Consider the following 144,179-nt stretch of genomic DNA (forward strand, 5'->3'; position numbering starts at 1 on the left):
TCGCTCATGGCTAGCTAGTGCACTTCCATGAGCCACAGCACCACTTCTGGTTTTCTAGTGGTGCACTGGAGATGAGTCTCACAGACTTTTCTGCCAATGCAGGAGAGCATGATCCTGATACCAGCCTCCTGAGCAGCTAGGATTACAGGTGCGGGTCTCTAGTGCTGCTCAGAGCAGGACATAAGGACCCTGATCTCACTCTGTTTGGAGGGAAGGCACTAGAAACTTTTAAAGAGCAATTTAGCCATAAGGGCACTTGTGGATCATGGGAGGCAGTACAATTCAGGAAGGACCCTTCCCCCTCCCCCCAGGAGTGAAAGCACTTCAGGAAAAGTTATAATGGCGAGCCAGAAATCAAAACCACATTACTTTTTTTTTTCTTAAATCAAACACTTTATTTCCACATTAACAAGCGCAAAAAAAAAAAAAAAATCAAAAACGAAAACAAAAACAAAAACAAAAACTCCCAAACACTTTTGAACAATACAATGAACGCGGATACGAAGTCAGTTATATACTACTCGGAGCCCCAGAAGGCCAATCAGCGTGAACGCTCCACACATCTCCACACGTGGTTTTTCAAAGCTACCTTTGGTTTTTGGAAAAACCAGTATGGAAGTCAATATACACCGAATGCATTGAACAACAGCTGCTTGTATTAAAAGTGTCAGACAACATCAGCTTACCCCTGGCAAGTTAGAGCAGGATTTAAAGTCATACACTGAAATACAAACACAGGTTGTAGCCTAGAGCTCCCGCGGGGAGGAGCAGGAGCGCCGAGGGGAAGAAAAGGCCAGTCCAGGCTGTGGCGAGAGAGGTTCTCACTGGGTGACAGAGGTATGAGAGTTAACACTAGTACACTGTCAAGTCATTAAGCTTCATGTTCCATGGTCTCCTGCGGAGGCTGGAGATGGGCACAAATGGTGGCAGGGTGAAGTCACAGAAAAGCTTTGAGCAACAAGATCCCAAAGGCGCTCAAAGAGGGCAGGAAGGAGCAAGCTACAGGTTCCCGTTGTTCTCACATTATTTCAGGGTGAAAGTGTGGATAAGTTCAGAGAAAAAGGTTCAAATAGTTGCTTTAGAATTTTAATCGGTTGATCTACGAGAACCCTCATACATGGCAACTTTGAAACTTTTGTTATAAAAAAGAGCCTACAAATAAACTCACAAAGAAGAGACAATTCATGGTGAGCAGCCAAAAAGTCATGGTTTATTATATCTGAAGAGATTTCATAATTCAAACACAACCAAACTGTACATTTTACAATCACATTCTATTTGTAAACAGTTAAAAGCCACTGACTTCTCCTGCCTCCTAGGACAGCAACAGTTAAGAATCAAGGCAATGAATGATGGCAAACTGGATCTGTAAAAGTTTTACCCTTGTTTAGTCCTGTCTTTGACTAAGCAAGCATTAGAATACCATTTGTGGGCAAAAAAGGGGAAGGGGTGGGGAGGGGACTTAAAATGGTGTAACTCGTTAGTTTGCAACAACATTTAAAATTCTCTTTATACAACAAACAACAGCTGTAAGCCCAATAACTTGGATACAGTATGCATAGTTACTGATTTCAGCTTTAAGGTACAACAGTTAAACGTTAACACAGTCACAAGAGGGCAGAAACAGAGCCACTTGATGGGGTCACAAAAAATGATTACTTACTGATTATTAGCAAACCATCATCACTCACTAATAAAAAGACAGCGTCTGAAAGCAGAATGCCAAACTCCAGCTTTAAGCAGGTTTTTTTTTTGTTTTTTGTCTTTTTTTTTTTTTCTTTTTGGCAGAGAAAAATCCTTTAACAGAGCAATACGTAATATCAGTGCTAAAAGTTGGGTGGTTTCTTTTTTTTTCCTATAAGAAACTACAAGGAAAAAAAAATTTTTTTATATATATATTTTTTTAAACTGGGGAACTGGTTTTCCTGAGAACCATGCTCTTTGATTTAGGACAGGAATAGAAAACAAAAGAACATGGCCAAATGCTGCTCCTTTTTTTTTTTTTTTTTTTTTCCCAGAGATAGAAAGCATCTTTTAAATCATCCTCCATTTTTTTTGTCTTTTAAATTTTTTTTAAATGATGGAAGAGTAAACATTTTTTTTTTCTCAAAAAACAAACAAAAAAATCTGTAAACAAGAAGGTCCACGGCGGGAACCTTCAAAACAAAATGGAAAAGCCTATTCAAAGTGCAGGGCCCGGCCTGGGAGGCAGGTGGGCTGCAAGTCACAGCTGTGGCCACAGTTTTTCAAACTGCAGAGTGAAATTCTTTAGTTTTACAACATGAAAAAACTGGTGCAATACTTTCATCACTAACACTACGTCAGCATCCGCACTTGATCTCGGAAAAGTCCACCACACCACGGAAGGTAGGCAACATCAAGGCATAGTAGAGCGCGCACTACGAACGTCCTTGAGTAAACATTTACACCCGGACGGCCGCCCCACCGCGCGGGGGCCGCCGCCCAGTGCAAAGGTAAAAGCTCATACATTATCAGCCAGAAAATGGTTTAGCAAAAAAAAAAAAAAAAAAAAAAAAAAAAGGAAAACTAAGAAGAAAGAAAACAAGGGAGAGGTGAAGTGAGGGGGTCCTAAAAAAGGAGAAAGAATCCAAAGGCTAAACATGATGAATGCACGCGTGAGCTCACGCCACGCGGTCTAGCATGTATGGCGCTATTTGGGAGTGTAAATAGATAGATACCTTTCACATTATAATATTGGCCTGCATGATTCAAGTATTCAACTGATATGTTTTGGGGAAATCAAAGTGGAAAATGTGCAGAAAGTAGCTGTTCCCACAGTGGCCCCTGGCTGCAGGCGGCGAGCCCAGTTAGTGCCCCTTTCTTTCGTATCTTGAGGTCACAGATTGCGTGCACACCCACGTCACATGGACTCTCCACCCCCACCCAGGTGGTCAACAGAAAGAAAAGCGTTAATGGGGGATGGGCTGCTAATTCCCCGGGGGTCGCTGCTGCTCGGAGGCGCCCACAGGCTTGTGGCGTAGTGCGGGGTCCCCCAGAGGGAAGTGCCGTGAAGGTCTCCACAGTTAGCTCCCGACAGCGCAGCACCATTCCAGTGATTGAGGTCGGTCCGGCTGGAGAATGCGTGGGAGCAGTCGAGAGAGCCCAGCCGGCTCTGGCTGGACCCAAGCGACTGCCAGCCGGGAGAAGGGGTCAGAGACTGACTTTGTGCAAAGAAACGACTGATCTCCTCTTCACTGGCAAACTCAGCAAGAATAGTAGTGTTCCCCAGTACACACCTGGGGGGAAGCAGAGCTGTGTAAGGACCCTGGGCGCCGCCCAGGACCAAAAGTGGAGTGGGGGGCTCTTGCCAGGGAACTGGGGTTCCCTCCCTCCCAAGACCACATGCTGTCACGGCAGGTATCAGTCTGCCCCTGCAGGAAATGGAAGGGCTTTTCTAGAGTCTTTAGAAATGGTTTGAAGCCGGGTGCAGGTGGCTCACACCTATAATCCTAGCTACCCAGGAGGCTGCGATCTGAGGATCTTGGTTCAAAGCCAGCCCGGGGAAGGAAAAGTCCGTGAGACTCTTCTCTCCAATAAACCACTAGAAAACCGCTGTGGCTCAAGTGGTAGAGCGCTTGCCTTGAGCTGAAGAGTGCAAGGACAGCGCCCAGGCCCCGTGACCAACAACAACAAAAAATGGTTTGCAGCTGGGCAGCGGTGCCGCATGCCTGCGACCCTAGCTCCTGGGAGTGGGAGGGTCGTGGCTAGAGGTCAGAATGTCCATGAAACCCCATCTCAGTGGAGGAAGCTGGACACGCCGGCCCACGCCTGCTGTGGCAGCTGCAATGGAAAGCGTGCAACAGGCAATGTGAGTGGTCCACTCACATTGCCTGGGGAAGAAATGAGACCCCAGCTCAAAAACAAACAGTGCAAAAACAGCCTGGAGGGATGGCTCAGCAGTGGGGAGTGAGTTCAAATCCCAGTACTCGCTGCCAGAAAAAAGAGAAAAACAAAAAGGGACCAGGTCCTCTCGCCCCCCATCCCGCCCCACCCCCGGCAGCCCGTGGCAACACTTACATGTGCAGAGACTTTTGTGCCTTCACTACCTCTTCTTTTGAACTGTAGCGGACCAGAGCATTTCCGTGGGGGAGGTTCAGGTGGAATGTTATCAGCGGGCCATGCTGCATGCACAGGGTTCGCAGAGTTGAGCCGTCGATCTACAAGAGCAGCAGGGGAGGCATGAGCGCCAGGCAGAGTGCACCTCCGCTCCCCCCGCCGGGCCCAGGCCTCTGTGTCTCTTGACTCCCGCACACTCTCCTCACCCCAACTCTTCAGCTACTGCTGTCTTTGCTGGGGTGTCAGGTGTTTTCTCCTGCACCCGGAGGACAGGACCTGTCAGGGGTTCTGGCAGGGGGGCAGAGGCTAGGAGGGTGCTAGAACCTAAAAGCACAGGCCAGCTTTCCCCTGTATCAGTCATGTGAATGCTCCCCAAACCTCAGAGCCCAGACTCCATGATTTTGGTTGTTCCTCTGTAAGCCGGTGTGGGAGCTGCGGCATCAGACCTGGGCCTCGGAATGCAGCCCTCGGCCCCAGCTCCTTCCCAACCCCCACATCACGGTCCGCCTCCTTACCTGAGGTGTAAGGTTTTTCAGAACAAGCCAATTTGTTATTCTCCCTGAGCTGCTCTCACCCCAGCTGGAACCTGCGTGAAAAGAAACCCAATCAGCTTGCCAGGATGGTGGCCAAGGGACCCTCACTCAAAGGCTCCACCCGCTCTGCAGGTGTTTTCTCCTACTCTGGCCTCAGCCAGGAACCAGCTCTACACCGGGGCATGGCTCAGTGCTCAGGAGAGCCACCCAAAGCCACCCCTTGGGCATCTTGCCATTTCTGAGGCCGAGACGGCGGTGTCCTGCTGTCCTTGCACCTTGCACAGGAGACACAGTTGATGACATGCATGCCCCTTGCTGTGTGGAGCTCTGGGGACTAAGAACCTACCATTACTTTTTTGTTTCTATGCTGGTCCTGGGGCTTGAACTCAGGGCCTGGGCACTGTCCCTAAACTTCTTTTTGCTCATGGCTAGTGCTCTACCACTTGACCACAGCGCCACTTCTGGCTTTTTCTGAGTAGTTTATTGGAGATGAGAGTCTCAGGGACCCTCCTGCAGGACTGGCTTCACACTGCAATCCTCACATCTCAGCCTCCTGAGTAGCTAGGACTATAGGTGTGAGCTACCAGCACCCGGCTTTGCCATTACTTTTACCTAGCAGTTACCACAGGATCCCCCATCTTTCCTTCCCAATCCTTCCAAGGCAGCACTTTTCTTAGTAAAGGGACTTGGAAACATGCTCAGGACCCCTCTCCTCATGAAAAGCTGCTCACTTGACACTCTGGTCTGTGCCTGTTGGCCCCCTAAGAATAACAGCATCCACTTTCACTCCCAAATGTTTCTATTTAAGTGTACAGGCCAAGCTGCCACTCAAACAAGCCCAGCTCTCCAAGGCTTGACCTGGTAGGTGATGGCTGTTGGCCACACAGCGGTCTGCTACCCGAGCAGAATGTGACCAGGCCCTTCTTCTGAGAAGGAATCCCCATTCCATTAACTTTGTCAGGTCTAAATGTAAATGTTAAGCCCCCAGAGATGTGGTTACTGCCAAAGACAGCAATGCACACAACTGATCCCCTTGGGGGCAGGGGGTGGGTAAGGGGTTGGGAGGGTAGGGGAGGAGACACAAGAGTTTACTGTTTAGGTTCCTGTTGGTATTCAGCATATAAAGCACCCAAGCCACCTGGATGGAGTCCGTTCTCCTACCTGGGGTATATCTGGCATCAGAATTCCCCCATCCTCCTCCTACACGAAGGGGAGAGTTATCCCACGTAGACAAGGGTGGCTTCTGACCAGTCAGTCCCGGAGGCGGGCGGGATGGAGCAGTGATGCTTTTAGGTGGCAGAGGGACCTTCCACAGCTCATGAGCCAGAGATGTGTTTGTAACTGAACCAGGAGACCACGTCAATTTGGAATCACTATTTCTGGCTACTCAAAGGAGAAAGGGGGAAAAAAAGCAGAGAGGGAGAGGATATGAAGAGAGATTTTAAATACCAATAACATCCATTGCCCATAAAGAGCAAATCCAACAGAAAGAAACTATGAAAACAACCATAAGGGAAAAACACTGCTAAAATCGAACTGTTGGAAGAAGAAAAACCACCCAAAGGAAACCCAGTCCTTTCCTCAAAGCACTGGCTACATACTTATTTGGCAGGGAGTTTCAGCACCTGAGACTCTTAGGACACAGTTCAAAACTCTAATCAAAATCAAAACAAAACAAAACAAATCACAGGTATAATCTAGCTATTTTTTTTTTTTTTTTTTTTTTTTTTTTTTTTTTTTTTGTCGGTCGTGGGGCTTGAACTCTGGGCCTGGGCGTTGTCCCTCAGCTCTTCAGCTCAAGGCGAGCGCTCTACCACTTGAGCTACAGCGCCACTTCCGGTTTTTCTGGTGGTTTATTGGAGATAGGAGTCTCACGGTCTTTCTTGCCCGGGCTGGCTTTGAACCGCGATCCTCAGATCTCAGCCTCCTGAGTAGCTAGGATTACAGGCGTGAGCCACCAGCGCCCGGCCTTGGTATTTTCTTTTTTTTTTTTTTTTTTTTTTTTGTCGGATAATCTAGCTATTGAGGAAGCTGAGATTTAAGGATCACAGTCTAAAGCCAGAAGTGGAGCTGTGGCTCAAGTGGTCAAAGTGCCAACTGAGAGTTAAAAACAACAACAACAACAACAGGGGGCTGGGAAAGTGGCTGGGTGGTAGAGTGCTTGCCTTGCATGCATGAGGCCCTGGGTTCAATTCTTCAGCACCACATAAGCAGAAAAAGCCGGAACTGGCACTGTTGCTCAACTGGTAGAGCGCTAGCTCAGCTGCTGAAGAGCTGAGGGACAGGACAGTGCCTAGTCCCAGAGTTTAGGTCCCTCAACTGACAAAACAAGACAAAACAAAAAAACAAAAACAAAAAACAAAAAAACAAGGGAAATCGTAAGGCTCTGAGCAGAAGCTCCCCATAACCCAAAAAGGAAAAGACAGCTACCCATGCACACCCCCTCTGAGCAGTGGGGTGTAGGAGTGGCAGTCAACAGCATGACAAACAACCCTGGGATGAGAGCTGTGCATCTTCTAGCACTGTTAGCAAAGTCTGTGGCATGAAAACAAAGCCAGTGTTCTGTCAAGTGCGATGGCAAGTTAAGGTGGGCCACACAGGTTATCACTGGGCCGGCACAGTGCTGGGCACACTGACAGACATCTGAACTGCCTTCGCTCAACCTGCCACCATCTCTGTAGCAATTCAAACCTCCTGCTGGGACTGGAAATAAAAAAAAAACAACTAGAAGATCCTCAGGCATGTGACTAAGGAACTGCTTTGGGTGATGCAGCATTGAGCTAGGGAGCCAAGGCAGCTCCCCAGTGGTGAGAGCTGCGTGGGTGGGAGGAGATTGCTGGGCTCAGTACACTCAAAAAGAAAAACAAACACCACTTCCTCAGGAAGGGGCTGGTGGTGTGGTTCAGGTGGTACAGTACCTGCCCAGCAAGTGCAAGTGACTGAGGAGCTCAAGCCTCAGTACTACCAAAAGAGGACAACCTTCCCCAAGATCCCCGCAGCTTTCTAACTCCCTGGAAAGGAGACGCTAGGGGAGAAGCGGACAGGGAAGCCCACCTGAAGTGCTTTGTGCTGTACTGCTGAGGGGAACATTGTAGTTGGAGGCACGAATGGATGACCAGGCACTAGTTGAAGGCAGCGTGGTGTTCAAGGATGAGGATGACCCTGCACGGGAGAAGAGGCCGGTCAGCACCAGTTGGAGACACTGTATCTGAGAATCAGCAAAGGCAGCCAGGCAAATCAGACTAACATCACGCCACAAGGGGAGCCGACGGTGCTCCGACCAGCTTCCTGCTGGCCTTCAGAAGCAGACCATGAGCGCACTAGCTGTTAACATTACATCTTGGCTCAGAGCAGTAGCTTCCTCCTGCTCCCTGTTTTCATGTGACTGATGAGAATATGCTGGCACGAGGAGGTGCACAACCAGGCAGACACCAGCGCTCCTGGCCACTATGGGCTCTGAAGGAAGGCTGCTCTTGCTGATCCCACCTCCTGCCACAGAACTACAGTGCCAGGTCTTCCAGGCACCTGGCCATGCACACCACTGGCCTTCTCAAGTATGCTGTGCCCTGAGATTCCCAAGCCTAGTCTTTCTCCCCGTTTTGAACCTGCTGGGTCACGATTCTGCTAACAACAGCTCCCTGACTGTTCCTCTCAGCCCATCATGCTCATCACTACCACATGACACCTTTCCACTCAATCAACGCCTCAATGGAGTACTTCCCGTCATATCCAGTCTGCCCTCCGCCTCCGCCTCCCTCCTCACAACCTCCTGTAACTCAATCCATTATTTTCTGTGGAAGGTGTAGTTTTAACCACCTCCATGGCCACTTCAGAATGCAGATTCTTTACTACCATTATGATGTGGAAACACTTGTCTTCCATTACATATTTAATGTAAAATGCTGGCTGCCAGCTGGGCAACAGTGGCTCATTCCTGTAATCCTAGCGACTCAGGAGGCTGAGATCTGAGGATCATGGTTCAAAGCCAGCCCAGGCAGGAAAGGCCGTGAGACTCTGATCGCCAATTAAGCACCAGGAAACTGGAAGTGGTGCTGTGGCTCAAGTGGTTGAGCACTAGCCTTGAGCTGAAGAGTGCAGGGACAGCACCTAGGCCCAGAGTTCAAGTACTACGACCGACAACAACAACAAAAAGTTGGCTGCCTTATGTCACATAATTACATTTTACATAAAATTACGGTTACTATTCCAAAAATTGCTCTTACATTTCTTTCAGTGCAGAACCATGGACAAAATATGTATAATGCCTTGAGATAGAAAACAGCCACATGGTGCTAAGTGGGGGGTTTACTGGAGACACCTCTAGAAAGCCAGCACTGATCCTAAAAGTGACCATGGCTCCAGTCTCTCAGCAAAGACAGATGGGTTCCTGCAGAGAAAGGCCCAAGACAGCGGAGCCAAGCCCCTACAAAAATACTGACAACAAACACCTGATCACTTGGTTCTCCCTTCTCCTGAACAAGTGTAATAAGCCCGTAGGGTGTTAAAATGCTGAAGTCATTTATGGAAAAGCCAAGAATTCTGCTTTCCTAAAGCTCAAAGTTTCACCCGACTTTGAGTTATTCCTAAAGCATGCACTGGCTGTCATTCCCACTCACCACTGTTCCTGTCCCTGAGGTGGTCGACTTCCCGCACAGTATTAATTGAAAGATTGTTTATGACACTGCCAGGAGTGACGTAAGGGTCAGTTTCGGGGTCAATGTTTGGATAACCTTTCCATGGTTCACCAGGGCGAAATTCTGGAAGTGGAAATTTAAAATTAGTTCAAGGTTAATCATCATTTATAGATTCATTATTAAATATCCCCAACTCCTTAGTATTCCTAAAAATGTTATGCAAAAAGTTCATGCAATTCTCAACTATTTTCTAATTTATAGTAATGCAAACAGCATAAATTAAGCTATTTTCCACAAATAACTTTCGAGTTCTTACAAATGAATCCATCAGTAGATAGATAGATACACATTTTTTTTTTTTTTTTGGTCAGTTGTGGGGCTTGAACTCTGGGGCACTGTCCCTGTGCTCTTCAGCTCAAGGTGAGCACTCTACCACTTGAGCCACCGCACTACTTCCAGTTTTCTGGTGGTTTATTGGAGATAAGAGTCTCAAGGACTTTCCTGCCCAGGCTGGCTTTGAACCGTGATCCTCAGATTATAGGCGTGAGCCACCGGCACCCAGCTAAAAATGCTTTTTAAAGCAAAACAGATCCCAGCAGGAAAAAGCAGGCCACAGGTTCATTTCTGGTGATTGCTTATAGCACAGATGGTGGGGATAATGGCTCAGGGCTTTTGATGACACCCTGTCCTGTCCCCCGTTGCTCCCAACCCCACCCCAGCGGAATCGTTCTACCTGCCCTGCTCACAGGCACCAGGAACCGCTAGGCACACTATCAATCTGCTTTCACTCTTCTTTCCCATCATTATTTCTGCCCTCCTTATCAGAAGGGATCAATCTAATCACACAAAACCAAGCTACATCACTAGAAATCCACATGTGACAAACTTGAATGGAAACACAGACTTGTGAGAGAGCCTACAGATGCTACCATCTTACCTGGTGGCCAATTAACACTGCTAGAGCCATTAGGCGATTTGGCACGTGGCCAGCCATCTCCTATTGAACCCGGAGGACTGGCTGGTGAAGTACTGCTGTTCATAAAGTCATAGGGAACAAATGGAGACTCTTCCAGCCTGAAACCACTTGAAATAGCACCTGCACAGGGAAAGATGATAGTGACACATAAGAAAACACTATCTGTAGGACATGGTACACATGTGTGACCCAAGCTATTCAGGAGGTACAGGGAGATGGATCGCAGCCTGAGGCTAGCTCTGGGCAAAAGCCAGAGGCCCTATGTGAAAAACAACCTAGAGCAAAAGGAATGAGACCTAACCTAATTGATAGAGCACTAAGCTTGAGTTCAACTGCTCCCCTCAATATATCTACACATGTACCACCAAACTTACTTTAGTTTCTCAAACACAGTAAGAAAGCTTCGATGAGGTATGTGGGTTCCCAGCTGCTTTGTCAATGATGTGAAGATGCAGAAGGGAGCAGTGTGCTCTTGGACAGAACCTCATCACTTTTAACTCTATTACATGTCAGGAGTCTAATATTTTACTTGAAGAATGCTTAAATATGTTCAAGTGGATTTCATTTCAAGGACACAAAGATCACAGCCACTGAAAAGTGAGTCTGTATTTTGTCCTAAACAGAAAACAGGGGCAGTGAATTCTTTGTTGGAGAGTCAAGTTTTTGGATTTAAATAAGGAATCGAGCAGGAAGACAAAGGATTGTGGCAAAGAAAAAACAATGGTGGGCTGGGAAGGTGGCTCAGTGGTAGAGTGCTTGCCTCGCATGCATGAGGCTCTGGGTTCCATTACTCAGCAGCACATTGACAGAAAAAGCCTGAAGTGGCACTGTGGCTCAAGTGGTAGAGCTGAGGGACAGCGCCCAGGCCCAGAGTTCAAGCCCCACAACCGACCAAAAAACGAAGAAGAAGGGGGGAGGGGGGAGGGGGGAGGAGGAGGGGGAGGAGGGGGGAGGAGGAGGAGGAGGAGGAGGAGGTGGTGGTGGTGGTAGAGGAGGAAAAGACAACAATGATCACAAGTGATAAAGAAGTGTATTTAAGCAACTAGGAACCTGTGATGGAGTGAACAACAATCCTTCTTTTCTTTTGGTCAGTAGTGGGGCTTGAACTAAGAGCCTGGATGCTGTCCCTAAGCTTTTTTGCTCAAAGCTAGGGTCCTACCACTTTGAGCCATAGTGCCACTTCCAGTATTTTTCAGGTGTTTAAATGGAGATTAGTCTTACAGACTTTCATGAGTAGCTAGAATTATAGGCATAAGTCACTGGTGTCTGCAGGTTTATCACTTTTTTTTTCTTTCGTCGGTTGTAGGGCTTGAACTCTGGGCCTAAGTGCTGTCCCTCAGCTCTTCAGCTCAAGGCAAGTGCTCTACCACTTGAGCTACAGCACCACTTCTGGTTTTCTGGTGGTTTACTGGAGATAAAGAGTTTCACGGACTTTCCTGCCCAGGCTGGCTTTGAACCACGATCCTCAGATCTCAGCCTCCTGAGTGGCTAGGATTACAGGTGTGAGCCACCAGTGCCCAGCTTAGGTTTATCACTTTTAAGAGAAGGAGTAATTTTAAATGCAATGCATACCATGTTTGCTGGAGTTCTGATCCAAAGATGTGTTCACAGAAATGCTGTCCACTGTAGTCCACTTCCTTAGTCTTGACTGCGGCTCTTTAATACTGTTCACATCCATATTTACATTCAAGTTTGAGTTCAAGCCTTCAACATTAAAAAAAAAAATCATGAAATTTAGAATTTTCCGTCTGGTGCCACACTTATATTTTCTAGAAACAATGTAGCTAACTTAATATTCCTTGAACAAATATTATCCTGCAAATGTCGCAGTCAGACAATAAAGGCAGGCAAGCAGAAAAGACCCTCTGTGCTCCTAGCTGAGGCCAGCACATCATTGCGGAGAGGCACCCGTTCTAAGTTATCAGAGGGCATCTCATACAGATAGCTCTAGAATGTTCTGCAGTCCTGGGCTTTCAAATTCTAAGTGTTAATGCTCTGATCATGTTACATATAGAAAAATGATTTCTCCACATAACTACTTTTTGGCCAGTCCTGGGGCTTGAACTCAGGGCTTGGGCACTGTTCCTGAGCTTCCTTTAGCTCAAGGCTGGTACTCCACCACTTGAGCCACAGCACTACTTCCAGCCTTTTCTGAGTAGCCAGCTCAGGCTGGCTTCAAAACACAAGCCCCAGAGTAGCTCCTGAGTAGCTAGAATTACAGGTGGGAGCCACTGGTGCCCAGCTTGAGAAAAGTTTTGTTTTGTTTTGCCAGTCAGTTCTAGGGCTTGAAGTCTGGGCCTGGGCTTTGTCCGTGAGCTTCTTCTACTACTCAAGGTTAGCGTTCTACCATTTGAGCCACAGCTCCACTTCTGATCTCCTCAGCCTCCTGAGTAGCTAGGATTACAGGCTTGATGAGGCACTGGCATCTGAGGAAGAAGTTTTAAAGGGGTCTAACTATGAAGTTTGTAAGTGTAATCCTAATACAGTCTACCTATTCAGATATCTTACATGATCACTCATATATAGTTGTTTCTAAAGGAACAATCTCTGTTTTTGAAACACACAGATGGGCTTAATGGAGGTGAGGGCATGGTGACTCTGAAGAGGAGCAGTAGCTGGATGAGGTGGCCTAAACCCACCTATAGGAAAGTTGCTGAAAGCATTGATTGGTGATGGCCCTTTTTGCAGCTCCGGTGTAGTGTGGGGCATGACATTGTCGAGGAAAGACTTCATGGCTGGCTGATGGAGTGATTGCTGCTGGGATGGCGGAGTCTGTTGCTTCACCAACAGGTTGGGATCCAGCTGGCGAGACTGCTGCATCATTTGCTGTTGCACACTGAGAGGCCGACTCTGAAAAAAAGAAAAAAAAATTAGGGGAAAGTCTTTACAGATAGACAGCCACGAACTTCTCCCTCCTCAGTTTATTTCCTTTTTAGCAGAAAGGTAAACGATGACAGTGTGAGAGTTAAGATAATTCATAGGCAAACAGCAGATTTAATAAACACTCTCTTGATTAGATTTTAGTAAAATGCCACTTTAACAAATGACAGCACCGCAAACAGAAGGGTCTGACGCACCTGCTGTTCTTGCTGCTGCCGGTTACCAGAAGGCACGCTTCTCTGACTCTGCGCCCTTTGTTGCTGCGCTAACAATCGCTGGAGGAGGCAGAAAAGGGTAGTCATTATCATCTAGATACCATTCTGTACTTCAGAATGGCTATAGGGAATGGACCCACAGAGCTGCAGTGATAAACCCTGCCTCTTCTAGAATAACCTCTTCCTCCGAGTCTAGCTTCTAATCATTGTGCAAAAAATGCACTCTTAAGTTCAGTCTGCAGCACTCTGGTGGAACCCAGGGCCTTGGCACATGTTACACAGGCACTCTACTCACCTCTCTAGCCCTCAATTTAAACATTCAATTCTGCAGGATCATGGTAACCCAACCACTACCCCAGACATGACCAGATATCCTCTCTAAGCTTTCTGCTCTTCTCTTAGAACTCCACACCCGTCCCTGGACCTTGTCTGCCTCCTGGAACAGGGGGTAAAGGCAGATGTGCTACAACAATGCCTACTTTACTACAGTACTGTAACTTCCTGCACTTCAGTCCATTCAGTGAGTGTGACCACATTCTTCTACTCACCTGTAACTGGGAGATCTGAGAAAGCTGGTTTAGCTGGGAGAGCTGGTTCAGCATGGCTACCTGCTGAGGGCCAAAGAGCGGGTTCAGGCCACCGTTGTTTGGTGCATACTTCAGCAATGAAACTGGAACCTGAGGATCACAATGGCTACATTAACACTGTTGATGAAGTAACTCACACAAGCTAGATGTGCTACGTATTTTAATTAAGACAGCAATGAAAGTAGTAAACTACTGTCCATTGAGGGGCTATGGTCCTTCTAACTGCCTTACTAATGACTGTTATTTGGGATAAGTAAAAATGATAAATCTTAAAAGACAGCAAATTTTCTTTTGCTGTTGGTCTTTCTTCCAAAATGTTTTGGATTTGGTGCATCTCGAAGAATCCAATAAATATGACGATGTCTGACTGGTCCTCACTCAAAACTGCCCAAGGCTCTTCTCCAGGGCTTGAAAGCTCATTTACCTGAGGGGAGAGTAATGGAGGAGGCACTTGAGCACGGAGATTAGGCTGAGATGAACTAAGAGGTTGTGCTGGAGGCTGCTGCATGCCCCGGGGTTGTGCTGCTGTGTTTCCAACACCAAACATACTGGGATTGCCATTCTAGAAAGCACATCAAAGTAACAGGGGAAGCCTTTAAGGACATATATCTCACCACCAGATTACACTACTGACTTAAAAACAGTAACAAGAGATCTTATTACGAATATAAATCATTTAACAGAGAGCCTAAAATACACGTCTGGACTTACCTGTCTAACAGAATTCAAGTTTTGCATACCCAGCCCTGCTATGGAGCCAAGGGCCTGGTTAGGTAGTGCACTATTTGAAGGGGGAAGCTTCATGCTTTGACTGGACATAAACTGCATGTTTTGGGATTCATCTGCTACAATGCCATCCTGATTGGACAGACAGAAAGATGTGCAACACCAGCCAAGTAAACAAGTGGAAGGGAGAAATCATTGCAGGAACAGAAGTCACATGACATTCCAGCATCAACAGGAAACAGGTAGAAAACAGAAGAGATCGTATTAGTGTTAATTCTAGAGTACAGAAAAAGAGCCAAACACATTTTATGGGTTTAAGAAGGAAACACGAATGCAACCCTTATGCTAATAAATTGAGACAATAAAGGGGACAACGATCTACAGATAAATTTCATAGGACTTGGCACTGGATTAATCTATTTTATAGAAAATAACTCTAAACAGTAATGTAAAAATCACGCTATTCTGAGTACTGATTTATTAGTCACAGAGATAAAAGAAGGGGGAAAAACTCTTACCTTATCAAAGTAAGGACTGCGCTCCATGGAAGACTCTTTGGAAATCTGAGGCCGAGAACTAGTGCCTTTCCCGACCGTCCGATTGTAATCACCAAGATTGAGGCTATGCTTATCTATCTCCATCCGTTTGTCTTGTAACATTCCTAATAAGTGCAGGAGACCGTCATCAGTAGGAAGACAACTGGTTTTACATGAATGTACACTGAAAGCACAGTACTCAACTTCCCTGAATGACTGAAATGACTTCTGCTTTGATGCTGACATACGAAAACACATTTGCATTTCATAAATCTTGCACTATTCATGGATGGAACTGCGTTTGTAGCAATATTATTATCTTTTAAACCAATGGATGTGAAAATAGACCAGTAAACACAGTGGCTAACAATCATCACACTTTCTTTTGTGCTGATACTGAAGCCTGATCTCAGGGCCTTGTGCTCTCACAAAGCTTTTACATCTCAGCTGTGCTCTATCATTTGAATTACACCTTGAGTTCCACCATCTCTCCTTCTTTCTTTCTTTTTTGGTCAGTCATGGGGCTTGAACTCTGGCCCTGGGCACTGTCCCTCAGCTCTTCAGCTCAAGGCTAGTGCTCTACCACTTGAGCCACAGCACCCTTTCCAGTTTTCTGGTGGTTTATTGGAGATTAGAGTCTCATGGCCTTTCCTGCCCGGGCTGGCTTTGAACCATGACCCTCAGCTCTCAGCTTCCTCAGTAGCTAGGATTATAGGCTGGAGCCACCAGTGTCTGGCTTTTCTTAAGTAACATAATACATTTTCTGTCACCTCTAATCTGCTCAGTCTTAAAAAAAGCATTTTCTACTATCAAGTAACAAAAACAAAAAACACATAGGAAAATCCCCCCACCCTTTATGTGCAGTAAGTTAATGCTTGTAACTTGCTGCTATTGTCTCTATTTAACAGATGGGGGAGCTAGAGCCCAGACAGGGTAATGTCTTCCCCAAGACCTCTTCTCCAAGACTTCCTATGCTGACTGGCCCGCAATGATTATGACATCTCTTAGATTATCCTCTACCTCATCTTCTTTGTTAAGATATGGCCAGCCCTTGAACCACCATCCTATCTCAAGAAATCTTTTACAAGCCAGGCGCTGGTGGCTCACGCCTGTAATCCTAGCTACTCAGGAGGCTGAGATCTGAGGATCGCGGTTCAAAGCCAGCCTGGGCAAGAAAGACCGTGAGACTCCTATCTCCAATAAACCACCAGAAAACCGGAAGTGGCGCTGTAGCTCAAGTGGTAGAGCGCTCGCCTTGAGCTGAAGAGCTAAGGGACAACACCCAGGCCCAGAGTTCAAGCCCTACGACCGACAAAAAGAAAAAAAAGAAATCTTTTACAAGTGGCCAGATACCAGGCCAGGCTGGTCTTTCTCCTCTATCCCTGAGTCCATTGTCTCAAGCACTTGCAATATTGAGCAGCAAGACTGATGTGGTTAGTATACTATCTTGGTCTTGTTAGTATACTACCTTGGTCTCTGACCTTTACAAACTTGCTTTCCTTAGATTTTTACTCACGATCAAGGTATCAGTGATGAGCCATCTCGCTCCGAGTGATACCCTTCCCAGAGACAAAAGTCTAGCTCCTTCACACCTCAATTCAGTGTCTGACTGCTGGCTGGAACATGTCCACTTCAGGGCTCTCTGTCACTTCTAACAAAGAAGCTCACCTCCTTCTACTGCAATCTTTTTATTTTCTCAGCCCTCAAAGTCACCCATGGTTTCATTCCAACCACTACTCTGAGATGTCTGATATCACCAAAGTATGTACCCTGTATTTACCCTCATTCCAGGCAAGTGGAAAAGAATTTTAACAAGGAGGGGAAAAAAATTCTTTAAGTTACATATATATATATGTATATATATATATATTTTTTTTTTGGGGGGGGGGGTTCCGGTCATGGGGCCTGAACTCTGGGCTTGGGCACTGTCCCTCAGCTTTTCAGCTCAAGGCTAGCACTCTACCACTTGAGCCACAGTGCCACTTCCGGCTTTTTTCTTTTTGCTTATGTGGTGCTGAGGAATTGAACCCAGGGCCTCATGCATGCAAGGCAAGCACTCTGCCGCTGAGCCACCTTCCCAGCCTCTAAGTTACATATATTTTTGAATGCCATTAGATTTCATGAAGTAATGTCTCAGCAGGGACCTGAGCAGTCCATTCTTAGCACACATGAGAACTCCCTGGAGCACCAATACTTGACTGCTTTCTCTCAGTTAACAGTATTCACTGTAAACCCATGCTAGTTAGTTTGCATATTTGGAAAATCCCATCACTGAATAATTCCCTTAACCAAATCCAACCAGTTGTTCTTACAGGTCTCTCCATACTGTTGAAATTATGATTCATGATTTACATTACTTTTGCTTATACAAATAATGTTAAAAAGAAAAGGTCTTACATCTTCTCCACAAACTATTTCTATCCCTTCCAAAGCTGACGGGGGGGGGGGGGGGGGTGATCAATGCACAACTGGGCTCCTTAGACACTGATGCCTCTAAGCTCACTCCTACAACCATTCATCCTCTTTCAAAACTCTGCTCACTTTACTTCTGAAGAATTACTCTAGCCTGTTCTGCTTCTCTCAGGATCATTTCTTATGTGTCATTACTCCCTAGGACTCTGTTTTTGATTCATTGCTCTATAGCCATCTGGTTACTCTAGTCCTTTGACTAGTTAATGGCAGTCGCCTTCCCAGCTCTACCTACACCCTGGGCTCTACATCTAGATTTGACTGCTGTTTACTGGACATTACCACATGGTTTTTATAGCAACTTCAAACTCAGAATCTTGGTAGGAAACCTACTTTTTTTCAGCTGTTCTTATCTCAGATACCCCATGAACACGTGTCTTGACCACTTTGCCAGCAGAGAGTGTTGGAGAGGCAGTGTGGGTAGAAAGGCCGGGCTTTCCAACCCAGGGCTCACTTGCAGGTTTTGGTGGCTGGAGTGATTAGCAAACACTCTTTACCAGCCTCTCCAGGGTCTGAATGGCTGGCAGCACTCAGTGGCTAGCTTCTTCCATATCTCAAAGTGGTTTAGCAGTGTCTCTGCTGAGCTACCTATCCATCAATAGCACTTTCTTTCATCTTAAAAGGCAGGTTTCAGGCTGGAAGTGTGGCTTAGTGGGAGAGTGCTTGCCTAGCATGCATGAAGCCCTGGATCTGATTCCTTACTACCATATAAACAGAAAAAACTGGAAGTGGCACTGTGGCTAGTGGTAGAGTGCTAGCCTTGAGTAAAAGAAGCTCAGGGACAGTGCCCAGGCCCTGAGTTCAAGCCCCAGAACTAGCAAAAAAAAAAAAGAAATTTCCAGCAAGTTTTACCAGTAACATATCACAACAACTTTTCTGCCATTCAACAAGCCATGGAGGCAGATTTTTGTTGTTGTTGTTGGTTGTGGGGCTTGAACTCTCTATACCTGGTAATACCGAAAGGTGATCACAGACTGTGGTGACATTGTCAGGAATAGCAGCTCACTTAAAACACACTGGAAAGCACAGGAGCCAGGCCTCCTGCTCTGGGTCAGGGTAGTTTCACTACCGTCCTGTCAATGATATGCTCATTCACCACTAACAAACAAAGTCAAGCAGATTAGTATTTTCTCACCCCCAGAAAGGTCCATCTTATTGCTCTGTACATTTTCTTCTGGTGAGTCTCTCTGAAGAAAAAGCAACATGTTAGCAGACAATCAATGAAAACAAACAATACACTCTATTTTATTATCTGAAATCCAGGTGAATCATAAAGCTTTGTCCATTTTATAGTCATGCACACTTTTTGTGGTACTAGGGTTTGAACACAGGGCCTCCTGCTTGTTAGGCAGGTGTTCTACCACTTGAACCACACATTGTCTCCAAATTTTTGTGTGTGCGTACTGGTCCTGGGGCTTGAACTCAGGCCTGGGTGCCGTCCCTGAGCCTTTCTGGCTCTAAGCTAGCACTCTACAACTTGAGCCATTCATCCACTTTTGGCTTTTTGGTGGTTAACTGAAGAGTCTTATAGACTTTCCTGCCTGGGCTGGCTTTGAACCATGATCCTCAGATCTCAGTCTCCTAAACTGTATTACAGCTATGAGCCACAAGTGCCCAGAGCTCAGGGGGAGAAAAGAGAGATATGCTCAAAAAATTTTAGCTGTGTTTTCAATAAAATTTCAATAAATTACAAATAAGAATGGACCAGTTTTCCTCAACTTCAATCATGTGTTAAGGACTCAAAGATGAAAAATAAGGGCTGGAAAGATGGCTTCAGTGGTAAGAGTGCTTGCCTTGCATGCATGAGGCCCTGGGTTCGATTCCTCAGCACCACATAAGCAGAAAAAAGCTGGAAGTGGTGCTGTGGCTCAAGTGGTAGAGTGCTAGCTCTGAGCTGAAGAGCTGAGGGACAGTGCCCAGGCCCAGAGTTCAAGCTCCATCACTGACAAAAAAAAAAAAAAAAAAAAAAAAAGATGAAAAATAATCTTCATCTTTGAAAAAAGGAAAAGAAAAGAAAAGAAACATAAATTATGGACTACCAGTGAACAAGGTAGGGACTAACAGTAAAACATACTTACCGAAAAACTGATGTTCGAGAACTGTTTAACAAACGGATTTATCCATGCTTCTTCTTGTTTGTTTCCACCTTTCATCATTCCCTTTATAAAATAAAAGTAGAAAGATGCCATGGCCATTTCTATTTATCTGGGTATAGTAACGGATTAATATAAAACTTCAAGACAATTCCCAACTGATTTTTAGCCAATAATTTCTCCTCCAACCAACTCTTATTAGAGTTTACAATTTTAAAAATCAACATTTGATTTTCAACTTCCTTTGCTCCAATCCTCTGGTATAGCTGTAATGTATAGAGAAATCTCTAAGGCAAGCAGTCAGAAGGGAAAGACAGAAGCAAAGGGCCTCAACAACTACAAAAAAAGGGGGGAGGATCCTCTACATAATGGAGAACTTTCAGGAAGTTCTTAATTGACAAGTGGGTTGTGTGTTCAATTATTTATTGTAATTTGGATCTTTGAAATTGTCATAACAAAGTAGAAAATAATGATTATGTCCAAGTTAGTCCTAAGAAATCAATTTAACCCATAGCTAAATTATGATATGTGCATTGTATTGTAAAAACAAACAAACAAACAAAACCCTCTGTGTTTCCAGATGAAAAAGCAGTAAAAATGACATCTTGTGTGGCCTGGTGGCTCTCTGTGGCTGGCTGGACATGGATGGCACAGAAGCCGCCTGAGCTCAGAGGTGACAGTGAAGGCTCTCGTGGCCGTCTCAGTAGACGGGGAGGCAGGAGGCCTCGAGGCCTGGGGCTCTCCTTCACATGGCCAGCACAGGACCACTCTCCATTTGTCTTGGCTCCTTTTCCCATTGCTACTATCTGTTCCTTCTGACTGTGAGACAGAACACAGCTTCATATCCCCCGCTAAATGCAGGTCTCTAAAGCAAGCGCCTAACCCTCCTCTGAGGTTGCTAACGCTATCTTTGATCCCCTCTCCTGGTTCACTCCCACCCGTGTCAAGTATTCTGTCCTTTCTATTCTAAAGTTTCTCTCAAGTCTGCATCCATTCTTGTTTCCCAATTCAATATCTTTCTAATGTGAATTAATGAGAAGCTTCCTAAGATCCTTAACACTGGCCTCTCCTCTGCTTCAATTTGTATTTCATACCAAAAGTAGATAGCTCTCTTAAAAAAAATAATTTTAAAGATTCATGACTCATGTTGCTTTCTACTCAATTTCATTAGCTTTCTAATACTTCATACAGAAAAAAAAATCCAATTCTTTGGCATGATACTGGAAGCACATTCATACTTGGTCCTTAAACTACCCACAGAGCCAGCTCTCTTTTCACTTCTTTCCAGAAATTCTACATTTAAGTTAACATGTCCCACCCCAGGCCCTTTCAAAAATCAGCTGATGGTCTATGACTCTCTCCTACTGCCCCATATGAGACTCTGAGCTCCTTGAAGGTGCAGCTCATATCTTAGGTCTATTTGAATCCCCAGCACCAAGCACAGTACCTGGCACACCGCAGAAGCTAAATAAATGTTTGCAGTTGCTTTCTAAAGATTTTTACTAGAAGAAACAAAGGAGAAAGAGTAAAAAGGTTACACACCCTTTCCCTTCTCCTTTTTTTGCCACTCAGACCCTGTAAGGAAAGACAAAGTCACAAAACAGCATGGTCCAGTGGGAAGAACACAGGGTAGGACTTAGAAGACCTGATCTCAAGTCCTTGCTCTGTTGCTTACTAGCTATGCAACTTTGGGGAAGTCACCACCTTTTCTAGTCTCAAAATTTCTCCTCAGTAGCCTATTTTAGAAAGTTATGACAATCAACTGACTATGTAAAACATGTAAAAGCAACTTCATAAGCTACATGGCAAGGCAATAGGCAAGTTCAGCCAAAAGAAAAAAAAAAAAAGATAAGATGACAATGGTAGGTCCTAGACTTAAGAATCCCAGGAATACAAGGGAGGGACTACTGTGATGGTCAGCTAGGTCACCTCCCCAATAGGTATGTGACTTCTAAGGCCTCTCAAAGAGTAATAGGGTGGGGAGGGCAGACTCACATCACTTGGCAGCCAGAGGCCCTCAGGAGGGCCAGACAGCAGCCCCAGAACCACCCACTAAGACCAGTGCTCCACACCAGTGTTCCCAAACCTGGCTCTGCATGGGACAGAAACCTCAGTCCAATTTCCAAACTTCAGCACATCTTGTGTATAGGAAGTCACATTTTTAACAAATGCCACATGATTCTCATGTAAAACCAGGTTTGGGAATACAAGCTGCCCACATAGAAAAACCAAACCCAGCTCATTCCTAGGGATTTTGGTCACAGGACCTATGGGATGAGGGAGGATGGAGATAGTGGGTGAATATGAAGAATGGTGACTGGCTGGGGATGGGGACTTGGTGAAGGGGTGGCATGGGATGAACTGGCAGTGGAATGGAAAGAGTCAACGTGCAGATTTGCCCTCCTCTTCATCCTCACCCCTGCAGATACCACCCTGGGGTGGGGTTGTTCCAGGCAGCACTGGTGTGGGGAAGAGGAGAGAAATCCCAAGCTGTAGCAGTGGGGAGAAAGGAAGTTCCTGTGGTCTTCGATTTTTCTAGGTAGCTGCCCATGTAAGAGGTTACTCCTAGGTAGGGATTGCCTGGACTGCACTGATAGCCGTAAATGGGCAGGCAAACAGTTTATTTCCTGTGGGCAAACTACCTTTGGAACTTAAAGTTTCAAGGGCTTTGCCCTTGAAGTGTTTACCTTCGACGACATTTTCTTGGTATATGGTGGCCAATTTAAAGATGAGTTAAGCTCTTGAGATGAGTTACTATTCCACATTCCAATCTCTACGTCCTCTTCCTCTTCCCAGCCAGCAGGGCGGTTCCCAGGCAACGGCAGATCATCACCACACCAGCCATCTTGCATAGATTTGGGCCCTGAGTGCAAATGTATGATACAAAGAGAACTGGGCTTTAATAAGACAGTTCTTTTTAGTGGATAGAAATACATTAAAAGAGCAGGGAGAGGGGACGTCTAATGAAAACAAAATATATTTTTACTTCTTGCCCCAAATCTGGATAAAAGGAATGTTTTATACTGAGTCAGAAGTTCCATTAAAATAGGATTTATTGTTATTGAAACATTCCATCAATCTCCCATGCCTTTCCAAACTAGAAGATTCCTAAACATGGGCAATGACAGCATTCTCGTTTGTGGTGACTTATTCTACATGGTGATACACAGGTCGGAAGGGATGAATAAAATTTGTAAGAATCAATTTTGATATGTATTTTCAAGAAAGTCCGTAAGTCCCAAACAGAAAGCATTTCATCTCCACATACACACTCTGGGATTCCTATAGGCTAGTACACAATACACGGGATGGTGACATGCTACACTGAACCCCATGGTCCTTTCTGAGAGACATCTGACAGACTGGGCATGTGTCTGGCATTGGGCTACTCAATCTCTCAGGTTGGATGCCATGATTATCTAATTGGGTAAAATTTAATTTAGATTACGGTAAGAATATGCAAATCATTTATAATTACAGTTTTGAGACGAAGAAATCGGAAAGATAAAAGAGCACATCATGTTACAAATTCAAGGCAAAGGACTGTGCATGAGTATCATCATCTACTAGGTTCCTCATCATAAGCTACATTATCAATCAGTTAGAAATATTATCCAAGTATTGAATGGCACTCAGTGAGTCGTCACCACTACTATAAAATGTCTGCCAGGGATTATGGATAACTTACCAGACTTGCTTAGCGCTTGTGGACCAACAGAGCTGGAGCCCCACGTAGATGTGTTGGATGCCGCAGCAATGGGTTCCCCCCAGCTGGGACCACTGTCTATGGGTTTACCCCATGCTGAAGTACCATTATCCACAGTTGTGGCTGGAGTAGAAGGCTCCCCCCAGGGCTCACCCCAGCCTTTAGAAAGCGTGGGAAAAGAAGTCATCAGCATAGGTGGTAAGGAGGTACAGTGGAATAAGGGACAACAAAGAACACTTTAGGGAACTAAGAATGAAGAACCTGAGGTTTAAGTACTGAACGATAATGCTCTCTGACAGGCAAAAAAATGATGGCATCTGTTTTACATAAAAAACACAAAACTGACCCCCTTGCCTTTTCCATGCTTCTCTACCATGCATGGCAGGGGCAGCATTTCAGTAAATAAACTTCTTTTCCCATCTTAAAAAAAAAAAAAAACAAAAAAACCCACAAAACTATTCCCATAACTTAATCGGTATAAAATTGTTTTAAACTTCTTCTTTCAAAGTTTCCCTCTAGGCTTAGAATACATCTTTTGAATAATATTAATTATGGTTACGTCTTCCTCCGGGACAAATTCAATTCCTGGAAAAGTGAAGTCATTCTAAAACAAACCTAGTGAACTGAAGGAGGTGATGCAGTTCATAACAGTATAAAGATTTATGCTACTAATTGTTACCGGAAGTATAATCTTTTTACATCACTGTACTAAACAAAGAGTAAGCACCCTACTTTTATCTGTACTGGATAATGCTTATTTAAAAAAATTGAGGACTGGGAAGTTGGCTCAGTGGTAGAGTGCTTGCTTCGTATGCCTAAGTCCCTGGGTTAGAATCCTCAACAGCACATAAGCAGAAAAAAGCCGGAAGTGGCACTGTGGCTCAAGTGGTAGAGTGCTAGCCTTGAGATGAAGAGCTGAGGGACAGGGACAGTGCCAAAGCCAAGGCCCAGAGTTCAGCCCCCACAACTGACAAAAATAAATAAATAAAATAAATTGAAATCATTAGGTTGAAGTTGTCCAAAGTCAAGAAAACCGATGTCTTGGGGCTGGGAAGGTGGCTCAGTGGTAGAGTGCTTGCCTTGCATGCATGAGGCCCTCGGTTTGATTCCTCAGCACCACATAAGCAGAAAAAGCCAGAAGTGGGGCTGAGCCTCAAGTGGCAGAGTGCTAGTCTACAGCTGAAGAGCTGAGGGACAGCGCCCAGGCCCAGAGTTCAGGCCCCATGACCAACAAAAAAAAAAAAAAAAGAAAGAAAAAGAAAGAAAACCTATGTCTTAAACATGTAAACATTCTGTTTACAAGAAATGAATAGTGATGCTTTCCCTCCCTCAGGTACATAACTGTTCCTTCTAAGAATTAAAACTAATTAATACAATGAAAATATCCCTACCCCTATGTCCAATGAGACAATCATTCAACAAAACTCCACTAACAGAGTGCATGCCAATCACATTTAATGGTGCTATTGTCAAGATAATTTGCACAAGGAATTAGTTCATTATAGGAGAGGGAATAAGGGATATATACTAGAAGGATATTGTCAACTGTCTGTGTTGACATGGACTTCATGCCTAAGATCAAACAGCACTAAGTGGTTGGAGCACACACCGTACTTAGACACTGGCTTTTTTTTTCTTTTGTCTGTCACAGGACTTGAACTTTGGGCATGAGAGCTGTCCCTGAGCTGTTCAACTCAAGGTGAGCGCTCTACCACTTGAGCCACCATGCCACTACCGGTTTCCTAGTGATTTATTGGAGGTAAGAGTCTCATGGACTTTCCTGCCCGGGCTGGCACTGAATCGTGATTCTCAGATCTCAGCCTCCTGATTATAGGCGTGAGCCACCAGCGCCCGGCTAGACACTGGCTTTATTGTGGGGTATTTTAGTGAAATTATAATACCTGAAAATTAAGGTTTGACTTAGAACAACTGAGGGAAAAGTACAGTATTCCCACTTGACAACCACTTTCCAATTTCTCCCTGTCTGTTGCATTCCTAACAGAAAATGGAGTATACTGGATTCACCAATGAAATTGCCAAAGATAGTGCTCCAGTACATGGGTGTGCATGACCCACAGAATTTCTTCAAGCTTTCTTTGATCAGCACAGAAAGGCCTTTGCGTCCTCATTCATGTACTCTGTTAAGCAAAAGACCAACAGCAAGCTGACACAAAGCTCACTTCCAGCATACTGTCAAGTACTTTCTAAGACCACTGGACCGACTCCATAAAGTGAAAGCTTACCAGAGCCACTGCTCGTCTCCTTGTTTGAGATGGCACTTGCAGATGGTAGCAGCTGATGTACCTGTGCTTGCTGGTCTGAACGGCTGCTGCCATTTGGGACGTTTCGGTTCCACATGTTCACATTTTTGTAGTTGTACTTGCTTGGATCTCCCCAAGCGGAAGTTCCATCATCAATCTCCATTTTGCGTCGAATCGACTCTGGAGATGGTTCCTCCCAGCCTGTGGGCTCTTCTTCTTTTGTTGGGGCTGGTATAGGTCCCCCCAACCAGCCTGTCCCAGGTGGTTTGCCCGTGGCTGATGGGATTCCCCAAGATCCAACAATGTCTTGTTGTTTGTTCCAGTCTGGAGGGCTGACTGGCTTTGACGAATCTCCCCAACCTAGAGACTGATTAGACTTTGGAGGGTCTCCCCATCCCTGGGAAGGGTTAGGTTTAGAGGATTCATCCCATCCTGATGAATTATTTGGGTTTATGTTATTCCCCCAAGTAAAAGAACTAGTTTTACCAAGTTCATTCCAACCAGAAACAGACCTGTCACTGTCACTACCTCCTGAGCTGGACTTCTTATTGGCCTCACCCCAATGGTTACTCCTCGTTTCTCCCCAGTTATCACTGGCAGAAACAGGCCAACCTTGGTTTGATTTTTGTCCATCACCCCACCCCTGCTTGTTCTTTTGCGAATCATTCCACGTGGACTTCTCTTCTTTGCAATTTCCCCACTGATTGCTCTTGATCATTCCTGTAGCAGCAGAGTCATCTTCCCACCCCCCCTGGCAGTTTGAGCCTTTGGAATCTCCCCACCTCAGGGCAGGTTTGGGATCGCCCCACCCCGGTACAGATGAGGTATCATTACTATTAGGGCTAGTCTTCTCTATACATGCCCCTGAGTTAAAAGTCTGTGTTGCAGAGCTTCCCCAGGCCTCTGTCCCGTTGTCCGCCTTTCTTTCCCCTCTAGGTGATGCTTCGGTATCCCAGGCAGTATTCTGCTTAATAGGAGTCTGTCCCCAACCAGAGTTGGATAGGACACGTGGATCTAAGTCAGTTCTGTTTACAATGCTTTGGAGTAATGTGTGCTGGTCAATTTTCCTTCTATCTCTACTCTGACTTTCCCCAGTTCCTTTCTCCTCGAGGCGTCCAGTGCTTTCTGTACTACCATCGCTCTCCACCGTGCCTCCGGCTTTGGCCCACACACTGCTTTGCTCATTTGTCTGAGATGTGGCAGAACCCTGATCCTCTTCCTCAGTAGATTTCCATCCGTTTGTAAACTTTTTACTGTTGCCATTTGCACTGTCGTTGGAATGTGGATTGCTAGGCAGTTTGTTCCACTCGATGCTGGCTATGTTCGTGCCAGTGTTTTGTGCAGTGGTTCCCCATCCTCTTCGGCTTCCTCCGGAGTTCACCCCGTTTCCACTTCCCCATGATGTACTCGGAGTACTCGCCGCTCCAGCCTCCCACACACTGCTTCCTTTATTTGTGTTAACTTGAAAGTTAGTGCCCAGAGGCCCATTCACGCCAGGCTGCATTAGAGTTGCATTCACAGTGTCACCATTAGCTTGGCCGTTGGGGCCTGAACATTTGTCTCCAGAGTAATTAGAACCATACGCACCCCACGTAGTACCGTAAGAGCCTCCACTTTTTGACTCTCCATTGCTAAGATGAGAAAGAGAAGTGCCATTCATAACCGATGGAGCCTGTATCTGAGGATGATTCATTGTGCTCACACGCCAGGCCCCTGCATTACTACTAGGCAGTTCAGTATTCTGTACTGATCCGGAGTTTGGTAAACTAGAGGTCATAAAGTTAGTAGTGTTATTTGGTCCAGTCATTTCAGTGGTAATATTTTGAGGTTGACCACTGAATGAAACCTTCTGTGTACCACTGACTTCAGATTCACAAGTTTCCTGAAGGCTTCCCCAGGTACCATGAGTAGAAGAACCACTCACTTTAGAGTTAATACTCTGATTGTTAGGCATCTGGCCAAGGGTACTGCACTGGATAGTGATGCCAGAACTACCACTCCCTACAGGCCCTTTTAGGGCAAGTCCATTGTTTTCTAATACTGGCCAGGCACCATGGTTGCTAGCTGAATTCAAAGTGCTTGGATTTAACCCTCCATTTGATGAAGAACTTGCAGTGCCCCAAGCGTTCATTCTATTGTTGCTACTTTCTGGTTTGCTTTCAGGAGCATCCACAGAGACCTGACATGTGCTTGCAATGGCTGCGTGGGGAAAGCCCCACGGCCCGGTACTGCCTCCGTGGCCCACATTATTGCTGTTGCCAACCACAAACTTGTTTTGGGAGCCAAGTCCAGTGCTGTTCCGAAGGCTATCTTTTTCACCTCCTGTGCTCCCTGAAGCCATGATAGTAATGTTTCTCTCTGATTCAGAACTGGAGGCAGAATCAGCATCCATACATTCTGAAGCCGACTCTGGATCACTGCCAGGGGCTGAGGGCCATGCTTCTTTGTCCAACAAGTCGTTTACAACAGCATTCTTACAGTTTGTGCTACAGTCACTGGTAGAAGACACAGGTCCCTGCTGGGTATTTTCATAATGGGATCCTGAAGTATTGTGATTTATATCTAGAATAAAGGAGAAGCACAACTATTTATAAAGTGTTAGTCATTTCAAAATGACACTAAGTAGGCTCAAAAAATGATGACTATATTAGAAATGCATGTGGTTCCTTGACTTGAGGAAGACATGGCACAGGCAGCATGGTTACAAAGGCCCTGGGTCATCATCCCGCCATTTCTTCCATATCCATTCATTTCATAGGCACAAGTTTGCTGATGTTAATTCTAAGACCCTTCAACACAGTCTGGAACATACAGAGTCCCTCAACAAATACTGGCTGGGTAAATAGTTAACATGCCAGCAAACACAAGGATTTCAGATCTGAGAGGACTGGGTAGTAGTGATGTAGGTAACAGAACCACCCAGGCCAGGAGGAATGTAGATAGGTAAAGATAAGGAAGAAGTTCAGACTGGGTGAAGTGTGGTAAGCATATTTTAGGATAATTTTTCTGTCCTGTTTCCTAAAATACTTGTCCACACAATTCTTTAGCAAGTCTGTAGGAATTCCAAAGTCCTTTCCATTTTGTCAGTGCCTATACTCAAATAAAGTGCTGCACACAAGCAAGAATATTCTGACTCTCATAAAAATTTCCCAATTTGTTCTTATAAACATGTTGATTAAGAGAAAACTGAAAAAAAAAATTAAGGACCAAGTATAGTTAAAAACAAAAACAAAGCCAGGCGCCGGTGGTTCACGCCTGTAATCCTAGTTACTCAGGAGGCCAAGATCTGAGAATCTCGGTTCAAACCCAGCTGGGGCAGTGAAATCCTTGAGACTCTTATCTCTAATAAACCACTAGAAAACCGGAAGTGGCACTGTGGCTCAAGCAGTAGAGCACTTGCCTTGAGCTGAAGAGCACAGGAAGAGTACCCAAGCCCAGAGTTCAAGCCCCACCACCGACAAAAAAAACAACCACCTCAGTTGCTGAGGTTAAAGATCAGAATTGACCAGTTACAGAGTCCCATAATCTTAAGTTATCATCCTGTTAGTATACCACAGACAGGGTCAGCTACTGCTTTCTGACAGCTGCCCTAAGTCTTTATGCTCTCTTGCTCCAAGGACATAGGAGGGAGAAACTCCTCAAAGATATTAACCTGCATGTTTGCATTTATACTATTTTGAGGGCTACTTATATTTTTAGCTCCCTGTTAAAAGAAAGCAGCAGAATCACATGTACTGCTTTAAAAAACATATGCTCAGGCTGGGAAGGTAGGCTAAGTGATAGAGTGCTTGCCCTGTATGCATGAGGCCCTGGGTTCAATTCCTCAGCACCATATAAGCAGAAAAAGCTGGAAGTGGCGCTGTGGCGCTCAAGTAATAGAGCACTAGCCTTGAGCTGAAGAGCTCAGGGACACCGCCCAGGCCCAGAGTTCAGGCCCCACGACCAACAAAAAACAAAACAAAACAAAAACAAAACATACGCTCAAGTCATGTCCCAGACATAACAAATGAACCTCTAGGGATTACAGGCAGGATTAGGAAATAAATGGAAGACACTGCTAGGGTGCTTTGCTAACACACAAAAAAATTCTGATTCAGGGCTGAGAAGGTGTCTCAGTGGTAGAGCGCTTGCCTTGCATGCCTGAGGCCCTGGGTTCGATTCCTCAGCACCACATAAGCAAAAAGAAAAAGCCAGAAGTGGCGCTGTGGCTCAAGTGGTAGAGCGCTAGCCTTGAGCTGAAGAGCTGAGGGGCAGCGCCCAGGCCCAGAGTTCAGGCCCCATGACCGGACCCCCCCCCCCAAAAAAAAAATACGGATTCAGCTTGTATCACTTTCTCTCAAAGCACATTTGTTAGGAAATAAAAAGACAATGAGCTAGAAAGAGTGGCAGGAAAGGGACTAGAGAGACCAGGTATGTACAGAGTCATGTTGTTAAGCTGTCAATCAAGTGTGTTGACTTGCAATGTCCATAAGCAGGTCTTCTTATGAATTAGAAGGCACCAGAAAATCAGTCTCACCAAGTACAAATAAATCTGTATACCAACACATGCATTAGCATCATGACCCAGTGTTTGCTTTTAGCCCCGAGTCTTTGCAAACAACCCTACAGCAAGGGCATTACCTTTGCTCTTCAGATGAGAAAATCAAGATACAGAAGTTAACTTGTGGAAAACAAGAGAGAAACCAAGTGAGACTTGTCAGAATCTTCCATAAAGCAAGAGGTCCGGAACTCTAGACAGACACCTGAAAGTTTACCAGACCCAGATCTGATAAACAAGGTCATGCAGGGCACTGGTGGCTCATGCCTATAATCTTCTCGGGAGGCTGAGAACTGAGGATCATGATTTGAGGTGATTCAAAGCCAGCCCAAGCAGGAAAAGTCTGCGTGACTCTTATCTCCAATAAACTACAAGAAAACTGGAAGTGGTGCTGTGGTTCAAGTGGTAGAGCACTAGCCTTGAGCTGAAGAGCTCAGGGACAGCACCCAAGCCCAGAGTTCAAGCCCCAGGACTCACCAAAAAACAAATAAATAAAAAATATGGTCTTGGGGATCAAATCCAGGGCCTTGTGCAATGCAAGTACTCTACCCTTGCTATGCTCTAACCCTTGGAATTTATGAGACATGGGTCTTTTAATTACTGGCCTCAAACTTGCAATCTTCCTGTCTGTCTCCCATGCGCTGGAGATGCACAGAATCTGGTTCTGTCAGCAAGGTTATCTTTTGTAGGGCATTTAGCTCACTGCTGTCAGCAAGTTAAGTCTTCCACAGAAATTACTCTATTTTCACTGTGCTAATGCTTTCTATCCCCACATTTTAAAATTTACATACAAATGAAAATAGAAAACTGCCAATACCTGGTTTCTGACCCCCATTTTCTCATTCACTGTACTTAGGTGCCATTTGATTCCAAGGAGAAAAATACCTAACATTCAAAAGTACAGGATGAAGACAAAAAATTGTTTTTGAAGCTGGGTGCTGGTGGCTCACGCTACTCAGGAGGCTGAGATATGAGTATCGAGGTTCAAAACCAGCCCAGGAAGGAAAAGTCCCTGAGATTCTTATCTCCAATTAACCACCAGAAAACCAGAAGTAGTGCTGTGGCCCAAGTGGTAGAGCACTAGCCTTGAGCTGAAGAGCTCAGGGACAGTGCCCAAGCCCAGAGTTCAAGCCCCACAACTGACAAAAAAAATAAAATAAATAAATAAATTGTTTTTGAGTCACAGTGAATTCCTAAATACATTCTCCATCTATTCAGTGTGCTAAGTGGGTATCTTTTGGCATAACTGTTAGGGCATGGAGAACACTCATGGAGGTATCTTTGAGGCCAACCAGATAGGCCTCACTTGCCTTTTGCTAAGCACCAATCACTGGGCTCTCCAAGTACAGACCAAGTCCTAAGCAATTGCTCATACCAGATGCTGAAAAACAAGTTTCCAAGTCAAAAGGTCAGTGGACTTCTGAGAACTTCTGAACAGAACCAAGCCTGTAACCATGAAGATTCCTACCCCTCCCTGCCCCAAAGAGGGTACTCTTTCAAGCAGCTTTGTATTCAGACAACTATCATTGACTAGCTATGTGATCACAGGCATAATCCTCAACCTGTTTTGTGCCTTACGTCCCTCATCTGGAAAGCAGAGATAGGAACTGTACCAAAATCATTTGTTATGAGGGTTAAACAACTAAGAAGTGAAAGTGCTTTGCACTTTATCCAGTCTTCATGACTTAATAAACAAAGGGCATTATCACCAATTAATATGCTCATGGTTATCACCATTTTCAGTCTTGCCTCCCAAACATGGATCATCATTCTACCAGCCTCTGTCAAGAGGAAGATAAACAGCACTCATAAAACAAATTGCTTATTTACAATCTTCACTTTGACATTTCAAACAGAATGTCAACTACTCAACTTACACTCCCCAGACTCCTCTCCCAACAAGAAACTTCTTTCCTAAATCAAAGACCTAACCTCTACCTAACTCCCCGTGTAAGAAAATCCAAAACACTACCAATTCCAAATCCATATGTTGTCCTTCAAATCTACAACAGTTCAGTCTTTACTACTGTTCTACTAGACAATGCAGAAGTGTTTCTGCTATCAGTCTTTACCTGGGTGTTACTTCCCTATAGCCGGAGTAAGAAGTAAGGTTGAGCACTAAAAACAAACTACACAGGTTGAAAATAACTGGTCCTAAGAATTTTAATTTAACAGTAAAATAATCAATTCCTAGACAAAGGGGAAAAAAGGCAAAAGCACTTTCATTAACACTAGTATTCAACTCTACTGGAAGCACTATTTGGTAAAAATAGGATCCAAAATTGAGAGTTAAACAAAATGGAGAGAAGAGAAAAAAAAAAAAAATCAACAAATAGAAACAGTCATTCTCCAATAAGCAGAAATAACCGTAGTGGAAAAAACAGCCTAATCACCAAGAAATACAAAATCACTTGGAATTAAAGCTAACAAAAAACAATCAAGTCTTGTATGATTGAATTTTATTGTAGCCCATAGAAGACAAGCTGATTAAGTACAGAAGTTTAGGAATAAATTACCCAAGTATATTTCAACAAAACAAACTGTTAACCACAGTCTATAATGGAATTAAAAGTAAATTTAGGGCAGGAGAAGTGGTTCAAGAGGTAGAATGCTTGCCTAGTAAGCATAAGGCCCTAAGTTCAAACCCCAAAATACAAACCAAAAAATAAAGTGATCTTTTAAAATTTATGGTTAATAAATGAGAGAATACTTCTCCTAAAGAAGAGTTTAGGGGGGGAATGATCACCATTAGCATGCACCAATGAGACAGTACTGTGCTGAGAGCACACAGGCCAGAAAACACAGCCTAGCACACAGCCAATATGTGACAAAGGCGTGTCCAAAGTTAGCACTTATAGTCATAAAGATGTAACCATTTACTGCATGCCATGCCACTTTTTATAAAGTAAGTGAGTTTCAGGTGAAGTTCTTAGGCGCTGGAAAAAGGATCTTCATTCCTGGAAAAAAATGTTTCTAAAAGAGGCAATATATCAAAAATAACACCAAATAATTAAAACATTACAAGTTGAAACTATGAAGTCATTAATACTTTTTATACATAAAAAACCATAGAAAAGCCGGGCACAGGCGACTCATGCCTATAATCCTAGCTACTCAGGAGGTTGAGATCTGAGGATCACAGTTCAAAGCCAGCCCGAGCAAGAAAGTCTGTGAACCTCTTACCTCCAATAAACCACAAGAGAAAACCAGAAGTGGCATTAGAGCTCAAGTGATAGAGTGCTAGCCTTGAGCTGAAGAGCTGAGGGACACAGGGCTCAGGCCCAGAGTTCAAGCTCCATGAACAACCCAAAAAAAAAAAAAGCCATAGAAGAAACAACATTTGACTACTGTTTGGTGCTGACCCTCAGACTTGAACTTAAGAGCTAGTTGTCCCTGAGCTCTGTGCTCAAGGATGACACTATACCATTTAAGACACAGCTCCAGTTCTAGGGGTTTTGGGTGCTTAATTGGACGTAAGAGATTCACGAATTTGATTCACGAATTTTCCTGCCTGGGCTGGCTTCAAACCATGATCAAGATCTCATCCTCCTGAGTAGCGAGGATTATAGGCATGAGCCATTGGTTCCTGGCTACTTAAAGTGAACATTTTAATGTCAGAATAAAAAAGCAAACGCTAGAATATGTTCTGCAAGTGTGTTCTATCACCTTTAATGTTAGTTAAAAAAAAAAAAAAATGTCTCAAATTCTGGCCATGACCTGATTTGGAGATGGCCGTGGTGCTCTAAATTTGCCTTTTGGTATGTCTTCCTATGTATGACAGGAAAATAAGGAGCAGTACCATCAGTAATTATTAGCTAAAATTCCATTTAAAATATGGAACATGTGCTACTTTCAACAAAACTGAGATGAAAAGGCTCTTTTATATCCAGGATGAGTCACAAGCATTTTTAGTAATAAAAAGATTGTAGTTTTAGAAAGAAAAAAAATGACACTAGAAGAACAGACACTACTATAACTGAAGGAGGAAAAATGTATTTTCCTTTCACACAAGGAAGTTCAAACTCACTGTCCTAAATGATCTACAGAATCAACACACAGCAACATCTTAAGGAGAAATCAGAAGCCCAGCACTGTTCTATGTATCACATAAAGCTGTAAGCACAGTATCCTACTAACACAGTCCTCAAAGGCAATCAGGGACAACAGCTCAAGCAGCACCTCAGAAAGGACAGTATTTAACAATGTGGGGGCAGCAAATACTGCTTACAACTCAAGTAACTAACAAAGAACCAGCGTGTTCAGGAAGAACTTAGAATAACGGAAATGCATGTGTTCTTATAAAATATATAGCACGTACTGGTCAAACAAGTTTAATATCTACTTTCTGCCCTAATGACTTGAAATCTCACTAGCGAGAAAGCTTTGGATTAATGCTTGGGTTTTACAATGTTTCCAGTAATATGAGAGAACTTCAGCTGCAAAATTTCAAATATTTCTTCAGTAAGAGAAAATTCAAGATGTCTCTTTCATGGATTTTAGCCTGTGGTCCAGCATCAACAAACTCTGTTAAGTTTCAGTTAACACATGTACTTGCAGATCTGCAGCCAGTTGTCAACTGTGTGATATAGCTTAAGAAGCACAAACAGAGAGTATGGTTGGTAGTCTTCCAACAGAACAGGATAGAAGCTACCAGCCCACCTGTGTTCTAGGCAAAACCAACCACAATGCACAGAACATGGTTTAAGACAATGAAGCATGGTAGAGAAAAGGCTATATTCTTTTAACTATACATTTTTGTATTTTTAGAGTCTAGATCTGATTTCAGTAAAAATAAAGACTAATGTTTTTGATCAAGTGAACAGGAGCTGTTCAGGGTTACATAACACTAAGGTGATGCACAACAGATTGTAAGCATACTCCCCTCTCCCCTCCAAGAACTCTGAAAAGAACACAAGGATAGAAATTCTGTAGGAGCCTCAAGAGTATATAGAGGTTAAAGGAGTTTTTCGAAGGAGAGTAGAGACTCGAGGATGTTCCTAGATAAAGAGAACGTACAATGCCAGAAACAGAAGTTAAAAGATGTACACCAATTACAAGATGTATACTACCCTGAGAAGACCAAAGCAAGAGTCAGAAGAGTGGACAGTGTTAGTGTATTTTTTGATGAACATGACTATCAGATGACACTGTTAGATTGGTGCTAACTCCCCTTTTCTTAAGGTTGATAATGGTACCAGGCTTGTGTATAAGACTATCTTGAGGCACCACCTGGGTGAAATGTTGGCTGCCACTTTCATAATGAACATATGTGTGCACATATATGCATGTTTCTGTGTACACATATACAAGAAAAAGAGAAACAGTAAGTTAGATATGAAGTCAAGATGGGACCACTGGAGGTGGGTGGAAATACTCACTGTAAGAGCCATTTTGTTTTTCTGAATAAATCATGTTGGATGGATAAAAAGTCAGTTTGGCCCCTAATAACATAACTGAAAATATCAGTCCCTCTTAAGTCCTTCATTCCATGGTCAGGTGTCCTCATTTGGAGTTACTGGGGTGGCAGCACAATCTATTAGGGCTCCAACAAAGTCAACTGCAAGAGGTCACCTCAATTAAAGCCATCGACCAATGTTGTAGCTATGAAGTGAAGGCCAAAGCTTGGTTGAAGGGTTGTCTGGTTTGACTAGCATGGGTGCTAACAAAAATGACCATGTGAAGGTACTTAGGGAGGGCACATAGCATTCACCACAGGTCCTGTCACTGCTTTCCACTATTTACTTCACTTACCTGCTGTCAGCATCTGACTTTTCATTTATAAAATAACTCATCTCATCCTGGTCCTGTCCCCTACTTTCTGACTACACCGAGCAAGTGAGAAGCAGATTCTACAGCTGGCAAACAGAGGCATTATCTAACATACTTCCTTTTATCCTGCACTGTACATGAACCTCATTCATGCCAAATATACTCCACAATCCACCTTTGTTCAAAAAGGCCAAATTCAAGTAGACATTAAGTGAAAATGGTTACAATCAGATTCCCATGACTCTAAACTAGCAGTGGTAGTTGTCAGACTTTGTGTCTCTAGTCTGTTGCGCCTGCTGTTTACCCAATCCAGTCGTCAGTCTTCATTGGGTACTGGGCTGCTTCCTCCTCTGGAAAGTGCAGGGGACTCTGCCTGCCTGGTTTATGAAGTGAGACAAAGTGTGCTGATAGCATGTGTGGGTCACAGCAAATGCACTCCACAAAGACCAGTCACTATATCACCATTCTTAGCTTAAGACTGTCACAGCCTCTTGCACTAACCCAGTAGACCCTCATAAAGTTCTTTTAGACAGCAGAATGTTTTTCCTCCTCAGACATTTAGCAGGTGTCTTCCTGTGCCCATCCCTGTGCCTTCTTCTGGTCTGATTGATCCTCTGTTAAACTTTCAGTTCTTTGTACCCACATTTACTTTTTTTTTTTTTTTGTCAGTCAGTCATGGGGCTTGAACTCAGGGCCTGGGCGTCGTTCCTGAGCTCTTTTGCTCAAGGATAGTGCTCTAGCAAGCACTTTGAGCCACAGCACCACTTCTGGTTTTCTGGAGACAAGAATTTCATAGACTTTTCTGCAATCCTCAGATCTCAGCCTCCAGTGTAACTATGATTACAGGTGTGAACCACTAGTGCCAGGCTCCACTTCACTTTTGAAAAACAAGATTCTTATACTCATTTTCATTCAAAGCAGCTTAGCTCTTTTTTTCCCCCCCAAACTTCTTAAATTGACCATCTTATAAACATACTACCCCATCTTGATGTTTGCTTAATAATCATACATACCATCTTACAGAACTCACCAGCAGGCTGGCCAGCATTTGTTGTGTAAATAATCTCTACCAAAGTCTTAACTATGGATTTTTCTTTTCTTTTCTTGTTTTTTTTGTGGGTCATGGGACTTGAACTGAAGACCTGAGAGTCTCTGCTCAAAATTAGTGCTCTACCACTTGAGCTACAGCTTCACTTCTAGCTTTTTGGTGGTTAATTAGATATAAGAATCTCACAGACTTTCTTGTCCCAGCTGGCTTTGAACTGCAATCCTCAGATCTTAGCCTCCTGAGTAGCCAGGATTATAGGCATGAGCCACCAGCGACCAGCTTTAACTATGGATTTCTTATGCTGACAATCAATCTTATTTTTTCTAACCTGGCTTCCCAAATAAAATTCAAACTACAAACTGTCTATTTCTTGTCATTAGAGCCAATGTCTAAACCAAGTCTTTTGAAAAGTGCAGACTTTTCTAAAATGTTAAAGAGCAAGTAATTCATTCAACATCTAAACATGAGGCACTGTTAGTTGCCTTAAAATGTCATTTAATTTAGTCCTCACATTAACCTCACAGGGTTGCTGTGAACTCTATCCAAACTAAAGATTAATAAAGATGGTCAATGAGTTAAATTTCCTGGTCAATTTCATTCAGGTCAACCAGGGGCTAGAAGAGTAGGCAGTAGTCTTAACTAAGTTTGGTAACTTAAATTTCCGCACTTTCCATCAAAAACATGTTGTTCTAAATACCCATGCTAGAAACTCACATTGAATCCTCTGTCTCCTTACCTGTCATACCCAGAATGTTGCCAAAGCATAACATGTTTACAAGCACAATTTGGAGTCAGACAGATTATTATGTGAGTCCATAGTTCGCTACTTATTAGCTGTGAAATACCATAATAACGTACATACCACTGTAAAGTACAGAGTAGCTCTTGTTACATAGAAGAGCACAGAGGTAGAAAACAAATAACTTTAACTGGGAAGTTAAAGTATAGATAAAAACTACTCCAGGGACTGGGAAGTTGGCTCAGTGGTAGAGTGCTTGCCTGGCACCACATAAGTAGAAAAAAGCCGGAAATGGCGCTGTGGCTCAAGTGGTAGAGCGCTAGCCTAGAGCTAAAGAGCTGAGGGACAGTGCCCAGGCCCAGAGTTCAGACCCCATGACCAGATCCAAAACAAAAACAAACACAAAAAAACAAAAAAAACAAAAAAAAACCACTACTCTAATTGGGCTATTAAGGACTAAATGCCATAGTGTGTTTAATTATGTATGCAGCACATGGTAGGGCATGGGATGTGAATCAATTTTATCTGCACATTCCTTATCAAAATGGACAGAACCTAAGGGGAAAACAAATAATGCTTACTTTAAAAGCAGGGTGGGCAGGTAACTTATAGAAACACTTTAAGACTCTCCACTCAAAACTTCCCTAACAGGAGTGTTATACTCTAGACCCTGCCAAATACAAATACATTACCAAAAACTTGCTCCAGTGCTAATGATGCTGAACTATGAGTCTTGTAAGAAATGCCTTCAGTCTCACCTGACTGGTTTTTGCTGTTCTGCACCTCTCCGTTATTTTGCGGCTGTTGATTTGTTACAGCACTGCTTTCTGACTGGTTGTTTAACACCTTAACAGCAGATCCCAGGTTTGCTGCTATGACAGGAAAATGCTGACCCCTTTTTAGAAGCTGTTTCTGTTCCTGGTGGCGAAATCGTGGAGGTACTTCACGAGGATACCGAGGCAAGGCCTGTAGCTGCTGTGGCTGCTGCTGAGGCTGCTGCTGTGGCTGCTGTTGCGGCTGCTGTTGATGGTTGGCTGTGGCTCGCTTGGCATTATTATTAGTGCTGGTTGCTGTGGAAGTGCCGTTATTAGAGTTGGCAGGCTGAGGCTGGCTTACACTGGGCTTTATCTGTTCTGGCACTAATCCCAACAAAAGAAAAGGGGTGGAAAAGATTAGCCAGTAAAGTGTACCTTCATAGTAAGCCATCTAAATTCAAAGGCTCTACAAACAACAATCGTTACCAGAACAGAAGCTAAGATCTGAAATATCCTTATTCTCAGGCTCAAGCTTTCCCCTACAGGAGACATCTCTGCCAAAAACCAAACTTAACTTTTACTAACTACCCACTGTGAACAGACAGACTCTTGACCTTCCTTGACTAGGATGACAACTCATGCTCACAATCTCTGACCAGAGAGACTAGCTCTCATATAACGTAACTATGGAACTCACAATAACTAAAAGAACAACTATGGTCAATCAATTTTATCCATTAAAAAATCTACAAGGCTAGAGGCATAGCTTAGGGGTAATATGCCTGCCTGACAAGCCCAGGGCCCCCAAGTTCAAACCCTAGTACCACCACAAAAATAAGTACTTTTTTAAAAGTCCTCTATTCTCTGGTGATTGTTTTCATTCTACTTCCCTTCTTTTCTTATATGTAGGCCCAACTTGGCCTGAAAATGGCTATATAGGCAAGGGCGGCTTCAAACTGAGGATCCCAAGAACTGGGATAGACCAAGTTTGGTTCTTACTCTAAATCTTTGGATGGCAAGAACAAGGACAGAAGACAACCTGCTCGTTTCCTTATAAAAAGACAAAGTTGCTGTGCACTGGTGGCTCACTCCTGTTATACTAGCTACTCAGGAGGCTGAGATCTTAAGATCGTGGTTCAAAGCCAGCTTGGGCAGAAAAGCCCTTCAGATTCTTATCTCCAATTAACTACCAGAAAAGCTGTAAGTGAAACTGTGGTTTAAGTGGTGGAATGCTTGCCTTGAAAACAAAAGATCAGGGACAGTACCAAGACCCGGGGTTCAAGCACCAGAACTGGCATCAAAAAAGAAAAAATAAACTCAGAAAGGAAGGCCATGTAAGTAGTGGCTACTGACACAATACCATCTAGTTTCTTATTCCTGTGACATTCTGATGTCTCCTTACAGACTCTACTAATCTATCAAATACATTAAACTCACTATTACTAGTTAAAGAGCTCCAGTGCTGCAAGACAAACAGCCCACCCTCAGCACCTGAGTATTCTGTCCTTTCTCTTCAATAGTCAGCATAATGAAGCCACTCAGTAACTAGAAGTTGCTGTTGTGGCCTAAATGAAAGAAATATTTATAAAAGCCTACAATGAATGTGATTACAGGCTTGGTCATCTGGGCTATTAGAACATTCGTTCATCTTTCTCCTACATCCTCAGCTGTAGAGCCATACTTCCTTTAACAATCTTAACTCCCGATTTTTCTTTTTCCTGAACAGCAAGTAGATTTAGTCTACATCACACCAATACTTCTGTATGTGTGTGTATGCCAGTACTGGGGCTGGACTCAGGGCAGGGGTACAGTCCTTCAGCTTTTGTGCTCAAGGCTAGCACTCTACCACTTGAGCTAGTTCCACTTCTGGCTTTTGGTAGTTAAATGGAGATAAAGTGTCATGGACTTTCCTGTCTGGACTGGCTCTGAACCAGGACCCTCAGATCTTAGCCTTACAAGTAGCTAGGATTATAGGTGTTAGTCACTAATGCTTTGCTACACTTTTTGGCCTCTTTTTTTTTTCCATGTGAAAATCATACAAACTATATATACATATAAATTACATACATACAATTGTACATATGAAATACACTCTGAGGATTTTGGTAAGAAATACATTCTTGGAATCCTTTCTATTATTCTCTAGGCTTGGACACATGCCTCTTAATAATTTCAGCCATTGCTGTCTAGGTTTAACTAATTTATGTATGTACCTTATTTTACTTATATATGTACCTTATTTCCCAGCATGCAACAATACTGTGTATTCCTCTGCTTTATCTCACAAAATAGTAAGCAAAAATACTAGCTATTAAAAACACAGTGCCTTGTGCTTTTAAAAGCAGCAGGGCACTGTGTTTTTAAAAGCAGCAGGGCACTGGCAGCTCACACCTGTAATCTAGCTACTGAGAAGGCTGATATCTGAGGATCTCAGTTCAAAGGCAGCCCCAGGTAAGAAAGTCCTTGAGACTTATCTCCAATTAACCACCAAAAACCCAAAGTGGAGCTAAGGTTCAAGTAGTAGTGCCCTTGCCTTAAGCAAAAAAATAAATTAAATAAAATCTCAGGCACAGCACCCAGGCTCTAAGTTCAGGCCCCTGGACCTGCACCAAAACAAAACAAAAACAAAAAACACCCCCATTTCAGATAAAGGTACTAGGATATTTTTTAAAGTGCCTCTAAAGATAAAAATATATTAGATTATAAAGGATATAAAAACTGAAATTCAGCTTTCCCTGCATGTACTGGACTCAGCATGATATCTGAAAACTGAAGGTAAGTTTAGGGAGGTAAGAGTCAGCTGCTGCACTAAGAAATCTAGTATTGAAAAAAATGGAGTACTCTTAAAAATCTGTGTCAATTGTATACTCAAAGTGGTTTTTGTTTTGGTTTGGTTTTTTTTGTTGGGTCATGGGACCTGACCTCTGGGCCTGGGCACTGTCCCTCAGCTCTTCAGCTCAAGGCTAGCGCTCTACCACTTGAGCCACAGCACCACTTCTGGCTTTTTTTCTCTGCTTATGTGGTGCTGAGGAATTGAACCCAGGGCCTCATGCATGCCAGGCAAGCACTCTACCACTGAGTCACCTTCCCAGCCCCTTTTCAAAGTGTTTTTTAAATAAGAAAGCAATAGAGATGCTCTTTATATATTCAAAGAGGACAACTTACATGTCAATGATGCGAATGCCTGACAAAAACATGTATTAAGAACCCCCAAAATTAAATGAGAAGAAGCAGGGCTGGGAATATGGCTTAGTGGCAGAGTGCTTGCCTAGAATGCATGAAGCCCTGGGTTTGAATCCTCAGTACGACATAACCAGAAAAGGCCGGAGGTGGTGCTGTAGCTCAAGTGGTAGAGCGCTAGCCTTGAGGTGAAGAGCTGAGGGACAGCGCCCAGGCCCAGAGTTCAAGCCCCATGACTGATCAAAAAAAAAAAAAAAAAAAAGGACACACAAGTAAAAATTCACATACACACATACCATATAACATAAAAAAAGGGGGGCAAAAATGTATAGATACGAAATTCTGAACTGCAATGCAGTGCCAGTTTAAATGATAAAAACTAGTAAATATGCCTTAAAGGCCCAAAATGCAGGATTTTTTAAAAAATAGTGAAACACTATATAGCTCAAAGGATGCTCAAAGAAAAACTCAAGGCATAATCACTTCTAACAGTTACTTCCTATAAAACATGCAACTCAAGAATTAAAAAAAAAACCCACTAAAGGAAACAAAAAAGAAGAATCAGAAAATCAATGACTTCAAAAGTAAGCCCAGATTGTGGTATAACTCAAGTGACAGAGTGCTTCTCAAGCATGCATGAGGCCCTTGGTTCAGTACTTACTACTAGGGGGGAAAAGGTGGGCAGAGGTATGGTTATTTAACCAATAAAACTGATTAACGTATTTTTTTCAATGAAAATGGGAAAAATAAGAAATGATTCTCTAAAACTAAGGTATTCCTGTCTTTTTTTACTTTATAGGTCCTGGGGCTTGAATTCTTGAGCCTGGGTGCAGTCCCTGAGCTCCTTTTGCTCAAGGGGCTCTACAACTTGAGCCATAGCACCACTTCTGGCCTTTTCTGTGATTAATCGGAGATAAGAATCTCACAGACTTTCCTGTCTAGGCTGGCTTTGAACCACGATCCTCAGATGCCAGCCTCCTCAGTATAACTAGGATTATAGGCATGAGCCGCCTGTGCTCTACAACTACTTTGAAAAGCTAGGAAAGAATGATATCAACAATGACATTGAAAAAGGCAGGAAATTTATTAGGCTAACTAACACAAATACACACACACACACAAAACTTCATGAAGGCACCCATAAGACAAAATAGTTTCATTCATCAACACTACTATGTTGTTTTCTATTTTTTAGAAATATCATCTTCACATGTTTGTTGCTGAGTAAAAGATAGAATAACAATATAACATTATCAACAAGTCAAATAAAATTTTAGGAATTCCAAAATTTGGGAACAAAGCCAAGAGGTATACATGGTACTAGGAATGAAAAAGGGAAGTATCGTTTCAAATGCAGACATTCTGGAAAGACAAGAAAACATGAATAATCTATACCAATAAAACAGAAAAGCCAGCTAACATGTTTCTATAAAGGGGCAGGTAGGCATTATAAGGCATACACCTGTCATAACTACCCAACTCTGTCATTGTAACACAAGAACAACAATAGACAATAGGTAAAGAGATGGCTATTACTATATTCCAACAAACTTTCCTATCTAAAGCAGACTGTGGGCCATATTTGTCCTATGGGCTACAGTTTTCCAGTCTCTGCCTATAAAATATACTTTACCAAACAGACATAGAAAAATAGAAGACCCTGTAGAACGGTATAAGGTATTGAAAAAGTCCTCCAAGATTTATCCCTCTATAAAGGATCATGCCCAGATGACTTTACACAGATAAGCAGGTCAGGCAGGTGTTTACAAACACAGACACAGGGAAAAAGCAGTGTATGTTACACACATGTGTCACCACAAAAAAATAAACTATTGCATTTCAGAACAAAACACCACAAGTTCAAAGGGGCTAAACTGGACATTAGTTCTATGATTTAGTAGCTGTGTGACCACGGCATTTTAATTATTCTGTGCCTCTATTTCTTTCCTGTAAAATACTTACAGCCCATAGAGCTGTTGGGAGGTGTTAACAAGACAGTTGATGTATATAACTAAGAACAGCACCTAGCACAGTTCAGGGCAATAAATTACAGTGATTATTGCTATCATCTAAGAAAGGAGTGACAGATGATTTTTAGGTTTGGGTCCTGCAATCTAGATGAAAATCAAGTTTGGAAAATATGTAAGAGTGCACAGTTTGGATGCTGTTAGGTTTGTTACTAAAAACAGCAATTCTCAAACATTTCTGTTTCAGACTCCTTTATATTCTTAAAAATTAGAAGTTCCAAACAGCTGTGTTTACATTGAGTTATATCTATAGATATCATATTAGAAGCTTAAAGATACATTTAAAAATATTAATTAAAAAAAAAGCATCACATGCTGGCATAGAGCCCCCCCCCACCTTAACCCAAACAAAATTAGTGTGAAGTATGTATGGAACGTTTTACATAGTTTTACATTTTTAAAAAATCTTTTCTACAATCTGGCCTGACAAAAGCAGGTAAGATTTTTACACATGCTTTGCCATCCAGTTTGTTGTCAAATTCTGAGTCTTCTTGTGAGTACAAAAATGGTCTGACCTCATGGAACTTAAGAGAATTTTTTTTTGGTCTTTTTTGTCGTGGTGGGGCTTGAACTCAGGCCCTGAGTGCTATCCCTAAGTTTTTTGTTCAAGGTTAGCACTCTACCAATTTGAGTCAGAGCTCCACTTTCAGTTTTCAGCTGGTAAACTGAAGATAAGAGTCTCTCAGACATTCCTGCCCAGGCTAGTTTCCCAACAGCAATCCTCAGATCTCAGCCTCCTGACTAATACATACAATTCCTGAGATATTCATGCAAATGGATATATGGTTCTTGGTTTAAAAAACCTACATAAAATATGTCTACATGCAAGGCTCAAGTGGCTGAGTATTAGCAAGCAAGAAGCCCTGAGTTTAAACCCCAGTACTGTTAGAGGAAACACATTTGGACTAGAAATACAGATTTAACACATACACAGAAAAAGTCATAAGAATTATAGGATGAGAAAAAAATGGAAAGACCCAAATTATAGCCTAAAGTAGCAGAAGAGGATGCCCAAAGAGTAAGTCAAGCTAGAAAGACAGAAAGGTGTTGATGGCCTTAATTAGTGGCTTATCTATGTAGGACCTTCCATCCATCCAATCCTTCTAGATAGAACCAGTCAATCAACAAGCCCAAAAGTTTCAAAGGAATCTTTGAATTTCTGAATTACTGTACTTTAGGTACTTCTCAAATTTTTCTGAGACCTAATAGGTCTCCAGATCCCTGCCTCACTCACTTTGACACCTCTATTATCTATCCTCTACCTGCCCTAAATTATCTGTGTCATAAAATCCCTTTTTAGACTTAATCTAAACTCATCATGACCTCTCTTAAAATTTTTCTAAATTTTCTAAATTTTTCTTCTCTTCCACTGCAGCACTTGTAGTTCTTCAAAAGGGTTTCATGGTCTTTCAAACTTTCCCTTTTGCCCAAAACACCCTGGCACCTTTTGTGTGTGTGAATCTTTCTATCCATATTCACTAGGAAACAAGAGTCAATTGATCATAAAAATATTTAATGAGCAACAATTTGTCCTTGTTCACTGAAACTCTTAAAAAAATCTCTTTCTTCCCCAACTCCCACTCCCTCTCCTCCTCCTCCTTCTTTCTCTTTTTATCAGTTGTGGGTGGGCCTGCGCGCTGTCCCCGTGCTCTTCAGCTCAAAGCTAGTGCTCTACCATTTGAGCCATAATGCTTCTGGTTTTCTGGTGGTTAATTGGAGATAAGAGTCTCATGGAAGTTCCTGCCCACCCTCTTGAGTAGCTAGGATTACACTCGTGAGCCACCAGTGCTAGGCATTACAAATCTCTTAATACTGCAATGGATGTGGTCAAAGTGCTGGCTTCTTCTTTCTCTTTCCTTTCCCACTGGCACTCTTAGTACCAAACACCATAACGCCTCAAGTCAACAATTCAAGAACTGCAGCATACATGAGATGACCTAAAGCACAGAACAATGGAGAATGATACTGAGGTAGGTATTATGGAGTATAGCCTTTTTGCCAGTCATAGAGCCTGGACACTGTCCCTGAGCTTCTTTTGCTAAACGCTAGCACTCTACCACTTGAGCCACAGCATCATTCCTAGCTTTTTATGTTCATGTGGTACAAAGGAACTGAACACTAGGCTTCATGCATGCACTCTACCACTAAGCCATATTCCCAGTCCAGAGTATAACTTTCAAGATGTAGAATTAGGAGCCAATAAAGAAGAGGGAGAAAAGAGACAGGGGATTATAATGCTAATTCATTAGTATGCCACTAAATAAATCAGTACTTTTATTTACTTATAAACAAAAAAAGATAAATCAGTAATTTTTAATAAATCTGTGCCTAAAGCAAACCTAGAGCCAGCCAAGAATATAGAAAACAATATACAGTCAATATGAGAATACAGAAAAATCCTTTACTTGGCTCTAATATTAACCTGTCTCTAAAGCCAGAAATTTGTTTTTTCTTGGCTTGCTAGGCTGGCACTTTTGCCACTTGAGCCACACCTCTAGTCCTGATTTTTTGTTGGCTATTTTGTAGAAGGAACCAGCCTGTGATGATCTTAAACCACTATGCTCTAGATCTCAGCCTTTAGAGTGTCTAGATAATTGGCATGAGTCCCTGGCACCTCACTGGGGGATTATGCCAGGGCACTGTCCCTGAACTTTTTTGCTCAAGGCTGGAGCTCTACCACTTAAGCTATCACTTCTTCTGTCCTTTCAGTGGTTAACTGGAGGTAAGAGTCTCATGGACTTCCCTGCCCAGTCTAAGTTCAAACCGTGATCATCAGATTTTAGCCTCCTGGGTAGACAGGATTACAGGTGTGAGACACTGATGCCCAGCAAAAACAAAAACAAAAACAAAAAACCCACAAAAAACAAAACCCTACCCATCTAGCTGTCTTGTCCTGGGGCTTCTTTTGCTCAAGGCTAGTGTTCTACCACTTGTACAACAGTGCCACTTCCGGCTTTTTCATGTTTTTGTGGTACTGAGGAATCGAACCTGGAATTTCATGCATGATAGGCAAGCACTCTACCGCTAAGCCATATTCCCAGCGTGCGCGCGCGTGCGTGTGTGTGTGTGTCTCTGTGTTTTTTTTTAAAGAGTTAGTCAGCTAGTAAAGAAAGCACATACTCGTAAGCAGATTTTATTTTTGCTGTGATCCAACTCATTATTTCAGTTTAAACAGATGGACAAAATTGAATGGGTTGAGAAATTTAAAAATAAAACAAAACAAAGCCAAAAGATACTGAAAGCAGCCAAAGATACTTAATTAGAGATAAGAGTCTCATGGACTTTCCTGCCTGGGCTGGTTTTGAACCAGACCCTCAGATCTTAGCCTTCTAAGTAGCTAGGATTATAGGCTTGAGCCATCAGCATTCAATCAGCTTTCTAATATTTCTTATGTAAAAACTCAAATCTAAAAGCACTCCAAAAATAAAGGCTATGAATGTTCAAAATACATAGAAATTTTCATATTCAAGTGGAAAATCAAGAAAATAACAACATAATATCCAGTTCTAAACATACCAAACTTTAAATGTGTAAAGACACTGTTTTTATCAATTTACTACAGAAAATCATAGTAAGTGAACTTAACTTTGACTACCTGCAAGTTTACTAGAAGCATTTAAATACAAACCAGTCAAATCTTCTTTGGTCATTACCACCTAAAATATCAAATTCCATACCCTAATAGCTGAAGAATTTACATTATTCCTATCCTTTAACAACTTAGCTTTGTGTCACAGCTTTTATAGTGGCTATATTGTATATCTTCTAAAATACTGGCAGAAACGACAGGTATATAAATAAAATGTTATTTTAGCACCCCCACATCACTTTAGTGGAATGAACTGTTAAATAGATTTCAAGGGCTGGGTGAAGTAGTTCACACCACTTCTAGCTAGCTACACAGGAGGCAAGGATTGCAAGAACCATGATTCAAGGCTGGCCTGGGCAAAAAGTTAGCCAGAGCTCATCTCAACCAACAAGCCAAGTATGGTAGTATAGCAGTGTACATTTGTGGTGCCAGCTACAATGGGAGATTTAGGATGATTATGAAGTTAGCCCCTGGGTAAAACCTCAAGACTATATTTGAAAAATAACTAAGGCCAAAAGGGCTGAGGGCATGGCTGAAATGGTAGGCCACCCGCCCAGCAAGCAAGACAACATGAGGTCAAACTCCAGTACGGGGAGAACTGATGGACAGAAAATAAGTCATACATGTATTTTCATTTAAAGTACTAAAACAACATCAAGGGTTAAACTATCAGATGAACACACTACTTATCAAATATCCCTAGAATATAAGATGCCTTTTAAGATTTCTTTTGGCAAACTTTAAATTAAATAGAAATACTAATCTCTCTTATTTTACTTTCTAGAGACAAGTAAAGTCATCAGGTGAGGCTCTTTGAAGAAAATTTGACATGACAATGTCTGTTTTCAAGGCACTATTGCCTATTACTCCTACCACTCTTATGCTGTTCTAGAAGGCCTAAAATAATAGGACAGGAAAAACAAAAACAGTAAGACAGGAAAAATGAGGGATGGAAGGAGGGAATGTTATTCCCACCTAAGAGCAACAATTTGGAACTTTCCTATTTATCTTTCTTTGTATTAAGAAAATTTCTGCCTTCTCAAATAAATGAAATTAAGCATTGTCAACAAAATTTAAAAAGTGAGCAGGTTACAAGTGGTTCATGCCTGTAACCCTAGCTACTCAGGAGGCTAAGATTTGAGGCTTTTGGTTCAAAGTCAGCCCAGGCAGGGAAGTTCTGCAACAAGCCAGAAATGAAGCTATGTCTCAAGTGGCAGGATGCTAGCCTTAAGCACAAAAAGCTCAGGGACTGTGCAGGATTGGCACACACAAAAATAAATAAAAAATAGAAAGAGTATACTAAAGTCATTTAAGATACAGTGCTAGAATGCTTACTGAGAATAAAGGCTACTACCAAATTGCTAGTAGGTGGTCTGAAAATACAAAATGGTTGCTAATCCACTAATTCCTGCTAATTTTCTTATTAGCAAATAGTTTAGATGGTTGTTTGAAAACAGTACTTTAAAACTAACATGAATACAAGCTATTTTTATACAGACCTAAGTTTAAATATTTCCATTGAAATACAGCTCAAAATTAGATATAAAAACTAAGTTGGTTTTATCATGATATAATTAGATATTTCTGACTACCTTCATTAAGGATACTCAGGATGAAACATCCTATTAGCAAATTCTGCTCCTTAGCAATGAAGCAAGTTCTACTTTTTCTGCAGTACAGAATCTTTTAAATTTTTATTGTTGTTGTTGTTAGTCATGGAGCCTGAACTCTGGGCCTGGGCACTGTTCCTGAGCTCTTTAGTTCAAGGCTAGAACTCTACCACTTGAGCTACAGCACCACTTCTGGACTTTTTTGCTTATGTGGTGCTAAGGAATCAAACCCAGGGCCTCATGCATGCATGGCAAGCACTCTACCACTGAGCTACCTTCCAATCCCAGAATCTTAATTTTTTGCAGCAGTAAAATTTGAACTTGGGGTTTTGTGCCTGCCAGGCAGGCACTCTACCACTTGAGCCACACCCTCAGCCCTCTTTGCTACACATATTTTTCAAACAAGATCTTGTGGTTTTATGCCAGGTCTCAACTACAATTCTACTTTTGCCTCTGGGGATCTCTGGTACAGAGGTGAGTTACCAATCCAAACCCAGGATCTTTTCTTTTTCTTTTGTTTGGTCATGGGGCTTGAACTCTGGGCCTGGGCTCTGTCCCTCAGCTCTTCAGCTCAAGGCTAGCACTCTACCACTTGAGCCACAGCGCCACTTCCGGTTTTGGGGGTGGTTTATTGGAGATAAGAGTCTCATCCTGCCCTGGCTGGTTTTAAACCATAATTGTAAGATCTCAGCCTCCTGAGTACCTAGGATTACAGGCATGAGCCACCACACCTGGCAGGATCTTCTTTTAGAGATGAAAAATAATCCTTAATGCTTACAGTAAGGAATTTCCTAAGTCTTTGGTTAATCTACTCTCAGTGAATCTTGTCTAGGTATGTAAGATTCAGAAAAGGCGGCTAATGAATGATCTACTTTTCCTGTATGGGCACATTCTTCTGAAAAAAAGACTGCCACATGCACATTTACACAGAAAGATTACAGAATAAAACAGAATACCACAAGTCCCAGCAATTCCTCCTCTGAGTTTATGTCCAGAGATTTGATTAGCCCCTTGTAGAAATATCTGAGCTTCTATGTCCTCTGTAGCCAAGACAAAGAAAATCTAAGTGTCTGCTCACACATGAGCTAAGAAACGGTGGCATGCATGCACATGTACACAAACATACAACAGAAGGTTCTCCAGTTTAAGTAAATAAATAAATGACATGGATAAAACTCAAGGAGATTACACTAAGTGACATACACCAGACAAGAAAATAAAATATGAGGCAGGCACCAGCTACTACCTACTCAGGAGGCTGAGATCTGAGGATCATGCTTCAAAGCCAGCTCAGGCAGAAAAGTCCACCAGATTCTTATCTCCAATTTCCAGCAAAAAGCTGGAAGTAGAGGTGTGGTAGAACTTGTAGAGCACTATCTTTGCATAGAAAAAGCTAAGGAACAGCACCCAGACCCGAAATTCAAGCCTTAGTACCTCTCCCCCCTACCTGCATCTAAGAGCCAAAACATAAAAATAAAATAGAATGAGGGCTGTGGCAGCAGCTCAATTTGTAGAATGCTTGGCTATAGCATGCATGAGGTCCTAAGGTCAATTTATAGCCCCATTATGAAAGAGAGGGAAAAAAAAGCCCCCCCCCCCCCAAAAAAAAAACAAACTGGTTTTTATCAGGGAAAGAGGTGAGAGATGAAGAGATGAAAGTCAAAGTGTACAAAGTTGCAGTTATGTAGGATGCTAAGTATAGAGATCTAATGAACATAATAAACAACTTTACTACTGTTTTAATAAAAACCTGAAAATCTGCACAAAGAATAGTTAAATTTTAAGTTCTCTTTGCACCAAAAGATCAGACAATGATGTTAGATGATGGCTATGTTAATGTGCTCAAGTGTAGTGGCCACTTCACTATTTAGATTAAAAACAAAAACAAAAAACCAACGTGTGGGTCAAATCTACCCTCAAGAGTCCAGTTTGTAATTGTGAAAGCCCCAACACCACAGAGTGCCAATAACAATATACATTCCTAAGTGCCTTTCATACTTTTAGTCTAACAACCTCTAGAGTTGTGGAAAATCTAAAAGAACGAGATAACCCAAATATTGTTCATATTTTATATAAGGATGCAAAAAGATGATTTATATTTGGAAAAGATAAACAGTAGATCCTCAAAGATCATGCTGAAGGGGGAAAAAATCCATGGGTCAAGTGCCCAAATTTAGGATGGTTTACAAAATCCTAAGAAACTGGAAAAACAAAAAAGATCAATGGTAAGTGAAACAATTCATTAGGAGAAGAACCCTCAGAGGTTTAGAAAAGCTAAAAGGCACAATGAAGATAGTCAGTGCTTAAGGAACTGGATTAAAAAGGAAAACAGCAATGAGATGATAAAGATACAAATGTGCTAGGTAGTATAAGAAAGGTAAGCTGAGAGCAGGGAAACTGCATCTAATAGAGGCCACCTTACGTAATGCTGACCTTAAATAAAGATGGACAACACTTGAGTGCATATATGAGATGCAAAGCCCCTATTTCTGACCTAGCTAAAAATCAAAATTCAGAGCATTGAGGCCTAATGAATTTCTGAGAACCTTGTATCTTTAAGTATGAAGCAGTTGACTACTGGAACAGTGAAGAAACCCGGATTCTGGACTGATGAGGAATCAGGCTATTTCTTCTTGCCCTGAAACCTGCTTAGGGTACTACTCAACCTGGTTCAATAACCACAGAGTCATCAATCTACTATGTAATCCAAGTAAAATAGAGAGATGGATGTCATTATCATGCCTTCAAGAAGAAATGGGTGCCAACAGCACAACAGAGAGCAAGAAATAAAGTAGGCAGAACCCCCAAAGGATGGAGTGGGGCTCTATGTAAGGCCTCGCACAGAAAGTTTTTAAATGGAGACCAAAAGGTCTGAGGGCCTAAAGAGGCAAACTAAGAGTATATGAGGAAGTAGTTATTCAAGGAGGCGGCTTCAGAAACTGTACCCTAGATGTGGTAAGAGATACCACAATAATCCACCAATGCCAATGACCTCACTGGAGAAGTCTGCTCTCACCTGTGACACCTTCTTCTCTCCCATCCTGGAGATAAACAGAAATGTACATAAACAACCCCTTGCTTTAACGAAAAAAGAATAAAAAATAGCTTAAACAACGTACCTTTGATTTTTTGTTCAGTGGCCTAAAATAAAAACAAACAAACAAAAAACAATGTAAATATGAAACTGAAAGAAATGGATTGTTATGATAAAATGTTCATATATTAATCTAAGACATATACACTTTTATCAAAGAACTCCATTAGATGAACTGCATAAGAAAAGATGCAAACAAAGCATGCTTTTCCCACTGTTTGTGTACTACCTATTAATGAAAAGATTTTGCAATTTTTCTTTAAACACAAAACATAAGACATTATACAAGCATATAATTTCTAAGTGGGAACGGTACTTTTTTCATCATTTAGTTTAAAACTGATTTTCATCAATTTCCACCTTTGCATATTATGGGTATAATAAATTTTCATGTTTAAATGGCCTCAAATATTTACCAATGATAAACAATGAGCTAAATTTTCTGTGAGCAAAGTTTCATATCATTCCTGTGGCCAAATTAGTAACAAATACATCTCCTAGAGGCTAAGTTGCCATTGCTATGAAATATAGTGCACATTTCAATAGTTGTAAGGGAGATTTCCTACTAATGTGTCACTTTGCCATTTCTAACAATTCATTCAAATGGCTACCCAGAAGCGAAGCTTTGCTTTTGACTGGTGCATGTGCCATCCTGAAGTTTATGCTGTCCTCTGACAACACAACCCAGAGAGGTTGCTGTAAGATGTGTCGGGGGGGGGGGGGGGGAGGGCAGGGAGGGGTAGAAAGCTGCAAAAATTATTTGGCACATTGAAAACATAATGATAGCGACAACAACAACTGGTGGTTCACACCTGTAATCCTAGCTACTCAGGAGGCTGAGATGTAAAGATCATGGTTCAAAGCCACCACCGGCAGGAAAGTCCATGAAACTCTTATCTTCAATGAACCAAAAGCCAGAAGTGGAGCCAAGTCTCAAGTGGTAGAGTGCTAGCCCTGAGCAAAAAAGCTTAGGGACAGAATCCAGACCCTGAGTGCAAGCCCCAGGACTGGCGAAAAAGTAAAAAGACAAAGAAAACAAAGGGCTGGGAATGTGGCTTAGTGGTAGTGTGTTTGCCTAGTACGCATGATGCCCTAGGTTCGAAAAGCTGGAAGTGGAGCTGTAGTATAGAGTGGGAGACTTGAGCAAAAGAAGCTCAGGGACAGTGCCCAAGCCCTGAGTTCAAGCCCCAGAACTGGCAAAAATAAACAAATAAAACAAGAAGCTAGCTTGTAGGACACAGATACAATGGTATTACTAAAACTCAAGACCAAATCAGAAACAAATTTAACTTTCTGGAGGCTAAGTGACCATTCTAGTTAAATAAGCAACATTTAAGTATTAGTAACTGGGAAGAGGTAATTAGTTCACATGTCCCACTGCCTCATAAAGATCAAGAAGGCCTTAAGTCAAAATCAACCTTTCTGGCAGAGTATTGGCAGCTCACACCTGTAATTCTAGCTACTCAGGAGAACTGCAGGTTGAAGCCAGCCTGGGAAGGTAAATTGATGAGACTTTTAACTCTAATTAGCAAAAAGCCAGAAGTATAGCTGTGGCTCAAGTGATAGAGTGCCAGTCTTGAGGGGAAAAACTAAAGACAAGCATCTAGCCACCTGACCATGAAAATAAAGTTTTACTTTACAGCCATGGGTCATGACAATTCATTCTACTTAGTTGTGTGAAACTGAGCAAACCCCCGTATATGGTACAAACGTGAATAGTGACTCTAACACTGAAGTCGTACCAAATATTCATCTTGAGGCACTAAAAGGCTATGCCAGTTTAGAGCACTACCCCCACACAGATTAATGGAGGCCTAAATTTTGCTCTGTGGTTCAAAATTAAAAAGAAAGAAACTGATGGAGATACAGGATTAAAAGGTCTGTTAACCATCTTAACAATACTTTATTTCTGGGAAAAATCTTGATAATAGAAAAAAATCAAGTCTTAGAATTTCAGACAGTATAATTTTTTTTCAAATTTTTTATTGTGATTAAGTGGTTACATAATTTCCCAATTTTCACAGTATTGTGGGATAGTGATACTTAGTTAAAGTCACAAACACATTCTAACTTTCTTGGAGCAAATTGTCTGTCATGGTCTATAACATTTTTGAGTTCTATGAGCTTTGACAATGCAGTTATTTCTTCCACATTGGGCGATATGTTCATTTCTTTTGTTTTGCATAGCATCAGCTGTTCAGACAGTATACTCTTTAGTATTAAGAGCATCATGTCAAGTAAGACATGTAATTTTCTGAAGCCAAATAATCAGCAGAAAAATTATTTGCCATGTTGAAAACAGTTCTTAAATTCTAGAACAAATGCAATTATTAATTCCAAGCCCCTCACTTCATACACAGACATAATGGTGCAGGGGCAGTAGTCAGAGCTCATTCCTCAGGAAATGTGGGCTGGCAAGGTGATCCAGTGTATTTCTCAAACTACTACTATAAAACTTTCCAAGTTGTCTCAGTGATTTTAATAGCACTTGTCTGTTCCAGATACAGGTGACAAGCGGCTGCTGACCACTGAATTGTGACCAGTTTAAACTGAGATGTGTAAACATATACCAGAAATTTGTGAAATTTATGTCATCACTTAATTATTAAAAACAAAAAAGTATCTCAGTAATAATATGTTACATTGACTATATGTGAAAACAGTACATTCTGGCACTACTGGGTTCCATAAAATATTGTTGAAATGATTACCTTTACTGTACTTTTAAATGACCTTGTCATTTAAACCCTCTGGGTCTCAGTTTCCTAAACCTTCAAATGGACATTTTTATCCTGCTTACATTTCAGAGCTTATTGTGAGGGTCAAATAATAACATATGAAAAATAAATGTTGGGGGCTGGGAAGGTGGCTCATACAAGGTGCTTGCCTTGTATGCCTGAGGCCCTGGGTTCGATGCCTCAGTACCACATAAGCAAAAAGAAAAAAGCCGGAAGTAGCGCTGTGGCTCAAGTGGTAGAGCACTAGCCTTGAGCTGAAGAGCTGAGGGACAGCGCCCAGGCCCAGAGTTCAGGCCCCACGACTGGACTCAAAAAAAAAAAAAAAAAAAAAGTTAGGATGGGGAGGGGAAAGACTAACCACTATTTAAGGGGAAGGTATCACCAGAGGTATTGCTGCATAAGAGATTTAAAACATTTGTGAAATTCAGAAGAAAATTTTTTCCATTTTCAATATTGTTTCTTAAAAAGATAATAAAACTGGGCTGGAAAGGTAGCTCAGTGGTAGAGTGCTTGCCTTGCATGCGTGAGGCCCTGGGTTCGATTCCTTAGTACCACATAAGCAGAAAAAGCCAGAAGTGGAGCTGTGGCTCAAGAGGTAGAGCACTAGCCTTGAGCTGAAGAGCTGAGGGACAGCGCCCCGGCCCAGAATTCAGGCCCCACGACCAAAAAAAAAAAAAGATAATAAAACCTAGCTGAGCATTCCATGAGCAAGGATCAGTTATGAAGTCAGCAGACCAAAAAAAAGGCAGACAACACAGCACATTGGACACTTCCTTTCTGACAGATTCCACTATACAGCCTGAGAAACTCCAAAATCTAACCGAAGCCAGAAGACACCGATTCTTAGTTCTCAACTTAGCTTCCCTTTTCTAATCATCTACAATGTTGGACCAGCAGCAGGTATTACAACCTAACATTTAAAAAAAAAAAAAAAGTTAATCTAGTCTGTAATCCCTAGCTACTCAAAAGGCTAAAATCTGAAGCCAGCCAGGGCAAGAAAGTCTGTGACACTATCTTTAGTTAACTATCAAAAAGCCTAAAATGATGGAGTTGTAGCTCAAGTGGTAGAATGCTAGCCTTGAGCAAAAAAAGCTCAGGAATAGTACCCAGATCCAAGTCTCAGGACAGGCACCAAAAAAAAAAAAAGTTAATCTAGTTCATCTCACTTATTTGCTAAATCAGAAGCAGCACCTAGTCTAGAGCCCAGGAGTGATGAATAAGATGAGTTTTAAAGAATGAGATGAGTAGGGTAGGAATACCTCAACACCTTAGACATAAATTTCAGCTCTAGACTAGCCACAGAACTGCTGAGTGTAATCCTTCCAGGGGAAAGAAGGTCAAAGTTTCTAAAAGTAAATTCGACTAAACTTGAATTTGGTATGCCTTCACCATAAAACCTGTAAAAATCTCTTCAACTCTTAGCACAGTAACAAAAGGAAAACTATGAATGTTGAAACATTCTCAACCTAGAAAGATCCAATTTATACTACTGCTCTCCCAGCCCTCAACCATGATGTGCTTTCTAGGAACTACAATTACACGCCTAAAGCTTACACTAAATTATACCTCTATAATTAACCTATTTTTCAACCTCCTCTCCCTCATTACAGTTTCCTTAACATCCCTTCTCAAACAGAAGCTAGAGAAAAATCCATGTTACCTGCTACTAGTGCTGCTCCTGTCCTTTAAAGGAGGGAACCTTCATTCTCAAGTGCACTAGCAAACTTGTCTAAAGCTTAAGATTTAAAAAATAAAATTAAAAAATTAAAATTAAAAAATTAAAAAATTCTTAGATGTGAAATCGAAAAAAAGGAGTTACAGCTTTTTCAGAGAAAGTTTTCAAGCAGGATGAATTAAAAATGAAGTTATTGGGGGGAATGGAGTTTAGTGGCACAGTGTGTGCCTAGCATGCATGAAGCCCTGAGTTCAATTCCTCAGTACCACATAAACAAAAAGTTAAAAAAAATTAAAAATAAAGTTATCCATTCAGTGATCTCCATATTATCTAGATATATACTGGAGCTGAAATATGATAAAGACCACACAACTTTGGTATAAAAATTATTTAGAGGGCTGGAAAGGTGGCTCAGTGGTAGAGCGCTTGCCTTGCATTCATGAGGCCCTGGGTTCGACTCCTCAGCACCACATAAGCAAAAAGGGAAAAAAAGCCGGAAGTGGCGCTGTGGCTCAAGTGGTAGAGTGCTAGCCTTGAGCTGAAGAGCTGAGGGACAGCACCCAGACCCAGAGTTCAGGCTCACGACTGGACCCCCCAAAAAAATTATTTAGAGAAAAACTAAGTATTTAAGTTTATATCTAAATAATAGACAATAAGAAAAACTATCATGGTTAAAATACTGTACTGAATCTTAATGAGATCTAAAAAGAAACTGTATTATCTAGTTTTTTAACTTAAATTAGAAAATAACCCACATATAAATAAGAACTTCTGTCTTTAAAAGATCCCAGTGGTACTGGGCAACAGTGGCTCATGCCTGTAATCCTAGCTACTCAGGAGGCTGAAATCTGAGGATCATGGATCAAAGCTAGCCTAAACAGTTAACTCCATGAGACTCCAATGAACTACCAAAAATCTGGAAGTAGAGCTATGGCTTACATGGTAGCATGCTAGCCTTGAGGAAGGCTGGGGGGGAAGGGGGGGGAGGGGAGAGGTGGAAAGAAACCTCAGGGTCAGCACCCAGGCCGAGTTCAAAGAGATCCCAGCGGTTACTAGAACAGTTAAATTACATTTCTGTAGTCATAGCATAAGATCTATGTATGCCCTTTTACAAAAATGACCGTAATATATTATTTCCTAATTTAAAAGTTGACCTTAAGATGGAAAAAAGTATAACCAAAGTGCAAGACAAAGTTGTGCATTAAAGGGGAAAGTAGCCGAGCACCAGTGGCTCATGCCTGTAATCCTAGCTACTCAGGAGGCTGAGTTCAAAGCCAGTCCAGGCAGGAAAAGTTCGTGAGACTCTTATATCCAATAAACTGGAAGTGGTGCTGTGACGCAAGTGGTAGAGCACTAGCCTTGAGCTGAAGAGCTGAGGGACAGTACCCAGGCCCAGAGTTCAAGCCCTGCGATGGACAAAAAAAAAAAAAAGGTGGGGGGGAGGAGTAAGTCATGGTGAGTAGTTTTGAAAAAGCAGCTGGCTCTACTCTGCTGATTAGATTCCTTAACACTGAAAAAGAACAAATTACAAGAGATAATAGAATTTTTACAGAAATGAAAGTATAGAGAGAGAGAGAAAGAGAGAGACACTATATAAAACAGGCAATGTCAGAAGTTTGTGTTCTGGCATCTATGAAAATAGATGTGACCACCTGATTTCATGTAGATGGCTGTCATTTTCCTGCAAACACCTGCTAGCTCCTATTAGTGTCAGAAGAAAAGCTCCAGAAGGCATGTCAATCTATGGAAAGTGTGGGAATTTGAGCTTGTTTCCTTGTTTCTTTCTTTCCTTCCTTCCTCCCTCGCCTGTCTGCCTGCCTTCCTTTACTTACTTGCTTGTTTGCTTCCTTCCCTCCCTCCCTTCCTTCCTTCTGTCAGTACATCCATCCATCTGTCCCCCACTTGCCTATTTCATAACTAGAATGCCAGCTATCCTTACTTCACCAATTGACTGTATTCAAATTTAGTTGTAAGCTGGTATTCTGAAAACTGGAGAAGAGTCTTCTTGACAATACCAGCTTAGACTATTGAAATTAATGTTTATTTGAGGCACTAAACTTTACTTAATATTGTGGTCAGCATATGTGTTGATGGGATACACAAAAACACCCTCCTGATGCTGAAGAGCTGGCAAGAATATTCTTTTTTTTGGTCGGTTGTGGGGCCTGAACTCTGGGCCTGGGCGCTGTCCCTCAGCTCTTCAGCTCAAGGCTAGCACTCTACCACTTGAGCCTCAGCCCCACTTCTGGCTTTTTCTGTTTATGTGGTTGAGGAATTGAACCCAGGGCCTCATGCGTGCAAGGCAAGCACTCTACCACTGAGCCACCTTCCCAGCCCAAGAATATTGTTATGTCTCATCCTGTGATGAGGTCCCAATAGAACTTGGTAGGAATAATCATGGGAAGAAGCTGAAAAGAGTATGAAGATCTGTCTCTTCAGAAATAATCTCATTTCGGGTGCTATCTACAAACTTACTCTGAGCACATATAAAGTACCAACTTTACTGACTCGGTGACTTAGAAACTCGGTCATAAGCCAGGCGCCAGTGGCTCATACCTATAATTCTAACTACTCAGGAAGCTGAGATCTGAAGAGGAAGGTTCTAAGCTAGTCCCAGCAGGAAGGGCTGTGAGACACTAATCTCCAATTAACCACCAGAAAACATGAAGTGTTGCTGTCGCTCAAGTAGTAGAGTGCTTGCCTTGAGCTATAGAGCTCAGAAACAGAGCCCAGACCTAGAGTTCAAAACCCACAACCAACAAAAAAAGAAAAGAAAAGAAAAGAAAGAAGGAAGGAAGGAAGGAAGGAAGGAAAGAAGGAAGGAAGGAAAAAAGAAACTTGGTTATGAAAGGATCTAAGGATGAATCTTTAATAATTAGAGCCATTATAGTTCTAACTTACAAAAACACAATCTTCAAAGAAAACATTCTAGTGACATCTTCCTTTCTTAGAAATTTTCTCAATGAACATGAATTCCAACCAAAGACATTTAAATATGCCTTCAACTTCTTCTCCAGCCATTTCTTATATATTCAGACTTACTAGCTAAATCCTGATTAAACTCCTTAGAACCAACAGGGCCCAATGCAATACTCAAACACTATACAATTCTATAACGTGCACCCAACATCCTCCTGCATTACCTCAAAAGACCTTCTTATTGGGCGAATGGCCTTCTTCAATCTTAAGACTTATAAAGGACACAACTCTTTCACAAACTCTGTGTAGAAAACACTGACCAGTGTAGACTGTCTCCCATAAACAAGCCTTCATCAGGGACTTAAGACCTCAAACAGTGCCAAAAGTCTACCCAACTCTACCTATAATATACACCTATGTTTTCCTTCCTGGTTGCCTGTGAAAGCATCTAAAATTATATGCCAGCTCAACTCATTTCACAGTTTCCTCAAAAGCCCTGTGCCATCCACTCCTCCCCTAGCCTTGCTAATGTCACCCTAAGCTCAGTAATATGCAGAGCTAAATTACTGATCACCTCCCCTCCCTTTCTGAGTGAATGCTCCCAACTGTACTGAAGTCACTCAGACTGGGTTCTCTCCCTTCCCATCTTTTAAGCAAACTATGGGTTATTATTATTTTTGATTTTCAAATTTTATATTTGCAAGTATTTCAGTGTTTTCAGTCTATTTTAGCTAAATTTAAACTACAAATTTAAAAATCAGCTCAGGTACCATATAAAGAGGGAACATTTTGTTGATGTAGTTCTGATTCCTTTCAATCAATTCCAGCATTTCTACACTGCGAACTTATGTTTCCCTATTAGAACACCTTCAATGCTTTCCCCATGGTTAGATCTCACAAAGAATCTATGCTACCACCATCTTTTCCTATCTCAGAAGTTATTTCTACCTGGCCCCTCCCATTCAGAACCCATACTTTTAACATGTGTAAGATACAAGATGCTTTGTTCTGAGTTTACTTTGCTTGAGGTCCTTTTGTACTTGAATCCCTACTCATCTAATTTCTATCCTAGGCAAATTTCCTGTCCTACTGTCAAACTGTCAATACGACTCTCACAGTGCCTCCACAGTTCCCCGTAAAAACAAAACTACCCACCATAGCTTTGTCTCTTGAATTTTTCCCGTTTATATAAAGTGATGGTAAATATGTGGTTATAATCTATACCCAATTCCTAAAATGGTGTATGTATTTAAAATTTTAAGTAAAAAAATTTCACAACAACAAAGAAATGGAACAGTAACTCACTGAATCTTATAGTAAAGTCCTTTCAAGCTTGATATAGTATCATTGGCCTTTAAAAACTTGTAGTGTTGTTAATGGTTTTAGTATTATTCAGTTTTTGGATTTTTTTGTTTTTTTGTTTGTTTTATCTAAGACAGGGTCTTGCTGTATAGTCTAGGCTAGCCTAGGACTCACAATTCTCCTGTGTAGCCTCCTGAGTGTAGAGATTACAACTATGCACCACCAAGCCATCTGTAATTTTATAATTAAAGGCATAGTCTTTTAGCCTTAACTAATAATGCTTTATTGCTGCTTCTTATACTGCACTGGTATTCTACAATAAATAATGTCGTAGGCTTATTTTATTTTATTTTATTTTATTTTTTTTTTTTTGTCGGCCGTGGGGCTTGAACTCTGGGCCTGGGCGCTGTCCCTCAGCTCTTCAGCTCAAGGCGAGCGCTCTACCACTTGAGCTACAGCGCCACTTCCGGTTTTCTGGTGGTTTTATTGGAGATAGGAGTCTCACGGTCTCTCCTGCCCGGGCTGGCTTTGAACCGCGATCCTCAGATCTCAGCCTCCTGAGTAGCTAGGATTACAGGCGTGAGCCACCAGTGCCCGGCTTCGTAGGCTTATTTTAAAGTAACTAAATCTAAACTACAGATTTCAAAAATCAGCCCAGGTACAACATAAAAAGGAAAACATCATATTGATACTTTATTCCCCATAATATCTATTTGCCTCTCCTTAAATGCTGTATTCTTGTATTACTTTATTTTCTACTATGTATAATCAACATTATTTATTTAATTCAACCTTCACTTTACAAAATATTAAGGAGACTAAGGCCCAGGGAGGTTAAATAAAATCTAAGGTCACACTACTCTTTTGTGCTGTATGAAAAAATGAGGGTTTAAATCCTGTTTGTTAAGCTACAAATTCCACACTCTCACCACTTACAAAATTTTAAGTGGGAACACCTTATAAATTCTTAGAAATAGCTAACTGAAAAATAACTACATAATATACTTACCTTTGAAAAATTATTGGCAGCATTATATATTAAATTGTGCACATCAAGCTACTTTATATGCATATTCAAAAACATTTCAGTATTAAAATAAACCTTCACTGAATTTAGAATTAATCTAATGCTTTATAACAATCAGATTTGAGTAACCTTCATCTATAGTTAAACTGATTAACACAAAGTTTATCACATACCACCTTCTTTTGAGCAGCTTCCTTCTTTTTCTTCTCGTCTTTTTTCTTTTTCTTTTCTTCCATCAACTGTTCTTCTTCTTGCACTAAATCCCTGAACCACACAGTTGCAATTAACTTTCCCAAAAATGTATTAAGAAATAAAAATAATGTGTACACAGGTTTATTTTCACTTTATAACAAATTAAGACAGGACATGCATTTAAAATGCAGCTTGAAACCTAAATCTTACTACATAGCTACTACAAGAAACAATTCACTTCCTTTAATTTAATAAAGCTTTCCTCCTCATAAGCACTGTTTTGTCCTTTTTTTTTTCTCTTCAAGAAGACAACCTAAAATTACCAAATGTTACATTGGGAAACAAGAAATTCTCTCCAATTGTAGAATGTAAACAACATTTGGTAAGCTAGTTACTTTATTACTGGTGCCAATTATCAACTAGCAGCTAATGGTGATGACTGGGACCTCCTTCATAATCTTCTGTTTAGATATCTGGGGGCATCTTTGGCTTGCTATGCTCCAAACAGGTTCTGTTAATACACACACACACACACACACACACACACACACACACACACACACACACACACACACACACACACACACACACACACACACACACACACACACACACACACACACACACACCACACACACACACACACACACACACACACACTCTCTCTCTCTCTCTCTCTCTCTCACAGTCTCGCACACATACACACAAACACAAATTGTATCTGTATTGCTGGGGGTCAAATCCAGGGCCTTGCACATGCTAACTATACTAACTATACCCCAGACATTTTTACAATACAAATTATTCATAAATAGACTGCATATATTTCAGCATTTTAATAATTTCATTTTATAAACATCCCAAATGAATCATTTCTTGGGAAATAACGTACTAGTTATGTAAGTTTAACTCTTTGAAATCTCAAATACCCCACATTGACAACAGAACCTCTGGTTGAGGATTTCAAAATGTGACTGTCTCCTTCCCCTGAACCTCACTCAGGTGTGGTGTGTGTACCTGCCATCCCCTCTGGTAGAGTTTGAGAGAGGCTCCTAGATCAAAAGGCAGTGAGAAGAGGTAACAAGGTGAAAAGATTACCTGAGGGATCGAAAGGCTATATAGTGCTACTCCATCCCATCTACACATTTCCCATCACAAGTAGCTGCTGCTTTTAAACCAAACCTAAATCTGCAGGACACCCTGCAAGAATGTGCATGACCCAGATGAAGTCAGCGTTTGAGGAGACTCCTGGTCTTCCCTCCCTCAGGCCCTCAGGGAGCCATACCCATCACCCAATGTACCAGCCGTCTTATTTAGGTACGAGTCTTCTTTCTGGGGACAGAAGTCCATGTAAAGGTGAAGGAAACTCATTCTGGCTACCTACCCCCCAGTTACCCTAGAATCTAGAAAATAAACTTTATTTAAAAATTTTAAAAATCAACCACCAAATCCCTCAGATATTTGGAGAAAGCCATCACATACAAAACAATAACCGGCTCTGTCACCTGAGGAAGCTCTCCAAAGAGGACAAGGAGACTTAGGATACCACCTACAGATTAGGAATGAAAACCATTTGTTACAAAGGGATGGTAGTGGGGATGCAGCAGAAGTTAAAATCAGAAAGGTAGACAGGTCCATAAGAAACTGGAAGGAAACCTACATTAGAGGTGTGTTGCAATAAATAAGCTTAAAACAAAAATAAGTTAGCCGGGCGCCGGTGGCTCACGCCTGTAATCCTAGCTACTCAGGAGGCTGAGCTCTGAGGATCTCGGTTCAAAGCCAGCCTGGGCAGGAAAATCTGTGAGACTCTGATCTCCAATAAACCACTAGAAAACCGGAAGTGGCACTGTGGCTCAAGTGGTAGAGCCTCACCTTGAGCTGAAGAGCACAGGGACAGTGCCCAAGCCCAGAGTTCAAGCCCTATGACCAACCAAAAAAAAAAAAAAAAAGTTTGCTTTTGTGATGAGATATTGAGAGGAGATGCAAGCAGACAGTGAAAGATAAAAAGTGGCATTACGTAGAGTTGACAATAATTGAGTAAAACCCATGAATGCTAAAATTAGTCAAAAGTATAGGATAACTTGCAGTCTCTTGCCTTTTGTGGATCTGTCATGTAGCTATCGGAAAAGCCTGACAGATTTACCCAATGTACCATGCCTCAATCAATCCTCTGTAGGGTGTAGGATTGCTAGACATGACCATGTGCGTTCCCCAAAGTCGGAAAGCATGAAAGCAGCAGGTAATGGCTGCAACTTTAAATCGCGTAACTCCTATTTCTTGCATGGGGAACAGGGTATGTTTCTCTTTCTCCTTATTTTAAAAACCTTGTTTTACTAAAATAAACCCTGTTAAACTTTCACCTTGTAAAACTCTCCTTTTGGTGAGCCACTCTTAAAATTCTTTTCATGTGATCTCAAGGGCCTGTAGTTTTCTGTGGAAACTGGGAGGCAGTCCTATTCTATTCTCTGGTGCCAGTTTACTTTCTTCATATTAAAACTGGGGATAAAGCTGGGCATGGCAGTGCATACCTGTAATCCTAGCACTTGGAAAGCAGGACTATGTAGCAAGATCCATCTAAAACAAAATGGGGTGAAGGAGTAGGAAAAGCACCCAAATGCCTAGTCATGAACCCATCTCAGCAGCATCTAACAGACCATCTACCCCTGTGTTTATACATCGTCATCAGTGTTACAGCTTCTTCTTGCACTCTTGTATTCCACTATTACTCCATGAGGTGTTATCAAGTTCCCTAGGACTTTTTTCTCCTTTCTCAAATTTTAAAGATTCTTGTTGACATCAGTAAGTGTCTTCCTTGGGCTAGGAAGGTGGCTCAGTGGTAGAGTGCTTGCCTCACATGCATGAGGTCCTTGGTTCAATTTCGCAGCACCACATAAACAGAAAAAGCCAGAAGTGGCACTGTGGCTCAAGTGGTAGCAGGCTAGCCTTGAGCTTTTTAAAAAAATTCTGTGAATATTTGTGGACGATAATGCAAGAAAAACAAGATCACAACTATGAACAGAGCTGTGAGGCCCCACATTTGAGTAGCTACATAGTTTTAAAAAAAGAAACATAGCAAGTCAGCTAAAAGGCTATGAGAGATTCGCAGAAATTTCTACCCATAAGAAAACATGAAAAACGCCATTATGCATGACAGAATAAACAATATGCTATGAATGTTTTAAAAAGCAGAGAGTGGGCTGGGAAGATGGCTCAGTGGCAGAGTGCTTGCCTCGCATGCATGAGGTCCTGGGTTTGATTCCTCAGCACCACATAAGCAGAAAAAGCCAGAAGTGGTGCTATGGCTCAAATGGTAAAGCACTAGCCTTTAGCTGAAGAGCTGAGGGACAGCGTCCGGGCCCAGAGTTCAGGCCCTACAACCGACCATAAATAAATAAATAAATAAATAAATGCAGAGAGGGCTGGGCACTGGTGGCTCACAACTGTAATCCTAGCTACTTAGGAGGCTGAGATCTTAGGATCATGGTTCAAAGCCTGCCTGGCAGGAAAGTCCAAGAGACTCTTAGCTCCAATTAACCACCAGAAAGCCACAAGTAGAGATGTGGCTCAAAGTGGTAGAGCACTAGCATTGAGTAAAAGTGCTCAAGAACAGTGTCCATGTCTTGATAAGCCCCATGACCAAAGGCAAAAAACACAAAAAAGCGAGATAGGGAGGAATATATACCCATAACTGCCTGTGTGGGAAGACACTGAAACACTCAAGGCATGAACAGTGTCTGTGGATGTGTGGTGATGGTAGGAACTAATTTAATGGGAGATGAGGGGAAGAGCAATCTGTCACTGTTTAAACCTTTTGTATATCTGCATTTCTTTCTTTCTTTCTTTTTTTTTTTGGTCATGGGCCTGAACTCTGGGTCCAGGCACTGTCCCTCAGCTCTTCAGTTCAAGGCTAGTGTCCTACCACTTGAGCCACAGTGCCACTTCCGGAACAGAACCGAGGGCCTCATGCATGCAAGGTAAACACTCTACCACTGAGCCACCTTCCCAGCCCTTGCATTTCTTAAACATGTAAATAACTTCAAAAATTAAGCAAATTAAAAATGTGGCTGGACTCTGATTCAAGGTCTGCCCAGAGGGTGTGGTGGAAGGAGCCCTGGTTGTATGCCATGCAAGAGAGGCTGCAAAGAGAGCCACGGTCATTTCTGTTTCAAGTTAGCACAGCCTCCAAACAGAAAAAGGGACCAGATGACAAACATCACAGATGTCAACAGTGATGATCCCTGGGTGGTTGCCTTCTAGGTTTTTTTTTTTTAACTTACTATGGAGACCTTTAAATATAAATAAATGTGGGCAGAACATTAATACCATCTCAGCCTGGCGCCAGTGGCTCATGTGTGTAATTCTAGTTCCTCCAATGGCTGAGATCTTAGAATTGCAGTTTGAAGCCAGCCAGGATAGGAAATTCCCTGAGACTTCTCTTAACCAGCAAAAAACTAGAATTGGAACTGAGGCTCAAGAGGCAGAACACCAGCCTTGGGTATAAAAGCTAAGGGACCACACCCAGGCTTTGAGTTCAAGCCCCAGTATTATTATACAAAAAAGGTAAATCCCATCTTCAGCTCTAGTTATCAGCTCATGGACAATTTTATTTATTATATCTCCATCCATCTTCCTATCTCTAATTCCAAAGGAAACACTAGTTAGCATATCAAAAGAAGTTACCTTTAAGGGCTGGGAAGGTGGCTCAGTGGTAGAGCGCTTGCCTTGCATGCCTGAGGTCCTGGGTTCGATTCCTCAGCACCACATAAGCAAAAAGAAAAAAGCCGAAAGTGGGGCTGTGGCTCAAGTGGTAGAGTGCTAGCCTTGAGCTGAAGAGCTGAGGGACAGCGCCCAGGCCCAGAGTTTAGTCCCCACGACTGAACCCCCCCCCCAAAAAAGAAGTTACCTTTAAATAAGTTAATACTTAGGCTAACCAGATAAACACTGTTTTCAAAATATAACCATGTGTGTGTTCATGTATGTGTGTATATGTGTGGGTTTAGCCAAGGGCCTCACAGAAGCTAAGCACACACCCCACTACTGAGCTCTATCCCATCCCTAATAGGAGAACTTTAATGTCAGTATCATCCCTTAAAAAACTTACAAAAAAAAAATCGGGGGGGGGGGGGAGGAGTGAGGGGGGGAGGGAAGGGATAGTGGGAGAACAACAAAGGAGGGGCTAAAAATGCTTGACAAGAAATGTTTTCATTAGGCCCTGAATCAAGACCAGTGATTGCTGTAGCTATTGGTTTCAAACAAGAGCCTAGAGTAATATCTTTTTTTGGTCTGTGGGCTATTCATTATTGCAGTGAGAATGGCCCATTTGATGGGAAGAAACATAGTGAAAAAAGAAAAAAAAATGTTTTCATTACCTTACCCATGTAACTGTAACCCCTCTGTTCAGCATTTTTACAATAAAATAAAGTTTAAAAATAAAAAAAAAAATGTGGCTGGACAGCAGTGGTTCACTACTGTAATCTTAGCTACCTGAGAAGCTGAGCTGGGAGGAAAACCACCACTGCAAAAAAATAAGTAAATACATTTTACTAGAGGTGACTCAACAGTAGGGTACCTAGCTTTTTGATGATTAAATGGAGTTCAGAGTCTCACAAAGCCAGACACTGGTGGCCTGCCATCCTAGTCAGGAGGCTGAGATCTGAGGATTACAATTCAAAACTAGTCTGTGTGCCTGTAATCCCAACACTACAGGAGTGATAGAGGGATAATCTAGAGTTTGAGGCCAACCTGAGCTATCTATGTAACAGCAAGACCTTGTCTCAAAAAACCAAAACCATAAGATACTAAAACAAGAACAATCTCTTGCAAAGTATAATCAAGTGTGGCTTCAATTAATCACATTATACATATTCTATACAGCCACTGATTCTGTGAAGATGTATTTTATAGCAATAAAACACTAGTACATAGCTGTCCTAGTCCACATAGCTAAGAGCAGAGAAACGGAATGTCCAGTAGTAAAAAGAATGGCTTTGCACTGTTTACCATAGATATGCAAACAATCCAGATGCCCCACTACAGATGACTGGATCCAAAAACTGTGGTACCTACATACAATGGAATATTATGCAGCCATTAGAAAGGACAAAATAATGGCATTCACAGAGAAATGGATGGAATTAGAAAAAATCATTTGAGGGAGGTTAAGCCAAAAGCAGAGACAAACAGCACAAAATGTAAGGAAATATGACAAAGTAAACAGGACTAGAGAAACAAAGGACCTCCACTCATCTTGTTCTATCATTACTAAATGACCCCATGCTGCTGACCACATATTTGGTATATATGCACACATCTGAGGGAAACTAGGAGGAAACAGAAACAGAGGAAACGGGAAAACATACAACAGAGAGACCCATCAGCTGCACTGGACATTGATGAAAATGAACCAAGCAACTCAAGGGCAGTGATGGGAGGGAGGGAATGAGAGGGATAGAGGGAACAGCTAACACTAAGCAAAAGGAAAGAAATGTACATATCACCCAATGCAGAAGAAATAGCTGTATTGTCAAAGCTCATAGAATTCAAACTTTATAGACCACAATAATGACAATTTGCCTCATGAAGGTTAGGATGTCTCTGTGACTTTAAGTATCACTATGTCACAATACTATGAAATTTGTGAAATTTATGTAATCACTGAATCACAATATAAAATTTAAAAAAAATGGGTTTGACACAGCATAACAGCCTGAAAAGGAGCTATCTCTTTACGATATGAAGGAATGTTCCTAACACTACTAAATGAAAAGAGCAAGTGGCAGAAATATGGACAGCTGCTGTAAGCTTTATCTTTCTTTTCCTATTTTTGTTTTCTGCTTTTTGTGTTGTTATTGTAAAGGACAGAGGACTTACAGTTACATAACTCAGGTAATGAGTACATTTCTTTTGGAATAGTGTCACTTATTTTGTTTCCTCTCAGATTTTCCCTCCCAACACCCCCCCCCCAAGTTGTATAGTTCATTTTCAACAGTGTCTACTGAGTATCATGGCTGCATTTGTTCACTGTTTGTTCCACCAATTATTTCTTTTCTTTTCTTTTTTTTTTTTTTTTTGGGGGGGGTCTGGTTGTAGGGCCTGAACTCTGGGCCTGGGCACTGTCCCTCCCTTGAGCTCTTCAGCTCAAGGCTAGCACTCTACCACTTGAGCCACAACGCCACTTCCAGCTTTTTTATTTTTGCTTATGTGGAATCGAACCCAGGGCCTCAGGCATTCAAGGCAAGCACTCTACCACTGAGCCACCTTCTCAGCCCCTCCACCATTTATTTCTGTGCTCCCTCTTACTCTCCCAGAACAGATAAACTTAGAAAGCAGTATAGAGGTTCATCAAATGATTAAACATAGAGCTTCCCTATGACCCATCAACTCCACTCCTGGGCATTTATCCAATAGACTACAAACAAGGTCACACTAAAGCTACCAGAACAACCATATTCACTGCAGCATTGTTTAATGTTTAACCATAGCCAAGATATGGAACCAATCCAGATGCCCCTCAGCAGACAAATGGATCAAGAAAATGGGGTACATATAATCAATGGGATTCTATGCTTCCATCAGAAAGAATGCTATTGTACCATTTGTAAGGAAATGGAAAAACTTGGAAAAAATTATGTATTAAGTGAAGTAAGCCAGACCCAAAGAAACGTGGGCTGCACAGGTTCCCTCATTTTGTTGTAACTAGAATGTGCCTATAAATCTACAAGTAAACAACTAGATGGTAGAAAAAAAATACATTTGAACATGATGAATTATACAGGACTCTAGACATTCATACAGTGTGACCAAAGGAGGATACTCTTAGGAGAGGATCATCAAGTCTCAATAGCCATTTACATATGATCATATAAAATGATGTTTGTTGAAATGAACTATAAGAAATGGAAATAAGGTTTTTTTGTTATTTTGTTTTTACTTATTTATTTCTCCTTTGTCACTGTTTTTGTTTTCTGTACCTTTTTAATTATATGTTATGTTTCCTTCCACCCTCCCCCCTTTCTGTCTGTATACCTCAGTGTAAAGACATGGGAAAACCCTCTTGAACTAGAAACAGAAAAAGCACTAACCTCACAAATGTTAAGTTCTTAAATTGTTTTTTAAAAGCACAATTCAGAACTGGACAATGGAGACTCACATCTGTAATACTAACTACTCAGGAGGCTGAGACCAGAGGATCAAAGTCCAAAGATGGGCAGAAAAGTTCTCGAGACTCTTATCTCTAATTAACCACTCAAAAATAGAAAGTGAAGCTGCGGCTCAAAGTGGTAAGAGTGCCAGCCTTGAGGAAACAAGCTCAGGGACAGTGCGTAGGCCCTGAGTTCAAGCCCTACAACCAACAATAAAAATACACTTCTGGCCAGGTACCAGTGGTTCATACCTGTAATACTAGTTACTCAGGAGACTGAGCCTCTTTTGCTTGAGGCTAGCATGCTATCACTTGAGCCACAGTTCCACTTCTTTTTGTGTGATTAATTACAGATAGGAGTCTCACAGATGTTTCTGTCCAGGCTGGTTTCAAATGACCATCCTCAGATCTCAGTCTCCTGAGTAGCTAGTGTTACAGGCATGAGCCACTAGGGCCCAACACCAGGAGATGCTTATCTCAAATAAATTACCAAAAGAGCTGAAGTGGAACTGTGACTCAATTGGTAGAGCACTAGCTTTGAGTAAAAGGAGCTGAGGGACTGAGAAGAGTCCAAGTTCAAGCCCCAGGACCAAGCCCAACAAAAAGTACATTTCTTATGTGAGGCATTGTAAAAGTAGTTTCCTCAATCTGGCCTATTGATAAGTATTCTTGAATTTTTCCCTAAAGACTTTTAAAACCCTACCAAAAGGCATTATTGTCCACTTCTACTGGAACTAAGCATTAAACCCTTTGGTAAGCAGTTTGAAAATATCTATTCAGAGTAAATTTCTGAATTCCCTCTCTTACAATCCATCAATTTCCAATCTAGGCCTCTACAAGGAATGACACCAAGGTGAATACAGCAGAGTCAATAGGAAATGGTTAAATCATAATATAATCATAACATTACTTTAAAGGGGCTAGGGGTAGACTTCCTTTATGTGCAGAGAATAGTAAAACTAGCATAGCAAGTCTAAGAATATAGATCTTAGAAAGGACTACAAAGCTAGCCTTTGGCTGGTATCAAGGATATTGGATTTCAAGAGATTTTAAACCATTCCCTAACTAATAGGTACACATCTCTAAAGTGAACACGCAGCATGGTTTTATGCTGAACACCTGCTTTCTTTCCTAGAACTTTTACACAGGAATTTTGTTGCAGGACCAGACCCCTCCACCCCTCCAGAAACTCCCAATGAATTTCTAATGAGTCCTCCTTTAAACATTTTACATGTGCTGTTATAATCTGAGGATGGAAAATTAAGCATGTTCCTATGACTGCAGAAGAGAGAAGTCTGAGAAGCTTGTATCTAGTTTCTCTGGGATTTTAACCTATGGGCCTTTTTCTTTGGTGATTTTATTTATTTAGTATCCTTTCATTAAATCACAGCCAAGAACACTTCCTAGTGTACTCTAAAACCTGAACAGTCTAGATTTCTGCAGACAGGGAAGAAGGGCCTCCCCAGAGGGAAAAGGATGGGCACTGGTTAGCATGAGATATCAGGACTTATACTGACTGGAAGAGAAGAAAAATGTTGGGTTAAAATGGGCAATAAACTGACTACAGAGAAGACAAGTGCAGTTATCTAAGAGTGTTAAGGCCCACACAATGGTAGCAGCGAAAAATAAACACAGAGCATAAACCCAAGATAATCCTAAGGAATTGGAATAGCTGGTGGTATTCATAGCGATGATTTAAAGAGATGATTAAAGAGAGAAGTGTAAATGACAACTCTGAATTTTAAAAACAAAAATGTAGTGGCTCTGTTGTTAGACTAACTATGTCAATGGAAGAGATGATTCTACTTGCTTAGGAAAGAGAAAACAGGAAGAATTTCCCTGTGGACTCAGCTAGACCACCATTCATAGCTCACCATAGGGCAGGTTATCTCCACACAGAACATGCTAGGAGCCTGCTATAAAACACCTATCACATCTGTGAATTAAGACTTTGCTTTACTTTTTTCTTTATAGTTCCCACTTGTTCTATCCTCCCATCCTTCCTATTCCCCTTCTTCTAGATGCATCCTTTTTTTCTACTTTTTGTATTTCTATGTAAATTAATGACCAAAATCAGTCCAGGACTACACAATAGGAAGTCACTCATAACTTTCAAAACTATACATCAACAGAGAGTACACCAGAAACCCAGTCAGAGAAAAGATGGGTGAAGGGAGTGAGGTCAAAGGTTTGGAAAACAAAATAGAATGAAGTTTTGTACTTTCTTTTTAAAATAGGGAATATTAGTCATTATCTGGAAGTAGGAAGGGGTGAACATAAAGGTAGCAAAGAAGGCAATAATGGGTGGGGGGATGTGCTAAAGGGTATGACCAATCACAAGTAGTTTACATATCTGTAAATTCAGAAGTTAGTTAACTAATCAAATGGAATACAATACAGCTGAAAGACAATGTCTTGACATGAAAGAAACAAGAAGGCAAGAAGTTAATTATGGGGAAAAAATAATAATGACACTGCCTGTACTTTTTATGCTAAAAGCAGAGAGAAAAATATGCCTACATATCCACAGATCCTTTTATAAAGAAATACTAGACATGCTAATCACAAACAAAACACACAGTTGAGATAAGAGTAAGGGCAATAAAGCCTATTTGCAGACACAAGTAGAAGGGACAGTGAAGAGTTGGCCTATCTTCCTCTTAAGAATGACAGGAGCCAGGTGCTAGTGACTCACGCCTGTAATCCTAGCTACTCAGGAGACTGAGATCTGAGGATCTCTGTTCAAAGCCAGCCAAGGCAGGAGACTCTCATCTCCAATTAAGCACTGGAAAACTCCAGGCATGTGAAACTAACAACTCAGGAGAATAAGATCTGAGGATCCTGGTTCAAAGCAAGTCTGGGCTAGAAAGTCTATGATACTTTTTTTGTTGTTGGTCAGGGGTCTTGAACTCAAGGCCTGGGCACTGTCCCTGAGCTCTTTTGCTCAAGGTTAGCCACTTTACCATTTTGAACCACACTTTGTTTTCTGGTGGTGATCTAGAAGAAGAGTCTCACAGACTTTCTTGCCCAGACTGACACTGAACTGCGATCCTCAAATCTCAGGCTCCTGAGTAGCTAGGATTACAGGAGGGAGATACCAGAGCTTGGCAATATGAGACTCTTATCTCCAATTAATTGCCACCAAAAAACTGAAGTGGAGCTGTGGCTCAAAGTGGTACAGCACTAGCCTAGAGCACAAAAACTCAGAAACCCACCCCTCCAACACACACAAAAAAGGCAGGGAACAGAGCCAGGCTCACCCTTGCAATTCTAGCTACCGTAAGAACTAGAAGGCCAATCTGGAGCAAAAAGGGGATAGTCTATATGGAAAGTAATAAAAGAACAGAAGAGTGAAGTTCAAGTGATAGAGTGTTTGCAGGTAAGGCCCTACATTCAATTCCTTTGTACCAGAAGAAACTGAGAAGTTGCCCCAAAACACAGACAACCAATCATGAAACCAAAACAAAACCTGTGATTCTAGATTAAATCTCTAACCAGAAAACTTTTGTCATTTCATTTTACTGTAAACAATATTATGACTGGCCTGGTATCTCACACGTGCAATCCTAGTTATTCGGTAGGCTGAATTCAAGAGGATCAAAGTTTGAAGCAAGCCCCATCAGGACAGTCCACGAGACTCTTATTTCCTATAAACTACCAAAAAAGTGAGAAGCAAAACTGTGGCTCACGTGGTAGAGCACTAGCCTTGAGCAATAGCAGCTCAGGGACAATACCCAGGCCTTGAATTCAAGCCCCAGGACTGGCAATAACATTATGAGAAGCTGGGCACTGGTAGCACATGCCTGTAATCTTAGCTACTCAGAAAACTAAAATCTAAGGATCATGGTTTGAAGCCAGCCAGTGCAGAGAATGTCTTTGAAACTCTTCAACTAACCACCAAAAGCCAGAAATGGTCAGATATCTTGAGTGACAAAAGCTCAGGGACAGCACCCAGGCCCTGAGTTCAATCCTCAGGAACATCTGGGGGGAAAAAAGAATATTATGAGACTATGACAAATGTCAATAGTCTGTTAATAACTTTTAACCTATCTTTGGTTTTTGGCGATATATGAGCCATGAAATCATGACTTCAAACTACTCTGAAGTGGTAGAAACAGTATGCATCTAATAATGGGAAATAATAAAGCAAATGAGATGAAGGGTAAACTCAGGAATGAGCTGAGGGATCTTCAGGAACTCTTCTCTATTCTTCCTGCACTGCTTTTTGTCTAGTATTAAGGCATAAGTTCAGCTTAAGAACAGTCAGATTAGAAGATGAGCAGACCCCACCCCACCATAGGACAGAAGCCTTCCATATTTTTTTACAGTGTCTGAGAATTATCTATTGTGGAACAGAAAACCTTGAAACATAGAACTAGTATTCTCATTTGATATTTACATAGCCTGAGTACCAGAAGCTCTAAGCAACCTTTCAAAGGACGTCCAAAGCAAGAACTCCAGCCTGCTGCCTTTCCATCTAATAAATCCCATTCCCTTTTTTTTTTTTTTTTTTGCCAGTCCTGTTGCTTGAACTCAGGGCCTGGGCACTGTCCCTGAGCTTCTATTCAAGGCTAGTACTCTTACTACTTGAGCCACAGTGCCACTTCCTGCCTTTTCTGAGTAGTTTGTTGGAGATAAGAGTCTCATGGACTTTCCTGCACCTGCTGGCTACAAACCACGATACTCAGATCTCAGCCACCTGAGTAGCTAGGATTATAGGAGTGAGCCACCAGCACCCAGCCTTCCATTCCTCTTTTGACATTTAACTCACTGACTAGTTCCTGCACATTTCTTTCCAACTCCCACAACCTACCCGTGACCTCTAATTAAACAATATTCATGTTCTAATTAGTCTACATTAATCTCACTCTTCCAAAGAGGACTAATTACTGGTGTGGGGACACAAATCAGTTCTACTTGGATTGTACTCCCTAACACTCTTAGTCAGATGCCAATCCCCACTTTCTTACCTTTACTTACACCTAAACTCACCCTTATTCCTGCCTACATTCTATTTTAAAGACCAGCTCAATCCTGTGCATATGGCAAGTATACTAACTGTAATCTATAATGAAACCATGTGCAAACTCAGTCCTAAGCAAGGCGTAATGAGGACACAAGGCTAAAACTAAAGGAGGCAGACACTAGATAATGAAATTGAATATTACAAAATCAGTTACTACAGCATAATACAGAATGAGGCAGATGCCAAACTAACTGCTTAAGCCCAGATTGCAAACAAGACCAAATCAGATAAGGTACCAAAAGCAGACAAAAATATCCAAGAAGAGGAAGCTATAAAATAATAACCCTGGGCTGGGAAGGTGGCTCAGTGGTAGAGAGCTTGCCTTGCATGCATGAGGCCCTGGGTTCAATTTCTCAGCACCACGTAAGAAAAAAGAAAAAAGCCAGGAGTGGCGCTGTGGCTCAAGTGGTAGAGCGCTAGCCTTGAGCTGAAGAGCTGAGGGACAGTGCCCAGGCCCAGAGTTCAGGCCCCACGACCAGACCCCCCACACCCAAAAAAACCCCTGAAATATGCAAATGTAAATAGCCTCAAAAAGAGTCTGACACAGCCCAGGCAGTAAAGTCCATGAGACTCTTTATCTCCAATAAACTACTCAGAAAAAGCTGGAAGTAGCACTGTGGCTCAAATGGTAGAGCACTAGCCTTGAGCACAGAGATGCTCAGGGACAGAGCTCAGGTCATGAATTCAAGCCCCAGGACCAAAACAAACAAAAGAGTCTGATAAATTGAATCTGGTAACATAAAAAGGGCTTCATAAGTGAAATTTATTTCAAGAATGCAAAGCTGATTTAACATATGAAACTGATATAACATGTTAATAGGGTTAAGCACAAAAACATGACAATTTCAATATAGCAAGAAAAAGCAGTTGACAAGATCCAAGAAGACTAATTCAACCAGGAATGGAGGAAACTTAAAGGCATCTAACAAGGGTCCACAACTCACAATGCCATTGTAAAAGATGGAATGCTTTTTCTTGAAGTTGTAATGTCCAATCTTGCCACACCTCATTCAATACTGTGCTAGAACTTAAACTTAAGAAACCAAAAAGGGGAGGGAAGGAGAGGGGAAGAAAAGCAGAGAGAACTCAGCAAATACCACAGGACAGGAAAGGAGCCTGTAAACCCATTCACAGATAACAGACTGAGGCTACAGCTCAGAAGCAGAGTGCATGCTTAGCATTCTTGGTGCCCTGGGCTCAATCCCTAGTTCAATTTAACCAATTAACAAATCAAGGAAACAATTCCATTTACAATAGCATCGAAAAAATTTCAATATGGGGCTGGGAAGGTGGCTCAGTGGTAGAGTGCTTGCCTTGCATTCATGAGGCCCTGGGTTCGATTCCTCACCACCACATAAGCAAAAGAAAAAAGCCAGAAGTGGTGCTGTGGCTCAAGTGGTAGAACACTAGCCTTGAGCTGAAGAGCTGAGGGACAGAGCCCAGGCCCAGAGTTCAGGCACCATGACCGGACCCCCCCCAAAAAAAATTCAATACTTAGGAATAGATTTCATGAAAGCAAAAATTTTACACTAAAACCCACATTACTGCTTTAAAAAAAATACTTAAAGTGGAAAATATTCTATGTTATGAACTACAAGATTTAGTATTAACATCACAAGACTGTCAAAATTGATCGATAGATTCAACTCAGCTCTTACCAAAATCCCAATTGCCTTCATTGAAACTGATAAGTAAAGCAGACTGAGCTACTCACGCCCTATAATCCTCACTACTCAGAAGAGTCCACAAGATTTTTAATCTCCAATTAACTACCCAGAGGCCAGAAGTGGGGCAGGAGGGGCTGATGAGCGCAGCAACATTCCAACTTTTACTGAACTCAAGCCCCAGTACTGGCACATGTGCGTATGCACGCTCACACATGCACACACACAAACACAAAATCTGACCCAAAAAAGTATATAAAAAAGTAAGCACAATTGCAAAAGTAAAGTGGAAGCACTCATTTCCTGATTTCTAAGCTGCTACAGACCTGCAGTAATTGAGAATGGATGGTAGAGAATCCATCCTTAAACAGGACTTGCCTTATGATCTTTAAGAAAGGTAGGTGTCAAGATCAACAATCCTTTCAGTAATAGTGAAAAATGAGACAGTCACAAAGGAAGAATGAAACTGGATGATGGGGGCTGGGATGGATGAAGAGTAATAGGCTGAATTTGATCAAATTACATACTTTCATATATTCATCTCACAATGAAATTCATTATAAGTACAATTAGTTATATATTATGTATATTACTGGGGTGTATATTAATGTACAATTAATATACACTAATAAAAATCCTAAGCAAAATAAATTAACAAAACAGATAACATACCTAAGTTTAAAACTATAAAGTTGTTAAAACAACAGCCAGGTGCTGGTGGCTCACGCCTGTAATCCTAATTACTCAGGAGGCTGAGATCTGAGGATCAATCATGGCTTGAAGCGAGCCAGGGCAGAAAAGTCCCTGTGAGACTCTAATCTCCAATTAACCACTCAAAAACTGGAAGTGGTACTATGGCTCAGGTACTATGGCTAGCCTTGAACACAGAGAAACTCAGGGACAGAGCTCAGGCCCTGAGTTCAAACACCACAAGTGATACACACACACATAAAAAAAAGTTTTATAAAGAGAAAAGAAATAGTGTCATTTGCAGGAAAATGGATGGAATAGGAGAACCCCATATTGAGCAAGACAAGCTTAAAAACAACATACAACGTTTTCACTCATATGTGCAAGCTAGAACCTTTTAGTTCTATTATATATTCACTGACATGAACATATGTATGTACACATAACTAATAACTATATATAGATTGTAGACATGTATGAAAACAGAACAATGAAACCTACTGAAACTGCATTAGAAAGTGGGGAGGAGTCTAAGGAGAGACTGGAATACATGGAAATGTCACAATGAAATCCTTTGTATAGCTTCAAAGCACACAAAGTGAAGACGGGTTGAGAATGTGCCTTAGTGGTACAGTGCTTGCCTAGGACACATACATGAAGCCTTGGGTTCAATTCCTCAGTACCACAAAAACAGAAAAAGCCAGAAGTGGCACTGTGGCTCAAGTGGTAGAGTGCTAGCCTTGAGCAAAAGAAGTTCAGGGACAGTGCCCAGGTCCTGAGTTCAAGCCTCATAACCGACAAAAGAGAGCAAGAGGAAAGGAGGGAGGGAGGGAGGGAGGGAGGGAGGGAGGGAGGGAAGGAAGGAAGGAAGGAAGGAAGGAAGGAAGGAAGGAAGGAAGGAAGGAAGGAAGGAAGGAAGGAAGGAAGGAGGGAAGGAAGGAAGGAGGGAGGGAGGGAGGGAGGGAGGGAGGGAGGAAGGGAAGAGAAAAGAACGTGAAGAGATTTGGGTGGCAGTGGCTCATACCTGTAATCCTAGCTATTCAAAAGGCTTGAATCTGAGGTTGATGGTTCAAATCCAATCCAGGCAAGAAATTCCGTAAGACTGTTATCCCCTAAAAAGCTAGAAGTGGAGCTGTGGCTCACATGGTAGAGTGCTAGCCTTGAGCAGATAAAGCTCAGAGACAGTGTCCAGGGCCTGAGTTCAAGCCCCAGGACAGTACCAAAAAAAAAAAAAAAAAAGGTGAAGAGAAATCAGAGAGCTGGGAAGGTGGCTCAGTGGTAGAGCGCTTGCCTTGCATGCCTGAGGGCCTGGGTTCGATTCCTCAGCATCACATAAGCAGAAAAAGCTGGAAGTGGCGCTATGGCTCAAGTGGTAGAGCGCTAGCCTTGAGCTGAAGAGCTAAGGGACAGCGCCCAGACCCAGAGTTCAGGCCCCACGACCGGACCAAAAATAAAAAAAAAAAAAAAGAGAAATCAGGTGCCAGGTTGCTCACACCTGTAATCTTAGATGCTTAGGAGACTGCTGAGACCTGAGGATTGAGGTTTCTCAGCCAGTCCAGCCAGGAAAGTTCATGAGACTTTTATCTCCAATTAACCAAAAAACCAGTAGTGGAGGTATGGCTCAAATGGCAGAGTGGCAACTCTGAATGAAGAGACAGGGCCTAGGCCCTGAGTTCAAGCCCGAGCACCAAAAAGAAAAGGTGAAGAGAATGGGGAGAAAAAAAAATACTTGTAAATCATATCTAATAAAAGACATAACCTAAATCTCCATTAAGAATTCTTAGAACTTAATCACAAAAAAAAATACAATCCAATTTGAAAATCAGCAAAAGATATAGGCACCTCTCCAAATTAGATACACAAGTAGCCATTAAGGATATGAAAGTAGAGCTAACTTATCACAGAACAATAGTTTGAACTTTAATTCTAGTCACCAGGGGAACCAGCAATGGATTCTAGCAAATAGTGATGGGCCAAGCTCACGACTGTGGCTTAGCTGAAGACTGACAGCCAGCAGTATAGGGAACACATTTTATGTCCGTTCTTTTAAGATTTTCCTTTATATGCATCATATTGCTTAGGGATTCACAAACAGAATGCAGCTCTCTAACATTCTTTGTATCATCAGTTAACTGAGTGAAATAATGCTTAAAATCAGCACATACTTAGGCACAATAGAGCACTATGGTCTCCTCCTGCTTGTCCATACATTGTTGACGAAAGTCAACATGGCACAGATGCCCTAACTATAAAAATATTCAATATCATTGCAGCAAACTGCTCAATAAATGCTTGCTGGCTGAAACACACCAGGAAAAGCAGCAAAACAAGTGAGCTGGTTTAGTCTTGTTATTATACCAAATTCAATCAATGGCTGTTTGCAGAAAATACCCTGTAAGGTTCAAAGTACAATACTCCTCCGCCAGGTTTCAATCTGTTTTGAGCATTCCATTTGAAATGGGAAGTCAGCCGAGTCATCGTCACATAATGCACTGGGGCCGAAAATGCATGATGCTCTCCCCTGGTTACAAGGGTGCAAATGTTAGGATTTCAGCTTTGTAGCCAACTCAAACAACTACAGGATGAAAATCATGTTTAAAATAAGACTTCTTAACTGGAAATTTTAATCTCTATATATGTGTGTGTATATATATATATATATATATATATGCTCGTGTTTTTGTGTTTGTTTTTTCAAGATTCAAACAAGCTATGCCTTAGTGGATTACTTTCTTTAGAAATCTCAGTTCTAAGCCGGGCGCTGGTGGCTCACGCCTGTAATCCTAGCTACTCAGGAGGCTGAGATCTGAGGATCGCGGTTCAAAGCCAGCCCGGGCAGGAAAGACCGTGAGACTCCTATCTCCAATAAAACCACCAGAAAACCGGAAGTGGCGCTGTAGCTCAAGTGGTAGAGCGCTCGCCTTAAGCTGAAGAGCTGAGGGACAGCGCCCAGGCCCAGAGTTCAAGCCCCACGACCGACCAAAAAAAAAAAAAAAAAAGAAATCTCAGTTCTATTTCTCTGTAAGGCAGTATTTCTTAAATCTCTGAAAAGTAATGACTCTTGGAAATCTGACAAACACTAAAAAATTTATCTGGTTTTGTTTTTTTCTTTTTCAAGTACATATTCAATTTTTCTAACAACTTCCTATCACCTGTGGTCTCACTGTGGCTCTACACCTTGGTTCTGTGAACCACCACACCAACTTAAAGCTTTTAGGAACACTTACTACAAACCCAATCCAGTGCTTTATTTTGTTAAAAAAAAAAAAAAAAAAAGCTCAACCTGAATCTCACTGCACAGATTTCTTAGATTTTGAGTGAGAAATATCCTAAGTCAGGCTGAATAGAATACATATAATACATACCATTCTAGTCTTTCCAGTCATGGAAAATATTTTGAGTCTGAGGTTACTGTAAAACAGAACTATAAAAGACTTTAAGTCAAATGTATATTTTCAAACATATTTCATATGTCAAAATCCAAGTGACTGAAGATTACATTCTTTTTATGATGCGTCTATTTAAGTTTTCCACAGAGGATTATTACATATATTTAAATTAAGCTTACAGTCTGGATTCATTTGTTCTCTCAATTCTATCATTTATTCTATCAATTGACTTACCCACATCATCACCAAACTAAGCTGGAAAGAAGCCTACCAATTTGAACCTGTTAGCCTGCAAACCCTATCACAGCAAAGCAAGAGAAAGGCTTTAAGAAAACCAGATGAGGGCTGGGAAGGTGGCTCGGTGGTAGAGTGCTTGCCTTCCATGCATGAGGCCCTGGGTTCGATTCCTCAGCACCACATAAGCAGAAAAAGCTGCAAGTGACGCTGTGGCTCAAGTGGTAGACCACTAGCTAGCCTTGAGCTGAAGAGCTGAGGGACACCACCTGGGCCCCGAGTTCAGGCCCCATGACCAACAGAAAAAAAAAAGAAAAAAGAAAATCAGATGATTTTCCCCCAAAATAAAGATGGATGAATTACAAGAACAAGACCTACCTCAGCCACGGAGAACTAATGCTCTGGTTTAGTCCTGCTGTTCTAATCTCTTCTGATGTAGCATCTGAGCCAGCCTAATAACTATAATGCACTCAGCACCTTTCATAATGTCTGTGGTACTATGGCATTTTGAGCTAGTTTGCAGAGGAAAAAGCTCAAAATAACAAGTAGCATATTAACTTCTGCTGTAGACAATAAAGCCTATATTACAGGAAGTTCGTCACTAGAGTGGGCATAAAATATATTGTCACATTTTCAAAAGAAAAGAGAAACCAAAGTTATATTTTAATCTATTGTGAAATTAAATTGAAACACTGCACAATGAGAACAATTTTAGAATCAGAGCCAAAGGCCTGTGTGAACTCCAGCCCTGCTATTTGCAGGACATTGTAACCTTAAGTCATTTAGGAGATCTCAACCTTAACTCTCAACCTCAACTTTCTTACTGGAAAATGAAGGAGTCAGAACACTGACCTATCTCTAGCTAAGGTCATGGGCCAGATCTGAAAAGGTCACGGGCCAGACCTAAATATTCAGTGACACTATGACTTTAGTCTCCAAAAATACTTTTAAAAAATTAGATCAGGGGAGTTGTACTGGTGACGTTTTTTTAAAACAACTGGCAAACTTATTCTTGCCCTCTCCCAGACAAATTCCTGTTTCTGCTCTGACCTAACTCTTCAGTCTGAAGAGAGTCCTCCAATCTGAGATTAAGACAGCCCTCCTCCCCCAGGTATTTTGACTCTCTCATGACTCATCAGCGGCCAAATCCCAGGTTGCACTTCCTCAGTACCCGGCCTTCAACCACGATTTTAACTCAAGTCTCTATCAACTCCTGCCTATCTGCCTTCTAGCTATCTCCAGTAAATAAACTTCTTTGCTAATCCCAGGACACAAGATTTTTTTTTTTTTTGCTAACACACTAGTAAACTATCCCCAAAACCACAATGGTTCCCCTACAAAATTTCAGCACAGGCTGAACTTGACAGTCAAGAATCTTCACATCTGGCCCCAAACAGTTTGCATTTTACAAATGCCTTATATGACAATCCAACTCAACTACTACCCTCTTGCTATCAAAATGGTATAGATCTACTGAATTTGTGCCCTGCTGCTGCTGTTCTTAAAATGAGTGCTCTCTGCCACAGTCAAAATTTATTTTGCCCTTTAAAGTTCTGTTCCAATAGCAACTGCCATCAGCTAAATGTGATAGCTCCCTCTTCTGAATGGGCATGGTACTGATGATTCTAACAGCCAACATTGAGTTTGAAAGGCTAAATATTTTACCTAAGGCAAAAAACTAATTTTTTTTTAAAAACTGGAACTGGTACCTGGAATTACGTCTTAAGGACTCACTGCTTAGCACAAGAAAATGGTGGCCTGTCTCAGAAATGCAAGAGACCAAACCCTCCAAGGTGAAGAGCCCCATGCAGGGTTTGCATTTACATGGTACTAATAGTTAAATGAATCCAACATAAGTTTAGGGCTTTTCAAATGTTAAAAATCCAGAGAAAGAGCCAGGCAGCAAAGGGTCACACCTATAAAATACTTGCTAACTCAGGAGACTGAAATAGGAGGACACGGTTCGAAAAGCCAGCCCAAGCAGGGAAGTCCGAGAGACTTATGTCCAACTAACCACCAAAAGGGGGAAATGGAGCTGTGGCTCAAGTGGTAAAATGCTAGCCTTGAGCAAAAGAAGCTCAGGGACAGCACCCAGGCCCTGAGTTCAAACCCCAGGACAAAGATCTCAAAAACCTGCCATTGTCCAAGGTTCCACCCCAAGACACTCTACCAAATCTGGATACAACCTTTGTTGCTACAAACACCACAGGTTGCACTACTGGCAAAGGCTGAACATCCTATGATGCACACAACAATCCTCACAAGAATCATCTGGTCCGCAACGTCAACTGTGTCCAAGATGAGAAACCCTGACCAAAACATCCTGCATGCATCTGGGGATTCTGCCTCCCACAGGAAACCATCAAATTTTTCAAAGTAAAGAAACACCTTTTTAACAAGAAACAATTTAAATGGATTTCCAGGCCTAAAAGCTCCCCCAATCACCAGCGGTTTGGCCTCCTACAAGGTACTTAAATTCTTGTGAAACAGGGATAATAGCACCTACTTCACAAAGACCTTTCAAAGATCAGATGAATCCAAATAAAGTCTTCAGACCAGAGTGCCTGACAGTGTTTAACAAATTCAGTATTTAGCTTACATTCTTCCACTCCCTCTCACCTAGCCCCAACTAAATGAGCACAAGCCTTGACTTCCTGCAAGGAACACTGAAGGGTAAAGACAGGTACAGCCTGGTTTGAGGATAGGAGTTAGCTCTTGCCCATCTGATCCCCTCTTCTACCTTTACAGTGTTCCTCTTACTGGACACACTGCACTAAAATCTCTTTGCTGTTTATTACATCCTTAAGCAATATCGCTGGAATAGCACTGCCCTCTGACCCTTCTTGTCCCTACATGGTCTACTTTGTATTGCCATCACTTTCATACTTAAACTTTTCCTAGCAGAGTAAGTCCTCCGTGGACACAGACAGTATTTAACTCCTTTTTATAAAATAAAAGCCAAGGGGACCACTGGGCACCAGTGGCTCATGCCTGTAATCCTAGCTACTCAGGAGACAGATCTGAGGATCTCGGTTCGAAACCAGCCAAGGGAAAAAATGTCTCTGTGAGACTCTTATCTCCAATTAACCACTCAAAAACTGAAAGTGGCACTGTGGCTCAACAAGTAGAGTGCTAGCTTTGAGCACAAAGCAGGTCAGGGACAGTGTCCAGGCCCTGAATTCAAGCCCCACAACAGAGGGGAAACAAACAAACAAAAAAAAAGCCAAGAGGACCAACAGACCTTAGCCTCTGGCTGGTCTAGGTCTCATTTTATAGATCAGAGTGGCTAAGTGACATGCCAAGAGTCAAGGTCATATTTTAAGCAGCAGAGCTGGGATCCAAACTTTGATACATAGCCAATTCAGAAATTCTGCTCAATCGTAAAAATATGAGTTTATACCTGTGGCACAGCAATGTTTAAGTCCTAAGATACGATCATGGAACTATGCCTACATAGTTACCTGGTACAAAAGAAATGGCAGGGGAAACAAACCTAAACTGCAAGCTTTTGCTGCTACACAAAATACATTAGTAACTCAACCACACTGCTTTCATTCCATCTTATTACTTAAGAGTTCTGCCAACAGAACTTGTTGTTTCAAAGCCCAACAAGCAGTTACTCAGCCAATGATATATCAGGCTCAATTTTCTTTAAGTGATCCCATAATGATTTTGAGACACAGAAGAATCTTATTGGGTAAACTCACATTGCCCATCCTTTGGCCAAAGGAACAAATTGTTTACCCACCACCTAAACAGATTTACTATTTATAAAACTCAAGAGCCAGAAACTTGGAACAATTCTATATGGTGAAAAACATTCAGATAATTTGAATTGTTGAATGTTTATAATAACCACCCCAACGAAAGTCTAAATTTTCAATAGTCAAAGAGTAAAGGACATTAAGATCCAAAACAAGGTGACATTCTGCTTTACCCCTCCTGAGTGAAAATAGTTAAAGATTGGCTTAAGCTCCACCAAGTCTTTCCAGTGTCCCAATATGATGCAAAAGAGAAAGGTGAGTAAAAAAATTTAAGAGACTGGGAGGCAAAGTGAATTCCAAAATGAGTGAAACAACGCTGCAAGTAAGCCATTACAGCTCCACAAAATATTACTGTAAATGCATCATTTAAGAAAACAACAACAAACATCAACAAACAGCCCCCTTCCCACGAAGATTTGATGTTTTTTAAAAGTGCAAAAGTCAATACAGGAGAGGCAAGTATTTTACTGGGAATAGTTTAATTATTTTATCAGCTGATAAAAAAAAAAGAGCACACGCTGAACAGAGAGGCTTGAAATGTAGTTTCAAAGGAAAACAAAACAGCAGTTTAAGCTTGGTAAAGTTCAAGGGCAAAACAGTGTCCAATACAACCCAATCCAGCAGGCCTACAATGTGTAGGGGAGGGGGGGGTGGATGGTGGTGGTGGTGGCAGGGAGAGAGAAATGCGAACACATAGTATCTTTTTATAAAGGCAACAATTTGAGCTACAAAGTAATAACGGGGAAGCCAAAACAGTTTGACAACCCGCCATAAGGGCCTGTCTCAATCATGAGTCACACAATGCCTGCAAACCATTTACAATAGTAATTAATGCACCAGTCCCCTAATTAAATCCTAAAAGGGTGAGAATGCTTTAACTAAGTTTACAAGAATTGCTTTTTTTTTTTTTTGCTTCTTTTTAATAAAGGAAGGAGGAGGAGGAGGGAAAAAAAAAAAAAACACAGCAGCACACACATACACGTAATTACGCATCCTCTCCCCCCCCCCCTCCTTCCCTCGCAAACCTTCCAATGCAATATTCCCCGGGGCCGTTTCTCCCGAATGCCTTGCGTGTGAATATTCACGAATGACAGTGGGACAACTTCTAGATCCAGATCGGGGTGTGTGGGGGGGTGGATGATGATGAACCGGGGTGGGCAATGCATCCACGATTATACACTGAGGTGTGTGTGTGTGGAAGGGGGGGGGTGGGAAGGTAGAAGGGGGAAAGAGGCTGGAAAAAAAAAATAAATAAATACGTGCAAGCTCGCCCCTCTTACCTGCTGAGATTCCTCTCCACGTCTTTGGTAGCTTTAGCTTCCAATTCTCTGCAACAGAAGACCAAAAGGAAAAAAAAAAAAAAAAAAAAAGGGGGGGGGTGGGAAGGAGGAGAGAGAGGGGGGGGGGAATGCGCGTGAAAACCGAGCCCGCGCGGCGCGTGGGGGAGGGGAGGCCGCGCACCGCGGCGGGAGGGGAGGGAGGGGGGGGTCGCGCAGGTCTCCCCCCCCTCACTGCGGTCGGGAGACGCGGGGTGGGGTGCAAAACCCGAGCCCGGCGTCCGCAGCCGCGCGTGCCCGCGCCCTGCCGCCCAGGCCCCGGGGACGCCGCCGCCGCCGCCGCCGCCGCCGCCACCCGCACCGGCGGGCCCTGCGGCAGCGCCCGAGGCTCCTCCCCGCCCGGCGCCCCCCCCCCTCCCTCCCTCCCTCCCCGGAGCCCGCCCCGCTGCGCTCACCTCATGTGTGTAAAGTGCACGAGCGAATGGGGCGCGGTGAGGCAGGCTCGCGAGCCTCAAGCCCTCCGCAGCGCCGCGGGGAGAGGCCCGAGCCGCTGCACCAGCGCCATTTTCTACACCGAATCCCCCCCCTCGGGCCGCCGCTGCCGCCGCCGCCACAGCCGCTGCCGCCGCCGCAGGCCCCACACCGGAAGTGAATGGCCCGCTCGGAAACTACTTCCGGGGCAGCGCGGCTCCGCGGCCCATTTTCCCTCCACACACACACACACACCTCCCCCCCTCCCCAAGATGGAGGCCCTAGCAACTAACACCGCAGAGCAGCTTGGCAACAACCCCGGGGGTCGGCGGACGGGGGTGGCGGGGAGTGACTCCCAGTGACTCCGAGGACGGCAGCGGGCAGCCCGGTGCACCCCGAACCCCGAGGCCCTGGGCGCCCTGGCGGGCTGCGGCCTGACCGGGGCCCCTCGCCGCCCCCCCCCGGCCTCTCCCCCTCCCCTCCCGCCTCTCCTCGCCCCGCCCCTTCCTCCTCCTCCTCCCGCCCTCCCCCTGCGACCCGCGTTTCCGCCCCCGCCGCCGGCCCCTGCCCGCGCCCCGCCGATCCCACCCCGGCGGGCGGCGCGCACGGCGGCGGCGGCGGCGCTTGGCCCGGCCGCTCTCTACTTGTTGTTGACCTTGGGCCCCTCCGACCGAGAGTCTCCCCTCCGCTCCAGGAAGGGGGCCTCACCCCGCAGCCCCGCGGCTCCCGCCTGGAGGATCGGAGGATCGCCGCTGAGCTGCCCCGGGAAAGGCCCGTGAGACCCCGACCGCGCTCACGAACCAGCAGAAAGCCCCGAAGTGGAGCTCTGACTCAAGGGGTAGAGGACTAGCCTTGAGCAAGAAAAATAGAAGCAGCTCAGGGACAGCCAGGCGCTGGTGGCTCACCCCTGTCATCCTAGCTACCACTCAGGAGGCTGAGATCTGAGGATCGCGGTTCAAAGCCAGCCCCCGGGCAGGAAAGTCCTTGAGACTCTTCTCTGCAATAAACCATCGGAAAACCGAAAGTGGCACTGTGGCTCCAGGGGTGGAATGCTAGCCTTGAGCTGAAGAGCTGAGGGACAGCGCCCAGGCCCAGAGTTCAGGCCCCACGACCGACACACACACACACACACACAAAAGCTCAGGGGCAAGCGCCCTGATTTCAGGCCCCAAGAAACCCCCCACACACACTCACATACACATAGTAGATCTAAAGCAAGTTATGAGGTTTGAAAGGGATTTTGATCCACTGGATTGCTGGGCTGCTTTAACTCAGCAGTTGCACGTGCGTGCATTTCTGCTCAGGAAATAAACGTTTCTATAAAGTATCTCATCACCAAAGAGCTCAGTCCCAGCATTGAAGGTGATTTTTTTTAAAAATGTATAAATGGCCAAAATGTCTATTAATAAGGAGATGGCATTAAAAAAAAAATAGCTACAGCTGGACACTGATGCTCATGCCTGTAATCGTAGCTATTCAGGAAGCTGAGATCTGAGGACCAGTGATCGAAGCCAGCCCAGCCAAGAAAAGTCTGAGACTCTCATCCTCAATTAACCACTAGGAAAAAAAAAAAAAAGCATTGTGGCTCAAAGTGGTAGAGCACTAGCCTTGAGCACTAGAGCTCAGAAACAGTGCCCAGGCCCTGAGTTCAAGCCCACCACCGCCAAAAAAAAAAAAAAAAAAAAAACACCAGAGATACTAGAGGATAAAAGGCAATACAAGAGTTATAAAGCAGTTTCCAGGCCAAGTGATGGTGGCACATGTCTATAATTCTAACTACTAAAAAAAAAAAATCACTGGTACAGTAAGAAACAAGTAGACACTATAAGATACATGGGTGTGGATGAAATATATATATATATGTATATAATAAGACAATGCATACCTATAAGTATTACAGAAATACAACAGATACAAATATGTACATGTATATTCACAAATGTATGTGTATCCATTGCATACAATGCTCTTGAAATCTAGAAATTCCTTTTTTGCATTTTAAGTATATTGTCTTTTACTTTCTCAAAAATCTCATTCTAGGGGTCACTTAAATCCTCCCCTCCTCACCCCCAGTACAATGTGCTTGAACTCAGGGCCTGATACTCTTCTTCTGCTTCCACATGGCTGGTGATCTACCACGTGAGCCATACCTCTAGTCCAGCTTTTAGCTGGTTAATTGAGATAGAATTCTTTTACCAGGGCTGGAGGCTGGCTTATCATTTGATTCAGGGCTCAGCCTCCCGAATAGCTAAGATTATAGGTTTAAGCCACTGACGATGGTACCTGGCATGTTTATACTTGAAATGTAAAAATTCTTTAACAGTGTGTGTGTGCGTGCGTGCCAGTAGTGGGGTTTGAACTCAAGACCTTGGAACTATCCTTAGCTTTTCCCCCCAAAGCTAGTACTCTACTAGTTGAGCCACAGCTCCACTTTGAGCTTTTTCCTAGTTAATTTGAGATCAGAGTCTTACTGGCCTTTCCTGCCCAGGCTGGCTTTGAACTTTGATCCTCAGATGTAGCTTCCAGAATAGCCAGAACAGCATTTCTTTAAAAGTTTGTTGTTGTTTTTTAAAGAGCCTATATACATAACACAATATGTTTTCATGCCAGGTTTCTGAATAATTTTCCACAATAGCATAAGGCAATGAAAATAGCAGTATTTATCAACATTTGCACAGCTGTTAAAAAATCAGCTGATTTTTTTTCCTTCATTCTTAGGCCTGAATAACTCAACTGAGGTGATTTTGCAATAGTGATGGAGATATTTGGCAATGCCTGATTTTTAGTTGGCACACTGGGTGCTACTGGTATCTTATGTGTAGGGTCTAGGGATCCTGCTAAATCCTCAAATGTGTAGGACAATGAGTGTTCCACAATACAACTGTATCACCAAAACGCCAATACCACCAAGGCTAAGGAACCCTGGCAGTAATTCCCAGCCAGCCCCAGAGAAACCATGACGTGATTTCCTGAAGTTTTGTCCACAGGAGCTGGATTACTCACCCCCACCCCCACCTGAAACTGCTTCCTGGCTAAAGTTCAGCGTTTACTGTATGAGACTGTGCTAGATGCTTTTTAATAACGTGGCACCTAAACTTAGTACGTAGGAGAAGGTCAAAGAAGAAAGATGGAAGCCAGATACAGGTGGCTCAAGCCTGTAATTACATACTCACAAAGCTGAGATCTGAGGATCAAGGTTCGAAGCCAGCCTGAGCAGGAAAGTCTGTAAGGACTCTAATCACCAATTAACCCTTCAAAAAGCTGGAAGTAGAGCTGTGGCTCAAGTGATAGAGCACTAGCCTTGAGGGTAAAAATGCCACTCTCAGGCCTTGAGCTCAAGTATGAGAGAAAGAGAGAGAGAGAGAGAGAGAGAGAGAGAGAGAGAAGGAGGGAGGAGAGGGGGGAGGGAGAAGGAGAGGAAGGAAGGAAGGAGGGGCTGGGAATGTGGCTTAGTGGCTTAGTGGTAGAGTGCTTGCCTAGCATGCATAAAGCCCTGTGTTCGATTCCTCAGTACTATATAAACAGAAAAGGCCAGAGGTGGTTCTGTGGTTCAAGTAGTAGAGTGCTAGCCTTGAGCAAGAGAAGCTCAGGGACAGTGTCCAGGCCCTGAGTTCAAGTCCCAAGAAGAAGAGGAGGGGGGAGAGAAGAGGAGGAAGAAGAAGAGGAAGAAGGAGAAGCAGAAGCAGCAGAAGAAGAAGCAGCACCAGAAGAAGAAAGATGGAAGCCCAGTGCCAAGTCCATATTACAAACCCATTAAGTCATAGTCCTATTCTTTCTCTTCCCACCTTGGGATATTGGGTTTTTAACTCAGGGTTTGAACTTTCTAGGCAGGTTCTCTGCCACTTGAGCCACACCTCCAGCCCTTTTTACTCTGGTTATTTTTGACATCACAACGTTTGTCCAAGCCTGCTAGGACCATGATCCTCATACTTATGCTTCCCACTAAGGACAGAAGTGTACTATTATGCCCAGGTTAATGGGGAACTGCAGTCATTCTGATCTCACCTCTCCAGCAGCTAGGATTACAAGCATGAGCCACAGACCCCCAGCATCCTTTCTTTTCAGTAAGCTGAACATTCCCCTTCATCATTCAAACCCTAGCAACTTCTACTGAAAACTCAGCTGCCAACAAAGTTCCCAGATCCCCACTGCTGTCCACCTTCATTGATTTTCTCTCTTTCCAGCAAAGACACTCAGAAAAGGGTTGTACACAGCTGCTTCTAGTTGCTCCTGTCTTTGCTGAGACCACTCAAACCTGACATCAAAACTGCTCTTTTCAAGGTCACCAAGACCTTGAAACTGTCCAACTGAGTGTTAATGTTTCTATCCTTATCTGGACTTACTCCTTAGCGGCATTTGCCACAAATGGCCTCACCCTCTTAAGAGGCATCTGGATTCCACTTTTAAATTCCTTCTTATGTTTACAACTGTTCATACTTTTGTACCTTTTGCCATCATCTCCTTTACACCAATCAATGGTGGGCATCTCCCAAAGCTCTGTTATAGTTAGTTCTGCTTTCTCTTGAGGATGTGTATCCACTGTAGGCTTTGATTTAAGTACTGTATAAGAGCAGAAAACATATCACTCCCATGTCCCCCAAACTAACCAAAATGGCATTTTACCCATCCAACCAGTACTTATTTAGTAGTTGCCAAGAACTGTAATCAGGACCTGGTTCTCTATCACTTATGAGGCACTTGTCTAGTAGATTAAGTCTAGCCCAGAAGACACATTTATTTCAAACCAACTATGAGCTGTATAATTACAAACAACATCAAGGGCACACAGAGGAAAGAGATGTTGTTCTAAGAAATTAGAAGAGAAAGGAATCCAATATAGATCATAAGATCACAGTTTTTTAGAGTATTAAAATCTATATAAAGACTGAGGATGTCAGGAAAGATTTCAGGTTGGAGATTTACATTTCTGGGCCATTATATTGCACAAAAACAGACTTCACACTGTGTCTAGTTTTAAATCCACTGGCATCCTTATGATCCATGAGGAAAATCAGAAAGTCCTATAAAGGATACATAAAGAATACACCAATTTAGATTTAAGAAGAACTTTCTTCTTTCTCATGCTCTCTTCTGTTCTTTCAGTTCCTGAGATTGCCAGACTATCAATTCTCCAACCTGCCTTCCTTCTCTTCGTGAGCTTACTAAGAAGAGTAAATGACTAGCGTAATACTTCTGAAATTATGTACTTGGAAGAAAATAAAAGCATTTTTATCTTCCAAGGCTTTATATTGTCTGTGTGTGTGAGAGAGTGTGTGACAGATACTTTAAAAGCAAAAGATCACTCAGTTTATTTTTATTTATATTTTTTTTGTATCCCTATTGGAGCTATTTTGCTCACGGCTGGTGCTCTAACACTTGAGCCACATCTCCACGTCTGGCTTTGTGCTGCTTAATTATAGATAAGAGCCTCGTGGATTCTTCTGCCTATCAAGCCCTCATTTCTCAAATCTCAGCCACAGATTCCAAGTCTAATACCTTTAGCATGGTCTCTCATGTCTTCCTAACATTCTCCCTGGTCATTCTCCCTTATTCACTAAACTCCAGACAATCAAGGCCCACCTCCCTTTCATTTTCTAAGAGGCTCCCCCTCTCTGGAGCAGCCTGCAGCTCTCAGCCCACGCGTATCTCCCCTGGGAAAAGCCTTGGCTTACCACCACCTGCCTCCATCCTCTCCGTCACATGCTCCAGAGACAGTCTGCAGTTCTTCACAGCATCAGTCACATGGGGAATGAAATATTTCCGCCATGTGTTTCATCTTTGACTCTTCCCGATTTCTTTGTAAGCTCCAGGACAATGAGGACTAGTTCTGTCCCGCTCACTGCGCCGAGCACCCTGCCTTGGAAGATAAGAGGTCTTCTGTTTTCAAAGTGTGAACGATCTCCATCTTTGTCTTCTCTCTGATCTAAATGTCCTCATCATGACCAGTTTCTTAGCAAGTAAATCCAATCAGCTCTTGTGCTGCTAGAATGTTCTTGAATGACTTAAATATATGTATTTTTTTAAATCTGCCTATTCAGCTAAGGGCCTGAGTGCTGGTCCCTTAGCTTTTTCACTCAAGGCTAACTCTACCATGTCAGCTACACCTCCACTTCCAACTTTTTGGTGGTAAAGTGGAGATAAGTCTCATGGAAAAGCCCAAAGTGGGGCTGTGGCTCAAGTGGTAAAGTGATAGCCTTGAGCAAAAGAAACTTATGGACAGTGCCCAGGCCCTGAGTTCAAGCCCCAGGACTCCGGGGGGGAGCGGGGCGAGGAGGGCCAGGGGAAGAGTCTCACAGACTTTCCTGCCTGTGAGATCCTCAGCTCTCAGCCTCTGGAGTACCTAGGATTATAGGTGTGAACCACCATCACCCAGCTGTGTTCTCTACTACTTGAGCCATGCCTCCACTTCAGCATTTTGTTGGTTAATTGGAAATGAAGTCTCTCGGACTTTTCCATCTACCTCCTTCAAGTGCTGATTTTCACATTTCATCCTACTGAATAGCTAGGATTCTATGCATGAGCCATCAGCACCCAGTGCTGAAAGTTTTTGAGTGGCTATACTCCATAGAACACTATCAGAAAATCCCTCTCATGATACACAAAAAAAGAGGTTCTTCAAGAACTCTTACTACCTACCCTTCCCTATTTCTTAGAATCCAATTTATGTTTCAGCACAAGTGAGTTGTAGGTGATTTATGATGTTTTAAAGTGCACCAATGACTTAAATGTGTTATTTCCTCTAAAGAGAAGATCAGAGATCGAGTTTGAAACCAGCCCAGGTGGGAAAATCCATGAGACTCTCATCTCCAATAAACCACCAGAAAACTGAAAAGTGGTGCTATGGCTCAAAGTGGTAGAGTGCTAGCCTTAAGTCAAAAAGCATAGGGGCAGGGCCCAGGCTCTGGGTTCAAGCCCTCACAACTGACATACATACATACATACACACACACACACACACACACACACACACACACACACACACACACACACATATATGTATATATATATAATTGAAATGAGAAAAAATTTCAATTGAAATTTATCCAGTTGCTAGAATTAATTTATATTAAATTTTAATATCACTAAAATATTAATAATAGCCAGATGCTGGTGGCTCATGCCTATAATCCTAGCTACTCAGGAGGCTGAGATCTGAGGATCATGAGTCAAAGCCAGCCCAGGCTGAAAGGTCTGGGAGACTCTTATCTCCAATTACCACCAGAAAACCAGAAGTGGCATGGTGGCTCAACGTGGTAAAGCACTAGCCTTGAGCAAAAGAGCTCATGGACAGTGCCCAGGCCCTGAATTCAAACTCCAGGACTGGCACCCCCCCCAAAATAGTGATAATTGTATCCCCATATGTTATAAAAGTCAAGCAAAGACCTGGAAGATTATTTTTTAAGACTTAAAGTTCTGGAGGTGAAATGCATGATGTTTGAGAAGAAAATATTTACAGGATATGGTATTCACAGAAGATCAGATTTTGGGGCTGGGATATAGCTCAGTGGCAAAGTACTTGCCTAGCAAGTGCAATGTCCTGGGTTCAATCCCCAGTACCAAAGGGGGGGAAAAAGATCAGATTTTATAAAAGAAAAGATCAGTGAACTTGAAGACCTAACACTAGGAACTACTTAAAACAGACAAAAATAAACTTCAAAAATAGTGAAATAAATACTGTTGGACTACAGAGAAAGCTTAAAGGCCTAATGCACAAGGCTCTGGAGTTCCTGATGGATAGAACAAAGAAGTAGAAGAAGTATTTGAAGAAATAATACTTCAAAAAATGTTTCAAATTTAATGAAAATCATAACCATAGATCCAACAATGGCAGCAATCCCAACTATATACACTGGTGCACAAACGTGCATGCATGTGCGCATGCACACACACACACACACACACTATGTCAAAAGTGATACAGGAGCAATCACAATCTAACCATTTAAGAACTATAATTAATGGGCTGGGATGTAGCTCAGTGGCAAAGTACTTGCCTAGCAAGTGCAACATCCCGGGTTCAATCCTCTGTACCAAAAAAGAGAAGACCCCCCCCCCAAATAAGGTACATTTAAAAATAAGAACTATGATTAAGAGAAAATCTTTGAAAGCAGCCACCCTCTCCCCCCAAAAAAGAACCAACAACCTTGTTAAAGACCTAGTAAAACAGGCAAAGATGAAAACACAATTCTCATCAGACACAATGGAAAAACAGAGTGACATATTGTGAACATTAAAGGAAAATAACTGGTTAATCTAGACTTCTTGAACCTCCAAAAGCATTCTTAAAAATTAAGGATGAAGCCAGGAATCAGTGGCCTATAATCCTAGTTATTCAAAAGCTGGGGTGGTTCAAAACCACTCCAGAAAGAAAAGTCCTCCAAATTATTTCAAATTTACAAGCAAAAGGCTGGAAGTGTAGGTATGGCTCAAGTGGTAGAAGGCCAGCCTCAAAAAGCTAAAGAGCTGAAGGCCCTGAGTTCAAGCCCACTACTGTGTATACACACACACACACACACACACACACACACACACACACACACACACACACACACACACACACACACACAAATGTACATACACAAGAATGAAGGATAAAATAAGGACACTTTAAACATAAAAAAATCAAAGAATTATCACCAATATAACTGTACTAAAAAATAAAAATGAAGTACATTGGAAGAAAAATCATATAGTACAGAACACTCTCTCTTTCTCTCTGTCTCCATCTGTCTCTGTCTCTGTCTCTGTCTCTCTCCCTCTGTATAAAAAGAATGAAGAACGCTGCAAATGTTGCCTGCTTGAGATATATATGAAAGACATTTCTAATCCAGGCACTGGTGGCTCATCCCTGTAATCCTAGCTATTTGAGGATCATGGTTCAAAGCCAGCCCAGGCAGTAAAAGCTGTGAGACTATTATCTCCAATCAACCACCAGAAAACCAGAAATAGAGCTGTGACCCAAAATGGTAGAGTGCTTGCCTTGAGCTGAAGAGCTTGAAGAGCTCATGGACAGTGCCCAGGCCCAGAGTTCAAGCCCCATGACTGACCAAAAAAAAAAAAAGAATGAATGAGAGGAGGAAAGTTAGTGGGACACATAGGAAACAAGTACCCAAGATACAACTTTACAATCAACTCACCTCAAATGTGAGTTCTGTGTAAAGGAATCCAATAGAGAAATGAACTATTGACATATGCAACCTGGATGAATTTGAAAATAATTATTCTGATAGGAAGAATCCAGACCCAAATAAGTCAAGGAGGTGTACAAACTGTCCGGGTTGATTTACATTAAAATTTTTGCAAATTATATGTGCAAATATAAGTGAGTATGCAAATTAGGCTATCATTACCTGGAGAAGGTCTTTGGATGCTGGGAATGGGGGAAGAGCAGGAGAAGATGACCCCAAGAAGATGAAGAAAGAGAAGGAGAAGGAGAAGGAAAAGGAGAAGGAGGGAGAAGGAGGAGAAGAAGATGATGATGATGGAGGAGAAGAAGAAGGAGGAGGAGGAGGAGGAGGAAGAGGAAGAAAACTTCAGAGATGACAGATATGTTTGTTATGTTTGTTTTCTAGATGGGTGGGATGGTTTCACAGCTGTACACATATGTCAAAACTTATCAAATTGTACAGTCAGAATATGTGAGTCAATAAAGCTGTTTCAGAGTCTGATGAGAAACACCTCCCACAAAATGCTTGTAAATGAAAAAGGAGAGGAGGAGAAACACCACTTAATGGAATTTGAAAAATGCAACATGGCTCCCGTGCTGTTCCTCTTAAAGACTGGACATCTTTCAGATTCACACCAACTCAACTGTGGGACATTCTTCAAAGTAGCAAGCCTACAAGTGATTTAAGGGTCAAAGTTATGAATGCCACGTAGGAACTGTTCTTGGTTGACAAAGTCAAAAGAGATTGGGCAATGAATTCTGAGGTCCATTTCTTTCCTGAAAAAAGAAGAAAACAAAAAACAAAACATTACCAGCTGGGGATGTGACTCTAGTGTTAGAGAGGGTGCCTAGCAGCTAAAGACCTGCAGTTCCTAACTCCAAAAGACATTACCAGTATAATTATGGGGTTGAATGAGGTGTGCGGATTAGATGGTGTCTTTCCTCCTTGTGTGTGTGTGTGGTATTTTTCAAGTTTGAACTCAGAGCCTTACAATTTCTGGATTGGTTCTCTACCATTTGAGCCAATTGCCCAGTCTTTTTTTACTTGCATTATTTTTTGGATAGAGTCTCATGTTTTCTGCTTGGGACATCCTTAGACTGCAATCCTCCTAACTTTGCCTCCTGCCATGCTGAAATTACAGTGGTGAGCCACTGTGCCCAGGAAATCAGTTAATTTAATTTAGCATACATCAATCATATGGAATGGGATTTCACTGTGATGTTTTCACTTATGTATACAATGTATTCCAATCAATCTCTCCCTTCCCCATTCCCTCTTCCTTAATACGGTTTCACAGATTTCATAGTTCTATTTTCACACATGCAAACTCTACTTGTACTATATTCATCCTCTCTCACCCTCCCTGTTAGACCAGCCCCATCCTGCTAGTGTTCAATCCTCTAAATGGGACTTAATTTCTTTTCTTCCTTTCTTTCCTACCTTCTTTCCCTCCCTCCCTCCCTTCCTTCCTTCCTTCCTTCCTTCCTTCCTTCCTTCCTTCCTTCCTTCCTTCCTTCCTTCCTTCCTTTCTTCCTTTCCCATCCTGGAGCTTGAACTCAGGGCCTGGACCCTGCTCCTGAGCTTTTGTGCTCAAGGCTGGTGCTATGTCACTTGAGCCATACTTCCATTTCTAGCTTTTTGGTGGTTAATTGGAGCTAAGAGTCTCTTGGACTTTTCTTGCCTGGGCAAGCTTCATACCATGATCCTCAGATCTCAGCCTCCTGAGTAGCTAGGATTACAAGTATGAACCACTAGTACCTGGCCCAATTTCTTTTATCTTTGTTTTTTGGTTGTTGAGGGTCTTGAACTCAGGACCTGAGCTTTTTCACTCAAAACTGGTGCTCTACCACTTTGAACCACAGCACCACTTCCAGTTTTCTGGAAATAAGAGTCTCATAGATTTTCCTGTCCTGGCTGGCTTTGTACCGTAATCCTCAAATCTCAGCCTCCTGAGTAGCTGGGATGACAGGTGTGAGCCACCTGCACCCAGCTATAGTTTTTTTTTAAAATTAGTTTCTATTAATTGTGCAAAAGAAGAGCTTTCATCAGATTCTTGATTTCAGTGGTTGACTGGAGTTAGTAGACAAATTCCTTAGCTGGGAAGAAATAGACACTACTGTATTTCTTGGCAATATGACATGCACTTGACAAAATTACAAGATGATGTCAGCGATTTGCTTTCAATTAGTTCAAAGGGGGAAGAAATTCTTTTCTATACTTTGTACTTTTCTGTCAAATTTGTCATACTGAAACTCTTCTATTTATACCTCTGTTCATGAACTTGAAATAACTGTGAAATGAGATAATTGTGTCAAAGGATGTAACATAATTAAATATAAATGGGATCGAAGGATGTAAACGTTATTAAGTGTGTTGAATATTATTAATTTGTCTTTTGAGGAGCCAGTCCTTGCCAGCTTCTTAGGAAAGCACCTGAGTCCTTTCATTTATGAGCGCTTATTCAACATTTGTGTCATTGTCAACTATTGTGTTTATTTTGTGCAGTACTGAGGCTTGCACTCAAGGCCTGGGCAATGTCCCTGAGCTATTTTGCTCAACACTAGCACTCTACAACTTGAGCCACAGCTCTATCCACTTCCAGCTTTTTGCTAGTTAATTGGACATAAGAGTTTCATGAACGTTCCTTCCAGGGCTAACTTGGAATCTTGATCCTCAGATCTTAGCCCCCTGAATAGTTAGGATTAAAGGCATGAGCCACTGTGCCAGGCAGTCATCTATCTTTTGGGGGGTTGGGGGAGGGGTCATCGTGGGGCTTGAACTCTGGGCCTGGGCGCTGTCCCTCAGCTCTTCAGCTCAAGATGAGTGCTCTACCACTCGAGCCCCAGTGCCACTTCTGGTTTTCTGGTGGTTAATTGGAGATGAGAGTCTCATGGACTTTCCTGCCTGGGCTGGCTTTGAACCATGATCCTCAGATCTCAGCCTCCTGAGTAGCTAGGATGACAGGCATGAGCCACTGGCCTCCAGCTTCAATCATCTATCTTTAACTTAAGCTTTTCCAAATGGCTAGCCAACACCTACACCAATTAGCACGCTGCATCATTTTAACTTTTCCTGTCTAGTTTGGTATATGATTTCATTCTAAATTAGTTTCTCCAATGCATTTGGGCCTACTTCTAGTTGTGAATCTAGTACTAGATCCATTAATCTGCCTTTCTGTTCAGGTACCAGTAGCAACCTTTTTTCGTAAATGTAACTTAACCCTATGTTTTAACACTCCTGTGGCTAATCCTTCTTTCTTTCTTTTTCTTTTTCTTTTTTTTTTTTTGCAGGTCATGGGGCTTGAACTCTGGGCCTGGGTACTGTCTCCTAGCTCTTCAGCTCAAGGCTAACGCTCTACCACTTAAGCCACAGTGCCACTTCCCGCGTTTTCTGCGTATATGGTGCTGAGGAATCGAACCCAGGGCCTCATGCATGCAAGGCAAACACTCTACCACTCAGCCACCTTCCCAGCCTCCTTCTTTATTTACGTTTTTAGAATTTTCTTGGCTAACATTGTCTGCTTCTCTTTCTACCTGAACTTTAGACTCAGTGGATCTACTTTCAAAAATAACTTAGTATATTTTATTGATGAAATGAAAGCTAAGGGTTAATTTAGAGAGAATATGTAAGGACACCCTTAAATTTTCTAATTGATGAACAGGTTATAGATTTTTTTCATTTATTCCTTCTTTCATTTACTTTCATATGTGCTGATGCTGATGTTGAAATGGTGAATGTAGGTGATATTTTAAGTATAACATTTCTGCCTTTTTTAATTTCTTTCTTTTCTTTCCCTTCCTTCCCTCCTCTCTTTCTTTCTTTCTTTCTTTCTTTCTTTCTTTCTTTCTTTCTTTCTTTCTTTCTTTCTTTCTTTCTTCCTTCCTTCCTTCCTTCCTTCCTTTCTTTCTGTCTTTCTTTCTTTCTGTCTTTCTTTCTTTCTGTCTTTCTTTCTTTCTGTCTGTCTTTCTTTCTGTCTGTCTTTCTTTCTTTCTTTCTTTCTTTCTTTCTTTCTTCCTTTCTTTCTTTCTTTCTTTCTTCCTTCCTTCCTTCCTTCCTTCCTTTCTGTCTTTCTTTCTTTCTGTCTTTCTTTCTTTCTCCTCTGGCTTTTTTTTGTTTTGTTTTGTTTCTGAAACATAGAAATATAGATTTGGGCTATTCTTTTCATTGTTGTTGTTGGTCGTGGGGCTTGAACTCTGGGCCTGGGCTCTGTCCTTCAGCTCTTCAGCTCAAAGCAAGCACTCTACCACCTGAACCACAGCACCACTTCTGGTTTTCTGAGTGGTTTATTGGAGTCTCACGTCCTTTCCTCCCCAGGCTGACTTTGAACCATGATCCTCAGATCTCAACCTCCTGAGTAGCTATGTTTATAGGCATGAGCCACTGGGCGCCCAGCTTTGGGCTATTCATTTTGTACCAATTACCTTACTGGTTTAATTCATTTTTTTTTGTTGTTGTTGTGTGGAGCCAGGCCTGAGAGTTGAACTTGAGTTTTTGCTCAAGGGTAGTGCTTTACCACTTAAGCCACACCTCTGTTTCTGTTTTTTTTTTTTTTTTTTGGTCCGGTTGTGGGGCCTGAACTCTGGGCCTGAGCACTCTCCCTCAGCTCTTCAGCTCAAGGCTAGTGCTCTACCACTTGAGCCACAGCGCCACTTCCGGCTTTTTTCTTTTTGCTTATGTGGTGCTGAGGAATCGAACCCAGTGCCTCAGGCATGCAAGGCAAGCGCTCTACCACTGAGCCAACTTCCCAGCCCCTCTGTTTCTGTTTTTTGTTAGTTAATGGAGATAAAAGTCTCCTGGTCTTTCCTGCTTGGTCTGGCTTTAAACATCAATCCTCAGATCTCCGCTTCCTTAGCTAGGATTATAGACATAAGCTACCAGTGCAGTTTGACTCATTTTTATGAGGCATTTTTTCCCCAATGGTTCTGGCTGACTTGTCTAGCTATGCCAAAAGATATTACTTGCAAATATATTATCTTCATTTTTGCAATTCCTATATTTATCTTTGTAGACTTAAAATAATGTTTACTAGTGGTGACAATGTTATTTATCTTATCTTCTTCCTGACTTAATGGAAAATGTTTCTAGAGTTCAATATTAAACATGATGCTATATTTAAGATTTCTTTTTTTTTTCTTTTTTATATTCCTGGGCTTGAACTTAAGCCTTCAAACTTGCTAAGCAGACACTTAGCTGGTCATCAGTAGCTCATGCCTGTAATCCTAGCTATTCAGAAGGCTGAGATCTGAGGATCATGGTTCAAAGCCAGCCTGGCCAGAAAGTCAAGGAGACTTATCTCCAATTAACCGACAACAACAACAATAAAAAACTTGAAGTGGAAGTAAGGGTGGAATAATAAAGCCCTAGCTTTGAGTGAAAAAGCTAGAATAGTGACTAGGCCCTGAATTTAAGCCTCACTGTCTGTACAAACAAACAAAAAAACAGGTGCTCTACTACTTGAGCCATACCCCCATCTCTATTTATGTTTTTATATTTGTTTTTTGGCAATCCTGGGGGCTGGGTGCTGTCCCTGAGCTCTTTGTTCAAGACTAAGGCTCTACCACTTTGAGCCACAGCGCCACTTCCAGTTTTCTGGTGGTTAATTAGAGATAAGAGTCGCATGGACTTTCTTCCTGGGCTTGTTTTGAACTGTGATCCTCAGATCTCAGCCTCCTGATTAGGTAGGATGACAGGTGTGAGCCACCAGTGCCCAGCCTCTACTTTCATCTTATTTTTGTTTTTACAGTGTTGGGGATTAGACCTAGCTTTGTTGCACTCTGAGCAAGTACTCTTCACTAAGCTGCACCTCTAGCCCTTGATGCTAGTATATTTTATTTTAAAACCCCTTTTAGGAGCCAGATATGGTAGTGAATGCTTAGAATCCCAGCATTTGGAAGCCTGAGTTTGAAGGATCACGAGTATGGAGGTCATTCCTGGGCTAGGAATGTGGCTTAGTGGTAGAGTGCTTGCTTGGCATGTATGAAGCCCTGGGTTTGATTTCTCAGTACCACATACACAGAAAAAGCTGGAAGAGGTGCTGTGGCTCAAGTGGTAGAGTGCCAGCCTTGAGCAATAGAAGCTCAGGGACAGTGCCCAGGCCCTGACTTCAAGTCCCAGGACTGGCAAAAAATAAAAAATAAGAATGTTTTTCTCTCTTGGAGCAGAAAACAAAACAAAATATCCTTTTAGTCTCTAGGGAAGGTCATGTAGCAACCCTCTTCTATCTAATATTAAACGTTTCTTTATTATCAATGGAGAGGTCATTATCACAGACTTGGAAAACTCAGATAGGCCTTTTCCAGTTCTAGACATGTTTGTTGTGATGACGGTGACCTTGGCAAGTTTCTTGGCGTCCCTGGTCCGTTAGCTGTTACCTCCTCCTCTTTTGTTGTTGTTGTTGTTGTCGGTCATGGGGCTTGAACTCTGAGCCTAGGCGCTGTCCCTGTACTCTTCAGCTCAAGGCAAGCACTCTACCACCACAGCGCCACTTCCGGTTTTCTAGTGGTTTATTGGAAGATAAGAGTCTCATGGACTTTTCTGCCAGGGCTGGCTTTGAACTATGATCCTCAGATCTCAGCCTCCTGAGTAGCTAGGATGACAGGCGTGAGCCACTGGCGGCCTGGTTTGTTACCTCTTTAATAAAGCAGAGTTGACTCTGGCTCCTAACTCAACCTTTGCCAGATTTGAGTGAATAGGCACATTTAAGGCCCTTTGAACTATGGCTGGTTCCTAGCAAACTCCAGGTTAAATATTGCTCACTGGTGTTGCATTTCTGGGCTGACACCTGTTGGGTTAAGTTTTTTTATTCTCACTGTTTTCAATACATGTGTTTGGCCTGTAATCCAAGCTCCATGCTACTTCACATCTGTAATCCTTAGCTACTTCGGAAGCTGGGATCTGATGATCGCAGTTCGAAGCCAGCCTGCGCAGAGAAGTCTATGAGACTCTTAGCTTTGATTACCCAGCAAAAAGCCAGAAGTAGAGAGTATGGTAGAGCACCAACCTTGAGTGCAAAAGCCAAGCAAGAGCATGAGGCCCTGAGTTCAAGTCTCAGTACTCATATACTTACACATACACACACATAAAGAACTGAGCCATATTTTAACTGAACAACTTGAAAACTTGCTAAATAGCAAGGCTCAAAAGACTACATATCATTGCTGGATTTCCTTTGCATGCAATATCCAGACTCTGAAAATACATAGATAAGAAGTAAATTAGTAGTTTCCTATGTCTGGAATAGTAGATTGGAAATTGGGAGAGGTGTGTGTGTGGGGGGGGTGTGGTATGTAAAGGATATGAGGCTTCTTTTTGAGGCGATGAATATGTGCTAAAATTGTGGGGATCACGGCACAACTCTGGGAACACACTGAAACCACTGTGCAATGGATATGTGCAGATGTTACAGGGCATGAATTCCCTATCAGTGAAGTTATTACCAAAAATGACAGTTTCATATTTAATACTCTGCAAGAGCTTGAACAACAGCACCATAGGATGGTTTGAAGGACTTTGACACATTGTCTACAGAAAACTGGAAAAAGAAAAGGATGTTTAAGATTGCTTGTATGGAACCAGGTATGGTAGTATACACCTGTAATCCCAGCACTGGGAAGGCTCTCAGAAAGATTGTGAGTTTGAGGCCAGCCTGGACTACCTCATGAGACCCTATCTCAAGAAAACAACAGGCTGGGAATATGGCTCAGTGGTAGAGTGCTTGTCTAGCATGCATGAAGCCCTGGGTTCAGTTCCTCAGTACCACATAAACAGAAAAAGCTGGAAGTAGCACTGTGGTTCAAGTGGTAGAGTACTAGCTTTGAGCAAAAGAAACTCAGGGACAGTGCCCAGGCCCTGAGTTAAAGCCCCAGGACAGGAAGAAAGAAAGGAAGGAAGAGAAAGAAAGAAAGAAAGAAAGAAAGAAAGAAAGAAAGAAAGAAAGAAAGAAAGAAAGAAAGAAAGAGAAAGGAAGACAGGAAGGAAGAGAAAGAAAGAAAGAAAGAAAGGAAGGAAGGAAGGAAGGAAAGAAGGAAGGAAGGAAGGAAGGAAGGAGGAAAGAAGGAAGAAAGAGAGAAAACAACAGCCAGGTGCTGGTGACTTACTACTGTAATCCTAACTACTCAGGTGGCTGAGTTATAAGGATCATGGTTCGAAGCTAGCCTAGGTAGGGAAGTCCATGAGATTCTCATCTCCAAGTAACTACTAAAAAGCCAGGAGTGCTGGATCACACCTGTAATCCTAACTACTCAGGAGGCTGAGATTTGAGGATCACGGTTCAAAGCCAGCCTAGGCAGGAAAGTTTGTGAGACTCTTATCTGCAATTGACTACCAGGAAACAGGAAGTGATACCATGGCTCAAGTGGTAGAACACTAGTCTTTTTTTCTTTTCTTTCTTTTCTTTTTTCTTTTTTTGGTCAGTTGTGGGGCTTGAACTCTAGGACTGGGCGCTGTCCCTCAGCTCTTTAGCGCAAGGCTGGTGCTCCACCACTTGAGCCACAGTACTACTTCTGACTTTTTCTGCTTATGTGGTGCTGAGGAATCGAACCCAGGGCCTCATGCATGTAGGGCAAGCATTTTACCACTGAGCCACCTTCCCAGCCCAGAGCACTAGTCTTGAGCTGAAGAGCTCAAGGACAGTGCACCCAGGACCAGAGTTCAAGCCCTATAACCGAAATAAAAGGCCAGAAGTAGAGCTGTGACTCAAGTGGAAGGGCACCAGCCTTGAGTAAAAAGGCTCAGAGTCAGTGCCCAGGTCCTAAATTCAAGCCCCAGGACTAGAAACAAAAAGACATAAGTAAAAAGAAATGGGGACTGGGAAGGTGGCTCAGTGGTAGAGCACTTGCCTTGCATGTATGAGGCCCTGTGTTCAATTCCTCAGCACCACATAAACAGAAAAAGCTGGAAGAGGCGCTGTGGCTCAAGCTGAAGAGCACCCAGGTCCAGAGTTCAGACCCCACACCGACAAAAAAAGAAAGAAAGAAAGGAAGAAAGAAAAATGTACTTGCATGGGGATATAGGAAGGTAGTGATGAGCTTATTTATTGAGGACAGTAAAGATTGGAGCTTCATTTTTTTTTGGGGGGGGGGTCCAGTCATGGGGCTTGAACTCTGGGCCTGGGCGCTGTCCCTCAGCTCTTCAGCTCAAGACTAGTGCTCTACCACTTGAGCCACAGCGCCACTTCCGGCTTTTTTGTTTTTGCTTATGTGGTGCTGAGGAATCGAACTCAAGGCCTCAGGCATGCAAGGCAAGCGCTCTACCACTGAGCCCCCTTCCCAGCCCTGGAGCTTCATTTTTAAGAGAAAGAAGTAGAAGAATGGATGCAGTTAAAGAGATGGGAGCCACATGCATGGTAGCTCAGTTGGAGTAAGTCTTCCCTGCACCACAGGGATGAGAGGAAAGATCCTTCTAATTACCCAAAGGTGCCTTTGTGGGTTTATGTTTGTTTGTTGTTTGTTTTTTAAGTTGTTTGTCGGTTGTGGGGCTTGAACTCAGAGCCTGGGCATTGTCCCTGACTTCTTTTGCCTCAAGGCTACCCCTTTGAGCCACAATGCTGCTTCTGGGTTTTTGGTGGTTAATTGGAGATAAGAGTCTCATGGACATACCTTCCCTGGGCTGGCTTTGAACTGGGACCCTCAGATGGTGGTGTGAGCCACCAGTGACCAGCTGCTGGTTTGTTTTTTTTTTTCTTTTTCTTACTGGCTCAGTTTTCTCAGGAAAGAAGGCAAAATAATCTGTGCAAAGGAAGGAAGAAATGCTAGGGCTTGGTTTGAGAAGGGATGGTAGAGTGGTTGGAAGGAGGTGACAGAGGGGGCCTCTAAGGGGGGCTCACAAGTACCAAGGGCCCAGCTGCCAGTGTTGGAGTGAATCCTGGATTAGAAGAAGCAAGAGCTTCCTAAGTGCCCCCCACAGAGGTCCCCAGCAACTTCACTGGGCCAGTCTCCTCCTGAGTCATCTGCTTGAGGCCAGACAACCCCCATTCTTTCAATGTTATTCATGCTTTTTGGCTTTGAACTTTCTCCTCTCTGGAGAGATCTCCTCTCCTCCAGACTGACCACTTCCTGGCAAGCTTCCTCCCAGAACTCAATGTTCTTCCCCGGTGACTCAAGTTCACCTCGCTGCTTCTGCACCTGATACTTTCATCAGTTCAGGCTCGGATGGCCAGAACACAGTTACCAACTTTGTTGCGCATGTGTCAGCTCTTCTACCCAGAGATCAGAACCAAGTAGGGCTCAAAAGAAAAGCAAGAGAAAGCCTGGTGTTGGTGGCTTCTGCCTGTAATCATAGCTACTCAGGAGACTGAGGTCTGAGGATGGCAGTTCAAAGCTAGCCTCAGCAGAAACGTTGGAAATGGGGCTGTGGTTCAAATAGTAGAGCACTAGCCTTAAGCAAAAAAAAAGTTCAAAGACAGTGCCCAGGCCCAGAACTAGAGTGCTGGCATGCATGCATATGCATGCACGTGCATGTGTGTGTGCACACGTGTGCGCACACGTGCGCGCACACACACACACACACACACTCACACATGCAAGAGAGAGCAGGTAATGTGAGCCAACTGTCAGGCAGGGGAAAGCTTTCACTCCAACTGATAGCTGTTACCAGGTACTAAAGTTTAGTCACTCTGGTCCAAGTTTTGGCACCAGGTCCCTGGGTCTGAAGGGACAGGATAACACGCAGTAGGAACAACATGGACTTTAGCATCAGCTCGAGATTCAGAGCCTGTATTTGCTGTTCTTTGCCTTGACCTACCAGCCTCTGGCACATTGCTTAGCTGGCCAAGACTCAGTGTTCACATCTGTGCAATGGGAACTAATAAAACTTCCCCCTCAAGATTGGCTGTTGAAGAAATGGAATTAATTTCCTCTCCAATCCTCCAGCATGCTTTCTTGCTCTTTCCCAGGAAATCTGCATTTGTTATTCCTCTAGAAACACTTTTTTATGTATGTGCCAGTTTTAGGACTCACTCAGGGCCTAGAGGCTGGCCCTGAGCATTTTTGCTAGCGCTCTACCACTTGAGCCATAGCTCTACTTCTGGCTTTTTGATGGTTTGCTGGAGATAAGAGTCTCAAGGACTTTCCTGCCCAGGCTGGCAGGGAGATATAATCCTCAGATCTCAGTCACCTGCACAGCTGGGATTATAGGCATGAGCCACTGGCCCAGAAACCCTCTTGATGTACCCAGCTGAGTAACCCCTGGCTATGTTCAGTCCTCTCTGGCTCTTTTTGTCCTTCTAGGGCCTTTCCTAGGCTACGAGTCTCTCTTTGCTTGTGTCCCTTCCAGGACTCACCCACAATGTTAGAACTCTCCTTTATCTATCTCCCCTCAACACCTGTGTGGGCACAAACAGGTTCCTCTTGGCCATTTGTATCCCTAATATACAACATGATTCTAACAGCTGTTCAAGACATATGTATTGGCCTGAGTTGGGTAGTACACACCTGTAATCTCAGCTACTCAGGAGATGTAAATAGGAAGATTGTGGTTTGAGGTCAGTCTGAGGGTGGGGAGGGGACCTTATTTGAAAAAGGGCTAGGGATATGGCCCCAATGTCAGAGGGCCTGACTAGCAAGTGTGAGGCTCTGGATTCAAACCTCAGTATCCTCCCTTCACTCTTAAAAAAAAAAAGGAAAAAAGGGTCCCCCCCTTTTTTATTTTGCCAGTCCTGGGGCTTGAACTCAGGGAGTGGGTACTGTCCTTGAGCTTCTTTTGCTCAAGGCTAGTATTCTACTACTTGAGCCACAGTGCCATTTCCAGCTTTTTCTGCTGGTGCGATACCGAGGAATCAAACCCAGGGCTTCCTGCATGCCAGGCAAGCACCCTAGAGGCAAGCCTTAAGAGAGGAGTTTGGATGGAATGAAGTTTGTTGATTGAGTGTGACAACGAATGTTAACTTCACGCATCCCCAAACCACACTGGCTCAGAGACAAAATGAGAAACACGAAAGAACATTCATGTACTCTGTGTGCTCTCTGCAGGGCCCTGGGCTCCCTCAAACTTCTCCCCAGAACCATAGGGGTGAACTCAGAGAAGACTCTGGAAAAAGACTGCACTGCTTCTGATCTTGGCTCTGCAATACATCACCTCTCCGTACCCTTTCTGTGCCCCAGCTCCTCGTCCAGAGATGACTCATGAGGTTACCATGGAGAGCAGTAAATAAGCTTTCTTTCATAGTGCTGGGGGAAGGGGGGGGCGGTGGAGTGGGGAGCTGGGCACTGGGTGCTGTCTCTTAGCTTTTTTTGCTCAAGGTTGGCGCCCTACCACTTGAACCACAGTTCTACTTCTAGCTTTTTCTTTTCTTTTTATTTTCGGGGGGTGGGAGGGGGGGAAAGGAGTGGAGCGGAGAGGTCAGTCATGGAGCTTGAACTCATGGCCTGGACACTATAGCTGAGTTTTTTTGCTGAAGGCTAGCACTCTACCATTTTGAGCCGCAGCACCACTTCTGGTTTTCTGGTGATTCATTGGAAAGAAGAGTCTCACAACCTTTCCTGCCTAGGATGGCTTTGAACTTGAACCATAATCGTCAGATCTTAGCATCCTGAATGGCTAGGATTACAAGTGTGAGCCACCATGCCCTGCTTCACTTCTAGCTTTCTGGTGGTTAATTAGAGATAAGAGTCTCACTGGAAGCCAGGTACCAGTGATCTTAGCTACTCAGGAGGGTGAGATCTGAGGATCACAGTTTGAAGCCAGCTCGGGCAGGAAAGTCCTTGAGACTCTTAGCTCCAATAAACTACTCAGAAAGTGGTGCTCTGGCTGAAGTGGTACAGTGCTAGCCTTGAGTACAAAGAGGCTCAAGGACAGTGCCTAGGCCTTGAGTTGGAGCCCCAGGACCGGCCAAAAAGTCTCATGGACTTTTCTCTCTGGACTGGCTTTAAACTGCAGTCTTCAGATCTCAGCCTCTTGAGCAGCTAGAATTACAGGCATAAGCCACCAGTGCCAAGTTTCCCTTAACTTTTTTCACTCAAGGCAGGCACTCGACCACTTGAACCACACCGCACTTCCAGCTTTTTGCTGATTAACTGGAGGTAAGGAGGAGCTCATAGACTTTCCTGTCTGGGCTAGTTTTGAATCCCAATCCTCAGATCTCGGGCTCCTTGAGTAGCTAGAATTACAGATATGAAGCCACAGGCACTCAACTAATCTGTCCATTTTAAAAGATTTTTATTGTACAGAGGGAATACGTAAGTCAGGTTTCTTTTTGAATAGTGTTACTCCCTCCCTCATTTTCTTCCAGTTTTTCCCCCTCCAGATCCCTTGTCCCCCATGACTATTACCCCCCCCACAAAAACAGAAAACACAGCTCCAACTGGCTTAAGCAATGTAGAAATGCACCGAACCCCTGGGTGTGCTAGGCAAGCACTCTATCACCAAGCTTTATCCTTCCACCAAGCCCTCAACACCTCTGCTTTGGTTGTTTTGTTTGGTCAGTCATGGGGCTTGAACTCAGGGCCTGAGCACTATCCCTGAGCTCTTTTGCTCAAGGTTAGTGCTCTACCACTTTGAGCCACAGCACCACTTCCAGTTTTCTGGTGGTTCATTGGAGATAAGAGTCTCACAAACTTCATTGCTCAGGCTGGCTTTGAACCAAGATCCTCAGATTTCAGCCTCCTGGGTAGTTAGGATTATAGGTGTGAGCTACCAGTGCCCAGCCAACACCTCTGCTTCTTGAGAATCTCTCATATACACCATAAGCTCTCGTCTGGCCTTCCTATCATCCTTGCTGGACTGAAGCCATGATGTAGCCTTAAACCAATCTTTGTCTCTAGAATACTACACTAGGATTGACCTAGTCCACACTCTGGATATCAGAGTCAATTATTGGCGCTGAGGATGAAATGTAATTAGTTCATGCCACTTTTTTCTTTCACTGGGGCTGAGGACTAAGGCTTCAAGTGGCTCTACAATGGTGGAGAAAGTATAGATGAGATTATCAACCAGAAAAGGAAAAAGAAATAACCAACCCGTATGGGATTGGAGGCATGGCTCAGCTCATAGAGAGAACATTGGCGTTTCAGGTACGGGGTTCAAGTTCTGGTGTAGGATCAACAAAGAAAAAAGAAAAGAGATTATCATCCAATCTGTCATCCTGGATGGCAGCATTTTGTATATCATTCTTTCAAGCAGATGTTATAATAATAATAATTATTATTACTATTATTTTATTCAATACTGCACCTCGAACTCAAGACCTCAAGACCTTGCTTAGCTTTTGCTTTCAAAGCTGTCACTCTACCACCACACCTCCACTTCTGCCTCTTTGCTAGTTAGTTAGAGATTTAAAAAAAAAAAAAAAGGTTTCATGATAGCTGGATGCCAGTGGCTCACACACTTAGCTCTTCAGGAAGCTAAGATCTGACAGTTTAAAGCTGGCCCAGGCAGGAAAGTCCATGAGACTCTTATATCCAATTAACCACCCAAAAAGTGTAAAGTGAAGTTTTGGCTTAAGTGATAGAGTGCTAGTTTTGAGCAAAAAAAGTTAAGGGATAGCACTAAGGCCCTGAGTTCAAGCCCCAGGACCTGTACCAAAACATGGGAATATGGGGGGTGGGGTGAAGTAGGAGAAAAACAAGGGAAGAGGTAACAAGTTTGACAAGAGAAGTACTTAACGGCTGGGAAGGTGGCTTAGTGGTAGAGTGCTTGCCTAGCATGCATGAGGCTCTGGATTTGATTCCTCAGTACTACATATACAGAAAAAAACAGAAGTGGCACTGTGGCTCAAGTGGTAGAGTGCTAGTCTTGAGCAAAAGAAGTTCAGGGACAGTGCCCAGGCCCTGAGTTCAAGCCCCATATCCACCAAAAAAAGAAAAGAAAAGAAATGTACTTATTACCTTACTTATGTAACTGTAACCCTCTGTACATCACCTTGACAATAAAAAATGAATTAAAAAATTTCAACAGTTAAAAGAATGCATTGCATTCATAGATTTCTTTGTATAACTACTTAAAAATAACAAAAACATTAAAAAAAATGGGAATGTGGCTTAGTGGTAGAGTGCTTGCCTAGCACATATGAAGCCCTGAGTTTGATTCCTCAGAACTACATGAACAGAAAAGGCTGGAAATGACGCTGTGGCCCAAGTGGTAGAGTGCTAACCTTGAGCAAAAGCAGCTCAGGGACATACCCAGGTCCTGAGTTCAAGCCCCAGGATTGGCAAAAGAAAAAAAAAAAGTTTCATGGCCTTCTCTTGCCTGCACTGGCTTTATGCCATGACCCTCAGATCCCAGCCTCTTGAATAGCTTAGATTACAGGTATGAGCCACCAGCACTCAGCTTGTGTTTTGTGGTTGACAGGAGTTTGCATCCACTAGGTGTAAAGGCACTGGAGAAGAAGAAAAAAAAAAATCTGATTACGCCTGTCTCATTTCTTCAGCTCTAGACCTGTTTTGGCATTTAATGTACTATGTAAATGTTTGCTGAATGAACCAAATGATGGAAAAGAGGCCGAATGAAAGAATGAACAGAATGAATGAATGAACAAATCGTTATTCGCAAAGCTTCCAGACTCAGGGTACATCCTGTGATTAGAAGCATGTGGAATTATTCTTAGCACCTTGGGGGATGTGCATGAAGGAGCTTCTGTGCTCAGGCTCAGAAAGAAACAAAACCCTCCAAAAGGAAGAAAGAAAGAAAAACGGGGCGTAACCAGGATTGCGGCCTGGATTCCATGACGTCATCCCAAGTTGGATATCTGCACTTGTAAACAGAGGTTCTTGTGACCTGGCATCCTGCCAGGCTGGGCCACTCGGCCTGGGTGGGAGGGAGGCGGTGACGGGGAACTGCCAAGCACAGGCCTCCACCCTGGCCTCAGCCAGGGTGCCTCTGTATGCAGCAGGTATCTCATCCAAGGGGAAACCAGGACAGGAAACCAGGTTGCTATGGAGACCAAGAGGCCCTTCCAGACACAGGGGAAAATAAACACTGCTCTGCCATGACTTAACCCCCACCAAGCCACACGGGCCTCAACTCCTTCTCAGAGAGCTCCCAGCTTTCACTAGAAAGATTTGTTGGGCTGGGAGACTCTTCCCCTGGGACCTTCTGCCCACCCTTGGGGGGGGGAAGGGAGGGTGTCCTAAGAGTTCATGACAGTCCAGGGCTGGAGGATGGTGTGTGTGTGTGTGTGTGTGTGTGTGTGTGTGTGTGTGTGTGTGTGTGTGTGTGTGTGTGTGTGTGTGTGTGTGTGTGTGTGTGTGTGTGTGTGTGTGTGTGTGTGTGTGTTTCATAAAAAATTTTTTGCTTCAGTTTCAGATCTCCTCTGGCTCAATCACAGCTCAGGACTGAAAGCTGATGAGTAGGCCTACATGACATTTAAAATTCTCATTTACTTTAATATTTTATTTAGTTTTTGGGTGTATACCAGCACTGGCACTTGAACTTCAGGGCCTGGGCACTCTTGCTCACCTTTTTGCTCAAGGCTTGTGCTCTACCAGTTGAGCCACAGCGCCACTTCGGCATTTTGATGGTTCATTGGAAATATGACTATTCTCTCCCGGCTGGCTTTGGAACTGAACCGAACCCGTGATCCTCAGATCTCAGTTTCCTGGGTAGCTAGGATTACAGGTGTGAGCTACTAGTGCTCGGCTAGATGACATTTTAAAATGTGCTTACTGTTGGCCAGGCACAGATCTATATACTTTCAGTCAATTAACTCATCTGATTCTCATGCCACTCCAATGAAAAAGGTCTTGTTGCTATAGTACCCATTTAGGGGAAACAGAGGCACAAAGAGATGCCAGGCCCTCACCCACAGCCATTGGAACATTTTCCTAGCAGCACCAAAATTCAAAGTACTTTCACAGTACACAGGGATAGTGTGGCCTGGGGTGAGTTAATGACTCCCTCTGAGCCTCAGTTTCCCTCTTGCCTTGAAAGATTGTTGTGGGGTTAAATGGAATGAACATGTATTGAGCACTTGCTGTTTGCCCTGGAAGTATGAGAGAAGACAAATGTAATCTGAGGATCATGCAGAGTGGTGCCATAGGTGCACTTCTGGCTCGTTACTGGCTAATTGGCGAGAAGACTCTCATGGACTTTCCTGTGCAGACTGGCTTTGAACTGCGATCCTCCTATTTCAGCCTCCTTGAGTAAGTAGGATTACAGCCACGAGATACCCACACCTCCTAGATCCTTTGGCTCTGACCAATAGGGAGGCTCAGAGAGACTGGAACGGGACAATGATATTGAGCTATGTGTTTTCTAATTTCTTCTGGTGTCCTGGATGCTGGGTGCCCTAAAGCCCGGGCTCCTCCCTGTGCCGTAGACCCTCAATGGGGCCTTCTTGGCCTTAGGCTGCTCCATCTCCAGCCTTCAGAGACCACTGTTTCTTTGGAGTGGCAGGGGGCTGGTTATGCAGCCTACCTTCATTAGTCCCTGTGGATCCTTGCGGTTTCCTGTCTACCTAACCTCCCTTGTCAAGAACTCTTCTATTAAATGCTCCTTAAATGACCTAATTAGAGCAGGCCTTCTCGTTCCTGCTGGGCCCTGACTGATGCACTCTTCATTTAAATTAATTTGCCATGCACAGCTAGGGGAATCTCCATGCATGCCAGCAGCCCAGGTTCACGTCACAGCGGCTTTCCAGTACGCCTCCATGGTTAATTCCAGCTGCAGATCCTCTCACAACCAAGGTCAGAGACCGGTGCGTTCACGCACTGCATAATACCTGACACACAGGGCCCTGGTAACTGCCCTTCACTGGGGGCTAGGAAAGCCGTGTCTCCACACAGAGGGACCTGATGACAGATTTCAAACCTTCTGACCCAGTAATCTAATCAGCTCAAGGAAATAATCATCTTAGTGTGAAAATGGAGTTCAATATAATTATCTAAACTGGGCACACTGGTAACTCATGCCTGTCATCCTACTTACTCAGAAGGCTGAGATCTGAGGAACACAGTTCAAAGCCAGCCCAGGAAGGAAACTGCATGAGACTCTTATCACCAATGAACCACTAGAAAACTGGGAGTGGAGCTGTGACTCAAAGTGGTAGAGCTCTAGCCTTGAGAGAAAAGGTCAGAGACAGCACTCAAGCCCTGAGTTCAAGCCCCACAACTGAAAAAAAAAAATCTAAACCAAGCAATGACAGTTCACACCTGTAATCCTAGCTACTATGGAGGCTGAGATCTGAGGATCATGATTCAAAGCCAGCTCAGGCAGGAAAATCTGTGAGACTCTTATCTCCAATTAACCACCCAAAAGCTAGAAGTAGAAGTATGGGTCCTATGGTCCAGTGCCACCCTTGAACAAAAAAAAGCTAAGGGTCAGTACCTAGGCTCTGAGTTCAAGTTTTAGGATCTGCACATACAAACACAATTTGTCTAGTAATAGTTTACTAGGTAATTCACTTAAAGAGTTTTTATTTATTTTATTATTTGTATTTTACTTTTTTTTTTCTGTGCTGAGGACCAAACCCAGGGTCTTTAAACATACTAGGCAAATGTTCTACTATGATCTATGCCCTGCCTCTACCCAGACCTTAACAGTGATTTTTTTTTTCAGTACTTACTAAGCTGCATGCTTAGAAATCCCACAGGATATAGTATCAAACAAGCTGAAGGAAGTTCTGTTTCTCATGGACCTTGTTTGGTAGGGGGCGGGGGGAGGGAAGCACTCCTGGGGTTTGAATACAGGGCTTTGAGTTTGCTAGGGCAGGTTCTGCCACTTGAGCCATACTTTTGTTGTCTTCGTTATTTTATTGATTGCTTTAATTCTGGGGCTTTTTGCTTGGAGTCAGCCATGGACCATTATACTTCAACCTCCACCTCTCCGGTAGCTGGGAACCTCAGGCAAATGCCACCACACCCAGATGGTTTGTTGAGATGGAGGTCTTGCTAACTCCCTCCCGGCTTGGGCCTCCAAATGATGTGCCACATCTTTTCCAATTCCATCCACACCTTGCTTTTTTGCTGGTTAGTTAGAGCTGGAGTCTAGACTTCTCTGGCTTGAAACTGTGATCCTCCAGATCTCAATTTCCTGAGAAGCTAGGAGTACAAGTTTGAGCCACCAGTGCCTGGCTTATTATATGTGTGGAGTTTTTTTATTGTTTATGTAAATAAGACTTGTTATTTTCTTCTGAATTAATTGAGCATCTAGCAATTGAACTTGCTTCTGGGCTGCTGGACTGTCTTTAAGGCTTCAACCCACATTTAGGACAGAAAGGCAGTAGGCTTAGGTGGTTAACCCTATGTCTAGAGCTCATTTCAGAGCAGCTTCTCCCTCCTGCAGAAGCCCCTGAGAGGTTGGGCTGGGGGTCAGCAAGTCACACAGCAAGTGTGTAACCAGAGTTAGAATCCAGGCTTAGCTCTCAACTTTTGTGTGTGTGTGTGCCAGTCCTGTGGCTTGAACTCAGAGCCTCAGTGCTGTCCCTGAGCATTTTTGCAAAGCTAGCATTCTATCACTTGAGCCACAGCTTCACTTCCGGCTTTTTGGGTAGTTAATTGGAGATAAGAGTCTCACCGATTTTCTTGCCTGGGTTGTCTTTGATCTACAATCCTCAGATCTCAGCCTCCTGAGTAGTTAGGATTACAGGCGTGAGCCACCAGTGCCCATTTGAGCTCCCAGTTTTTAATCACTGCTCAATAGGAAGGTAAAACCACCCAGCAGAGATAGACACACAATATTGATTTTTTTGTTGTTTCAATGAAATTTTATTTTCAAATATTTCCTTTTGAAATCAGTATCTTTGGGCTGAGAAGGTGGCTCAGTGGTAGAGCACTTGCCTTGCATGCATGAGGCCCTGGGTTTGATTCCTCGGCATCACATAAGCAAAAAGAAAAAAGCCGGAAGTGGCACTGTGGCTCAAGTGGTAGAGCGCTAGCCTTGAGCTGAAGAGCTGAGGGACAGAGCCCACACCCAGAGTTCAGGCCCCACAACCGGACCCAAAAAAAAAAAAAAAAAAAAGAAATGAGTATCTTCAAACTAATCATTCAAAAAAAATCCTTTGCAATAATCACCAGTATTGATAATAGTCATTCATAGAATTTTTTTTTCACTTTTGGAAACACAAAGTAGCACAAAAGATTTATTCGGAATTCATTATATTGCATTTTCTTTCCTTTCTTTTTTCTTTTTTGTTGGTCATGGGGCTTGAACGCAGGATCTGGGCACTGTCCCTCAGCTCTTTTTTACTCAAAGCTAGTGCTCTACCACTTTGAGCCATAGCACCACTCCTGGTTTTCTGGTGGTTCAGTGGAGATAAGAGGCTAACCGAGGGGCTGGGAAGTTGGCTCAGTGGTAGAGCGCTTGCCTTGCATGCCTGAGGCTCTGGGTTCGATTCCTCAGCACCACATAAGCAAAAAGCAAAAAGCCGGAAGTGGCGCTGTGGCTCAAGTGGTAGGGCACTAGCCTTGAGCTAAAGAGCTGAGGGACAGTGCTCAGGCCCAGAGTTCAGGCCCCACAACCGGACCAAAAAAAGAAAAAAAAAGAGGCTAACCGAAAGTGGCGCTGTGGCTCAAGTGGTAGAGCACTCGCCTTGATCTGAAGAGTGTAGGGACAGCGCCCAAGCCCAGAGTTCAAGCCCCATGACCGACAAAAAAAAAAAAAAAAAAGTCTAACTGACTTTCCTGTGCAGGCTGGCTTTAAACCACAATCTCAGATCTCTGTGTCTTGAGTAGCTAGGATTATAGGCGTGAGCCACTAGCTCCTGGCTACATTGCATTTTTCTCTTTTCTAAAACTCTGTTTTTCAAATTATACAAAAACATAGTAAGTAAAACTTGCCTGAAAATTTTACTAGTTTATCTTTTGATACCATCCATCAATTTTAATGTTTTCAAGCTTCTAAGTAATCCATCTATAGACTACTCCGGCTGCATTTCTATTATTATTATTATTATTATATTTTATTACCTTTAGTTGTACAAAGAAGTTACCATCCAACAGATCCATTTATGGATATAATGCATCATGAAGGATGTTATCCCTTTCTTCAGTCTCCCTCATCTTTCCCAACCCAACCTTTCCTTCAGTTTTCTTAATTTCGTGGGATATGAATTGAATATTATGAATGCATTTTCCCTTATAGTACTGAATTTTGAGCAACACAACTATAAAACAATGAAGATTGGGCTGGGAATGTGACTTAGTGGTAGAGTGCTTGCCTAGATGAATGAAGCCCTGAGTTTGATTCCTCAGTACCATATGAACAGAAAAAGCCAGACGTGGCAATATGGCTCAAGTGGTAGAGTGCTATCCTTGAGCAAAAGAAGCTCAAAGACAGTGCCCAGGCCCTGAGTTCAAGCCCCAGGACTGGCAAAAAACAAAACAACAAAAAAAAAGGGGGCAGGGAAGGTAGCTCAGTGGTAGAGTGCTTGCCTTGCACGCATGAGGGCCTGAGTTTGATTCCTCAGCACCACATAAGCAGAAAAGCTGGAAATGGCGCTGTGGCTCAAGTGGTAGATTGCTAGCCTTGAACTGAAGGGCTGAGAGACAGCACCCAGGCCCAGAGTTCAGGCCCCAAGACCGACAAAAAAAAAAAGTGCTCAGGGACAGTGCTCAGTGCTGAGTTCAAGCCCCAGGACTGTCAAAAATAAAATAAAATAAAATAAATAAATAAATAAATAAATAAATAAATAAATAAATAAATAAAGCAATGAAGATATATTTATTAAATTCAATTCTTTATGGTTCTTTCATTTCTTTATTTTTTCCTTTACTTTCTCTACTAGCACTTGAATTCAGGAACTCTCTTCCACTTAAGCCACACCCTCTGCCCTTTTTCCTTCATTTATTTTATGAGAGCCTCATACCTCAGCCTCTCAGGTAGCTGGGATATAGTTATGTACTACTATACTGGCTTTTTTTCTTTGGGAGAGCATCTTCTAACATTTTGCTGGTGCTGATCTCAAACTAAGATTCTTCTATCAACAGCTTCTATATAGGTGAGATTACGCGTGTATTCCTCCACACCTGACTCTGATTTTTCTTTTCTCCCTCTCTCTCCAATACTGGGGTTTGAATTCAAGGCCTCAAATGATTCTTTTTTTTGGGGGGGGGGTCCGGTCGTGGGGCCTGAACTCTGGGCCTGGGCACTGTCCCTCAGCTCTTCAGCTCAAGGCTAGTGCTCTACCACTTGAGCCACAGTGCCACTTCCGGCTTTTTTCTTTTTGCTTATGTGGTGCTGAGGAATAGAACCCAGGGCCTCAGGCATGCAAGGCAAGTGCTCTACCACTGAGCCACCTTCCCAGCCCTCAAATGTTTCTTAACTTTCTTACTCACAACTAGCACTCGAATACTTGGGCCATACCTCCAGCCTTGCTATTTGCTGATTAATTGGAGATAGAGTCTTGCAGACTTTTATCCAGGCTGTCTGAATCACAGTCCTCTAGATCTCAGCTTCCTGAGTAACTAGGATTATTGACATGAGCCAGGGATTCTTGCCTGATTTTCTTTTCTTTTCTTTTTTAATTTTAATTTTTGCCAGTCCTGGGACTTGAACTCAGGGCCTGGGCTCTGTCTCTGAGCCTCTTTAGCTCAAGGATATCACTGTATCACATGAGCCACAGCATCACTTCTGGCCTCTTCTGTTTATGTGGTACTGAAGGCTTCATGCATGCTAGGCAAGCACTCTACCACTGAGCCACATTCCAGCCCTTTCTTTTTTTTTGTTGTTGGTCAAGGGGCCTGAACTCTGGGCCTGGCCACTGTCCCTCAGCCCTTCAGCTCAAGGCTAGTACTCCACCATTTGAGCCACAGTGCCACTTCCAGCTTTTTCTGCTTATGTGTACTGAGGAATCGAACTCAAGGCCTCATGCATGTGAGGCAAGCACTCTACCACTGAGCCACCTTCCCAGCCCCCTTTTTCTTCTTGAAAAAAAAATTTTTTTAATTGGTTGAGGGGCTTGAACTCAGGGTTTGGGCACTGTCCCTTAGCTTTTTTTGCTCAAGGCTACCACTGTAAGCCACAGCTCCACTTTCAGTTTTCTGGTGATTAATGGTAGATGAGTTTCATGGACTTTTCCTACCTGGGCTGGCTTTGAACCATAATCCTCAGATCTCAGCCTCCTGAGTAGCTAGGATTACAAGTGTGAGCCATCAGTGCCTGGACTTTATTTTCTTAAAATGAGAAAATCACTCATCTCAGCCAAAACTTTAACAAGTTGTTAAATGTAGGGTTAGAAGTAGATTTGGGACATAGTACATGTAAGAAATAGGTTTTCTTTCTTTTTTTTCTGTTACTGGAGTTTGAATTCAAGGACTGGCATTTGCTGGACTTACTTGTTTAGCTGATTCTCTATCACTTGAGCCATTTCTCTAGCCATTTTACTGAAGCTTTTATTTTATTTTGTCTGTCATGGGGCCTGAACTCTGGGCCTGAACTCTGTCCCTCAGCTCTTCAGCTCAAGGCTAGCACTCTACCACTTGAGCCACAGCACCACTTCTGGTTTTCTGGCAGTTTATTGGAGATGAGAGTCTCATTGACTTCCCTGCCTGGGCTGGCTTTGAACCACAATCCTCAGATCTCAACCTCCTGAGTAGCTAGGATTAAAGGCATGAGCCACCGTCACCCGGCTTTTATTTTATTTTTTATATTTTCTGTTATGTTTTATGGATCTTGTGTTTTTGCCCAAATCATTCTGGACCTCGACCCTCCTATTTATACTTCTCCCACAGCTAGGATGACAAGAGATTACCACTATGGGGAAAAGATGGGTCTCAGTAACTTCTTTTCCCTGGGCTACTTCGGAACCATAATTGTCCTGATCTCAGCCTCCCAAGTAGTGGGATTACAGGTGTGAGCCACCATGCCCCCTGACATCAACCATTTTGAAGAATCCAGAGCCATTCATCTTGTGGAACAGACTATGTTTAGGGGCTGGGTGGTATTTTCCTTTAGAGTGTGACATATAACTTTTCTAGGTTTTTAAATTTTTTTTTATTGTAAAGATACTGTCCAGAGGGGTTACAGTTACGTGAGCAAGGTATCCTATGGAGCATTGTTACCCACCCCTTTGTTTCCCCCCTACTATTGCTTTTCTCCCCCCCCCAACTCCTCTTTCCCCCCTCCTTTTCTAGGTTTATATCCCATCCATGAAAGGCCTGCTAGTATCCACTACATGGCTCTAAGTACAACTAACTACTTGGTCAATGTGAGGACTGCAGGCAGTAATGCCTGCAAGGTGCTTAGTACACAGTACCTGTGGTACACAGTAAACACTCAATAAATGATGCTGTTACCACTGCGATCATAGCCCTAGTCTCCCTTGATCTCCAATGATGATTGCCACCATTTTTAATCCCCTAGATTCTCACGGATGCAAAGACTTCTCAATTCTTCTCCCTCTGGGATAGCTCATGTCTGTCCTGCCCAGTGCTCTCTCTCTCCCAGAGAACTTAACTGATGCATCCCCATCAGCTATTTCTCTCTCAGACCCTCCAAGAACCATGGCTTAGGCTTCCCCACCCTCCTGAGACAAGCCTCTTTTATAGGTGTGAGTCCTGGGGCTTGAACTCAGGGCCTGGGCGCTGTTTCTAAGTTGATTCCACCCCCTCCCCCCCCAAGACCAGTATGTACTACTTGAGCCACATCTCCACTTATGGCTTTTTGGTCATTCAGTGGAGATAAGTCTCAGGAATATTCCTGCTTTGAACTGTCATCCTCAGCTCTCAGCCTCCTCCAAGTAGCTAGGATCTACCAGCATGCCCACTGGTGCCGTTTCCCCTACTCACAATGGCTCAGACAACCCTGGGGCATCACAGGTGTAATGTCTACCCAGTGTGCAAAGGAGGTGCTTTGTCATGGTTGGTGCCGGCAGTGACCTTGGTGCTGGGGTGCTGGGTTGCTAGCTGCCGGCCGCCCGTGTTGCTGGAGGAAGGCTGGGGAAAGGAGATTGGCTGCAGAAGAAAGTGAAGGATGGAAGTGCCAGAAGACTGGGCTCCTGGCCAGATGCTAATTACCATGGCCTAGGGCATGCTGGCGTCCCTGCCAGCATCAGCAGCACGGAAGGAAGTGTGGGGGAGGCGAGAGAGCTGGGGAAAGGTGAGAGGGGCTGACAGGTTGGAGAAATCCACTTGGTCCCCCAGGGCCCACCCTCCCTTCAGACCCAAGCTGTCTGGGAGAAATTGTGGCTGTCACCATGGCAACCGGAGCAGCTGATGCATGAGCCACAGTGTCTTTATTAGAGAACCTGGGTCAGGCTTGTGCCAGTATTTTTCCATGGTGTAAAAAGAGGAGACCAGAGGCTGGGGGGGTGGTTTGGGGGGGGATGTTTTGGGGTGAGGAGTGGGGGAGTCTGATGATGGGGCAGAAGGAGGGGAACCATCTCAGATATTCTCTTGTTGGAAGTTCCGGGGACTGCAAATGGAAGAGAAGCAGATTTGCTATGACACGGCTGACATATCATTTAAATATTCAAGCTGCTTCAGAATTTCCTTCAAGCCCAGCCCATGGTGACTCACGCCTCTCACCCTAGCTACACAGAAGGCTGAAATCTGAGGATCGGGGTTCAAAGCCAGCCCAGGTAGAAAAGTCCGTGACACTCCTCGTCTCAAATTAACTACCACCACCACCACCACCACCACCCCTACCAGCAGAGCTGTAGCTCAAGTGGTAGAGTGCTAGCTTTGAGCGAAAAAGCCAAGGGAGAACTTGAAGTCCTAAGTTCAAGCCCCAGTACCAACACACACACACACACATACACACACACATCACACACACTTCAATTGTGCAGACTGGCTGAAGCAGCCTTGGGGCAAGGGACTGAGCACAGCACCAAGGAGTTTCATCTCTGACATCAGGATTGACTCCAACTTGGGGGTCACACTGGCCTTAGTTTGTATCTCAGCTCTGCTAATACCCAGCTGTGGGGCTCTAGGTTTAGATTCCTCATTAAGCCTCATTGTCCCTGTCTGTAAAATGGAGTGACAGAGCAGCATCATTCCGGGGTCACCGGGAGAAGGATCGCAGAGTAACACCCCCCAAATGCAGCACTGTGAACCCACACAGCTGTTACTATGACTCTAGGAGTCATTCCCTGATTCCTGTGCTGTGTTTTACAACCCAGCTGGCACAAGATGATGAATCACTGGAAATTCAGTCTTCCCCCGTGGGTGATTCTGGAGTGTGTGTGTGTGTGTGTATGTGTGTGTGTGTGAGTGTGTGTATGTGCCAGTCCTGAGACTGGGGGCCATCCCTAAGCTTTTGTGCTCAAGGCTAGCATTCTACCACTTGAGTCACAACGCCCCGTCTGGTTTTCTGGTGGTTGATTGCAGATAAGAGTCTCATAGACTTTCCTGCCCTGGCTGGCTTTGGACTGTGATTCTCAGAGTTCAGTCTTCTGAGTGGCTAGGATGGCAGACGTGACCGCCCGCAGCAGGCTTGGAGTGGGTGTGGTAAGAGCTGGGACCTAAGACTGCAAAGACAAGGCGCTTCTCCCACGGATTGAGTCTAGTGTGAGACGGAAGGGATGATCCAGCAAACAGCTAGGAATCCTGACAACCACAGGATCGCCTTTATTCCCCCTCTCCCCCCCCTGCAAGAAGTGAAGCTGTGGCTCAAAGTGATAGAGCCCCAACGTCAAGTGAAGAAGCTAAGGGACACAGCACACAAGCCCCAAGTTCAAGCCTTAGTACTGGCATACGCACGCACACATATGCGCACACACACACACACACACACACACACACACACACACACACACACACACACACACATCTGCTATACCTCAAGCAGGAGAAAGGAAGATGAGGAAACCTTAGAAGGTCATGGCCACAGTTCTGAAAATGAGATTCCCCCAATCTGGAGAGCAGTAGATAGAGGGAAGGGCTATCAGCCTGGAAAAGACTGCCCTGACTTGCCATACCCTTTGTTCACATCTTGCCCAGAAAACAGCTGGGCCTTGGCACCAGTTTTCCCACAAAGGCTAAGGGTGGTGGCTCATAGCTGTAATCCTCGTTACTTATGAAGCCAGATGAGGGGGATGTAGTTCAAGGCTAGCCCAAGCAGGGTTAGGGAGACTCTACGTCAACCAATAAGCCAGACATTGTTGTTTATACCTATAACCCCAGCTAAGAATGTAAAATGATCAGGACATCGATTTCCACAGGTGACAAAGACTAACATACCTCTTGCAGCTCACCTCTCCCTGCCCACAGTAGGTAAGGAAATGAATCCTGAAAGGTTAGAGGGTCTGCAGTGTATTTAGGAAGGCCAACGGTGGGGCGTGGTATTGAATGATACAGGCAGACAACAGAGGATCCATCTTTTATGGCCCATGGGATTTTTACAGTAATGGGCAATTTGGTAGGCTGCGGGGGGGAAAAAAATCTTAACAAGATTCCCAAAGTAGCAATGGATCAGAAAACTTTCTAAGTACAATTCAGGAAAAGTAGAAATTAGCCACAAAATTAAAAAAGGAAAAGTGGAAAGGGATTTAAAAAATGAACCCCCCCTCCAGTTTCAATATGTTTAAAAACAAAGTTGAGTCAAGGAAAGGAAGGAAAGAAGGAAGGAGGGAAGGAAAGAAGGAAGGAAGGAAGGGAAGAAAGAAAGGAAGAAAGAAAGAAAGAAGGAAAGAAAGAAAGAAAGAAAGAAAGAAGGAAGGAAGGAAGGGAGGAAGGAAGGAAGGAAGGAAGGAAGGAAGGAAGGAAAGGAGGGAGGGAAGGTAAATAGCGGAGTACCAGTGGCTCACACCTGTAATTTTAGCTACTCAGGAGGCCGAGATCTGAGGATCGCAGTTCAAAGCCAGCCTGGGCAGAAAAATCAGTAAGATTCTCTCTTTTTTTGTCAGTCAATTGTAGGACTTGAACTCAGGGCCTGGGTGCTGTCACTGAACTCTTTTGCTCAAGACTAGCACTCTACCACTTTGAGCCACAGCTCCACTTCCAGTTTTCTGACAGTCAACTGGAGATAAGAGTTTCGCAGACTTTCCTATCTGCCCTGGCTTTGAACCACTATCCGCAGATCTCAGCCTCCTAAGTAGCTAGGATTAAAGGCGTGAGCCATCAACACCCAGCTCTAAGAGCATAAAAGCTTGGAGATAGTGACCCTGAGTTCAAACTCTAGGACACACACACACACACACACACACACACACACACACACACACACACACACACACACACACACGGAATACATAAATAAAAGTTATGTTATATAGGTTGGATCCTGTTTTTCAGTTGCCATTTTCTCAGCCTATATAGTTACAAAGCAAAGAAAGCCCAAGAAGAAGAAAGGTGGGTATGAAATCCGGATGCGAAGGACAATCAAAATAATGTCCATGAGGGAAAATGCTGGCTGGCGGCCAATGGCTGTCTCCGTCTGGAGGCTGTGGGGGAATAGAAGCTGGAGGTTCATTCCCTGGGCCTCAGCCAAGGCCCTGCTGGAGAAAAGTCTCCTGAAGTAATTGTGATTACTGGCACTTCCTGTTTCTAGTTTTCAGAAAGGCGAGTGTATAATTTGTATCACCTTCTTCTTGAAGAACAGAAGTGTGACATTTGCATTAAATAGCATATTATGGGATAACATACCTAAGTATCCACACAGTGTTATCCGCACAATGCATGTTGCAGCTCATTCTGTTTCGTGGGATTCTTTGTTGGTCTTCCTGGGTCTGTCAATACATCCTTTCCCCAGGTTCTTTTCTATACATTTATTACGTAAGTAATTCAGCAATACTTTCTTTTCTTTACTCCTCTCTCCTTCCTTCCTTCCTTCCTTCCTTTTCTTCTTTCCCTCCTCCCTTCTTCCTTCCTCCCTTCCGCCTTCCTCCCTTCCTTCCTCCTTTCCTTCCTTCCTTCCCTTCCTTCCTTCCTTCCTTTCTTCTTTCCCTCCTCCCTTCCTCCTTCCTCCCTTCCTCCTTCCTCCCTTCCTCCTTCCTCCCTTCCTTCCTCCCTTCCTTCCCTCCCTTCCCTTCCCTTCCCTTCCCTTCCCTTCCCTTCCCTTCCCTTCCCTTCCCCTTCCTTCCTTCCTTCCTTCCTTCCTTCCTTCCTTCCTTTCTCTTTCTTTCTTTCTTTCTTTCTTTCTTTCTTTCTTTCTTTCTTTCTTTCTTTCTTTCTTTCTTTCTTTCTTTCTTTCTTTCTTTCTTTTCTTTCTTTCTTTTTTGGTGCCAGTCCTGGGGCTTGAACTCAGGGCCTAGTCACTGTCCCCAAGCTTCTTTTGCTCAATGCGAGCACTCTATCACTTGAGCCAAACTGCCACTTCTGGCTTTTTCTGTGTTCACTTGAGCCAAACTGCCACTTCTGGCTTTTTCTGAGGAATCAAAGCCATGGCTTCAGGCATGCCAGGCAAGCACTCTACTACTAAGCCACATTCCTAGTCCTTCACCAATGCTTTCTTCTTATCACATCCACATCTGCTTAAGTTTTCTTTTTTGTCCTCCACAGAAGGACAGAGGCATTTACTCTCTGATAGCTGTTAAATGTATCACCAATATGGATAATATATTATTAAAACAAAATAGTCAACTAGGCACAGGCGGCTCACGCCTGTAATCCTAGCTACTCAGCAGCTATAAGCTTGATGCAAGGTAACTTATACCTGTAATCTTAGCTACCCAAAGAAGCTACCCGGTCTGGGAAGGTGGCTCAGTGGTAGAGCGCGTGCCTTGCATGCATGAGGCCCTGGGTTTGATTCCTCAGCACCACATAAGCAAAAAGAAAAAAGCCGGAAGTGATGCTGTGGCTCAAGTGGTAGAGCGCTAGCCTTGAGCTGAAGAGCTGAGGGACAGCGCCCAGGCCCAGAGTTCAGGCCCCATGACCGGACCCAAAAAAAAAAAAAAAAAAAAGAAGCTGAGACCCAGAGGATCCTGGTTCTAAACCAAGTAGGGAAAAAAGTCTTTGAAACTCTAGCTCCAAACTACCAGCAAAAAGCTGGACTGAAGGTATGGCAGTACTGGAATTTAAACTGATACGCCTCCCACTTGCTAGACAGGTTCTCTACCACTTGATCCACGCTTCCAGACCCTTTTTTGTATTGGTTATTTTCAAGGGAGGGTCTTGCCAAATCATGCCATGAAACTATTGCCTAACAAACAGTCAGATCTATTTAGCCTTTAAAACATCTCTGAGTTAGCTGGGCACTGGTGGTTCACATCTTTCATCCTAGCTACTCAGGAGGCTGAGATCTGAGGCTCGTGGTTCGAAGCCAGACCAGGTAGGAAAGTCTGTGAGATTCTTCTCTCCAATGAACCACCAAAAAAGCCTGAAGCAGAGCTGTGGCTCAGAGTGGTAGAGCGCCAATTTTAAGTGAAAAGGCTGAATGAGAACACAAGGCCTGAGTTTAAGCTCCAGTACCAAGACAAATAAACAAACAAACCCAAGCGTTTTTATTTATATGTGTTCCTTTTCTTTCTTTCTTTTTCAATAATGATATTTGAACTCAGGGGTTCATATTTGCTTGGCTTCCTTGTTTAGTTCCTTGTTTATTTGTGCCCTCCTCTTGAGCCATGACTCCTGTCCTGCTTTTTGCTGTTTTTGTTTTTGCTTTTTGTTTTTTGTTTGTCCAGGATCAGGACTCAAAACTTGGTTTCTGACACTTTTGCTCATCAGATGGTGCTCTACCACCTAAGCTGTGCCTCCAACATTTTGATAGTTATTTTGGATATAGAATCTCATGAACTTTTCGCCCTAGTCTGTCTTCAAACCATGATCCTCAGATCTCAACCTCCCGAGTAGTGAGAATGACAGGCATGAGCCACTGGTGCCTACCTTTGTGTTTTTGTTGTGTTATGGGTGTGTGTGTGTGTGTGTGTGTGTGTGTGTGTGTGTGTGTGTGTTGTGTGTATGTGTGTATGTGTGTGCAGGCTTGAACTCAGGGCTTAAGCATTGTCCTTGAGCTTTTTTTTTTTTTTTTTTTGGCACTCTACTACTTCTGCTCCACTTCTGGTGTTTGGTGGTTAATTGGAGATAAGAGTCTCATAATTTTTCCTTCCTGGGCTGGCTTCAAACAGCAATCCTCAGATCTGATCCTCCTAAGTAGCTAGGATTACAAGTCTGAGCCCAGCTGCGGTTTATTTTCTAAATAAGCTTATTGGTAGGGGGCTTTCCTAACAAGCTGAAGGCCCTGGGTTTGGTCCCTGGCAGTAAGAAATAAAATCTTGAAGACTGGGCATTTTACTAGTAATTTAATCATCCCGAGTTAACAACTTCTTCTATGTTTGCATTACTTTGTAGTGATTATGCATGGCCATATGTATTTTATATAGCTATTCACAGGGTATAGTTAAGGCTTTTATATGTGACTGCTGTTACCAAATACTGTGTTATAAAATATTGCAGTAATGTCTTTATAAGTATTTCTTTTAGGATGGACCAAATTTCACATAAAGAAAAAGATTGGGCTCTGGAAGCTATATCTAAAATACCCGGGGACATGATAAAATACACGATTCTAGACATTCATGCACAGTGAGACCAAAGGAGGATACTCTTAGGAGAAGAACACAAAGGTGCAATGCCTATGCGCCTCTGATCATATAAAACAGGAGGGAAAAACTGGGAGAGAGCCAGGGAAAGGTGACGTTATCCAAAAAGAAATGTCCTCTTGTAGGGGCCAGTGGCTTACGCCTGTAATCCAAGCTACTCAGGAGGCTGAGATCTGAGGATCACAGTTCAAAGCCTACCTAGGCAGGAAAGTCCCTATTAGACTCTTATCTCCAATTAGCCACCCGAAAAACCAGAAGTGGTGCTGTGGCTCAAGTGGTACCGTGTTAGCCTTGAGGGTAGAGAGGCTCAGGGACAGTGCCTAGGCCCTGAGTTCAAGCCTCATGAATGACAAAAAGAAAAGAAAAGAAAAGAAATGTCCTCATTACCTGACTTAGGTAACGTCACCCTCACTACATCACCTTTATAATCTTTTTTTTTTTTGGGTCCAGTTGTGGGGTCTCACCTCTGGCCTGGGCGCTATCCCTCAGCTCTTCAGCTCAAGGCTAGCACTCTACCACTTGAGCCACAGCGCCACTTCCGGCTTTTTTCTTTTTGCTTATGTAGTGCTGAGGAATCGAACCCAGGGCCTCATGCATGCAAGGCAAGCGCTCTACCACTGAGCCATCTTCCCAGCCCTATAATCATTTTTTTTTAATTTTTAAAAAAGATTGGGTTCTGGGCTGGGAAGATGGCTCAGTGGTAGAGTGCTTGCCTTGAGCTGAAGACCTGAAGGACAGCGCCCAGGCCCAGAGTTCAAGCTCCACGACCTACAAAAAGAAAAAAAAAAGATTGGGTTCTGTGTGCCTAGACAAAATATTACATCACAAAGATTGGGATTCTGACTGCCATGAAGTTTCATTTCCTCAGGATTTAATTACACACTTTTAGAATCAGAGATAGAGAAAGGGGGGGGGAGGGAGGAAGACAGCACTTTAAACTAGCACAGAACAGGTGTGTGATGGCAAACATGAACCAGTTCATAATTCTGTTGATTTCAGCCCTCAAAATGCTTCCAACACTATGAGACTCTTTCTTACAAAACACAGAGTTTGACCAAGGTCTAGAGATCTGCTTGATACAAAGCCCCTCAATGAAGGTCAATGCCATCAGCTCAGGTTCTGCTGAAGAAGCAAAAATCCATCACTATGCTAGAGGAAAACTGTACAGACTAGGGCTGAAGGCGTGGCTTTAATGGTAGAGACCTGCCTAGCAAGTGTAACACTCATAAATTCCCAGTTGTTTCAACAGAAGGAAGGAAGGAAGGAAGGAAAGAAGGAAGGAAAGAAGGAAGGAAGGAAGGAAGGGAGAGAGGGAGGGAGGGAGCGAGGGAGGGGGCTATGCCAGCCATTTTTCTTGTCCTTATTTACATCTGCCATTTAGTTGTTATCTCCTCACAGAAATGGATGTCATTATCATCTTAGTGTAAGAAAAAAAAAAAACCCACCGTCTTTTCAGGCTGTGCTCATTCTCAGATTCAACATCTCCCACTCAGCCATCATTCTTTCTTTTTTTTTTTTGTTTTTTGTTTTTTTTTGGGGGGGGGGAGTCCGGTCGTGGGGCCTGAACTCTGGGTCTGGGCGCTGTCCCTCAGCTCTTCAGCTCAAGGCTAGCGCTCTACCACCTGAGCCACAGCACCACTTCCGGCTTTTTTTTCTTTTTGCTTATGTGGTGCTGAGGAATCGAACCGAGGGCCTCAGGCATGCAAGGCAAGCGCTCTACCACTGAGCCAACTTCCCATCCCCCATCATTCTTTCTATCCAAAACTTCTCCCCTCTTTGATAACTGTAAGCTGCATGAGGGCAAAGATCCCATCCACTGCAGCCATCAGTCTATTATTACGGACAAAAAACTGACAGCAAACCAGGCACAGGTGGCTTGCACCTCTAATCCTAGCTACTCAGGAGGCTGAGATCTGAGGATTGCAGTTCAAAGCCAGCCTGGGCAGGAAAGTCCATGAAATTCTTATCTCCAATAAAACCACAGAAAACCAGAAGTGGCTCTGTAGCTCAAGTGGTAGAGCGCTAGCCTTGAGCTGAAGAGCTGAGGGACAGCACCCAAGCCCAGAGTTCAAGCCCCACGACCGACCAAAAAAAAAAAAAAAATGTCCTGGGAAGCCAGGTGCCAGTGGCTCACGCCTGTAATCCTAGCTATTCAGGAGGCTGAGATCTGAGGATCACTGTTCAAAGCCAGCCCAGGCAAGAAAGTCCAGGAGATTTTTTTATCTGCAATTAACCACCAGAAAACCAGAAGTGGCGCTGTGGCTGGAGTAGTAGAGCACTAGCTTTGAGCTGAAGAGCTCAGGGACAGTGCCCAGGCCGAGTTCCAGAAACATGACTGACAAAAAAAAAAAAAAAAAAAAAAAATGTTCTGAGACATTGCCTAAGCCCTAAATTCAAACCCCAGGAATGGCACAAAAAGAAAAACCAAATAAAAACCAAACAAAAACCTGAGAGCAGACAAATATAGTGGTGCATGCCTGTAATTGTACTACATGGGAGGGCAGGGCAGGAGGATCACAAATTTAGTGGCTCATGTATGTAATCCTAGTTACTCAGGAGACTGAGATCTGAGGATTGCTATTCAAAGCCATTCCTGGCAGGAAAGTCCGTGAGACACTTATCTCCAATTAACCACCAGAAAAACTGGCACTGTGGCACTGTGACTAAAGTGGGAGAGCACTCACCTTGAGCTGAAGGGTTCAGGGACAGAGCCAGACCCAGAGTTCAAGAAAAAGAAAAAGAAACAACCAAGAGGCTGGGCACTGGTGGCTCACGCCTGTAATCCTAGCTACTCAGGAGGCTGAGATCTGAGGATTGTGGTTCAAAGTCAGCCTTGGACAGGAAAATCTTTGAGATGCTTATATCCAATTAACCCCCCCCCCCAAAGGCCAGAAGGGGAGCTGTGGCTCAAGTGGTAGAGTGCCAGCCTTGAGCAAACAAAGCTAAGGAAGAGTGTCAAGGCCCTGAGTTCAAGCCCTAGGACGGACTCTCTCTCTCTCATACACTCATACACACACATACACACACACACACACACACACACACACACACACACACACACAGCATCCAACATTTATTCTTGATTAGCATCCTTAGTTAAGCAGAAAAGATAACGGCTTCTGTTGTTCACTCTGCAGCCACTGCAAGTGGTTTATACTATGACAGCTTGCCTTACCCAAGGCCACCCTGGCCCTTCAGAGCCCACATCTAATGCAGTTGGGTGGCTTCCAATATAGATGCAGGGAATTAAGGAAGAAATGATGAAAGCACCTCAGATCAACAGCCCACATCAAACACCAGAGTTGGCATGCCGCTGTCCATGCACAATGTTTCTGGAAGTGCAAACAAAAACAAAGCAAAAACCATGGGATAAAAACCACACCCATGTTGCTGGGAAGGTGGCTCAGTGGTAGAGCGCTTGCCTTGCATGCCTGAGGCCCTGGGTTCGATTCCTCAGCACCACATAAGCAAAAAAAGCCAGAAGTGGTGCTGTGGCTCAAATGGTAGAGTGCTAGCCTTGAGCTGAAGAGCGGAGGGACAGCGCCCAGGCCCAGAGTTCAGGCTCCACAACTGGACCCCCCCCAAAAAAATATCCAGATAGCTGGGTGGCTGGTGGCTAATATCAAAGGTTGTCTACCAAAAGGTTGGAAGTCAGGCTGGGAAGGTGGCTTAGTGGTAGAGTGCTTGCCTAGCATGCATGAAGACCTGGTTCCATTCCTCAGTACCACAAACACAGAAAAAGCAGGAAGTAGTGCTATGATTCAAGTAATAGAGTGCTAGCCTTAAGCAAAAGAAGCTCAGGGACAGTGCCCAGGCATTGAGTTCAAGTCTCAGGACTGGAAAAAAAAATCTGATAGGAGTGAGCAAATTGGAGATCTGGGCATCATATATATAAATACTGATGTTGTTATACCCCTCCTCAAAAAATTCATTGTTATCCCCCTAACCTTGAATGAATAATCAAGCTATATATATTCAAATAAACATTTTCCATGCATAATTTGGAAGGCAAGGTTCAAGCTTTTGTTGTTGTTGTTGGTTGTGGGGCTTGAACTCTGGGCCTGGGCACTGTCCCTCAGCTCTTCAGCTCAAGGCTAGCACTCTACCACTTGAGCCACAGTGCCACTTCCGGCTTTTTTCTTTTTGCGTGTGTGGTGCTGAGGAATCAAACCCAGGGCCTCATGTATGAAAGGCAAGCGCTCTACCACTGAGCCACCTTCCCAGCCCTGGACAGGTTTGATTAATCCTGGGACTCCCTGGACCTCTGCCCAGGATGGCCAGCAGGGGGACCTCTAGAGCCAGGGCAGTACTAGGGTGGGTTGAAGAGCCAATAAGAGACTAAGAAGGAAACCGGTGAAGAAAGCCACAGTTCTGAGCTCCTTGCACGGATGGGTTGGAGAAAGAGAACCGAAGGAAGCCATGCTCCCAGTTTTTGCCTTCCTTCTTTTTCAGGTAGGGTCTTAGAATTTTGTCCCAGACTGAGATCGAGATCCTTTTAGGCCTACCTCAGTCTAGCTGGGATTGCAAACGTAGCCTATTGCTTTCAGCTCCCTGGAGAATGGTGGACATAAATTCAAAGCAGTAACAGTGATCCCACTAGGGTTACCCTTAGAAAGAGGTGAGGGTGACGTTGGGTGGAGAGAGTTTGCTTGATAGAAGGTTTTGTGGCCAGGTGTGATGGTGTATACCTGTAGTCTCAGCACTAGGAAGGAGAAAGCAGGAAGCTCACAAGTTTGAGGCCCACTTAGGCAACACAGTGAGACTTTGTATATGCAAGCCAGAAAAGCGAACACAAATAAACAAGGACAATAGAAAAGAAAAACAAGAGATTTGTGACGTTACATTTAAAATGTTTAGGAGGATTTGGTTTAGGCTGCACCTGAATGTTGTAACATTTCTGGATTAATAACTGATCAAGACTTTGGTTTGTAAATCATGTTGGAGTGTCGAATTTGTACATCAACTTTGCCAAGAGGTTTGAGGCTCTTAAAAGTGTAATTTTTTTTAAAAAGCCAACGCTAACGGAATATTTATTAATCGAGTTTGTAAATGATGTCAAATATTTAGGAGAAGTTATTATGTCACATTTACAGGCTAATTCAGCATTGGTACGTGAGTAAATGAAAATCAGCCTTTAACATTAGACAAGATGTGTTAGATTTATAAAGGCAATAATGTGATGGTTGAGTTTTATGCTAATGACCTAGGAATGATGAAGTCTTTAGATTTATAATTTTAATAAGCCAAGCATTAGTTACAACACAAATGACACAAATAACTGTGAAGTCTAAGCCAGCTGCTGGCGGCTCACGACTGTAATTCTAGCTACTCAGGAGGCTGACATCTGAGGATTCTGGTTTGAAGCCAGTCTGTGTAGAAAGCTCTATAAGACACATCTACAATTAACCAACAAAGAGCTGGAAGTAGAAATATGGCTCAAACGATAGCGCTCCAACCTTGCACACATGCACGTGCACACAAGCGCGCACGCACACACACACACATACACACACAGAGCCAAATGAGCACAAGGCTCTGAGTTCACGCTCCAGAACTGGCACAATTATTTTTTTTGCCAGTCTTGGGGCTTGAACTCAGGGCCTGAGCACTGTCCCTGCACTTCTTTTGCTCAAGGCTAGGACTCTACCACTTGAGCCATAGCGCCGCTTCCAGCTTTTTCTGTTTATGTGGTACTAAGTAATCAAATTCAGGGCTTCATGCATGCTAAGCAAGCACTCTACCACTAAGCCACCTTCCCAGCCCAACTGGCCACAATTAAAGGAAAAAAAAAAAAGGTTCAAATCAATGGCAGACTTGGGTAGGGAAACTTGATGCTAAACCCTCTGGAGGGAAGACCATTTCTCCCCAAGCACACCTCTGGGAAATCCACAATGAAGAGAACACTCATACAGAAGAGATCTTTCTCCCAGGCCTCAGTAAACTCATTACAAAACTACACTTAGGCCTGGGTAGGTCAGGCCGCCCCCCTGCCAGAGCGTGGCCAGAGATCAGCTCCCGGGACAAAGCCTCAGGCCTACTTGGTGAGCAGGGGAATGAACCCATTTTCTTGGAGAAGGCTCTGGACTAGAAGCTGGGCAGAGATTGGGTGGTGAGCCCCTCTTGTCAGGAAGTGATGGGACCAAGGTTGGGCCAATGCCTGCCCCACACCGTAGTCTCTGAAGCAGGAGGATTCTTCAGGTTACCCAGGGCTTTCTAGTGCCTGTAATCCTAGCTATTCAGGAGATTTAGATCTGAGGATCATGATTTGAAGCCAGCCCAGGCAGGAAAGTCTGTGAGACTCATATCCATAATTAGCTACAGAAAGAAAAAAGCCAGAAGTAGGGCTGGGATATAGCTCAGTGGCAAAACACTTGCTGAGCAAGTGCAACATTCTGGGTTCAATCACCAGTACCAAAAAAGAAAAGACAACAATAGCAACAAAAAGTCAGGAGTGGCACTGTGGCTCAAGTAGTAGAGAGCTAGCCTTGAGCAAAAGCAAACCTGAGAGTAAAGCATAGATACTGAGTTCAAGCCCTAGAACTGGCATGAAAGGAAAGAAGGAGAGGAAGGGAGGGAGGGAGGGAGAGAGGAAAGGAGGGAGGGAGGGAGGGAGAGAGGAAGGAAGGAAGGAAGGAAGGGCAGAAGGAAGGAAGGAAGGAAGGAAGGAAGGAAAGAAGGAAGGAAGGAAGGAAGGGAGGGAGAGAGGGAGGGAGGGAGGGAGAGAGAGAGAAAGACAAAGGAAAGAAAGAAAGAAGGAAAAAAGAAAGAAAAGGAAGGAAGGAAGAGAGACAAAGAGAAAGAAAGAAAGAAGAAAGAAGGAAGGAAGAAAAGAAAGAAGAAAAAAGTGAGGATTCTGATTTGCAAGGATGAATACACTTCCAACATGGCTATAAAGAAAAGAGGTCATGGCCGGGGGCTGGTGGCTCACGCCTGTCATCCTAGCTACTCAGGAGGCTGAGATCTGAGAATCGCGGTTCAAAGCCAGCCCGGGCAGGAGAGACCGTGAGACTCCTATCTCCAATAAACCACCAGAAAACCGGAAGTGGCGCTGTAGCTCAAGTGGTAGAGAGCTTGCCTTGAGCTGAAGAGCTGAAGGACAGCGCCCAGGCCCAGAGTTCAAGCCCCACGACTGACAAAAAAAAAAAAAAAAAGAAATGAGGTCATGGATTCAAGAAACAGAGAGTTGTTTAAAAAAAAAAAAATCTCATGCTGGACATCAGTGGCTCACGCCTGTAATCCTAGCTATTCAGGAGGTTGAGATCTGAGGATCATGATTCAAAGCCAGCCAGGGAAAGAAAGTCTGTGAGATTCTTATCTCCAATAAACCACTCAGAAAACAAGAAGTGGTGATATGGCTCAAGTGGTAGAGCGCTAGCCTTGAGCTGAAGAGCTGAGGGACAGCGCCCAGGCCCAGAGTTCAGGCCCTATGACCAAAAAAAAAAAAAAAAAATCTTATTGAGCAAAGAAAGACCAAGGGATAGCTGGGCACTGGTGGCTCATATCTGTAATCTTAGCTACTCAAGAGATTGAGATCTGAGGATCAGGGCTCAAGGCCAACCCTGGCAGAAATGTCTGAGAGACTATTATTGCCAATTAACCAGCAAAAAGCCAGACATAGAGATGTGGTTCAAGTGGTAGAGCACCAGCCTTGAGCAAAGGAGCTAAGAGACAGTACTCAAGCCCTGAGTTGAAGCTCCAGTTCTGGCACAAACAGACAAAAAGCACTGGGCACATAAATGGATTATGTTAAATCATATTCAAAAACAATAAGCTCTAGAGTGAGGACTTCATTACTTTTTTTTATTGTCCATCATGGGGTTTAAACTCAGGGCCTGGGTACTATCCCTAAGCCATTTTTGCTCAAGGCTAGTGATCTACTGCAGCTCCACTTTCAGTTTTTAGGTGATTCATTGGAGATCAAAGTCTCATGGCCTTTCTTGCTGTAGGGCTGGCTTTGAACTCAACCTCCCAAGTAGCCAGGATCGCAGATGTGAACTGCCAGAACCTGGCTCATTAGCTTCTAACAATGCAATTAGGGCAGGGAAAGGTTGGAAAGTAGGCTAGCGCTTCAGTCTTCACTGAGGTTAAAGAGGCCTTGTATATCTGAGTCTGGGTAATGGCAGCCTATGTGTAAAATAAGCTGGGGTGAGTGGTGTGGGCAGCCTCTGGGATGCTGGCCACATTTTCTTTCTCAACAGAAAAATGTTAAGTTTTGTTTGCTTTCTTTTTCTTACTTCGTTCCCCGTGTGTTAGATGTGTGGACATATGGTATTTTATAGTAAAACATTGAAAACCCAAACAGACCGCAAGAGAATGTGAGATCTGTGATTCTCGATCGTGGTTGCTGCTTGGAAGCTGGGAAGAGCTTAACTAATACTGGTGGCCTTGCTGGGTGACATCTTACCGATGTTGGAGGCAGAGATCAAATGAGAGAGGGAGAGAGAGAGAGACAGAGACAGAGACAGAGACAGAGAGACAGAGAGAGACAGAGACAGAGATAGAGAGAGACAGAGACAGAGACACAGAGAGATAGACAGAGACAGAGAGATAGACAGAGACAGAGACAGAGACAGAGAGATAGAGAGACAGAGAGAGACAGAGACAGAGAGAGGAAAATAGAAAAAAAAAAAGCTGCGTGTGTTGAGTGTGCCTGTCATCACATTCTATGTGAGAAGCGTAAAGAGGAGGAGGAGGCCAGGTATAGTTAAAGACCCTATTTCAAAAAGAAGCCAGACACTGGTGATTTACACCTTAATCCTAACTACTCAGGAGGATGAAATCTGAGTATGATGGTTCAAAAACAGCCAGGGCAGGAAAGTCCATGAGACTTTTTTGTTGTTGTTGGTTGTGGGGCTTGAACTCTGGGTCTGGGCGCTGTCCCTCAGCTCTTCAGCTCAAGGCTAGCGCTCTACCACTTGAGCCACAGTACCACTTCCGGTTTTTTTTCTTTTTGCTTATGTGGTGCTGAGGAATCGAACCCAGGGCCTCATGCATGCAAGGCGAGCGCTCTACCACTGAGCCACCTTCCCAGCCTCCATTTCCAGTTTTGTGAGTGGAGAGAAGAGTCTCACAGAGTTTCCTGCCTAGGCTGGTTTTGAACCCTGATCCTCAGATTTCAGCCTCCTGAGTAGCTAGGATTACAGGCATGAGCCATTGGCGCCCGGCTTCCGTGATACTCTTATCTCCAATGAACCCCCCTCCCCCACCAACACACACACACACACACACACACACACACACACACACACACACACACACACACACACACACACACACACACGCCAGAAGTGGGAGGTGTGGCTTCAATGGTAGAGCACTAGCCTTGAGCAAAAGATAGCTCAGGGACAGTGCCCAAGCCCTTTGTTCAAGCCCCGTGACAGACAAGAAAAAAAAAAAAAGAAAGAAAATAATTTTGTTTAAGCCTACCAAATCTTTCATTTTCATTAATCACACGAGTATTTTCCCCGTGGGTTGTAGCTAGCATGCTTCGGGTGGAGGTGACAAAGCTGTTTCTCTCTCTCTCTCTCTCTCTCTCTCTCTCTCTCTCACACACACACACACACACACACACACACACACTGATTTCTTCACAAAACACATGGAAAAGGCATATGTTCTGTGACGGAGATTCGACTGTGCTAACAATTTTCATTAATATTCCGTCACTTACTGGAGAGCAGACTGCACTGTGAAAACAGCCCTCCCCCCAACCCCCTTTCCCCAGCGTGACAGGCAGGCGGCCATTCCGTACTCAAGGTAGGGAAGCCGACAGCCCGATGCTGTGGCTCACACCCGTAATCCTAGCTCCTCGGGAGGCTGTGATTTGAGGGTCAAGGTTTTAATCTAGCTCAAGCTAAAAAGGCAAGGAGTCACTTATTTCCACTTAACCACCAAAAAGCCAGAAGTGGAGCTGTGGCACAAGTGGTACAAAGCCAACCTTCAGTAAAAAGCAAAGGGATAATAATCATGCCCTGAGTTCCAGCCCCAGTATTGGCTGGTGTGTGTGTGCACACACACACACATAAAAATAAAATAAGAGCAGGACCAACAGACTGGTCTTTATAATCTTCGCAACTACACAGGGCTTTGGGCTAAGAAAGGCTTGGGTTAATGGTCTGTAGCCATCAACTTGAAATTCTCAGTATGTTTGAATAAAAAGATCTCATTTTCACTCTCCGCTAGACCTCAGAACTTTCTAGGTGATTCCGCTCACATCTGAGCTCTGACACCTGAATGAGCTTAGCTTATTGGTTAGCCCATAGATTCATGAGATTAATATATTCTTTGTGTGTGTGTGTGTGTGTGTGCGCGCGCGTGTGCGAGCGTGCTAGTCCTTGGGCTTGAACTCAGAACCTAGGTGTCCCTGAGCTTTTCTGCTCAAGGCTAGGGCTCTACCACTTGAGCCATAGCTCCACTACCAGCTTTTTTTTGGTAGTGTAGTGAGATAAGAGTCTCAAAGACTTTTCTGGCTGGGCGCTGGTGGCTCATGCCTGTAATCCTAACTACTCAGGAGGCTGAGATCTGAGGATCACTGTTCAAAGCCAGCCCAGGCAAGAAAGTCCGTGAGACTCTACCTCCAATAAACCAACAGAAAACCGGAAGTGGTGCTGTGGCTCAAGTGGTAGATTGCTAGCCTTGAGCTGAAGAGCTGAGGGACAGTGCCCAGGCCTAGAGTTCAAGACCCAAGAATTTCCTGCCCAGGCTGGCTTTGAATTGTGATCCTCAAATCTCAGTCTCTCCTGAATAAGCTAGAATGATAAGTGTAAACCACAGGCTTCTGGCCTTTCTTTTTTTTTCTTTATTTCTTCCCTTCTTTTCTTCCTCTTCATTCTTTTTCTTTTTTTCTTTCTTGAGACTTTGTAGCCCAGAGTGGCTTTACACTTGATATCATCCTGCCTCTATCTGGGATTACAGGCACACACCACCACATTCAGCTCGGCAACTGATCTGCTTCTCAGTGAACTGACCTTCCATTTGTATCTGTGCCCACCTTTTGTCCACCTATTCTGGAACATTCCCTCTGCCATTCCTCCCTTTTCTATCCCGTGCACTTCAACTCCTCTTTCATTCCCTCAACTTACGTCCACCCACATTCTGAATTGTTTTTTCCCCTCTTTACCTTGTCTGCAAGATCAGCCTAAATGTGATTTCTTTCCCTTCTCCAGACAAAGTGTAGAAACATCTGGAGTGACAGCGGAGTTATTAAGACTTACACTCTGCCGGAACATTCTTTACTACAGTGTGTCTGGTTGTTCCCGGCTCTGTTATTAGGACGGTACTCACTGATGGAGGCCCCAGGAAAGAGGATGCATCTTCTTGTTTGTCTCAGCACCGAGAGAACACAACTAATTCTGACTGCATCTCTAATAGCAGCTACCTAACTACTAGTCAGAGAGGCTGTATTTCCCACCTTACCCTCTCTAACTTCTAAGAGTGAGACCCTCAGTATCAGATAGTTTCTAAATTCATAGCTGACAGAGGCGGTAAGGATGCTGCTCACAGAAATCCAGAAAACACAGCGTTAGCCATGCTCTGGTGGGTCATGCCTGTAATTCCAGCTCTGCAAGAGGCTGAGATATGAGGATTATAATTTGAAGCCAGCCCACGCAGGAAAGTCTATGAGACTCTTATCTGCAATTCACCAACAAAAAGTCGGAAGAGTAGCTATGACTCAAGTGGTAGAGTGCCACCCTTATGTGCAAAAAATAAAAATCAAGTAAGAACACAAGACCCTGTTCAAGCCTCAGAATGGACACCAAAAAAAAAAAAGGTAAGAGGATCAAGGATGAGGGGGAGAGATGGAGGGGTGAGAGGTGAATTTGGTGTGCAATGAAATGTGTATATAGAGGGGTCAAAATGAACCCTCATCTTGTACAATTACTGTATCCTACTAAATATCTTAAAAAAATAAAGACACAAAAGGAGTATATGGTAAAATTCAAAGACCATTCATGATCACAACAAAATTATCTGGAGAAGAAATGAAGGACTTTTCTTAATCTGTCAGAAGAAAAGAGGAAGGAAGGAAGGAGGGAGGGAGGGAAGAAAGGAAAGAAGAGAGAGAGAGAGAGAGAGAGAGAGAGAGAGAGAGAGAGAGAGAGAGAGAGAGAGAGAGAGAGAAGCAAGTAGACAAGAAAGAAAGCAAGAAAAAAAGCTAACATGTTATCTCACTGTGTAACATTGAAATCTTTCCCTCTGAGATCAGTGTAAGAGGAAGATAATTGTTTTCACCATTTCTGTTCTATTGTATCAGAAGTCTTATTAGTATGCGACAAGGGAAAAAGAAATGAAAATATGTAAGGCCTAGAAGGCAATGGATGAAAAACCATTTGATCTTTGTCTTACAGTGTTGCAATTAACATAGTCCCTGACCCATCCTTTTATAACCACGCACACAGACTCAGAAATTCTTGTACAAATGTACAATAAGACACACATAAATGTGCTCACAACAACATTATTCCTAAAACCTGGACACTGGGAACAATTCCAAAAGTCCTTCAACATTGAAATGGCAACTTGTGGTCTGTACACATATCAAATTACTTTAAACTGGCAAAAATGAGCAAGCTCTATAGCTGCATACAGAAACATGATGAACATCAGAAATAAAAGAGGGAAATTGGGTGTCAGTGGTTCACGCCTGTAATCTTAGCTATTCAGGAGGCTGAGATCTGGGAATCAAGGTTCGAATCCAGCCCAGGCAGACAAGTCCATGAGAGTTTTATCTCCAATTAACCAGCAAAAAGCCAGAAGTAGAGATGTGGTTCATGTGGTAGAGTGCCAGCCTTCAGCAAGAAAAGCTAAAGGACAGCCCTCAGGTTCTGAATTCAAGCCCCAATATGGGTATACACACACACACACGCACACACACACACACACACACACACACACACACACGAGTGGAATAAGCCACAGGTGAATATCGATGGATTATGCTTGTATACTTAAAAGTTTACAAAGAGTTAAATAACATATTCATGAGAAATTCCCAGGATGTTATAAAGCCATAAAAATGCTAAGATAAAGGTGACCTTGTAGAAAAGATGGGGAAAGAAACTACTTGAGTGTTTCTGAAATATAGGCTATTTTGATTCTGTCTATAGTCATTGCTTTGGAAATACCTTACATATGATACATCTTGTTTTAAAACTTTTTCCCTTGACATCTAATTACCAGCTTACAGACAATACAAAAGGATAGAGGTCTGTGTTAAATGACATCACCATGTTAATTGGCAAAGTCTAGACTTTGGGGGAACAAATTTAGAGGACAAATTATATTTAAAACAAACAAAATTCCAAGAAAAGAAAATGAGATAGGCCAGGTGCTGGTGGCTCAAGCCTGTCACCCTAGCTACTCAGGAGGCTGAGATCTGAGGATCATGGTTCAAAGCCAGCCTGGGCAGGAACATCCGTGAGACTCTTATCTCCAATTAACCACCAGAAAAACAGAAGTAGTGCTGTGGCTCAAGCGGTAGAGCGCTCGCCTTGAGCTGAAGAGTGCAGGGAAAGTACCCAGGCCCAGAGTTCAAGCCCCAGGACCGACAAAAAAAAAAAAAAGAAAAGAAAAGAAAATGAGATAGGAATCAATAAATTAAAATAGACTTAGCCAGACACAGAGGGCTCAGGCCTTGTTTATAATCCTAGCTACTCAGGAGGCTGGGAATAGGAGGATCACAGTTTGAGAACAACCCAGACAGAAAAGTTCATAGAACCCCTTCTGAAACCACAGCTGGGTACAGCAACACCCAACTGTTAGCCCAGCTATGTGGGAAGCTGAGACAGGAGGATTACTGGTCCAGGCCAGCTTGGTCAGAAAAGTTCCTGAGACTCCATCTCCACAGAGCCTAAAAGTAGGAGGATCATGATTCAGGTGTGCCCAGGTAGGAAGCAGGCTCCTATTCTGAAAATAACAGGGCTGGAGATCTTATTATGACAACCTAATAAAGTGCAAAGCTCTGAGTTCAAATCCAGAGTACTGACCAAACAATGTGTTTCAGTCTCTCTGTATTTTTTTCCCCATTCCTGGGACTTGAATTCGGGGCCTGGACACTGTCTTTGAGCTTCTTTTGCTCAAGGCTAGCACTCTACCACTTGAGCCACAGCACCACTTCCAGCTATTTCTGTTCATATGGTACTGAGGAATCAAACCCAGGGCTTCATGCATGCTAGGCAAGCACTCTACCACTGAGCCACCTTCCCAGCCCCTCTGTGTTCTTTACCAGCACTCTGATAGGCCCAGTGCTCCCATATTCCTTGCCCTCTCTCCAGCCTGACCCATTAGTCTCTTCCTCCTCCTCCTTCTCTCTTAAATCTGCCCTGCTCATGGGGCATACTCCTCTTCCTCTTCACACTCTTCATGATGCCTCCTTCCTCTCATTTGTCAATGTTGGAGGAGCTTGGAAATCAAGCTAAATTGGTATCTCCAACCTTTATATTCTTTCTAAGCAACATCTGACTTTCTCTTCCAGCTTACACATGAAGTCTAAGCCTCTTGCAATGGATCCCATAGTTTATCAAATACCTTATTAGCCACTGGGCGCTGGTGGCTCACACCTGTAATCCTAGCTACTCAGCAGGCTGAGATTTAAGGATCACAGTTCAAAGCCAGCCCAGGTAGGAATGTCTGTGAGATTCTAATCTCCCATGACCAAAAAAGAAGCCAGAAATGGACTTGTGGCTCAAGTGATAGAGCTCTAGCCTTGAGCAAAAAAGGTTAGGGACAGAACCCAGGTCCTGAGAAGCCCTGAGTTCAAGCCCCAGTACTGGCGTACACACACACACAAACCTTGTGAGCTCACAGGGAAGTTCCGCCTCACCAGGGAGCCTTAGCACACGCCCCTCCCAATCTTGGCCTGTCACTGCTTCTTAGAACCCCAGCCCCAAATATACTGGCTTCATCCCAGAGGCCTCCTTGGGGCTCTGTGATATAACACAGCCTCCTGGTACCTCTGGTTATTTTTACCTCCTAGCAAATCCTCTGATTTGAAATCATCTATTGTCTTGGCTGATGATTCATTTCATAAAACTTCACTAGGACAGGATGGGTTTGAGTCACCAATGTTAACCCTCCCCCCCTCCCCGCTTCCCTCCCCCCTCCAAAAAAAGCTGCATAATACCTGTTGCAATAGTAACTGTTTCTGGAGACAGGTTACCATAACGGTTGACTGTGTAGGCTCTGAGAAAAAAAAAGCTACCAGGGCCCAAATGCCAGCTCGGTGATTTCCGGGCTGGGTTACCTTAAGCAAACCAGTTTAACTAAACCTCTACGCCAGGCCTCCCGGCCCCCCCCCCCCACCCCTTGTTGAGCTGGAAATAGCGCCCTCTCTTGGTCATAACCTGTTACTGCTCACTGTGGTTGAGGTGTGCTTGTCCAGGGAACAAACAGCTGGACTGGTCGTGGAAGCCAGCAGTCTTGAGCTTCCCCGCTGGTCTCTCAGGCCCGCCTCCATTTCACTGTACAAAAGCCATGGCCTCAAAGTTTCAGCCAGCCAAGATGGCTGGATACACCTCTGAACACCAGGCATGGGTTTTGGCTTTTGCCAAGGCCCTGGCTGTCAGTAGCAGCCTGTTAGCACTTGCTCAGTCCCTCGCGGAGCTGGCATCTTGAGCCAACAGACCACCTTTGAAAAATAACTCTGATGGCTGCACACACACACACACACACACACACACACACACACACACACACACACACACACACACGATTCGCCTAGACTGGAAGTGGCGCTCAAGTGGTAGGGTCCAACCATGAACAAACAAACTCAGTGAGAAGCTCAAGGTCCTGAGTTCGAGTCCCAGTACTGGCATTGATCGGCATAGATCCATCTCTCTGAACACTCCATGCCCGGCACAACCACCCCCACACTCACCCACTGCAGGAACAGAGACATCTATCTACACACTTTTAGTGAAAACCCAACAGAGAAGAAGCAATTCATATGTTTCCCACTTTAGGAGCTGATTGTTCCTTTTCTGGATAGAAAGAATGTAAGACATCCCCTCCCCCAGTTAAAAAAAAAAAAAAAAGATCTTAGAAAGCCAGGTAGCAGGGCTGGGAAGGTGGCTCAGTGGCAGAGTGCTTGCCTAGCCTGCATGAGGCCCTGGGTTCCATTCCTCAGCACCACATACACAGAAAAAGTCAGAAGTGGCGCTGTGACTCAAGTGGTAGAGCGCTCACCTTGAGCAAAAGAAGCTCAGGCAGAGTGCCCAGGACTGGTAAAAACAAACAAACAATAACAAAACAAACAAAAAACCCAGAAAGCCAGGTAGCAAGAACTTAAAGAAAGCAGTGGGACAGAATAAATGAATAAATAGGAAGTCAGAGCAGGGTGGAGAGGGAAGGAGAAGGCGAACAGGTAGAGAGGAGAGAGGCTGGAGACAGAAGAGAGAAAGGGCATCCTAACTTCTGCACCCCAGGAAAGCTGTGGGGCTGAACAGTGCTTTAGGGATGGGGGAGAGGGGAGGAAACGGAGCAAGAGGCCAGCCTCAGGCAGGTGGGCGGGCCCTTGTCAACAAGCATGCCCTTTAGGGTGCTCTGCGAAGGAGACAGACCAATCATTACTCCAACAAACTGAACCACTTACCAGTCTGGGGAGTCAGTATGGCTGTGAATGGCTGGGGTCCCCGGCTCGTGGGCGGGGCCTTCCCCCCAGGTTAGCAGAGCATCTGGGTCTCCAGGTGGTAGGTCATCATTGCCCACAGGCTTTTAGCAGCAAGGTGATGGGTTTTCCATTGGGTCTAGCCTCAACCCTCAGATGGGGGGGACCAAAAACAAAAATAAGGGGAGGGAGGGTACGTGCCAAGGAGGAGTGGGGTCTTGGGGGGGTATTTAAATTTTTTGATTGCTTTTCTTTCTTTCTTTCTCTCTTTTTCTTCCTTTTTTGAGCCCACGGAGCTCTGGGAGTCACATGCTGCATCGAACATCACCCGGGCCATCACATGATACAGGTCTCCCATCATGTGACAGTTCTGCCCAATTTCAGCCTCTCCCCTCCCCACTTCCCCGTGTGGCAGACTGAGAGAGGAGAAGGCTTCCAGAAGAACTCCGCCCTCCCACAGAGGGAGGGCTGCAGGTGGAGGATCCTGAGCCGCCTGTGCTCTGCTTGCAGAGTTA

General features: G+C 43.4%; 1 protein-coding gene and 1 non-coding gene across 8 annotated transcripts; one reads left to right on the forward strand and one right to left on the reverse strand.

Annotated features, from left to right (window-relative positions):
* Positions 1-1,181: 1,181 nt before the first annotated feature.
* Tnrc6a (trinucleotide repeat containing adaptor 6A) lies at positions 1,182-86,707 on the reverse strand. Of its 7 annotated transcripts, none has more exons than XM_070004307.1 (25): positions 86,534-86,707; positions 86,082-86,129; positions 61,879-61,966; positions 52,067-52,088; positions 38,545-38,925; positions 25,676-28,255; positions 23,415-23,591; positions 22,414-22,589; positions 21,269-21,301; positions 19,712-19,792; positions 18,769-18,820; positions 15,147-15,289; positions 14,614-14,760; positions 14,327-14,464; positions 13,864-13,992; positions 13,298-13,375; positions 12,860-13,070; positions 11,793-11,924; positions 10,182-10,340; positions 9,227-9,367; positions 7,665-7,772; positions 5,772-5,993; positions 4,593-4,663; positions 4,039-4,178; positions 1,182-3,257 (listed from the first exon to the last, which is right to left on the reverse strand). In XM_070004307.1, exons 1-25 carry the CDS (start codon positions 86,536-86,538, stop codon positions 2,882-2,884), a joined length of 5,838 nt encoding a protein of 1,945 aa, XP_069860408.1. In that variant the 5' UTR covers positions 86,539-86,707; the 3' UTR covers positions 1,182-2,881. The 7 variants fall into 7 exon arrangements, with proteins under 7 accessions (XP_069860408.1, XP_069860407.1, XP_069860413.1 ...); XM_070004306.1 differs by having other exon boundaries at positions 61,876-61,966; XM_070004312.1 differs by lacking the exon at positions 38,545-38,925.
* Positions 67,101-67,233, forward strand: LOC138815098 (small nucleolar RNA SNORA2/SNORA34 family). The gene has a single exon (XR_011368158.1). It is a non-coding gene; the product is annotated as a small nucleolar RNA SNORA2/SNORA34 family (small nucleolar RNA).
* Positions 86,708-144,179: the final 57,472 nt, after the last annotated feature.

Source organism: Dipodomys merriami, unplaced genomic scaffold (assembly GCF_024711535.1).
Source record: "Dipodomys merriami isolate MVZ:Mamm:240054 unplaced genomic scaffold, mDipMer1.0.p SCAF_62, whole genome shotgun sequence".
Lineage (NCBI taxonomy): Eukaryota > Metazoa > Chordata > Mammalia > Rodentia > Heteromyidae > Dipodomys > Dipodomys merriami.

What these genes read in the sequence shown, in the direction of transcription:
- Tnrc6a (XM_070004306.1), bottom strand. An exon ending in CAGTGTTAATTGGCCACCAG is followed by an intron (nt 9,368 to 10,181) that starts GTAAGATGGTAG and finishes TTCCACTTCCAG; the next exon opens with AATTTCGCCCTGGTGAACCA. An exon ending in GCACAAAAGTCTCTGCACAT is followed by an intron (nt 3,258 to 4,038) that starts GTAAGTGTTGCC and finishes GCTTCCCCCCAG; the next exon opens with GTGTGTACTGGGGAACACTA.